The sequence below is a fragment of the Pseudorasbora parva genome, chromosome 12 (assembly GCF_024679245.1).
Source record: "Pseudorasbora parva isolate DD20220531a chromosome 12, ASM2467924v1, whole genome shotgun sequence".
Lineage (NCBI taxonomy): Eukaryota > Metazoa > Chordata > Actinopteri > Cypriniformes > Gobionidae > Pseudorasbora > Pseudorasbora parva.
The window spans coordinates 25,083,082-25,227,260 of NC_090183.1; the positions used below are offsets into that span (position 1 = coordinate 25,083,082).

General features: G+C 38.7%; 3 protein-coding genes across 6 annotated transcripts; 2 read left to right on the top strand and 1 right to left on the bottom strand.

Annotated features, from left to right (window-relative positions):
- Positions 1-2,080: 2,080 nt before the first annotated feature.
- Positions 2,081-10,912, top strand: LOC137093571 (kynurenine--oxoglutarate transaminase 3). 3 transcript variants are annotated; one of them, XM_067458392.1, is made up of 14 exons: positions 3,167-3,323; positions 3,405-3,459; positions 3,532-3,596; positions 3,681-3,825; positions 3,904-4,053; positions 4,137-4,223; positions 4,309-4,434; positions 4,505-4,625; positions 4,719-4,795; positions 9,766-9,859; positions 9,952-10,134; positions 10,218-10,288; positions 10,380-10,466; positions 10,668-10,912. In XM_067458392.1, the coding sequence occupies exons 1-14, from the start codon at positions 3,280-3,282 to the stop codon at positions 10,722-10,724; spliced, it is 1,362 nt and encodes a 453-aa protein (XP_067314493.1). In that variant the 5' UTR covers positions 3,167-3,279; the 3' UTR covers positions 10,725-10,912. The 3 variants fall into 3 exon arrangements, with proteins under 3 accessions (XP_067314495.1, XP_067314493.1, XP_067314496.1); XM_067458394.1 differs by lacking the exons at positions 3,167-3,323; positions 3,405-3,459 and adding an exon at positions 2,081-2,587; XM_067458395.1 differs by lacking the exon at positions 3,405-3,459 and having other exon boundaries at positions 3,225-3,323.
- A 9,980-nt stretch (positions 10,913-20,892) lies between these two features.
- pkn2b (protein kinase N2b) lies at positions 20,893-84,622 on the bottom strand. 2 transcript variants are annotated; one of them, XM_067459560.1, is made up of 22 exons: positions 84,207-84,622; positions 65,813-66,113; positions 54,923-55,077; positions 46,246-46,369; positions 45,990-46,144; positions 43,134-43,347; positions 40,980-41,165; positions 38,718-38,827; positions 36,893-37,036; positions 36,719-36,794; positions 31,962-32,139; positions 31,585-31,711; positions 30,812-30,927; positions 30,634-30,709; positions 30,350-30,441; positions 27,397-27,573; positions 27,229-27,291; positions 27,062-27,138; positions 26,828-26,970; positions 22,663-22,770; positions 22,397-22,477; positions 20,893-22,306 (listed from the first exon to the last, which is right to left on the bottom strand). In XM_067459560.1, exons 1-22 carry the CDS (start codon positions 84,225-84,227, stop codon positions 22,103-22,105), a joined length of 2,928 nt encoding a protein of 975 aa, XP_067315661.1. In that variant the 5' UTR covers positions 84,228-84,622; the 3' UTR covers positions 20,893-22,102. The 2 variants fall into 2 exon arrangements, with proteins under 2 accessions (XP_067315661.1, XP_067315660.1); XM_067459559.1 differs by having other exon boundaries at positions 20,895-22,306; positions 45,990-46,147.
- A 39,345-nt stretch (positions 84,623-123,967) lies between these two features.
- LOC137093365 (piggyBac transposable element-derived protein 4-like) lies at positions 123,968-126,836 on the top strand. The gene is made up of 2 exons (XM_067458181.1): positions 123,968-124,542; positions 124,976-126,836. The coding sequence occupies exons 1-2, from the start codon at positions 124,403-124,405 to the stop codon at positions 126,834-126,836; spliced, it is 2,001 nt and encodes a 666-aa protein (XP_067314282.1). The 5' UTR covers positions 123,968-124,402.
- Positions 126,837-144,179: the final 17,343 nt, after the last annotated feature.

The window sequence follows — 144,179 nt, forward strand, 5'->3', positions numbered from 1 at the left end:
AACTCTGGAGCAGTTTGTTTGTGGTGAGAACATGATCCAACCTCGAACAGAACCAACTGCAAAAGTACTGATCATTTTTGGACTCAACCAGCTGCCGTAGTCAGCTGCCCTGACATTATGACATTATTACCTGATAGATCGTTGGCAATATTTTCGGAATATGAGCATGTCAGAATAAAGAATAATTATAATGCACGCCTCCGCTTGAAGTGAAGAGCAATGCGCACTCGCCGGTTGCAGTGCATTAGAACGTTGTTTTCAGGTCGCATCCCGCTTCATTAGAGAAATGTATTGTTTGCATACTGTGGTATGCAACATACACACAATGTATTAGATTATGGCCAGGTACAAAACCAGCCTGCACAGTCATCTCTCCATAGTGTTATAGTTTGCTGGCTTTTCCTATTCTGTTGGAATTTTCCCACATGTAAATTCTGACCAATCGACAAGCAGTTTAGGAAATACGCCATGGCCAATGAGTGACGTGGATGTTGTCACGTTCCTGCGTTTTGGATCGTTTCAAATAGTTCGGACCAAAGCAATCAGTGTGGTGTGAAAAGGAACCAAAAAGCTGAAAAATGCAACAATGTATATTTGTTTGCCCTTGGTTCGGACCAAATGAACTGAACTAAAGATGTGAAAGCACCCTTGTGAAAGCAAGTTGAGAAAATATTGTATGCCATTAAAAAGGTGACCTCCCAGAGATCTATAATTCAGTACTTCAGAGTATTTGATGTTATGTATGGATTATATTTTAATACCAAACTGTTAATAAATTGTTACATTTTGATTTATTCTGATTTACCCTGGAATTATTAACTAGATTATGAATGGGTATAATTTCTACAAACTATAATTGTGTAGTTAAACTATTAAATATAAATGACCAAATAACCAATTGGCATTCTAAGCTAAATTCGAAGTCATAATAAAATGCAGTCAGAAAAAGATAAATTGGATTTAAATCCCTTTGCCCAGCTGAAAAGATTGAACACAGAATTCACCCACCAATCGTAGCCTCCATTGGGATGAATATGGGCGGGAGCCGTGGGATTATAGCCTACTCAAGAGAGTTTTTGAAGCATAAAGTCAGCATTGCCATCTTGGCAGCGCTCCCGAAAAACTGACTATGGGCAAAGAGGCGGGACGTGGGTTGAGCTGAGGTGACGTGATGACTAACAGACAGCAGACAAACTACAATCTACCTGTCATTCAAAGTGACCACGCCCTTAATTATGCAGAACTTTAAGGCTTTATATAATGTAAACAATTGAATTATTAAAAAAATCACCCCCCTGCAAAATCACAGTTGTCGTAGCCATATATAACAAAACCACAATTAATACGAGCCTGTAAATGTGTTTTTTTTTCTGCTGTAAAGTTGGCCATTTTAACATGGGACTGCCAATGAAATTCTGCTCCCATTTAAAGCCTGTTCCTACCACAGCGGCCAGTCGATGAATTGCAGTTTAAGACACTACCTTATTGGCTTCAAGAGAATTGGGGGAGGTCGTTATGGAGGACCAAATTAATCAAAATGAAATAATTTAATAAATAATGAATTCAATAAAACAACAATTAAATGTACCAGTTTATTCTGAAATAATAAAAATAAAATAATTAAAATAGGCTAATTAATTAATTATTTAATTAATTAATTAAATAATTAAATATTAATTAAATAAATAAATGTATCTATTTACTTTGTAAAATTACATGACATTGTTTACTATATTTCACAAATACCTCTTCCACACACACTGTTATGTTTAAAAATCTATTTTTTTATTATCTAATGTGCTTTTTCAAAAATAAGTTTTTCATAATAATGAATTTACGTATTTACGAATGACGCCTCCAAAACACGATTTTCCCAAAGATATTTTTCATAATAATAGAGGATTTTTCACAAATGCCAATCAATAGCCAGTGGGCGGTGCTTGGCGCTGATAACCCTTTCAGATTGATTACTTTTTTCTGTCTGGGTCTGGCAAGTGGCAAGGGGAAACACATAGAGGGAAACAGGGGTATTGGGTAGCCTATTGATTGGAAATGAATATGGCGGCCGGTTAGTATGGCGGTAGGAATTGATCAAGATAAAATAGCACTGCCTTAAACACAGCCGCAGTTTACATAGTTTTCAGGTTTTTAGAAAATTCAATAGAGTAAAAAAAATACATTTTCAGTCACAAATAAGAAATGAGAAGCAATGTTCTGTTGAAAGTACATGATACAAAACTTTTTATAGAGAATATTTAATGTGTAGCATGAGATGCATAATTCTATTTAAATTATAATTATTTACTAAATTGTCCTATTCTAACACTAATAAAAGTAGGCCTAGCAGCACGTCTCTGTGGTTACAGCGCCACCTGCTGTGTAAAAAATGCATGTTGACGAACATCCTAAACATTTGTTGACCTGCAAGAAGTAATACATTGTCTAGCATGGGCTGGTTGGATGTCTATTCGTGATTAATTTAACCCAGACTGACAAAATACAAAAAACCGAAAAAAAGAAAGAAGAAACAAACTCCTGCCCCGAAGTTGGTTTTCCCGCAGGAGCCGACAACAAGCGAATCCCAAAAGTGAGTGTATTTCTGCGAGAAAGTCTTTTTTTAGATAGTCTAATGTAGTAGCCTTCAGTATGCCATTGTTTAAATTATGAAAGGTATAGCCATACGCATTTTTGTTATGCTTGAAGTTGTATACTTACGTTATACAGCCATACAAATTCAAGCTATTTGAAAATCACGGTGACGTTTTTGTGAACTGCGGCTGCTGCCGCAAAACTACAATAGGTTACGATAAACACACCTTAGGGCTAACGTTAAACTTGAATCGAAAAAAATAAAAAAATAAAATATACAAATATTCCACTATGCTGGGATATCTAGAGCCGAGACTGAATCATTTTGAGTCGGTTCTTTGTAATGAACAATTCAGAAGAACTGATTCTTAGAAATGATTCGGACTTCAATTCACTGCGAAGAATATAACTTTAGATATAGTTAATTTAAACAGGTTATGGGGTTTTTATAATTTCATCGAGAGTTCCAACAGCTCAAGCTCATCACGTAAATGAATTAACATCGACCCTTATCAATGAAGGGCCAGCAGGGCCACTTAATTCCAGACCAGAACACTGAACTGAATCGGATCTTTGAAAAGAGCAAATTGATTGGTCCGTTTTAGAGGCGTGTGGGACCTGCGTGGGACGTTTGCGTCAGGCAGAATCTGCTCTCGTCAAACGCTAAATACATTTACAAAACAGCATCCAATGAACTGCAAGGAGTCTTATATCTGTGACCGCAATGTTTTGAAGTGAGCAGTGAACATTTGATACAATTTTGACTTATTTTCTTTGTCGCCACTGGATGAAATGAATCTACTCCCTATTTTTAGATCTGCTCCACGCATATTACAAACCAATACATTTAGAACTTTATCATCCTGCAAAGTGAGTGCAAGTTTCACTGAATTGCTCATTTTTCTTTTACATTCCTTTATTTTGTTCTTTAACTTTATCTAGTTTGAGATGACATCCATAAAACATAAGAACGCGAAAAGAATAGAAGGTCTGGACAAGAATGTGTGGTAAGTAACGTTATAGAAAACATTTGCAAACACTTCTAACAGACATGTTATTTATGCTTAACATACGTCTCATGTGTTGTTTAGGGTGGCCTTCACATCGGTGGCAGCAGACCCTTCCATTGTTAATCTTGGACAGGGTTACCCAGATGTTCCTCCTCCCTCCTATGTGAAAGAAGGTCTCGCTCAGGCAGCAATGATAGACAGGCTGAACCAGTACACTCGTGGCTTTGTATGTTCAGTAAACACTTTATGGTCATTCTATATTGTGTATTGAAAAGCACTCAAATAGATATATTTCTGTTTTCAGGGCCACCCAACACTGGTTAAAGCTCTGTCAAAAGTATATGGAAAAGTATATGACCGCCCGCTTGACCCATTTAAAGAGATCCTGGTAACAGTCGGTGGATATGGATCTTTGTTCAGCGCTATGCAGGCTCTGGTTGAGGAGGGAGATGAGGTGAAAACATATTTAGCACTTGTATGTTATACTAATCATTGCACTATATTATTGATTCATGCACTCTCCTTTCCTCCATTCAGGTTATTATTATAGAACCTTTTTTTGACTGCTATGTTCCTATGGTGAAAATGGCTGGAGCCAAACCGGTTTTTATACCTTTGCGACTGGTAGGTTAGCCTTCTATATTATAAAGTTAATAATCATTGTTATATTTCCATGAACTTGATAACACTTGATTGACCTGTTCTATAGAAGTCAACCACAACAACCAGTATAAGTAGTGCTGATTGGGTTCTGGATCAGGAAGAACTTGCTAGTAAATTCAACTCCAAGACCAAGGCTATCATCATCAACACTCCTAATAACCCTATTGGAAAAGTAAGATGACATGCAGTATGTATAGTTTCAAAATGCATTTTCATATCCTAAAGCTCTCTTCCACTCCCAGATATTCAGTAGGAGCGAGTTGCAAGCGATTGCAGATCTCTGCATCAAACATGACACTCTGTGCTTCAGTGATGAGGTATATGAATGGATCATATATAAAGGCCATGAGCATGTAAAGATAGGTATGAGATATTTTTCAAAAGTGCATTTTTTTGTGTCAATGGATTACATGTGCTTTAAAGAGGTGATGATTTTGCAGTATTCTCTCTGAACAGCAACCCTCCCTGGAATGTGGGACAGAACCATTACTATCGGCAGTGCAGGGAAAACATTCAGCGTGACTGGATGGAAGGTATTTGACTGTTATCTTCACTCTTCATTGTTCATATTTATTTCCAGCTTTACCTTAAAGGAATAATTCAAACACAAAAAATAACATTGTCACTATTTACTTACCCTCCTCTTGTTGAATTTAACCCACTCCTGTTATTTTTCTTCTTCTGTGCAATAGAGAGATTTTTTTTTAAACACTCCAGTCTCCAAAAAAGTACAAAAACTCCATAAAAGCAACATAAGATTTCGATAATCTAAACATTTTTAAATCGTCACATTAAAAAATGATGCATCATGGCAAGTTGGGTGGCACTGCACCAGAGTGCAAAAATCCCATAATTTTTTTCCATAGGGGAAATTCTGTTTAAAGTCCCAATATGAAATCAAAATAGATCTTATTTACTTTGTTAGCACATATTACAGGTCTTAGGGAGAACAATTTATCCGTGCAGGTTAATACACAGAAAAAAAAATGGTTTGCCGTAGTAATCTTTAATCAAAATCTGAACAGTAACTTCCGGTCTGGAAACGGCATTCCTTATCAGATGATGTCAGTTTGACGGCTTGCGTTTTAAAATGCGTAACCACTCCCCTCTACCGTTCGTCTGCTACGAGAGAGAGATAGAGAGGAGGAGCGCTGAGGTAAAACACTGCCCTTTGTTCAATATTACGTTTCACGTTGGAAATGCGTCACAGCACTAAAGAAAACTCACTCGCTACTTCCGGTTAAGTGGGACTTTAAGAATAACTTATAAAAGTTTAAAGACAGACTAATTGCAAGCCATGAGGTTGTAAACTGGTGATTTACCGTATGCTTTTGTTAAAGCCATCAACACTCAATATTTTTTTTTTCCTGATTAAAAACTACATTTCTTAAGGAATCTCCACCAATCAAAGAATCAAAACAAGCAAATAGACAAGTGTTTTGGGGCCTACTACTAAAATACGTTATTAACTTAACTTACTTTAAAAAATATAAAAAAAATTCTTTATTACACATATTTTTTAATAACTGGCTTTCTATTAATGCAATACATTGAATGACAGCCGTATGCGGTCTCCCAGTGGCTTACATTATTGTAAGTTTAGTGTTAGTGATTAATTTCCAGCAAAACAAAAGATAAGATGCATATAAACAAGGTATGCTGTCATATGCGGAAACATAATTTTTCTTACATTTCATAATAAACTCAAACGAGGCACTTCGTACCTCGCTTAATACATCTGAGATGATTTGACAGATCCCAGATCTTTTAATCGTGTTAACTGATCTCTGGCTAATTTGGTTCTTCAAACGAATTTGCGGATTAGATTCAAATAACTGGATTAAGTTGTCTGAGATCACTGCGCATTCTTGTGTTCCCTGAAGAGGGCAGATTTGTCAATGCTCGAAACCACACAATGCAGCGATTGGCTGTCGCCAAGACATCATATATATATATATATATATATATATATATATATATATATATATATATATATATATATATATATATATATATATATATATATATATATATATATATATATAAAATAAGAAATAAAAGACACCTGGCAAAAAACTTAAAAATAAGACAAAAGAAAAAAAAGATGAATTTCTAGACCTTTTTAAGGAAACACCCAAGCAACTACAATAACATTAAAGTTATAATGGATAACTGAAATGTGCACTCTTTATTTAAAACATGATTCCCAATTATTGATATTCACGATTTTATATTATTTGTACACCCATAACATTTTATTTCAATGTTGTAATTAGCAATTCATTTAATATTTTTTATTCAATTTGAAGCAGATTTGTTATGTGACAGTATTAAAGTTTCTTAAGGGTCAAGATCAAGTTATCTCTCGTGCCTCTCATCTCTCGTGCCCATAATATCCGTCATTACTCAAATCAATGCACGGCTCAAAGTAACATAACGACATGTGTGGAAGACTCCAATAAATTTATAAATTAATTATTTCATCACAAATAAATCTCTCAATCAAGTGGCTGTATCTATAGTATTACATACAACATTTATAATACTATTTTCAAATGCTGTTTATTATTATTATTATTATTATTATTATTATTATTATTGTTTTAATGTATTGCCCCTGGTTCAGTAAGGAACTCTTGTAATAAAATTACAAGACATATTTTAAAGGTGCCCTAGAATGAAAAAGTGAATCAACCTTGCCATAGTGAAATAATAACAGTTCAGTACATGGACATCACATACTGAGTCTTAAACACCATTGCCTCCTTATTCATATGTAAATCTTGTGCATGAAAAACACCACAGAAAAATAAGTAAAGACTTTTCATACCCTTCCCACAGATAAAAAATGTCAACAGTCATGGTTGATGTTTATTATAATCGGATACCGCAACAATTTAATTCAGAATCGTTCGTTTGCTCTGCCCATTTCACTGCGGACAGTTTTTCTAACCTAGGACAACATCAAGTAAGCTTTGCTCAGCATCTAAAACTGAAGAAAGGGGAAATTCCAACTATATTCCTGCAAGCATTAAGTAGGCTAGTGATTTATCCACTTATTGACTGTTTAAACAATTTCTGATTAAATTGAAAGTTTCTTAGAGAGACAGCTTTGTCTAGATAACACAAGATGCTAGTACAGTAACAATAGGAAACTCCAAGTACCATACAAAACTAAATAGTGTGTCTGATGACAAAGGTTAATATTATTTTGTATTACAAAATACAACCGTAGACACGTATGTCATACTAGTTTAGTTGCTTACAGATTGCTCACTCGATCCTTCTAGCGAACGTCACCTCCACCATATAAGTTAAAATGGTAGTCATTTGACAAGGCTTCTATTCATTTTGTAAAAAATATATATTTATATTTTTGAGAACTGAAGTATGATTTTGCTTGCTTGTATTTCAGAGTACATCACTGTCACTGCGTAGCCTACATAATGACTAACGCTATTTAAACCTATATATAATATAATATATAACAATACCGTTGACGAAAAAAGAGACTAAATTGTAGTTTTAAAAATAAAAACTTGAACAAAAAGCACTGATTTTGGTTTTGTTGGGGGAAAAGAAGAGCGTTCGTGCATGCGGTTGCCAGATTTCAGGAATCTAAATCCCTTAATCAAAACCTTTCTGTGAAAAGAACATGTATACTATCCAGTGTTTTACCTAAACGTGCAATCTGGCAACCATATGCACGCAAGATCTCTCTCTCTTGTGCCCACGCGTGGATGATCTGAAAACACAAATAAACAAGTAAGTTGCATTTTAGCAATCTCCATTTGAGATTTTCTGCTTGGTGTCATTCAGTCGGTCTGTGTTCTGTCAGGACTCACGAGCCGCTTCACTGAACAACTGAACTTGTGTGAGCTGCTGAAATAAGCCAATCAGAGCAGAGCTCAACCTTGATATTTATGACCCTTCCAAATGGGCCAAAAACAGAGCTTTCCATCCTTGGGACAATTTCTAGGGTTGTAAATGGACCTGTAAAACTGTATCTTGGCAATCTTTGCCCTTAAATAAGCCACAGACCCTCTATGTAGATATCAGAGAACAATTTAACATATTGTTTCAACTCATTCTAGGGCACCTTTAAATATCACCTCAAGATGCAATCTAATCCTGTTTACATGAAGTAAGCTGTTCCCAAGCAGGTTTAAACTTACGGACCTGTTGCTATGACAGCAAGTCCAGGATGAGCTTTGAAGGACCAAACAATCCAAGATCATACCAAAACGTCAACAATCAAATCGTGCTAACTGAGTTGGTGCGAAATTTGAAAACAGACCCAAGCTCAGTACTGACTCGTTTTCCATCAGTTTATATTTGTGAAATTAAATGCAATTGTGGGTGATTTAAGGCCATGAAGGATCCATTGCGTCCTTCAAAACAGGCAGAATGAAGGACATGAAACCAAGGGTGCATTCCAAGAATCCTTCAAGGCGACGTTTCATGATGTGGCAGCCGAGATTTGTAGCCTTCACATGACTCAGCCTTCCATTTGAGAAGTGTTCAGTCTATAGGTGTTCCTTTTAGAAAGTGATTGCCAACTACTGGTCTGGCATACATAACACAGCATTTTTAGTCTAGCTCGTGGGTCCATGATAGTGGACATTGTCTTCTGTACGTGAAAAATGTGAAGTAGAAACCTATCCATTTGTTGTCATGTGAACGTATCTAAAGTGGCACGTTTTTTAAAATGATACTGTTATCTCTATGTAAACTACAAAAACACAAATTTGTGAAAACGATGACGTCATGCTCATGCACGTGTTCAGTCTATATGTGCGTATAATTTCTTTACAATGCTCCATCTACAGTATACAGTGTTTTTAGATGGTTTTTTTTTACCATGGATTTGTGTAGACGGACATCATTCTGACATCATTAGCCCCTTTCACACTGCGATTCCGGCAAATACACGGATAATGCGACCCGGCATTTGTTCCCGGGCCGCTAGATTTGGTCCATTCTCACTGCCAGCGAAATACCGTAATATGTGCGCTTTCACACACAACCCGTAACGGTCCCGGATCGAGTTGACACGTGACATCCTGATGTGACGTATAACGGCGAGCGATCTCCGCTTCAGCTTTCACACAGAAGGCGACCCGGCAATGCTCCGGGAATATTGCGGGTCCGACGTGCAGTGTGAAAGGGGCTATTGTCACCTGTATGTGAAAAATACAGAGGAAAAACGTTTCTGGTTTTAATACATAAAAAAACGTAAAAAGTGGTTCCCTTGAGATTTTCCTATGGGTTTTTATAATGGGATTTTTCCAATTTTTGAGTAAAATAATGTCTGCGTTAAACTTGACGGTACTTTCGATGTTTTCGCAACAGTGTACATTATCACACCCATATCAAAATGTAAATGTGAAGCTGTTTTACTTAAAAATATGTTTCTAATAAATAACTAGATGAGAACATTTGGTGTGTCAGTGTGGAGGTTATGTACAGTACATAAAACAAACTTCTTTTTTCTTTTTTGCAGTTAGGTTGGTCAATCGGACCTGAGCACTTGATTAAACACCTGCAGACTGTTATGCAAAATAGTCTCTATACGTGTCCGACCCCACTGCAGGCAAGTCTTATCTGTGTTATTGGTTTTACGAAGTGTTGCAACGCACTATTCCATGTGTTCTACGTGTTCGTGACGATTGTGCTGCACAACAGGAAGCTGTTGGCCAGGGTCTTCTTCGGGACTATGAGCTGATGGGTCAACCCGACTGCTACTTTTCCTCTTTAGCATTAGAGCTGGAAGAGAAAAGAGACCGAATGGCAGCCATGTTGAAACAGGCTGGCATGACTCCAGTGGTCCCTGAGGGAGGATACTTCATGATAGTGGATGTCACAGCACTCAGTAAGTGGGTTGAAGTTATATATGTTAATACAATTAGAAGTTTAATCTGATTAATGTTGTTCTGTCTTGTCTGCTAAATATAGATCAGGACATGTCAGATATGGGAGATGAACCTTACGACTACAAGTTTGTCAAATGGATGATAAAAGAGAAGGTACTCGCTTTACTGATTTTAGGAATCTAACAATACAAAGCATAGTAAATTGTACAAATTGTCTTTAAAATTAACTTTTTTTTTCTTTAAGAAACTGGCTGCAATTCCTGTAACGGCTTTTGTGGGGGAAGATTCAGTAAAACAGTTTGAGAAATACATTCGTTTGTGCTTTATCAAGGTAAGGAATGCGTTTACCTCAGTCTTTTACAGGATATATAAACGATTATTTGACTATCTAAAGACTGCCAAATCTATGTTTAGCTGTCTTTTCTTTTTGAAACTGTCTAAATGTTGGAGAGATGATTTTCTAATAAAAATGACATTAAATGCCTTACCGGTGCTGATGGAATCTATCAGATTTTTTTTTTTTTTACTGCAGAAAGACAGTACCTTGGATGCGGCAGAGGCCATTTTGGAGAGCTGGAACAAAAGCTGATTTCCGAAAGCCTGATAATACAGTAATAAATCTGCAGCAGTTTGGGTTTAAGTTTGAGTATTTTTAAAACCTGTTGGGATTATTGTTCAATTTTAAAATTAATATTTTGTCACAGGTTACTAGTTGTATTAAATTAACTGAATTTAATGCTTGTGTAAATAAAATCCTCTTGATGTAGGAAATCATAATTTATGTCTGGCTTTTTTAAGGTACCTTACATAAAAAGTTGGCTGCACACATATACTACCATTCAAAAGTTTGTGGTATGTATGATACACATTGAAGACTGAATTAAGGTGAAAATGATAATTAAGTTTTACGGTGCTGTTAATTGAGCAGTTAAGGTGCTGAAAATTCAGCATTGCCATCACAATTACATTTTAAAATGTAGCCTGGGTGAGCCTAATGGACTTCTTTTTAAGAAAAATATAAAATTCGCAAATATAAAATACCCCAAACGTTACAGTGGTATTAAAGTTAGAATAGGATGTTTTAAAGGTGCTTTTAGTTCAGGCCTCGTGAGATGGAATGCAGAACCATGCAGTATCTAATTTAGCTGTATTAATGATATAAGTTTCCATCAGTATATATTACAATATCTGACCCTCCATGCAGAAATCAGGAATTATTTAGTCCCAGCTTTTTTGCACATTGCACATCAGTTTGAAAACACGGTTCTAGCATGTTGCGCTTTGGTGCTCATGTCAGAGACACAGGTTTGAGTCCGACCCGCAACATATCCTGGTCCCATTTCTCTTGATCAATATTTTCCTGTCATTCTACCATCTTAGAATTTTTTTAAAGAATCAACTGTTTTTTTTCCCCAAGACAATATCAGTGGTTAACCTCAAGATGGCATTGTTTAACCTGACATTTTTCATATAGGTGGAACATTAATCCACTGGTTTCACAGGCAAGGCTTAAACCTAGTCTCAGACTAAAGTGTGTGTTTGAGTTGTTTTAACTGAAAACAACTTGCACAGATATCTGTGACTTTTTTTTTTTTTTGTAAGGCATGTTTAAAAAAGCTTCTTAAATGTCCTCATTGAACTAAGACCTAATCCTGGCTTAATCGAAGACCTGTCTGAGAAATCAGGCCTAAGTGATAGAAATGATATATTATTAGACAATTAATTTGTATTTGACTTCTTGGCTCTTTTCTGTTAGCAGCAAATGTTCAGTGAAGTTAGGGACTTGTGTTGATGCACAAACTAAAATACTTAACCACACTCATTAGTATGTCTCAATAAGAAGCAAATACAAAAGGGTCTGGAGACCCAACTCATGTTAAAATAGGAGGAATCCACAGAACTGTGCTAAAACACGATTAAGTTGTCTGAATTCCTCTTGCCTAATTTGCAGTATTACATCAGTGATAACCTAATTCCATCCTATATTTTTGTTCACTTCCTTTCTGCAGATAAAATATTCTCTGAAGCACCAGCAAGTGAAGGGCAGAGCCAACCTATTTCCCAGCTTCCTTTTCCTCTTCCTGTCTGTAAATCTGTCCCATGTCCTGACTGTCCCCTAGAGAGCATGTGTAGTCTACTATTTCGATGACATTTTTCCAAGATAGCGTCTGGTCACTGACTATATATATTTATATATATATTTCTCAAAAAAAATTGCATATTGTGATAAAGTTCATTATTTTCCATAAGGTAATGATAAAAATTAAACTTTCATATATTTTAGATTCATTGCACACCAACTGAAATATTTCAGGTCTTTTATTGTTTTAATACTGATGATTTTGGCATACAGCTCATGAAAACCCAAAATCTCAAAAAATTAACATATCATGAAAAGGTTCTCTAAACAAGCTATTAACCTAATCATCTGAATCAACTAAAGCCCCTTTCACACTGCGATTCCGGAAAATACACAGATAATGCGACCCGGCATTTGCTCCGTGGTCTCAACTTGTGTCCAGTTTGCGCACATTTCTGCTTGTTTAATTTTAGTTTCTTTTGTATACGAACACTCTCTGCGTTTAAAACACAGACTGGCTCTTCTGGCACTGCAGGGTTGTATTATTGAAAAAGAAAGCTCTAGGAGTCGCACGATAACTACGTACACGTTGCGGCATTAGTTTTGGCTTTTGTTCACACAGCGCTCGTCCCGGGTCGAATCCCGCAATGTTACTAGGTCCCCGACCCGGGTTCAATTCGGTAATCCATTCCGAAACGTGGTTGCTTTTACACCGAAGGCGACCCGGCAATGTTCCGGGAATATTTCGGGTCCGACGTGCAGTGTGAAAGGGGCTTAAGTAACTCTAATATAAAGGTTATATTATTATTTGCAGTAAGTGAAATAAGTATTTGATCCCCAAGCAAAATATGACTTAGTACTTGATGTGCAGAAACCCTTGTTGGCAAGTACAGAGGTAAGTTGTTTCTTGCAGTTCAACGGGTTTGCACACATCTCACCTCAGGAGGAATTTTGGTCCACTCCTCTTCACAGATCCTCTCTAAATCCTTAAAGGACAACTCCGGTAAATTTTTAAGTTTATCTTGATCGTTATATCTTTGTGAGTACAGTCTATAGAAGAAGGAAAAAAACGAACCGGATTGGTGCTTGCAACACGGAGTTATCACAGTTAATGCCCAGAGTCTGCTCAGAGAATGCTCAGAACTGACGAGCCGATGAGCAGAGCTTCTTCATACACACGACACTCTTCCCAACTGGACTATTTTTCTGGCTACAATGGAGTTCCCATGGTACTTCAGCGAGAGACACAGCTAGCCACCTAAAACAGGTGAATATAAACAATGGCTCAGTGGCTAAACGCATCTCGTTGTCATCTAAGGGCCCTGTTCATGTTGAACCGACATTTTAATTGCATTTTGTGTGTGTTAAGAGGCACAAAGACACCCTTTACGTTTATGCCCCCAAAGCTGCCGTTTTAGCTGAGGGGGGACTCTGGGCATTAACTGTAATAACTCTGTGTTGCAAGACACAGCTTTTTTTTTCTATAAACTGTACGAAGATAACGATCAAGATAAACTTAAAAATTTGCCTGAGTTGTCCTTTAAGGTTACTTGGCTGTCGCTTGTCAACTCAAAGTTTCAGCTTCCTCCACAGATTTTCTTTAGAATCCTGTACAGAGAAACAGCCCCAAACCATAATGTTTCCACCTCCAGCCTTGATTGTAGGGATGGCGTTCTTGGGGTCATAGTCAACATTTCTCTCCCTCCAAACCCAGAGTTGAGTTGATGCCAAAGAGCTAAATTTTGGTCTCATCTGACCACAGCACTTTCTCTCAGGCCTTCTCTGAATCATTTAGATAACCATTAACAAACTTCAGATGGACATGTGCCTTCTTGTGCAGGGGGACCTTGCAGGCACTGCTGAATTTCAATCCATTGCGGTGTACCAATGGTTTTCTTGGTGACTGTGGTCCCAACTGCTTTGAGATCATTAACAAGCTCCTCCCATGTAGTTCTGGGCTGTTCCCTCACCTTTCTCATGATCACCCGACCTTACCCCATGAGGCGGGATCTTGCATGAAGCTCCAGATCGAGGGTGATTGATGGTTATTTTGTATTTCTTCTATTTCCAAATAAATCGCACCAAAAGCTGGGTCCTTCTCATCAAGCTTCTTTCTGATGGTCTTGTAGCCCATTCCAACCTTGTGCAGGTCTACAATCATGTCCCTAACATCCTTTGACAGCCCTTTAGTATTGCCCATGGTGGTGGAGAGGTTGTAATAGAAGATAGAGAAAATAGAATAATCTAGAAGATATAGATTCTGCGGACGGGTATATTTTATACACATTAGGAGTACTTTCTTAATGTGGCAGGACTAATCTGTGTTCCACTTGGGCATATAACCATATAGATCTGTGGGAGGCAGAATTCTTACTAGTTAGTAGGGGATCAAATACTTATTTCACTTTATCAAATGCTAATCAATGTATAAGCTTTATATAAGGTGTTTTTTTCTGAATATTTTTGGTTGATATTTGGTCTCTATCTGTTAAATAAGCCTACCATAAAAATATGGACCCTTCTGTTCTTTGTAAGTTGGCAAAGGTACAAAACCAGGGGATCAAAACATTATTTTCCCCACTACTGCTGTTTGTGAATGTAAACATTCTGAATAGTTGTAAAGTCAGAGGTGCACAATGGTAAAGTTCTCTTTCTAATATTTGTTTGATATCTCACTATAGGAATGTCTCATGCGTGACCGATCGCAGAAGCAAATCCTGCTGTGTGAAATGTTTTGATTGAAATGACATCGCTGATGACCTACAGCCAGTTCTGGAGGAGTTATAGACCAGAATATCAGTATTTAAATAGATATATTTACAATTATATCAAACAGAAACCGAGCACAAGCATTTGCTTGACCAGCAGCACATTACAAAATTAGTTATTTATCTCCAAATCTGTTTGCAGAACACAGTCATTGCTTCCTGTGTCTCCAACCATTCCAGTATCTTGCGAGAACAGCGGTCTGACGCATACGTGATCTCACGTTGTTTACTTGTCACATCTCACGTGTTTAGTTGTGAAATGTTGTTTGCGCACCGGAGAGAGTTGTCAGTGATTCTTCCTATTGTAAATTCATGCAGTGTGAAACCTCCTGTCGCCTATCCATCGAGCAGTGTGAACACATCAGTGACTGAATGCTAACCCAGATAGTCAGATGAGTTTGGAAATCGTGCAGTCTGAACTCTGTATAACACGTCAAGGCGAGTTATCTGCTCACCATGCACCAAAAAGAAGGAAAATAAAATCTCTCTAATCACAGCAAAGCTCAGTGCTAGCTGTCAGGTTGTGGTGGACTTACCGTATGAAGAGGATGCAGGCTCCATTATGGCCACTGCGAAAGAGCCGGAGAACCCCGGAGGAAAAGGTCGTCCTCCACATCCTTGCGCTTGTGGAATGTGGATTTCTGTAAAGGATTCACATGGTCTATGCATCTCCTGTTTGGCCGCTAAACACGCTCAAGCATCACTATCCAAAACTATCCCCAATGGGCTTATGAGGGCCACTGTGCAACATTCTCAGCTAAAACCCGAGAGAGGACTCTGCCAGGAAATAGCTGGGAAGTCGGAACAACGCCTCTATGCTCAACCCAGAGAGGAACCTATGGATTGTCTGCAGGCTGCCAGCTTGTGAGGAGAGATGATGTAGTGTGTGTCACCCGTCATTACCCCATTGGTTGAAGATCCATTAACGGGAGAGGAAGATGACGATGACAAGGTGTTCAAGGGCAGAACAGTGAGAGGAGTTTGGTCTCCTGTATTCATAGACAAGCCTTTAACTTTTCTAGAGCTACTGACAGTATTCCAAGCTCTGAGACATTTTGTGTATTTTCTCAAGAATCATCATTTCTGCCAGAAAGACTCGGAAGAATTAATTCTGTAACAATAACTTTTATTTAGGAGCTCAGCAAGCAATCAAGTTCTTTGGCGTAGGCCCCATTTGTAATTTGCATTCCGAGGGTACGGAATTTGCGTATCCTGCCTGAATACAGAGGCAGGGGCGCAGCTCACCCCCCGCGAAGTAAGAAAGGGGGCCATCTGGTGGTAGTGGGGTGGATGGAGGGAGAGACATCCTGAAGTCTTCGGGGTAGAGGGGAGATCCCGTCTGGTGGTGTTGAGGATGATATGAAAGCCTAGCTAGTTGTGTAGGGGGGGATGGAGGAAAGGTCCCATCTTGGTGGTGGTGGGGAGGATGGTGGTGCTGAAGCGGTAGTATCTGCGAACTCAAACATGAGTAAGTACAACCTTTATATGCTCCGGTAAAGGATGTGATTGGATAGATGAGAAGGTAATTAGTGACGTAACGATTGAGTCTTCCTGGAAGAACTTGCGCTAACTTCATGTATTGGTCAGGACTGGCAATACAATGGTGATAGCCTACATAAATTGGCAGGGAGGAGTATGTTCTCACAAGCTTCACATGTTAGATTATGTGGAGCAGCAGGACCCACGTTCCAGGAATTATGGACAGGGGAGTAGACCTACTGTAGCCTAGAAATCTAGAAACACCCTAGCGGCAGCAAATCAAATCTGCCGCGAGTATCGTCTAGCAACTCTCAATACCTTCTGGTCAATGGTTTTCAGACCAAACATTTTGATGTGGGTCTGGCTTGTCAGGCTAGATCTACTGTCCAGAAGGAATCCTGTGCACAGGGAGTGGAGACTCTACTCACCATAGAGCTCTTCACATCGTGCGAAAGCCCGCAATGTCCCCTGTTCTTCTCTCTTGCCAGAAATGATGCACAAGCCCACGAGTGGCCAAGAAATGTTACTTTACACGTTCCCTCCGTTGAGCCTGATCAAGCCGAACCCTATGGATGGTTGCGGATATTGTGCAACTGCTCTATGACCAGCCATGGCCGTTACCAGCACACAGGGATCTCCTCTCACAAGCACGAGGGGAAATATTCCACCTCTCCCCTCAGAAACGTGCTCCCTTTCCTACAGCACCTTCTGGATAAGGGCAGTCTTTTCTAGTTTATTTGTCTGCTATCTCAGCATGTCATATTGGTTTGGCCTTGGTCTTTATTGACAATCATCTGTTGATTTAGGAGAGGTGCACGAAGGCTACACCCAGTATCGAAGCCGATGGTCCCACCTTGGGATGTTTGAGCCCATTGAAAAGATTGCCTTAAAGCTGCTCACTTTTGTTGCTTGCTCTCACTACAGCAAAAAGGGTGAGTGTGCTACTACATGCTTTATCAGTTCACTTCTCATCTATGATACTCATTCCTGGTGGTCAAAAAGTAACTTTTAATAATAACCTGGGATTTGTGCCTAAAGTGTTTAATCACAGGGTGCAGTTTAATCAGTGGACTTGCTAACTTTTTATCCACCACCCTTTTCATCTCCAGAGGAGAAGCGGGTACACTGTTTTTGGTCCAGTTCATACTCTTTATACGTATAGAGAAACCCACACACTTCATAAGAGCAACCAGCTATTTGTCTCGACGGCTGACTCTTACAAGGGAAAAATCTCCCATCAACGCCTTTCCCACTGGGTGGTGGAGACTATCGTGTTATGTTACAATAACGCAAATATAGAACCCCCATTCTACTAGAGGCATGGCTACATCCTGGGCTTTATTTAAAGGAATTTCTATCCAAGAAATTTGCTTGGCAGCCAGCTGGTCACCTCTGCTCGCTCACATTTGGTAGTTTATATAGACTTGTTGTGACACTACCCTCTCTGGCCCACTCTGTTTCTGCGAGTGAGTGGTCAGGTTGTATAATGTAGTTTTTAATAGGGTCAAATTCCTAATTTGATTCTGTTTTCACCTCCGTCTGGAGCGATTATTCAGATAATAACCCACTCATTCATTAGTCTGCTTTATCAGCATATCGGCAATACGGAGTTGTTTATATTCCAAAGTGAGATAACCTATGGATTAACCATGTTTCTATGATAACATGAAGCGAGGTATCTCACACACATTTGCATAATGCCTGACTATGTTGTACGTTGTCCGCAGGCGGACATACTGAGCAGCCCTTGAATGTAATTTCACTAACGGCTACTTCTCAAATCTCAGAGTTCAATGCAGGATTTGCAAAACGCTAGCTCTTAAAAATGGGTCAGTACTCAGTTTATTTGGACCAGCTTGCTCCATAGAATCACAACCATTAAAGGGATACTTCACCGCCTTCTCATATTAAACTGTTATTCCCTTAACTAAGACGAGTTGATGCATCCCTCTCTCGTCTCAGTGTGTGCACCTAATCTCTCTGACACGCAGTGACGATCTGATAGCATTTAGCTTAGCCCACTAAGCCCAGTTCATTCACTATGGTACCAAACAGAGATCAAGTTAGAAGTGACCAAACACCTCCACGTTTTCCCTATTTAAATACAGTTACACGAATAGTTGAACGACGAAGTAGGGTGACATAAAATAAAACGTGACACGTTTCTAAGCGGATTAAAAAGGAGAACTACGATGTATGGCGGAATAGCACTTCTGAGAGTACTTCAACTCAGCGCAGTAAAAAGTCCCGGCTGAAACATCCTCCCTCACATCTCCCCCTATTGTCAGAAATGAGAGAGGGAGGGGGAGATGTGAGGGAGGATGTTTCAGGCGTGACTTTTTTACTTCTAACTTGATCTCTGTTTGGTACCATAGTGAATGAACTGGGCTTAGTGGGCTAAGCTAAATGCTATCAGATCGTCACCGCGCATCAGAGCGATTAAGTGCATGCACTGAGACGCGAGAGGTATGTATCAACTCAGCTTCATTAAGTGAAATAACATAGTTTAATATGAAAAAGCGGTGAAGTTTCCCTTTAAGTATTAATAATTACTGATGTATATATTTTCTACCGGGTGTTCAAAATATGTAGTTTTGTGTTTTATATTGTGTAAGTTTCCAGCTACCTGGGGTTATTATATCTTACTGAAATAGATAATGGTAATCAGCTGTGGGCTACTATTCCCTAAAACAGTCTATTAATGCAGATTGTCTGCTGTTCTTTCTAATTTGAGTAAAGATGGAGGATGGAGCAAGATTTGTTTCACAAACATTTATGTAACATAATTAGTCATTCATGCTAGTGCTCGGCTCATGTATGCTCTGTTATTGAGACAATTCCCGCTTGTGCACCACAATAAATTCAAAATCTGGACACATCGGTTTGTTGGTGGACATACTCTTGTTAATGCTAATGGTGAGGAATTACAGTTGCAACATCTCAATGTATCTCAAAATGTGTAGCATATCCCTGACAAACATTCTGCTCAAGTCATCCTTGCGATGGAGGTTCAGGTTGAAAAACTTCCTTTCTTGGTCATCATTTTGGTCTTTACAGCGTGTACAACCTCTGAGCTTTAGGAAGCCTCCGGACGGAGCTGAAATGCATTCACAAAGGCATCAGTGTCAAGTCAACACTTCTCATTTAATTTGAATGGGGGGGATGCCATGCATTGCCAAACTGAATTATGGGTTCTGTTGCGTCGGATCACTGCTGTTGCTTGCGGCAGAAGTTTAAACGTTTTCAACTTTTCAAGCGATAACGCAGGCGTCAGCCAATCAGATCGCATATGCAAATACCCTAGCACAGACACTAGCCAATTGAGTTCATGCAACACCTACACCATGTAGGCTCATGCAAAGTAGGGATTTAAGGAGATAAATTCTTCCATTGAGTCCTTTGAGAATTGTCACACAAAAAAAACCCCTAAAAACTGTGGTGGCATGCAATGTATATTATGAGAAAATGTGTTTTTTTGCATTTTGATGCATGTAAACCTGTTGTAGGAGACAACCAAAACAAAATTAGGAGCCTTTAAAATAACACAATAGGCACTTTAAGAACAGCACCCAAGTGGGAACTATTTCACATGTTTATAATACTGAGCAGGGGAGGTTGTTTAAACACATTAACTTAATCTTGCAGACAGAGGAGGAGTTATGAAGGTTCAGAGTGGATGAAGCTTTCCATGGGAAAGCCTAGTTACTCATGTAATACACACCCAGACAGGACCAGTTAGACCTGCAGAGCAATAGCTTCTTTCACTCAGCAGCCAGGTGAGGTGACTCAAACATCAACCGCTTCTTTTTGTTTCACAGCAAATTTGTCACATGCCAACCACTGCAGGAAACGGGGAAAAATTGGCTTTTTAGTAAATCTCTAGACCGGTTTGCATGAGTCACTGATGTAAAAACCCATTGTAACATTAAGTACTAAAACTAGACCAACCGGTTTGACCAGACCGGTACATCAGTCATCTTCCCCCTGTAGTAAGATTTGCATCACATCATCACTCAGAAGTAAACCGCCAGTTCTTTATTTCTTAACAGACAGCACGCCAACACGTTTAATTGTGTCCAAGATGACACAATGTGTAATCATATACTTCTAAAGATAACACCGGCTTTCTGTATTGCAAGGTTATTACGCACATCGTGACCTAATTGATATCAAGCATGTGTAGGTATGGCGTCTAGTCCAACTTTGAAAAAAAAAGAAAACATTTTATATATATTAAAATAACTAACGTTTTTACACTAATAATAAAATACGTACATATTGATTTAGTCCACCTCAAGTCTAATTCTAAGTGCATGTAAACATTTTAAACATGTTGATCGTATGGGTGTGTGTCTTCATTAGTTTGTTTGGAGAGCACACATTCTTCTGTGAAGTTCTTACCAAGAGGAACAGACAGAAACCAGGTGTCAGTTAGTGTACAGAATGTATTTGAGGAAGGCTACGTGATACACTTGAGCGGAATTGTTGGCAGGAGTCCATCATAAGCTACCTCAGAGCGGGGCGAGTTCACTGTAGGAACAAATGTGTCTAACAAGTAGTAATGGTATTCACAGACATAGGAAACCATTTCTATTAAAGGTGGTTTAATGTTGACATATACAACCACAAAATGGCTAAATTGTGAGAAATTGATGTAAAATTACAAAGACCTGAAATAGACTACAAATTTCCTTTAAAAAATGTCAACTAATAAAACATACAGCCAGCTTTGGCATGACCACATGCCAAAAATATACATTTTTTGTATTCATGAATATACATTTTTACATTCCATTTGAAAAGTTCAGAATTGCTCTCAACTTTGAGCTGCCCTCTCCAAAATGATAATCTTACAATTCATATGTGTACAACCATTGTCATAACATACAGCAGATCCAAATGGATAATATTCTAAAAATACAGTATAAAACTATAACTTACATTTCTTTTGATGATTAGAGTACAAGGATGCTTTTATAGAAATGACAAATTCTTGAAAGATTAATTAAAATCGCAGCTTTCTCTCATTTTACCTTTAAAAAATTCAAGTTAATTTACCTGTGCTCATGGCCAAGGTCTTTTTTTAATCTAATAAGAAGGTTAAAGAACATTTGGCAGGAACGCTTTGGTAGGTTATCTGTGTCTGATGGTTTGGAAGCCCTGTAAAGAATTTAAGGCATTGAAGGGAATACATGAAAATAAATTATTCAATAAAATTCTCCTTGAGCAAGCGCCTCTCGTAAGGCGTTCCTATTATGGAGTGAAGAATTTGCAATTTGATGTCTTGGTCAGGTTCAGATCGTCAGTTGTGTGTCTGCCCCCAAAATCTTGAAGACGATAGGCACATTTTAGTCTTTGAAAGCAGAGAAAATGTGTGGAAAATGGAGAGAGAAGCTGCAGTTGATCCTGTTGAATCCTCACAAGTTTGTAAAGGTCACCAATTAGTGTCTCAGTGCTCCGACAATGAAAAGAAGCAACATTAGGCTACCAAGACTCAACCACTTCATTCTTGTTTCTTATATCAGGTTATTACCAATCCCTTGAATGGCACGAGTAAGAGCATTTTTCTTCTCTGATGTGTCCTATAGAAAGGGTGGTTCAGTGTTGAGCATGTGTGATCAGGGTTTATGAGGATCTGGGTTAACACCAGTCAGCGATGTAGTCAAAGTCTGCAAACATCTCCTGCTCGTTGACAGTCAGAACCCTCGGTTCACGAGGTGGAGTCAGTATTGGTGCCTCCGAGGTGAACTCGTCATCAAAGTTACTAACATCCTCGCGGTCTTTGATGGTCGGCACGAATGGAGGCCGGATCTTCTTTGTAAGCAGCTCAGCCCAATCCATAGACTGAGGGAGAAAAAACAAATGTGTGGTAAGGACTTTATCGGTGGAAAAAGTTAACAAAAAAAAAACAAGGAGGTAAAACAGATGGCCTACTCTGAAAAATGGATGCTTCTTCACTTCCTCCGCATCTTTTTCCCCTGCGCCAAGTCGCCGCTCTGGATTTCTCCTTAACAACTGGATAAGGAGGAGAATGTCTAAATCTTATAAACATAGCTAGTAAATTAATGCTAAGTGCCATTACACAAGAGAACAGCCTTTTCTAAAAAGCTGTGTTGTGATTTTAAAGATTGCCATACACAATAAAATGAGGTGCAGACTAGGGCAATAGTTAAACCAAAGCAGGACATGTCCAAACATACCCTTCTCATTATGGAAATGGCTTCTGTGGAGAGGAACCTTGGATAGCGAACTTCATCATTAACAATACTGTCAAACACCTCCTCTTCATCATCGCCAGGGAATGGGGACTGAGAAGAAAATGAGAAATAACCCATCACCACCACATAATCACACAACTTCAATGCACAATTTTATAAAAAACAAATGTATAACGCACATATATATACACATATACACACACACACACACACACATATATGTGTGTGTGTGTGTGTTTTTAAAAGTTCTTATTTTAATCTATGAACATGAGCTTATTAGTATTATCTTTTTAATAAATAGATTGTATTAATTAAAATTATAGTTAATAGTAGTGTTGTCAATGTTTCACTGCACTAAATTATGCAATAAAAACACACACAATTCATCATAACGCATTGATGTAAATTTGTAATTCAAGATTAAGTATCACATTCATGTTTTTGAGAAATCACGAAAGGAAACTTGGCAAACTAAACCATCAGAATAGACAGCACAGAATGTGCTATTTACATGGGACACAGTCTTGCATCATAAAAACAAACAAACAAAAAAACACGTTGGACAGAGCATAACAAAATGGGACATAATGCAGAAATCTTGAGACGATTAGCAAAGCTGACCTACTTGACACATTGTCCTAAAAACATTCAGCGAGATGCTGAAAAACAGTGAGATTTGTCACCAGGGGCCGGATTCATGAAACAGAATAAAATTCTTCTTAACTGCTAATTTCTTTATTTTCTAACTTAAAAAAAGAGAAAGAATATTTTTTATTCTCAAAAACTTTTGCAAACACTTTAAGATTGCTCTTAAGAAAACATTTAAGAAGTATTCACATTCCAGAAAAGAATGTTCTTAAAAATCATGGTAAATCATTTTTAAAAGTTAGGATAACCTCCAACCTATCTTAAAGCTGTCCTATGTAACTTTTCCATCCGCAAGAGGGCGCTATTCAAAACAAAGGCGTAGTTTGATGACGCCAAGTTTGAGGTCAGAATCTTAGGACATGTGGTTTTCACATCACAGCCAGTGGAAATGAATCGGGATAGGACTCGGGTAGAAATAATCGGGATACGATTATTAACGTTACTGTAGTGTAAAGCAGAGCAGTACCGAGTGTTGTGGAGCTGAGCAAGGCCGCTGGAGCGCTTGTTATGCAACACAGTGGGACTTTTATTATGACGGGACAAGGTTGCGGGTGCCATTTCTGCTTTTCCGGTCATGAGTATGAGGTAAAGCAGCTCTGTTTATCATATTATATACACTTGCATTTGATGGAGATTTGTGGGATGCACATCCAGGGCATGAAGCTCCCATTCCACCACAACCCAAAGATGCTCTATTGGGTTGAGATCTGGTGACTGTGGGGACCATTTTAGTACAGTGAGCTCATTGTCATGTTCAAGAAACCAATTTGAAATTATTCGAGCTTTGTGACATGTTGCATTATTCTGCTGGAAGTAGCCATCAGAGGATGGGTACATGGTGGTCATAAAGGTGGACGATACTCGCGGCAGATTAGATTTGCTGCCACTAGGGTGCGTCTAGTTTTCTAGGCTAGCCATATACTGGATGTTTATCCCTTTTCACAGCATTCTTTCTAAACTATAGAAATGGATGTGTGTGAAAATCCCAGTAACTGAGCAGATTGTGAAATACTCAGACCGGCCCATCTGGCACCAAAAACCATGCCACGCTCAAAATTGCTTAAATCACCTTTCTTTCCCATTCTGACATTCAGTTTGGAGTTCAGGAGATTGTCTTGACCAGGACCAAACCCCTAAATGCATTGAAGCAACTGCCATGTGATTGGTTGATTACATAATTGCATTAATGAGAAATTGAACAGGTGTTCCTATAATCATTTAGAATGATATGTCGTTACTCTGTGCGTTCGCTCAGCGACTGCTGTGACACTTGTTGTACACTGCTAAGAGTAAAGCGCTTCTGCTAAATAAAACCGGAAACCGAGGGGAACGCAGATATGACGGAATTGACAGGCGACTCCCTCAGACGTCCCGGCTCCTTGGTTAAAATAGTAATTTTATCTCAATTTACAAATAGTTGAAAACATTTGGAATATTGTAACTCAACTGAACAAAATATATACCACTGGCCTGGTGGTTTTTGGATATTTTACTGCAAAAATCCTACATAATGCACCTTTAAATACCCAAATGTAAGATGTTTCATTAATTTATTGGGTTGTTTCAAATATTAACCATTACAACATAACAATAGCTAGCTAAATATAATATATATTACTAATAGTACCATGGATATGGACGAGTACTCTGAAGTGACACGGATCGATCTTTTACACGTATGACGCGGACTAGCGGACACATTCACTGTAGAGAGTGTGCAAAAAATGCAGAGCACAAATGGATGGGAAAGACCGCTGCATCCTGAGACAGGCTCTATTAAAATAACGATTTTAGTGACAGTGCATTACAAACACAACGCCAAGTGATTAACTCCCGTCAAGACAGTCACAACGAAAATAGTCTGCACACTTATTATATCATCTCCGGTAATTTGCAGGCAGCCCAAAAAGACGGTCTTTGAGGTGTTTTTCATTCAGCGAGTATTCAGCAATGCAATCCAGACGCACCCTAGGGGCAGCAAATCTAATCTGCCGCGAGTGTCGTACACCAAATCTCAATAGACTTCTGAGCTGTAAAAACCAAACTCTGGTCGGGCCAATCACATCGTGTATAGTCGGTGGGCGGGGCTTAACATAATGATGACAGAGTTGTGCTTGCATGCTACTTATAAACACAGAAGCTCGCGAACAGCGGTCTTTCGAATCCGCTTTGACCGCGACTCTGGAAGACTTGGAGTTAAGCTTTTCTCTTAAAAAAGAACGGCACTGAAGTTCTTAAAAAGGGAAAATGTGTTCGGAGTTTTGCCGACCAGATACGGTGAAAGTTTAATCTGTCAACTAGCTCCGCTTCACATAGCTCTGGTTGGTTGTAGCGCTATCCTATCGCGTGCAGAGGGAGTTTGAAAGACAACCGTTTATCCCGCCCCTCAGACTGAGCCCTGCCAATGGTGAGTTCCCAGACCAAACGTCTTGATGTGGGTCTGGCTTGTCAGGCTAGCAATACCCACCTTTAATACCCAAAAAAATATTTGAGGACTTACAAATGTTTCAACAATTGCCCTTGTACATTCTCACGAACTTCTTAGAATTGATCTTAAGAATTGTCTTAACTTTTTTATTAAGAAGATTTTTGTGAACCCGGCCCAGATTATGTGTGAACGGTCCATTGGTCTACCTCAGAGAGATTGTCAACTTGTCACAACATGATTGCTGTGGACAGCAAGTCAGTTATATACTTATGTTTGATTATACTTTAAAACAAACAATATGTTGACATCTAAAGTCACATTTTACGTCTTTACACCATCAAGCTTTCTTCAAAAATGTGTTTTTGTCTTACCCTGATTCACTATGCTAAGCCAATTAATAAGTTCATATTTTAGAGCTGAGTCACTCACCCGTGCGTGTTTCCCCTTATCTTAGAAAAGTTGCTCTGGCTACTTTGTTAGTGGCATGGGTTAGCGGTCACAACGAGCGAGAAAGGTTTACATTAAGCACACTAAATCTCGAACCTCCAGGGATTCACTGTTTTAAATATAGCGCAAAAACAGGAGAGACATAGCTCATAATTGGGTTTTCAGAGATTCAACAGGCGAGTAAGATTTTTTTGTAATGTAGCTCTATCACAGTGTAAAGCATTATCTATTGTGAAGGGTCATTTCATTATGGTTGCTATTTCCCTGTGTCTGTTTTTATTTTCATGGCGGTACCGTGTCTGTTAATTGGTATAGCTATAGTAAATCTAAAAAGGTTATCTCTTAAGCCTACTATATTGAATGCTTTGGTTTGTGCCTTGACTGGGCAGATGAATATGGTTCAATGTCCTTTTGCAAAACGCTTGCAGTTTTGTTTTTAACCAATAGAGGGCCAGAAGTTGCATAGTGTACATTTAATTGTGATATGATACATTTACTTAAAATCTTTTTTTTTTTTAACCTAATTGACAGTTCACAACAATTATTAACTACAGTAATTATTAACTAGATTTTTCCATTGGGATCAATCAAGCATCCATCCTTCCATCAATCCGTCTACCATACCTCTCCAACCAACATCTCAAAGATGAGAACTCCCAGACCCCACCAGTCCACTGCTCGTGTGTAAGACGTCTCTGTTAAAACTTCAGGTGCTAAGAACTCAGGAGTGCCACAGAACGTACTAGTACGGTCTTTAAAGCCCATTCCTACATGATGGGAGATGGAATGAGTTACACTCACAGTACTGACAAACACATAAAATCACACAAACATTATTAATACAAGTGCATTATCTACCTTCTTTGCAGAGACCAAAATCTGCAATTTTGACATATCCCTCAGTGTCTAGCAAAAGGTTATCTAGTTTCAAATCCCTGCAGAAGAAAATGTATGAAAGTCACATGTGGTTCATAGAACATTCATAAAGTTTTGGCTTTGACAGTACATTCAGGACTGACACTTACCTGTACACAATTTTATGGTCATGCAGAAACTGCAACCCCAAGACTACACAAGCAGCATAAAAACTGAGGAAACAAAAAACATTTCAGATTGCAATCTAATGTTTAGCCTTTTAAGTAAGAAACGATCATGTCAGGGTGACAGCAGCAGTAGTAAATCTAGTCACTCACACAGCCCGAGGTTCTAAGAACACGTCTGCGTGAATGTGCATCATCAGGTCACCTCCTGCTGCGTACTCCATGACGAAACACACATGCTCCTTGGTCTGGAAGCAAGCGAAGAGGTTCACCAGGAACGGATGCCGGACACTGTTCACCGTCTCAAAGATCCTCTTCTCACACATGAGGCTGTGGATAGATATTAATAGTTAGTGTAAATTGATATCTGATGAAAAACAAGTCCATAACTTTTTTTCCCCCTGGTTAAAATAGGCATTCAACTTTCCTAAATGGTCCTATAGTGTACCAATGCATATTCAAAAGTAGAAAGATTCATTTAGTATGTCAATTAACATGGCCACATTACCTGTAATGCATAATAATTATAACGGATTATGCTAAATATACTGTTTTTGAATGGAATGTCGTGTATTAACCATGACTATTGATAATGTAAGTAACATTACAAATGTATATAGGTTATATTACAAGCATTTGTAGTTAATTTTTAAGTCTTAGCCTAATTATTCAAAAATGGGGGTATGGGGGTAGATGTGTGAGGAATTCCAGTGCCAATCAGTCAATTACTGACAGAATACAAAAATAGAAATAAATAAAATTGTAAAAAAAAAAAAAATAAATAAAAAAACTACTAAACTAAACTAACTTTAAAAAAAAAGTTTGACAATATTTCACAATTCTGAATATTATCAACTTAAATGTCCCAAAAAAATTGCACACCTTAAAATGGACAACTTAATGAATGTGACACAATTAAATATTATGGAGGCCTCTAAAGGAACATGACGATGGGATTTATTTATTTTTGATCAGAGGAAGGTTATATAGATTCCCCTAAGGAAATTTGCGTTCAATTGCAAAATGGGTCCCGCTTAATATTAGGTGGCCTTAAGTATCATGTACTTACATCAAAAAATAAGTACAATGTACTTACTGTGTAAAATTGTATTGCAAAACACCTTTGCTGATATTGAGGTGAGATACGGGTAGAGTTAGGGACAGGTGTGGTGATATGGATAAATTTAAGGGAAGGGTTAGGGATAAGGGAAGTGCCAATTGTGTAATTACAAATGTAAAAATTAATTACAGGCGTAATTACATGCAGGTATTTTTAAAATGTAAGTACAATGTAAAAACATGTATGTACACAATGTGCATTGTATCAAATGATTAATTACAATGTTAGTACATAGTAGTTAAGGCCACCTAATATAAAGTGGGTCCGCAAAATGTTTGAATGAAAGCATTGCGACCGAACAGAAAATTTTGCAAGAGAACGCAAAAAGCATTTAAATATATTTTGTCTCCCATCTCATATTTTTTTCCATCAAAGTATCCCTTTAGGGCAGTGGTCGGGAACCTATGGCTTGCAAGCCACATCTGGCTCTTTGACAAAAATCATGCATCTCACCAGGTCTCTCACCCTTTACCAACAAATGGTTGATAACAAAAAGTAGACACATCAATACAGATCCGCTCTCTGCAGAAAAAAAGTAATGCTAAATGAAGTTAAATGAAAAGTTTATGATAATAATATTCACATTGTAGCCTAGTGGCTGTGTGTGTTCTGTGTGTAACAGCTCCTGCAATGAGATTCAAGCAGCTGTAGCTTGTTTAAGGTAATCGAAAACCATTAAAGGGTTAGTTCACCCAAAAATGAAAATTATTTCATGAATTACTCACCCTCATGTCGTTGGACACCTGTAACACCTTCGTTCATCTTGGGAACACAAATGAAGATATTTTTGTTGAAAGCTGACGGCTGAGAAAGGCTTCCGAAAGGCCTCCATTGGCATTCAGTACATTTCCACTGACCCACTCAGGACCCATAAAAGGCACTAAAGACGTCGCTACAAAGTCCATCTCACTACAGTGGCTGTACAATAATTTTACAATGCGACGAAAATAGTTATTGTGTCAAAATAATAAAAAATCAAAATAACGACTTTATCCACCAAAGTAATTATTCATTTGTGTTCTAAAGATGAACGAAGGTGTTACGGGTGTCCAACAACATGAGGGTGAGTAATTCATGAAATAATTTTCATTTTTGGGTGAACTAACCCTTTAAGCAAAGCAGTGAAAATGTAAAAGTAGGCTATATAAACTTTAATATAGACCTATTAATAATAATATTGAAACTTGTGCTCTTCTGTGCAAAGAGACATTTTGAAACATTTCACCCGCTGGTACTTTCACTTTTGCCGTAGAGAAGCTTGTGATAAATAAACGCGTGGTATTTATGAAATTCCGAGCAGACTTTAGCAGATGAAAATAAATAATAAAAGCGCGATAAGTTACAAAAGAAAACTAAACTGACAGGATGCTGTGCGCGCGCTCCGAGCACGGCACGGACGAGCATAGCAGCCTTTATCTTCAGTTGCATGCCTAAACGTCAAAATAAACACAAAAATTATATCAAAATGCCAAGTCGAGTATTCACATAAACACAGTAGATGTAAGCACTGTGTGTGTTCACACACAAAAAGAGGATTTATAACAACCTTACAGTGAAACTGTTGCAACTTATTGTTTGCTGCATACTTGTTCATTTTTAGTTATGGACCTAATAATTACTACTGCTGAAATTGTATTTGAAGAAAAAAAAAGCAAAGCAACTGTTTTTTTTTTTTTTTACTGTGGCTCTTTTGGAAAAATGCATTAACTAAAAAAACAAAACAAAACAAAAAACAGGGAAGGGTCTTCCCGACCCCTGCTTAAGGGGCTTCACAGAAATATTGATACTTTAAAAACTCCACCATGTGGCTCCAACGTGTCTAGAGTACAGCTCTCTTTTTTGCCTTTAATAATAACAGGAAGTAAAACAGAAACAGAAAAGCCCCTACTGTATATGATTCCTGATGTCTCTAAAATGCTTCCTAACATCGTCGAGTATATGGAGATGTTCATTTAATTTACTTAAACACACAAACATAGCCTTTACCTGTCCACTTCATCCCTTGCAACAATGTCCCCTTTCTTCAAAGCTTTAATGGCAAACATTTCTCCAGTGGTCTTGTACTCAGCAAGTAAAACCTGTTGAATAATTAAACAGATAAGAATGAAACCGTGTCTCCAGCTGAAATCACAAACTGGTGGCATGTAGAGATAATCTACAACACATTATACAATTACCAAAAAAAGATGGGTAATGTACTGTACATTTACGGCACATTTTCATATTTCACAGAGCTTGGCTTATTGCACATGTGAAAGCACAAAGTTTACCTTTCCAAAGTGGCCACGCCCCAGAACAGCTACACATTTGAAGTCTGTCAAACTGAATTGAACTTCCTCTTCTTCCCTAAAAGCATGAACACACACTTTGAGCATTTGACTACTGTTAATGTATGCATGTTTATATGAAGGAATGATGTCAGTCAACACAAAATGGGGAACAGACTACCTTTCAGTTTTTCGTTGAACAGTCAGTTCCAGGTCAGGCTGCTCATTTTCAACCGTACTGTCATAATCTGGTTTAGCTACTGTGTTGTTCAGGAAGTCAAAGGTCGCTAGGGCATCCTGTAGGCAAGAGGCACTTTAGAGTCATTCCAAACCATAGCAAAAGAACTCTCCTTAAGGGACAGTTCTGCCAAAAAGGAAGATTCTGTCATTGTTTACTCGTTGATTTATAATATTGTTCCAAACTCATATGATCTGACTTTTGCCTATCAAACAGAACAGCATGTTGGGCAGGATATTCACATTGTTTCTTTTTCTTACGAACCAAAGTAAATAGCAACCAGGGGCACTCAAGTTCCACAAATGGCCAAAAAAGCCGTATGATTTGTATGCAATGAGTAGACTAAAAGGTCTTCATTTGATTCATTCACAGGACTTGGCGTGCTATATTTAAATATACATGAAAGTGAATGAAATTTAAGCGCTGCAGTGAAGATTATAAGTGAATATTATAGAATTAAATGTATTTTCCGTACCCAAAGAGATCATATGATTTTTATAGTGCTTTTGGTCATTTTGCAGGCTTGACATTCTGTGATCCCCTTTCATTGTATGGAAAAAGGGCTATCAATAATTTTGCTAAATTTTTCATTTTGTGTTCCACAAAACATATAAAGTTAGAGGGGTTTGGATCAACATGAATGTGAGTGTATGACGTCATCTTTTATACATTTCAGCTTTGGGTGAACTATCCCTTTAATACAACCACTCCTTTACCTGCACTTCTTTTCTGTCTGCGATCTTATCAGCTGGTGTCGTTTCCTCTATCTCAACTTCGATGGAGTGCCGTTTTGAGGGAGGGGTGGCTGCTTTGTCAAAGTCTAATTTGGTCACAGTGGGGTCGCTGATGACGAGAAGACAAATCATAACAGTTTCAACATAGCAGTAGCATCATTATGGAATGCATACACAGATACAGGCTGGAATGTTAAGTCATCTCATTATCTAAATATAGAGCACGAATTATGTTTCCAGACAGATTAGTCATTGTTTATCAAAGACTGCAGAATAACTTGAGGGATTTCCGCTACTGATGCTCTTTTAGGAAATTAGTCTGCGTGGATGAGATGGAATGAATTTGCACACATATGCACCTGGGTAGGGAGTCGGCGTCTGGGTGGCCGATGGGTGCCATTTCAGGGCTCAACGCTGAGCCCAGATCAGTCGGCTGAGGACTGAAGGAGTTATTGATTGACGGAATGGCTCTTCGCACCAACCTACCCCAGGTGGCGATGTTAATGTTCATCTGAGGGGCACGAAGAAATGTTTTCCCTAAGAGAAAGAAGGTTTATGCATGAGATAAAGAAACTTCAGAGCAGTAGATAACATTAGTTCCAGAGCCTAGTATGCTACTTAGCTACTTATGCAGGCTGTATATGCTACATTTTCTGGCAAGGTTTATACAACTATGAGTGTGTTCAGGACCAAAAAAAAAGAAAATGATACATTTAGTACTGGTTCGCTTAGTATTTACGGTCATTTTTAACGCCAAACCTAAAGATACAATGACATTTTGTGACGGAACTGGGCTAAATGCACTCATTGTTACCAGCTGAGAACTCACAAAGAGCTTAGAAAATGTTTTAAGGAGTCGAAACACAGCCAGGAATTCCTCCGTTACACACATAAATATAGGTATGCTGCAAGACAACGGTGTTTCCAATGTCTATTCTGAACTTTAATAGGCAACATCGCGACTCTGATGAGACAAACCAGGTAGACATGAGCATTCTGTAATTTGGAAGGGTGCACGTCATGTTTTTGGCCGTGTTGCATACATATTTTTAGTGTAACCGCTCCAGAGTTCATTTGGCAGTTAGTGACCTCCTTTTCAGGGGTCACTAACGGAGCAATCTGCATAATAGGTTGTTTTAATCAAACCAAACAAGCCAAGTGTGAGGGGAGGGAGACAATCATAAATTAAGAAAAAAATACAAATTATTATTTGCAACGCAAGGCTGCAAGTCAATATGAAGGCAACTTAATAGATTCTAATTCTTCAAACACTTTTTACTTTTGGTTCCTTAACTTTTAAGGCACATTCATTTCCAGAAATACAGGATCTCAATGTGGTTCCATGAGTAAATTGGTACACATTGCTGAAACTAAAAATTTATCTTTTTTTTCTTCTGTCATCACAATTCCTGTCTAAATGTGCCATCAATACTATCTTTCCCATATTGTGTATAAGTATTAAATATATCTCAATATCCTCCTATATTCTCATTCTTAATAAACTTTTCTTTTGCAACCTTAATTTTAAAGGCCCTATATGGTTAAGTCCCATAGATATAATGTGGCTCCATGATCAAATTATTGAATATGTATTGTCTACACCAAGGTAGCTATATTAAAAGCTATATTTAATATCATCTACTCAAAATGATGAAATTAAAAGTATTTTTTGTCCTTTTTTTGTCAGGAAGATGCATAGATAGAATATACAATTTTAAAGCATAGCCTATAGCCTAACTGAATGTCTTTGAAATTTCAGCCAGTAATTTTTTTTAAACAATGGCACTTTATGTTAATGTTTTTGTTTTTTAAAACAAAATGTTTTAAAAAAAAATTTAAATGTTTTTTTAACTAAATGTTGTCGCAACCATGTATGAATAAATGAAAATGCATATTTTTCAATTAAACGTTTGAATACGCTACAAGTTACTTAAATATACAATGTTTGTTTCTCTATTTAACTGCATTAACTTACAATAGTGAAAGACAACTTCCCTTTTTTAATCATGTCTTCCCTCAGGGAGATCGAGTGCTTTTTTGAATGGCTGAATGTTGGACTCATGAACAATAATCACGTTGTTCGCATCCACCCAAACTGATTTACCAAAATCAAATGCGAAAAGTCAAAGGGATTTGCCGTTTGCTGTGAAGCGGGAGCGACCAGCCGGCACCGGCAGAGGATTCTGATGGGTCTTAAAGCCTAAAATCGAACGACAAACAATGATTTGTCTGGGAATGAGGAATGATTAATTCTCAATTTAGCGCATATGCCTGAAATTGATCATTTTACATTGCACTGTGCATAAAGCTGGTGCATAAAGTTACATAAAACATCACTTGATCCCGTTTACAAACAGAGGTGGTGCTTTAGAACAGTGTTTTGCTAAAAGAGTGAATGGCAGAAGAATCCAGTCTTGTCTACATACTATTTATTTATTTTTTTAAATGTCTGAACACAATAAAAATAAAGTTGTAAATAAAGTTGTGCAACTCTGTTTACCGGAGTAACCAGGGTATTTCTGCTTTTCTACAAGTGCCACTCAGCGGCGTAGCACCACATTTTTGGCCCTGGGTACAAACCATCTTGCTGGGCCCCTGTACCAAATACCATAGTGACATTTTTACATTTTTATTGCAATTATAGAACCACAGTGTACACTAACCGCCATACTAGACATCCAGTCTTTGAATTACGTTTTAAAACAAGTCATTTTCAATCATTAAGATTGCATTAAAACTCTGAACAATCCTGTACTTAATGTCTAAGCGTGTGCAGGCTATTTTGCATAACAATGCGGTAAAATAGGCGCTAACAATGTATTTTCATGGGTGTTTAGATTTTTTCAATGGAGGGAAATGTACAGTGTTTTCATGTAAACTTCTGACTTTGGGGAGTACTGCAGCAGAAGAAGAGAAAAGCTGCACAACTGCCTGGAGTGGCAGTGGGTTGACCTCCCAGCTCCGCCTGCTTCTGCTTCTCACTCTCTGTCATTTACCTAGGAATATTGTTTGCTTGCTAAGTAGGGTGTGATACTATAAAGAATTGGTATATTGTTCAAATAGACTACGAACATTGTCGTGTACCACGTGGAATACGTGTGATGTCATGATGACGTGAATATGCACGAGTAAAGAGACAAGTTGAGTTCACGAGCAGTAGGTCTCCATTCTGATTCAAATCGATGTCTTTAGCTAGTTGAAGTAAGGACACAACAAACATAAATTTATGCTTTTCTACCTGGAGTAGATATTTATGTTAAAACGTCAGTGCTCGATGATGCATTTGAAGCTCACCTTTCTTTTCAAAAAACTGAGTGAGCAACTTTCTCTCTTTAATCTTTTTTTCTTTTCGACCCCCTGATTTTCCTTTCTTAAGGAAAGACATGACTCGTCCCCTGTCTTCCTAGTTCATATCACGGCTAACTCCAGCTCCTGTCTCTAACTGATTCACCGCATGTCCTCAGCAGAAGCACCTCACCTGCGGGTCGTACCATTTACATTGATTCGAGAGGGGTAGTGGGCCCTACACCGCATGAAAATTACTTTTTTTTAAATACCAAACCAGTGCCTAACTACAAGTTTAGTTTTGCACAGGAACTTTTTTTATTTGTACATAAATGCTATAGAAATTTTAGTGCATGTATATGTATGTATAGAAAACTGACTTCTAAGGGGGCCCCCCTCTGCCTCGGGCTCTGGGTACTCGGTACCCTTTACCCCCCCAGTCCGACGCCCCTGGTGCCACTTACTATCAATAGCTGTGTCTCATTTCAGAAGGCCACGTCCTCCGGAGGTCGCATTTATAGGCTGCATACGTCATAAGGCAGTCTCATTTAAAAAAGTGAGAAGGATACTCCAAATGCGACCTTCGAATGCACCCTTCTTTCATAGGAATTCGGAGTGTACATGAGGTGTATCCTTCACGGCTGGAGATAACCCACAATTCTTTGCGTCGGCGTTAAACCGTGAGAGCGCAACGTGATACTTCCTGCCTGTGTGTCCTACGAAGGTCGTCTCGTTTAATTCTGACTGAGGACACTTCGTATACTGCATCCTACACAGGACGTGTCCTCCGGAGGACGCAGCCTTTGAAATTTAACGAAATGAGACACAGCTAGAGAGTGAATTTACATGATCATTCAGCCTGTCTTCATTTCCGCATTGGTCTAAACGGCTTAATCACATGCTGATCGAATCAGACCAAATTTACGTTTCAAACAATTGTTAGTGTGAATAGGCTGCTAGCTTAGCAACATGCTAGCTGAAAACCTTTGACTTCAGTCTCCTATGCAGAGCACTATTGGTGTAACACCTATAAATTAAGCTGGTGTTAATAGGCTGTTAGTTTAGCAACATGCTAGCTGAAAACTTGACGAGTCTCTCATGCAGAGCCATATTTGTTAAGCTGCAAGTTCCAAATTGATCCTTTATAAGGATCCATAGCCGCGTTTTCACCGTGGGAACTTTCCCCAGGAACTAGGCACTTTGGGGCGGTACTCTGGGCTTTTCGACTGCATGAAACGGGGTCTAAATAAAGTTCTGGGTAAAGTTCTCCCTCAAAACGGCCCTGCTTGCAAGGTAGTACTATTTTCAAAGTTCAGAAACTTTTGGGGGTGGGACTTGGGTTATGAACATGCTGATTGGTTGAAATATGACCAATGGACCAACGACGACGTTCAGGCTTTATTAAGTTTACAGAGGACCGAAAGTCGCACGCATTCCTATGTCACCGGACTAATCTTCACGGTACTTTAGCCCACGATGGAAATTATTATTTTTTAAATAAAAAACTAAAAAGAGTCCCTTGGACAAATTGTTCCAGTAATTTTGGTGGAAATGGGGCACATGACGGTAGAGTGCTTTCTTAGAAGGCAGTAGACAGCTCATGATATTTTGTAACGCAGCTTAAGCCAGCTATTCACCTTCTTTGGTTCAAAGGAGTTCAAACAAGAAGGTCAAAGTTCATTCTGACTTCACTGTGTAAACACTGGCCCCGCAGCAGAGCAATATTGAACCACAAAACTGTGTTAAGAGTAGGCCGCTTAATCTAATCTGTTTGAGTGAACATGTCAACCATTCTCAACACTGAGGCATATTTGCCACTTCATAATCTTACCTTGCTGTTTGGAGAAGATTTTCTTTTGCCTTTGTAGTTTAGGTCGCCTCTCAATAACTGGGTTAAAAAATGTAACCTGTTTCCAAAGAGGAAGAGATAATCTCAGAAATATCCACAACAAGGCCATCAAATTTGTATATTGCATGTCTGTGTGTGATGAATAAATTAAATTACCTCAGCAAACAGTGTTCCTTGTGGTTCCAGGTAGAGGCACATGCCATGACGCTGGTTGTCCAGGAAGTCCTCCAGCCGTAAAAACTTCACAGCACACAGTGAGCGCCAGTCTCTCCAATACACAGCTATCTCCAGCTCACGAGACTATAGGCCAACCAAAAAAAGCATTTACTATTTTATATTAAGTACATACACAATGACAGAAAATAATACTTTTATTCCTCAAGGACAAATTAAAATGACAAAGACGTTCACATTTTTGTTCGTACAAAAATTTGTATTTTCTTGTGCTTTTCTTACAAGCTCTCTATTCATAAAAAAAGTATCACTGTTTCCACAAAATATTAGGCAGCACCCCTTTTTTCAACTGTGATAAGACACCAAAGTGATTTTATCACCAAATTAGCCTATTAGAATGATTTGTGAAGGATCATGTGACACTGAAGACTAAAGTAATGGCTGCCCTAAAGTAAGGGAATAAATTACATTTTAAAATAGAAAACTGTTCTTTTACATTGTAATACTTGACAATAAATACATAATACAGCCTTTGTGCATGGTTGCCAGGGCATTGCTATGTGGTTGCTAGAAAGTTATGGGTAGTTGGTTACTGGATTCTCCTTCAGGTTATGCCTATGGGATCTTTACTCATTTTATAGTCCATCAGGTGAAAACCTCTGATCAGCAAGGAATAATATGGACAACTTAAAAAAAAATAAGTACCACTTAAAAAAAATACAAATCAAATAATCATTATTTAAGATAAAAAAGAAAGAAAAGTCAATATTCAAAATGAAAAAAAAAGAAAGAAAAAAAATGGATATTTCAAAATGTATTAAAATTAATCTTACATGCCAAATAAAAAGTGTAAAAACAAAAGCAAAACAAAAAACGTATTTGATAATTTTGTAATGTATTGTAGATTATCTCTACATGCCACTAGTTAGTGATATCTCCTGAAGAAAAGGTTTCATTGTCAGTTAAATAGGACCATCTGAATTTAATGGGCCTAAAACCTCACTGTTTATGCTGTGAGCATAAATCTGTAGTATGAGCAACTGTAACAGTGAAGCTTAACCCAGCACGCAACACTTATGAGTATTACTAGAGTTCAGAGCCAAACGTTTGACATTTACAGGCCTTTTACAGGTCTTTTTCAGTCTCTCTGCCATTGCACAACTGCTAATTAGAGTCCTCTCATTGCCTGACATGAGATTAAAAGATTACGCCGTTACACACCCATAAGCAACTCCAAATACACAGACATGTGTAAGTTTATTCAATAATTGATCCTCAAATATAAACTGAATACAATCACATAGCAAGTAGTAAGCCTCTAAGTCTTTAACTATTTCTAATATCACTTCTAAGGAGGTCATTTAATTTACACTTATTTTGAAAGATATCAAGAAGAAAGCTATGAATTTCTAAAAAAAAAAAAAAAAAAAAAAAAAGCTTCTTAAATTTAGAGGAATGGCGATACATTATAAAGCTGAACGAATAGGGAACTAATGTTGATTGTGAACATAATGACAAACATTAAAAGCAAGCTGAGGTTTGCTTGTGCAAGAGTGTGTTTCAATACTAAATTGGGAGCATGTATACATGTGAGAATGAACAGACATTACAAACGATGACTTCTGATCCCCCTTTTGTGAGTTTCCATAAGAACTGGGTCAAATCTGGGATTAACTTTTCCAAAGTTAATTGAGAGAGGCCGTGATGGTGAGCATGTGTGCATGTGTGCCCATCGACTCGTGTGTTGAGGGGATTATGGGATAAGACTGTGGTTTCACAACTGTGTTGACAATTTCTCATGCATTACCCGATCAAGTTCCAGCGTGAACTTCTGGTCCCAAGATTGGTTGCTGACTGGCTTCCAATGGGTCTGTCCCACAACCGTGTTGTCCAGCTTCAGAACAGCACTGATTTCATCTGCCATAACAGCACAGAACAGCTCTTAAACTATTCAATCTTTAACAAAGGCATGAATATAAATTCATATTCTTATACCATGGTCTGTCTGAATACTCAATTCTAATTGGCTGGAAGTTGTGCAATAATACACAGGTAATTTCAAAGTCAGTTTAAATCACTGTTCTATAATATTAATGCGCTGTTTTCGTTAAAGCGCACAGATTTATGACACTTGCGCAGAGAGCAGGAGTTTCCTTGTTGTGCACTGTGTACACAAAGAAACATTCAGGAGCGTACATTAGATTGTTCAGCAACGAGGGGGTTACAATCTCTATTTTGAAGACATACTGTGTCTTCAAATATACATACTGTGTTAATTCATTGTTAATAGAGATAGAGACACTAAACAGATGCAGGTACAAATCTCTCTCTCTCTCTCTCTCTCTCTCTCTCTCTCTCTCTCTCTCTCTCTCTCTATCTCTCTCTCTAATGCAAACAAATGCTATATAATTCATTCATTCAAATAAATATAATCTTAGCACTACTTTATCTCTGTGTCTGATTCAAAGTGGGCTGAATACTAGATCTAACGAGCTGTAACAGATGAAAATAGCCGTCATTTTTTCCCTTCCAGTCAAACATTGCACTGCATCAACAACAGCTTTAAATTGTCAATGCTGGCAAATGACCATGGTATAAGCGGGGTAATTCAAGGCTAATTACGGTAAATAATTGGAATGCACTTCTCAGAGGCACCCTTCGCTTCACGTCAAGGTGGTTCCCTTGCCTCCACACCATGCATTAAATTTTTTTAATGCAAAGCTAGCTGTGGAAAGTCCAAATTCCGCCACTAAATAAAAAAAAAATTAAAAGAGTAATTGGAACTTTTATCTCAGAATACTGACTTTTTTTCTCACAATTGCAAATAAGTCAATTTTGAGATATAAATTCGCAATTGCGTGATATAGTCACAATTCTGACTGAGAAAAAAAGTCAGAATTGTGCCTTTATGTCACACAATTGCTAGTTTACATCTCAGAATTGTGACTCGGAATTACTCTTTTTTTTTTATTTAGTGGCGAAAACGGGCTTCCATAATTATCCCTTACATAAGAGATGCATATTTAATAGATTGATTTAATGTGATAAAAAAAAATGCTGTGATGAAAGTAAAAATTATGACGTCAGTCTGAATATGATTAAAATAACAAAAAATAAAAAAATAAATACAAGAACAGATCTCCTTTTTTGGACAAACTCGATTTAAGTGACTTTGAATTTACAGGAAGATTATCTGAGCAAATATTGATACATTTAATTAATCTGTACATCATGCAATGAATCACTTTGTAATTCAATTTATATTTTTAATTGACTGACCATTCAAAAGTTTGGGACTGTCATGATTTATTAATGTTTTTAAAAGAAGTATCTCATGCTCAGCAAGGCTGCATTTATTTGATCAAAACACAGTAAAAACAGCAATATTGTCATAATTATATTACAAAATTAAAATCATTTTCGATTTTAATATTTTTAAATGCATTGTAATCCTGTGATTTCAAAGGTAAACTTTCAGGATCATTACTCCACTCATCAGTGTCACATGGTCCTTCAGAAATCATGCTAAGATGCTGATTTACTGATAAAGAAACATTTTCTATATTATCACAGTTGAAAAAAGTTGTGCTGCTTAGTATTTTTGTGGAAACTGTGATACATTTTATTCAGGATTCTTATTTTCTTTGTAAAATAAAAGATTACAAATGTTTTACTGTCATGTTTGATCAATTTAATGCATCATAGCTAAATAAAAGTATAAATATCTTTAAGAAAATTAAGAATATATTACTGACTGCAAACTTCTGAATGGTAGTGTATTCACTTGCATACAAATCAGATCAAGTCTCTGTTATTTTCCAAATAACTTTATAGATTAAAACTGTAGATTCATTTTGATGGCGAGACAATGATTGAAGGTTAAATTTCAAATTGCAGAGCCTAACTTTGTAGTTTGCTAAATGCAGACTATGTGTGTGTGAATGTAGTGTAAATGTACAATGGCTACTCGATTTTAAAAGGTGTAGCCCAATGGCCATGCAAGTTCCTTAGGAACGACCTTAACTTGGATTTTCAAGGAGCATTCATAACAAATACAAAGCCACTCAACTGGACAGATCATCGGACTTGGACAGGGTTCGGCTGCTGCCAGATTTGTTCTTGTTTCCTCGGCTCATAAATGAGGAGCGTGCCTCACTGGGACTCCAGCCGGGCAGAGGAACAGATGATGTCTTTGAGCGGCCCGGGACGTTCTCCAGGAGGTCTTGACAGCCCATGAGCCTCACGTCTAATGTGCCTGTGGATTTACAACAGAAACCCTACTCAGAGCCAAAACGCAGCGTGATCTTGAGATGTAAATCTCCAAACACATCTATTCTGATTAACACAAGATAATAAGTGTGCAAAGCTGCAAACAATCACAAATGTCTATTTCAAGACACATGCAGTAGTTATAGAGCCTTATATGGAAAGCACTACATGGTACAAGTCTATAATGGTAACGTAAGCTCGCTCATTCTCCTTTAGAGTGAAGGTCAAAGTTGTATGCGATAAAGCTAAGGATGGGGGAGGGGGCCGCTGGGGCGAGTGTGTGTGGACACTGTGCGAAAAGTCGAGTGTAGTTCCTACATGCCTATACCCAGACAGCTGTTCCCCTTCTCAAACAGGGTTGAACATACAGTACCATGTGTTGTGATACAGGACTAAAGGATCCATTTACACAGGGAGTTAATATTTGCAGGGAACTAAACTATAAATTGAAACAATGCATTCCTACGGATCTATTCACAGACAAAAATTTAGCTGAACACAGAAGGATTTCCCCCCATGTAATGTTGTTTTCTTTTTCTTTCAAATGACAAAATGTGTACCAATAAATGCATTTGTCTAGAACTTCTATATACAATTGGCGGCACCATTTTACCAAACTCTGAAAACTAAATGAAGATTCCCTTAAAAATTCTATCATCAGTTATTGTTGTTGCAAACCCAAATTACTTTTGTTTAAACAGATCTTTCCATTTATTGGAAGTCCATTCCAAGAAACTTTTATTTTTATAAAAGTAAACAATATGAACTGGGTGTTTAAAGAGATAGTTCACCCAAAAATGAAAATGTGATGTTTATCTGCTTACCTCCAGGGCATCCAAGATATAGGTGACTTTGTTTCTTCAGTAGTTTTTTAAGTCCCAACTGTTGCAGTCTGTCAGTCGTATAATGTATGTGAATGGTTGCAAAACATGCACAGACAAATATATATTAAACCCTGCGGCTCATGAAGACACATTGATGTCTTAAAGGGATAGATCACTTTAAAATGAAAATTCTGTCATTCTTTACTCACCCTCAAGATGTTTCAAACCTGTATAAATTTATTTTTTGGGCTGAACACAAGGGACGATTTTTTGAAGAATGTCAGTAATCAAACAGTTAACTGGAGCCATTGATTTCCATAGTATTTTTTTTCCTACTATGGAAGTCAATGGCTCCAGTTAACTGTTTGGTTACTGACATTCTTCATAAAATCTTCCCTTGTGTTCAGCCGAAGAAAGAAATTCATACAAGGTTGAAACAACTTGAGGGTGAGTAAAGGATGACAGAATTTTCATTTTAAAGTGAACTATCAATGTGTCGTCATGAGCCGCAGGGTTTAATATAGATTTGTCTGTGCATGTTTTTTTTTACTCTCATAGATTTTGCAACCATTCACATGCATTATACGACTGACAGACTGCAACAGTTGGAGTTAAAAATCTTCATTTGTATTCTACTAAAGAAACAAAGTCACCTATATGTCGGATGCACTGGAGGTAAGCAGATAAACATCGCATTTTCATTTTTGGGTGAACTATCCCTTTAAGTGTTTTGAAAAGACAAGTTTGCCAAAGGAGATGAACAAATATAATTGAGGCTTATATTCACATATAATCTTTGATCAACCCATGTATAGAATACTTTAAATCTGGTCAATGGCAGCTCAAACGGACAGTTGCTTGATGTGTGACAACACTGGTTCTCACACGACAAGGACGCACGCGAGCGCTTCCATTGACCATATCTGATGTGCGTTAATGTTTTATTTGAATTAAAGCCTAAACCAAATTAAACCTCAATTTAGAAGGATTACTTTTACAAGCCCGTTATGAACCTTTTGAAGTATTACAAGCTGCCATTGTTAAAACCAAGCTAAAATGGAACCAGAAAAAAACAAAAAACAGAGCTCAAAACCCCTTTAGCACCATGTGACTAAGAATTGTTTTGTTACCGGTTAGAGCAGCAGGTTTGGCCACAGTGCTGTACTGGTTGCTGGTGGACATGATGCTTTGGCGGGGACTGAGAGGTGGGGAGGACACCATGGCCAACTCCTCCATTATCAGATTGCCCTTCGGATGATTTCTGGGCAGCTCACTGAGTCTCTGTTCCAGAGAGAACTTCAGCAAATCTAGCTTCTGACTGGACTCATTCAAGCGGGCTTGAGCCTGCAAGACAAAGTTAGACTGCATTCACAAAATGCATAAACATAAATACACCCATTTTGAATGCAGTCAACAAAATATCCGAAGACCTTTGAAAGACATGCCGGATTCGGATTTAGAACGTGTAACATTGGAAGTGTGAGTGGAAAACTATATAGGACAGGATTCAAATTTCTATGTGACAAATGAAAGTATACCAGAAATCGCCACAGATGATGTTTGTTTTTTAAAACTTTTTTTAGATGAATATTTCTTTGTGTTAATTATTTGCTTAAGTGTAGTAATTTTTGTGGATTGGAATGAACAATGTATTGTTACCACAATATAACGGTACCAAATCACTTTTCAAATAGAGCAATACCTGGTGTGTGTGTTTGTGTGTGTATATGTATTCATGAATTTGCACAAATCTAACCTTTTATTGAAGTAAAAGAATAGAAAGTGGAGGGTTAATCACATTATGAAATAAATGCTTTTCTCCAAAACATGTTAGCCCTAATTATTGGCACCCTTTTATTAAATAATTTTTGCAACCTCCTTTTGCCAGGATAAGTCTTGTTCTATAATGGCTGATGAGTTTGGAGAACACCTAACAAGAGATCAGAGCCCATTCCTTCTTACAGAATCTCTCCAGATCATTCAGATTCCCAGCCTCATGTCCGTGTGACATCACACGGTCAGACGCCCCTCCCACAATTTTGATTGACAGCAGTTTCACCTCAGACTCACCCGGAGCGTGCTCAAGCTGTCGTTGTCATAGTCCGCCATTGTTGATATGCTGGAGCAGAATGGTGACTAAGCGATTGTGGTGTTCTGTTCTTGGGTGTAATAATGAACACAGCAATCATTTCGATGTTCCTAAATCCGCTGAAGACGCAGTGGCTGAGTTTTGCTGCGCATGGATAAAGATCTGTACCATCTATTTGTGTTCTTGCTGCCCCTCCAGAAATGAGTGTAGTTTGAAACGCTTCACAATGAATGCGGCTAAAGTGTGTAAGGAATGCTTTCTATGTATGACGTTCTCAATATAATTTATAATCCCACGTTTATAGTGAACAACGCGTTAGGGTTATTGTGTTATTACAAACTGTGTACGCTGGTTTTAAAGTTAACGTGGACCTGGTAACACAGCTTAATTATGTAGATGGTCTATAACGGTGTCTGTTTCAGTCAACAAAAAAAAAGTCGTGTTGTAACAGTTTTTACAATGCATAGATAACGTTACACATCACTGACAAACCGACATCAACAGAAAAAAAAGGTTTTATTGGCATTAGGTATAACATCAAATCTATCAATGAAGGACATCAGTAAATACATAGCATTTGTATCTCACTACGCTGACGTTACCCTACCAGTACATAAAGATAGATCAAAGTGACATTACGTTAACCAAACATTCAGAAACGTCCTGTTTAGCCTTAATTGTTTTGTTTTATTAGGATCCCCATTAGCGGCCCATTTAATGGCAGCTAATCTTCCTGGGGTCCTCTTTTAAAATTATTCACATCATAAAATCACACAAAACAATAATCAATTGTCGAATTCCGTTGGTGCTGTCATCTTGTCCCGGGTCTGACTCCGGTTAAAATTGATAAAGTTGCACAGATGTGTCCTCAGAGACTCCCGTCGCCATTCTTTCGCCTCTACTGTTGTCAAAGGCAATGACTCCACATTCCGGCCCACAGAACAAAGGGGCGGGGTCATTTATCATTTAAAGCGTATGCACTGAAATGGCTTGGTGAAAACAGAGCTGTTTTTGACCAGGTAAAATGAGTGTTTTCTTACAATACTAATGAGAATTTTTAATTAAAGTATATTACAAAGTTTTCATTTAGACACTAATGAATCATTTTAACTTGTACAAAAATGGCATTAAATGACCACTTTAAGGGAATTTGGCTTTTGTGTTTTCTCATATTTACACTGCTGTGAAACATGTCATAGCTAGAGAGTTTCATGTTCCTAGTTACCCTGGGGTGCTAAAAAATGTAAATATTAATGGGAATATACTTTTGAGATATTTTGCTCATAAAAAAAATCTAGGGTTGCCAATAATTGTGGCCAACATGTTTTAGAGAAAAGCATTTATTTCATACTGTGATTTTCCCCTGACATTCCATTCTTTTAGTTCAATGAATGGTTAGGTTTTTGCACAATTTTTGAATGATAGATCAAATCTTTGATCATCTTATGAAACACATATTGCTTTAACCCATGATTTTTATTTTGCTCCACCAGTTGAGTAGCAGGAGAGATCTCAAATATACACAATGATTCAGTGGCTATGGCTTGTATTCTGATCAACTTCTATCAAGCTACTCTAAAATTAACCTTCCAATAGGTAGGAAAGTGACGGATTTTTTTTATTCCTGTGTGAGTAATACTTTTTTGACAGTTCTAAAGAGTATTTAATCACTTTGTGTAAAGTGAAAAAAGTGAGTAAAGCCAAAAAAGCTGTAAACATTTTGCCCTTGAGGCAATGCAGGCTATTACTAATGTATAGTTAAATGAAAAACTGGATTAAATGGATACTGAAATTAAATGTTTTATTTAAACAAGAAATTTAAACTAAAAAAAAAGAATTTAAACAATCAATCAATGAGAAGCAACTATAAAAACAATGACATAGAAATGAAGCCAACCTCTGAATGAGCTTTCTTCTCCGTCACCTTCCCTGTTCCTAGCAGTTTCATCACGTTTTTGGCACCTTCTGCCACAGCAGACTCTATCCGGAAGTGATGCCGTAGCTCTTCTATCCTAAGGTCCAGGGGGCTGATGATAGGCTTGCTTGAAGTCACTGCTAACATCAGATTTATGTCGTATTATTACCTAACTTCTGCCCATTTAAAATGCGAATCATATATATAATTAGAGAGGAAATCATGTTACACCACATACCGTCATTGTTCTCGTAGTTTATTTCGCTGGTTTGGCTGGCTTTGAGGATCTGCATTCGAATGAACTCTATCTTTGTCTTGCTGTCTTGAAGCATCTGCTGAGCTGCTGCGAGCAGTTTGCGGTCCTACAGATGTAGCCACGGGAGAAAAGTAAAAACAGCAGGAGTTCAGAAAAGAAAGTAGGAACAAAATACGCACAAATAGCACTTTACAATGACATGTATTTAATGCAGAACCATAGGTCATAAACCTTCAAATATGAATATAAAAGGAGATATACACTTGAGTTCTATTTCTATTCAGACAATGATTAAAAAAACTGGGCCAGGCCAGTAGTTGGCAATGTTGTTACTTTGTAAAGAAACACTTTACACCTCTAGACTGAACACGTAATAGAAAAGTGCAGGTTTGACATCACTTTTGTAGGCCAACACGTGAAAGGGAGTTAACATTTTAGCACTTCTGGGTCCCTTGCACCGAAGTCAATGTTGTTGTTTTTTTTTTTTTTTTAATGGGGTTTTGGTTAAATAGTTGTAATAAGGTGTGTGTTGTGAACACAAGTTTAAAACATTGTTATATTTCCAAAAAATAAAATACATTGGCATTACCCCACTCAGGATTTTCTTTAAGGTGTTACGGGTCTTGAAAAAAGCAGTTGTAACAAGTGGAACTACAATGGAACCACAGAGCCTGTTGTGGAGATTAAACGTCATCACGCTGAAAAGGTAACCTCAGTCAGCTTGTACAATCTTATTATGCTCATAATTGTACTCTTATAAGCTAGTCTGACTCAAACATTCTGGGGAAATGTTTTTAGATTAAAAACTGAACAAGTTGAAGGAAGCTAAGTGATGGTGGTGTTGAAATTGCGGGACCTTGGTGCAGTCTTTTTATAGCCTACCTTTAGCTTTTTACTTCTGGTAACTGCATTTAGGCTTCAAAATTCATTAAAGTTGTGTTCATTTGTGAAAATTATACTATATTATTATGACTTTTTGATCAAAGCTTCTTCTTTTTTTATGCACGCCAATGGGGTAGATTTGTGTGAGAAACCGAACAGTATTTATATAATTTTTTACCTTCAATACAACATTATGTACATTAGCTGTCCCCGTGCCACCACTGCCTGAAAGCAAGGTCAAATTACACGATTCAAGAGATCACTTCCGCCGCTTGTATCGCATTGAGATACGCCATATCGTGTACATTTCACCTCACTTGCCAGAAATGATGGCACACTTTTGTACATAGTGTTGTATTTGAGGTAAAAAATTGTTTTATATAAATACTGTTTGGTTTCTCACACAAATCAATCATTTTGTGTCTTAATACATCAATGTGTTGCCACAGGGTTTATAATGGATTCGTATGTCTATGGATGTTTTACTCTCACAGTCCATTGACATACACTATACAAGCAATGGTTGGAGTTAAAAGTCTTTATTTGTGTTCTACTGAAGAAACAAAGACACCTACATCTTGGATGCCCTGGGGGTAAGCAGATAAACATCACATTTTCATTTTTGCGTAAACTATCCCTTTAATCAAGGGAACCAGTTTGATGCTAACTGCCGGTTGCACCAATCTATGTATATGTGCATGCAGTCACCATTTTTTACACAAAGACAATAACGGTATTGTTTTTAAAAACTTGCCATTTTAAACCAGTTTTCAGAAGTTTGCAGTTCAAGCATTCAAAATGAACAGCCAAAATACACACGTTTTTAGTTGAAAACCGTAGTGTAAACAGATCCTCAGTTCTCTTTCGAGGTGACACAAAAATATGTATAAAATGTTTAATAAAAAAAAAAAAAATTCCCTGAGGCCATGCTGGCAGTGTGCATGAATCACAGTTGAGGGTGCTGCATGTCATCATACCTAAATGACACTCACAATATTGCATGACCTCTGATACCTTATTTATAATCCATATTCTTGGTATTTTTACTTTTTATGATTAAAGTTATTAAAGTGAAACCAACAAATGAAAACCTTGCTGTTAGTCTGAATTGTCAAGGGATGTTTCCTTGTCACACCAAGCATTCAAATCTAGTGACTGAGAGTCAAGAGTCTCCATGGACTGAACTTCCTGTAAGCAGCCATTAGAGGCTGACGTTACCTTAGAGGCCTTTCCTCCGGATGTCTAAAGCAGCTTGGAAACTGCATGCTGGACTCACCGCTTCGTCTTGACTGACCAGACAAAACCCACATATAGATTAATTGTGCGAATTGGCCCGATATTAGCTTAACTAACTGCAAGAGTTAAGGACCAGGCTACCTGTTTGGCCCAGCATTCTTTCCCCCCCCCTTTTTTTTGCAATTCCGTTTGTTGCCACAAGTGGCGCAAAAATGACACAAAGCAGCTTTAAAGGTTTTGAACAGAGCATTCGCGGGCCAAGAGAAATGTAGGAGTATCTCTTAATCAGTGCGAGTCAAATGAAGTCATGTGTCGTAGTGCTGAGCATGTTTTCGTGACAGTTTTTGGAGGGTACTAAACTGTTCATACATCTGGAAATGAGTCAGACTCCCTTGTTCTGTCTCCCTGTGTTTATCACTCCATATATTTCCCCCCACAAAGACTGTGCTGATTTAACAAAACTTCTTTGTGAGTCCAAGACGATAATTTTAGCCACAGAGCCTCTTTAATTAACAGCGCCATTCTTGATAAAAGGGAGGGAAGGAGGGTCCGACACTCCCGACCAAAGCCAAACCTAACCATGCTGATACTACATGTATGTATTGAGACTGTCTACATGTACAGTAACCAGCACTGAAGCCTGATTTCCTGAGGGGGAGGGTGGAGAAACTACTGAACGGTTCTATTCCAGTTCTCTTTAATGTCAGCTGCACCCTAGGGGGTTACAACCATGACATTGGCATATGTGTATAAATGAGTCTGGCTTCCTTTACCTCTTTTGGAAAAAGGAGAGGAGATTTCATCCAATTTTAGAGGACATGTTTGCTAACATCTGTTTTCATTTCTTGGGATGAATCTTCTCTCACAAGATCTTTGAGAGATCAAACGGTTTATCTTCTCTGCAAGTAAGAACGAAGTATAGTATTTACTGTAATTTAAAACGGCGGTGTATTTTTTTATATACAGTACTGTGCAAAAGTCTTCGGCACATTTGTGTTTTTACCAAAAAAGGTTTTAAGCCAGTTACATATAGTCTGACAACAGCCGGTATGCTCCACACATAGATCTGATCTCACCATCATCAAGTCGGTCTTTGATTACATGAAGAAACAGAAAAAAATGAGACAGACTAAATTCAGGAGAACTGTGGCAACGTCCACAAAGCGACTGAAGAAACCAATCTTTAAAGCTACAGTGGTGTGAAGTTTTAGACACAGTAAAGTGAGTATTGCTTCCAAAAATAAATGTCATAATGGAAGTTTATTGCATTTTTTTTTACTAAATCAAACCAATATTTTTTGTAGTAATGGGCGATATCAACGATATGCAATATAAACGATACAACATTGGCCTATGATAGAGATTTTAATTCATTTTTATTTGATTAAAGATAATGCGTGTTGATGATGCAATCTACCCGCAAACTTTAGAGTTTTGAGGTGCAATTAGCTGTAACGCATTATTGTATTCATCATCTTGAATCATGGCTGAAAGCAAAAAGGTTGAGATGGTGAAACATCCATTATTTGGATTTAAGCCATCCGACAAGCAGCAGCAAACTATACTGTAGACTAGAGTGTGTGGGGCAAGAGTTCCGGCTAAGAGAGATAGCATGACTAACCTGTTCTACCACCTCACAACATTTACTTTTGGAGGTGGTATTTTTTAATTAAATATTTATATATATGGCGTGCGTCTCACTGTATCATAGCATGATACTTTTGTATCCTTTTCGGTTTTGAGGTCTGAAAAATATAGGACAAAGATGGCTTTTTGTTAATTTCAGGGAGAATTATCCATTTAAGCTTTTTCTTTGTGAAAGTCTCGGCAGTTTGTGTACTTGAATTGTATTATCTGCAACATTAAGTTGTATAATTACAGTTTTGCACAATAAATGTTCTCAAAACTACATGCAACATTTACCCCAAAAAAACCAAAACAGTTTGGCTTTCCTTAAAGGGGGTCACACACCGGGGAGAAGTTCAGCACCAGCGTTTCTCAGATATCTCACACCGGATGCGCACATTACATGCTCAATGAATAGATTTCAAATTTAAAAATTAAAAATGTAATTGAAAAAAGAAATGAAAATAAGCTGATAAAATCACTGTTTTCTCCACTATGAAGCTGCTTTGAAACAATCGTCATTGTAAAAGTGCTATATAAATAAAGTTGTTTTTGTTTGATTGAGTCGCTGAATGCCGCCGCCGGTGTGCGTACACTTATAAACTCAAAAATAATGTGTTCGAATTTTAAAGACGTGGCGAGGCGCTGGGCTTCGTGACCAGTGTGCAACCCCCTTTAGGGTCTATATAACCTATTCCACTGTTTCCCACAGATTTGAAAGCCACAAAATTACTATAATTTGCCTCTTTGCATTGGAATTCTCTATTTTAACCTTAATTACTACACTAATTGTAATATAAATATTAGAAAGAAAAATATTTTAAGTGTCATTAATGGACCATAATTATTGCACACATAGTATTTAGTAGTTATTTAATAACATTTATTTAATTGAAAAATAGTTGAGGTCTACGGCCACATTTTACCATGATAGTAAGGAATATTTCTGGACTAAATAGAAGATCATAACATTACAATGGTGCATCTCCATCACTCTCCATTTTAAAATGACACTGGGTGCGTTTACATGCACAGAAGTAAGCCGATAACTCAAAAAAATCAGCTCATTGAAATAATCAGTTTTCCCTGTTTACATGCAAACCAGTAAACTGACAATGCAAGTAAACCGCGTTCTCATGACTTTATTAATAAACCTTGTAGTGACGTCAAAAATAATAATGTCCATGTCTGACGTCATGCAGATGCAGCGTTCTGACTGAACCTCTTCTAATTCTGCTGCATGAGATGAGAAGAACACATCTATAATTGTATTGGTCTTAAAAGGTGATATATGTCTGGGTTTGTGATATATGTCCTTATTTCATGCAAAATGCTAGCTTGCTCTTTCTGGATGTGTTTCAATCTGCTCTAAGTTTGGGTTTTTGTCACCTATCACACATGATGCGCACTTTAATAAGCCAACAGAAAGCAGGTCAATGAGTTTACATGCTGCTCGAAAACGAGGTAAGAGACAAAAAAGACATGACCTGACCGGTTTATGCTTACGCGGTTTATGACCTTATTCCGATAAAAGAAAACGGGTTACCGTGTTTACATGACCATGTTCATTGTCGGCTTATTAGGCATAATCGGCTTAAGAACGTGCATGTAAACGTGCCCACTGTAAATGCAGTTGATGTAATAATCAATGCACACTATGCTGTACTGTTTACCAAAAATTGCTGCAAATACCTTTATTGTGAAGCTGTTGTCTATTTTTGTATTGACACAGCGCTGGTTGGTTTAGAACTATTGAGAGGGCCGTGATCACGTGACCGTGTGCATTGCCGCGAGATGAACACGTCGCAGCTCTGTTATTCAACGGCTCTGGCTTTATCTGGTATGATTTATCACTAAGTGCGCCAAAACTTATACTTTATTTCATATCAATAACAATTTGGATTTTCTTGGCCAGAGTAAGATGGTGAGACAGAGCCTGAACGTGTGTGGCTCACGACAAATGTGTGAGAGTTGGCAATAGGGATGGGCGATATCTTATTGTTTGCGATATACCGGCAAAATTTCTCCCCATGATAAGAATTTGTCTTCCCACGATAATAACGATAAAGCCTATGTTGATGACGCGACCCATTCACATCTCTCGTGCAGAGCATAAACAACTATGGCGGAAGCTGCAAAGGAGTTTATTGCTGAAGGAGGAGCTCTCTCTAGAACCTGGAGCTAGTACACTCAGATATATTTTCACACGATGAGCACTTGGACTGAGCGCTTGAGAGATTTTTGCTTTGTCAAGCGATCCGTAAAGCACGCTATTTCAGTTAATCTCAATGAACACACAGTGTATTTGACGCACAGTAGTGTGAGGTGTCCGACAGAGCGCTCAGTCTCTCACATACACTCAAAGAGAGAGCGAGAGAGTCTTATACGACGCAGAATCGGCGTGCTACATGGAAACAATATTCTTTGTTGTATTTTCCTGTAAAAAAAAAACACGGCATTTGTTTGGAATTATTCAGCCTAATGCGCAAACGGCAATTTCATGGCTGGCGCACACCTATTACTGTACCCATTTTGATTTTAGCAAATCAGTTCAATCAAGCACTGACAACGTGATTAATATTCATAAACCCAACAACTCCTCAATCCTTAGTGGGGTTTATATTGAAATTAGTAGTAGAATTCGTAGTACTATTATCTTTATCAGTATTATGTTTGGTTTAGTGTTGTTTTTTTTTCTACAGAAACACTGAATGACTAATTCATCCATCTCTTAAGATCCACCACCAGTCCTTCAGTTAAAATGAAAAATATGCATCCATACATTTCCATTCGTACATGATTACCAAGTTTTAGTTCAAATTACTAAAGTTCTATCATTAAATCATTATTTGCTATTTTTTTGTAATCTGAAGACATGGTTGGGATTATTAGTTTTGCAGTTTGCACTATTTTTGATACTGTTTGCAACATGAGAATATGAGTAAATAAAGAATCTGTGTTTACATTTCAAACTTACATTTACATTTAATCATTTAGCAGACGCTTTTATCCAAAGCGACTTACAAAAAAGGGGAGAGTAATAGAAGCAACGGAACAGACAAGGCCAAAAACCTGTAAGAGCTGTAAGAAATCTCAATTAATTAGCACAATACACAACAATTTTTTTTTTTTTTTTTTTTTTTAAAGACAGACATCTACAACAAAAACTCACGTCCGCAAAGTGCCGAACACTGGATTTTGATAGCTAAGATAGCTACAACCCATTAGGACTAAGGCTGTTGCCCCAGCTGTTGTCGTTAATGCAGATTCAGTGGCCCAATGGGTTATCTTTTTTGTTTGTATTATGTGAAGTTTTTCAGCAGTTGCATTATTTAAACATTACTTGCACTTTTACAGAAGTATAACTGCAACTTTTCAATTTCTTAAAAGGCTGGTTTTTGGATTAAGTGTTTTTATTATTCTTTTATGTATTAAAGGGGACTATTTCATGACGGGTATGTTTCGCTTTAGATCATTGTTTGTGTTTCTGAAGCTCTCAAGAATGTGTGCAGCGCTCACTTGTAGCCAAAAACATGGAAAATGGTACTACATTTATCGCCCTTGATATCGTCACTGCAATAAATACCAGAACAGAATTTTTGTTGTCTATATCGCCCATCCCTAGTTGGCAACACTGAGACTAATGCTGCGTTCACACCGCACGTGAATGATGCGAATAAATCGCGCTATTCGCGCGAAGTTGGACGCGTGAACAATTCTCTCACCTGGGTTGATGAGCCCTGAGCTCCGGTGATCGCCTGGGTCTCACACCTCCGAAAACACCAGATCAAATTTTCAAATAGGAGCTCTCTTAATAAATAAATCACATATTTGAGTTTTAAACAACTACATTCTCGCCTGAAAAACTATTAAAACTACATTTTGTGAAACAATACAGTAGTTTTTTAAATTACTCTGGCCTCGGGGTTCCCCTATGGGTTTCCCATCCGTCACTTCACCACGTGACAGCAGTAAGCAGGCTCCTCATTGGTTAACGTGGCGCGAATATCCGCCAAAGTTCAGATTTTTTAACTTGCGCGAATCACGCGTTCAAAACTCTCAATTCGCGTGATCATTGCCGTGTCATTCGCGCGAATCGCGCTGCAGAATGCCTATTCGCGCATTGACTTTACATGTAAATCACTCGCGCGAATCGCGTCATTCGCGTGCGGTGTGAACGCAGCATTACGGTTTGAATGCGACGCACCAAGTGAGTGAGTGAGTGTGTGTGTGTGTGAGTGAGAGAGAGAGAGAGAGAGAGTGTGTGAGTAAGAGACGCGTGAAAGGCAGAGGGAGAGCTAAGGAAATGCAGCTGAAAGAATATGCGTGCGTCTTTTAAATGAAAAAAATGAATGTTGAAACGCAATATGTGCCGGCCGGTGCTGATTCTGTGGCGGGCCGTCACAAATTAGCATTGCCACAGTATTTCCTGGATTTAGTCTGTCTTGGTTTTTTTTCTTCTGTTTCTTCGTGAAATCAGATGGACTGGGAGGTGAGATTAGATCTCTGTGTGGAGCATATCGGCTGTTGTCAGACTCAATTAATGGCAAAAGGAATGGTTGGAAATATAAAATATATAAATAACTGGCTCTAAACAATTTTTTTTGTTGTTACTGAAAATACAAATGTGCCTACGACTTTTGCACAGTATTCAATAATGCTGTTTGTTGCAGAATAATGGCCATTGTTCAGGTGCGCTTTTTAAAATTTGACAATTTTTTCACAATTGCACTTTGTAACAGTAAAAACTAACAATCAAAGAAAATACAAATGAAAGAAACTACCAAAAATAAACCTCATCCTGGCCATTCTTTCCAGAGAATTTATGTCCATCAAAGTGATTGTTCTTTTCACAAGTAAATACGTGAGACAACACAACCCACACACCACAGTTTCTCTAAAGGCAGGCTACTACCTTGGAAGAGCCGTTGGAATACATTTGTATCATATTTTCCGCTCCCTGCTTCACTTTGAGCTCGATGTCGGCCTGTTTCTTCAGAGCAGCCAGTCGGCTACTGTTGGTGGATGTCCGGGCTTCACTCTTGGGGGTGTCTGGGGTTAATGGGTACTCTGACATTGAACAAACACAAATCAACATCAAAGAGTTATTAATAAAGCACTAAAACGACAATAAATACAGCATGTTTGAAATGTTGCAGAAATTACAACAACTGTAAAAACATGGCCAGGAAATGCACATAAGATCGGCAAAACCCCAGTTGATCCTTCAGGGCAAGAAGAAATGGTAAATGCAGGATGGCTATCATGAGCACAACTTTTTAGTAAGCCCCAAACAAATACAATGAGAAAAAAATGAAATGTAGCTGATGATGATGCTAACAGTCTGCTTACATGTTTTTGATTTAAACCTTTAGAGAGCAAGGCTTTCAATTAAACAGCAAAGGGTTCACATTATAGCCAATTCTGGCCACCTGAACCACCTACTTCTCCAGAAAGAAATTAACTGATGGAATATTCAGTTCTGCTTGTGGATATCTTGTTCAATTGCCTCATAAATGTCTCAAACTAAACTAAGCACCTCAGACGTCAGTGTTTAAACTGAGGATGAAGAAAAAAACTAAAATGATGTTATAAGAGGTTTGACAACAGAAACAATACTATAAGAGTAATCTTAGGATATATTTTAACAAAGAACATTTTACCTCCAAGCCAAAATTATAACTTGTTAAAACATGTAGCCATATAGTATGAGGGTGTTTTATTTTTATTTTTTTTATTTACCTTTAGTGTTTGATGAGTTGTGTAATAAACAAAAATGACAATGATATAATGACACCCAGTGAAGGACTTGTGCAGGCAGGAAAAATGCAAATGTTCTCTCAGGTGACACTGTGCCAGTTTCTCAAAGACTCTCTGTCAGAAAAAACTAGGCCATCATGGAAAGACTTGCACAAGATTGAGCAAACACAAACATGAACTGAGAACACCTTAAGAGAAAAACAGAAAGAATGGGGCAAAACTGGATAGTCAGTATTAAAGGTTCAGCTTTTTCTAAACAAGGAATAAAATAAAATAAAAACTACTCAAATTCACATACAATTTAGAACGAGAAAAAGGCAAATGGTGAATGGCTAACTTTGTCACTTTCTTCCCCTCTCTTGCTCTCCCTCACACACACGCACACACACAATATACTTCAGGCTTGTTTTATGATAAGCTGAGGTTCAGAATGATGAGATCATCCACTCATGTCCTGACAAGAACACTTAACCACAAATTATACACCTGCAAATTTAAGGCAGAATCCCCGTTTCTGACAGAAATGTCATGACATAAGACTAAAGCAAAACACAAATATGAATAGGCCTGCATCAACCATACGATAAAATCGATAATTATCGACATTGACATCAATATTTGATTATTGATAAGTCACATCTGTGCTCTGTGCTCAGAGATATGTCACTTTAGAGTAGTGAATAACTAGCCTGACAAGCCAGACCCACATCAAGATGTTTGGACACTCGCGGGCAGATTAGATTTGCTGCTGCTAGGGTGCGTCTAGATTTCTAGGCTAGTGAATAACCCCTTTTACAGACAAACCAGATATTGAAAATAGCATAGGACATATAGTGAGCGACTGCAGGAAAGGTACATGATCCCAGTTGTCTGAAACATAGGAATTTATATCAATATTATATATGACGTCTTACTTTGTCGTGCAATGATAGATGTGTTTGCTGTTTAATACCTCCGACAACTGTTTTCCTCAGCGCATATATCTAACATTTTATGGTTATATCTGTAAATGTTAGAAAGTCCCATTATAATTTCCTTTTTGAATATTCTGGCAACAAGTAAGTCTTGTTAAACTTCACAGACATCAATGAATGAGTCAAATAAATGCGTGTCAAACAGACAGTGTGCAGTAGAGCTGAACCGCAATAATTCTGATTAAATTATGTAACGGAAGTAATCCCAGTTATGAGAGCAATAAAGGCACTATTGTTGGTATAGCCCAATAAATGTAATAATTACTATGTTTAGATGAGTCAATGTGCGTGTTCTTCAAACCTTATGTTAACCTTTGGGCTTTTGCTTATTATCATTTTGAATTTAGTTTTCATTTCTGCTTTAAAATAGTAAGCAGTCGCTTGTTTTTAGGTTCAGTATGTAATGCTTGTTTTTGTCCCCCTTTTTTGTTTGTTTATAAATGTACAGCATAGCCTACATAAATACATTCACTTTTTTTGTTTTCATAGGCTTTATCACACATTGTTTGGACGACAGTATTGGGCAGGATATGGAATAAAATGATTTAAAATAATGTTTGAATATTATATAAAAAAAAAAAAAATTGTTTAAAGGGTAAATTCACCCAAAAACAGAAATAATTTTATATTTAGTCTGAGAGCGCATGGAAGTGTATGCACACTATACTGTCCCTTTCCAGAAATGCAATACAAATATAATCAAAGTAATCCATATGTGACATCAGTTAGTTAATAAGAATCTCTTGAAGCATTAAATACATTTAGGTCCAAAAATAACAAAAACTACGACTTTCTTCAGCATTGTCTTATCTTACAGGTTTGTTTTCAATCGTCAAATAAAGATTCAAACGGTTCTTCTGTGATGATGAATATTTGTAACAGAAATAAAAACGTTGTAAAGTGGTTTTATATTTATACTTTACATGATAACTACTCTCTCTGGCTCAGTGAAAATTTGACGATTTGAATGTGCCAGAGTGACTTTGTCAAAGTTTTATTAGAAACAGGAGAATCGTTGCCATTTAGAAATGAGATTGCATGGTTGTTTGAATTGAGATCGCAAACTTTTAACAATTAATCATGCAGTTAGAATTAGACGTTGTAATTGAAGAAATCCAACATGGTTTAGATCAGATTCAGAGGGCTCACAATGCTCAGCATAAACATTCTCCAAGTCAGGAGCTGCAGATGAATCACCCATCCATATTTTTTTTCAAACTGCTGGTCCAATGTGGCTAAAGCGTAGTAATATATAGGTATAAATTCCTTTTCTATTGATTATTCAATAGTTTAATATATTATATTAGTATAAAGGTTTATACACGCTAGTATCCATATCAGAGTCTGAGAGAAATATTTTCATTGAAAGCACAGTATGTAAGTTCTGCCACTAGAGGTCCCTTATTTATTATGAAAAATATGAATTTAAAGTGAATGAAATATCTGACGATTTCAATGCATGTGTATCAACTGAATTTAAATATTTTGTATAGATTCACAAAGAGCATAAGATTCACAAGAGAACATAAGCTTAGTCTGTTTAAAAGATATTAAAGCTTGCATTTGTATTAATACATTTTAGGAGTGTGCATGAATAGTTGAATATTCAATCTTTAAATAATATTTAACATTTCTAATTTTACTGCGTTGCAGAAAATAATTAGCAGCAAAAGATGGGTCATTTTGTAGAAAATTTGTTTCACTACAAGCAGCTTTAATTTTGAGCGGTATTGGATTTACTGCATCAGCTACATGTCACTTTGCTCAAAGCTGATTGGTCCAGTTTTGGTTTGCGATCTCCAACCCAGAATAAAATCTGCTCCAGCGCAAGTTAGCCATGTAGCGGAAATTAGCGAAGAAACACCACTTAAAGACAATCCACCTTCTTGAGCCTGAAAAACTTAAAGTTTGCTCAAACTAGGGCTGGGCGATATGATGAAATATATCGTCTGGATGATAGAAAATGTCTATCGTTTTATATAAGGCTCTATCGCTTACGCCACGATAAGGCGTTTATGGCAGAATTTTACGTCGAGATGCACCTCACGCCACGGTATGCCCATGCACGCTGCAATACATAAACAAACATGGAGAAAGACGGTAGTAGACGCGGTTCAGACCAGGGTAATTCTCAGAGTAATTATGCCAGAGTGGTGGCATAAGCACTCAAAACAAACTTCAGACACAGACGCTGCAACGGGCTTTTACGCGTGGCACACCATATAGCCATATATTGAAATATTTTAATGGCAGGTGTAGCAGGGATGGCGAAAACTAAACATTTTCTTGACCGACCACTGAGCCTCATTAGCCGGTTGAAACTGGTTAACCGATTAGTTTAAAATATGCTGCACTATTTGAAATAACAGCCGCGAGCCGCGCTCCCTCTCTCTCTCACACACACACACACACACAGGCACTGTCCTAGTGCTGCCGCCTCCCTTCCACTTACGTCACTTTTTTTTAAATCCCCCACAGCGCGAAACACGAGTCCCGCAAACGCGGCGCCGAGGAGCTTGTTTGTAATCTGAGGACAATGGCTCATTCGTTTTGAAGTGGTTTGGGGAACAAGGTAATCTTGTTGAAAATAAAAGCATTTGTCTAGCGTAAGAAGCTCATTTGAAACATTGCCGTGGCTCATTTAAGAAAATGACAGCTCCGAAGAGACGCCGCTTTAGTTCGAGGTAGTGCTAACAATAATAAAGAAAGACGATCAACACCTTATGTGTTACCACTGAAAGTTGATGTAATATATTTCCAAATGTAAGCCCATCTTATGCGAAATGACGCTTCATACTGTCGTCTGCCCTGACTCTAATCTCGAGTGTTTTAGCCGGTTTACTTTTTGCAAACCTTGTGAGCACGCAAACCCAAACGCTGTGACCTCGCGCCAAATGTTTTATTGGTTTATTAAGTACAAACAGGCGAGTTATGAAAAATTGAGTGCGAGGGATATGTTCACTTCACACAAAAAGATTTTGGAATGAGATGGCTAATTGCAGTAGCGTTTAGTCCACTGTATAATAGCCTAATTTAGAGATAACTTTTTTTTTAACCGACAACTTTGATCGGTTAACGTTGATACGGTAAACCATCGGTCAAACGGTCATCGGTTAACATCCCTAGGCAGGTGTTAACTTTACCAGCAGTCTTGCTTTAAAAAAAAGGTTCTAAATAAAATAAAAATGTAGTCCATACTACCTTTATTTGTTTTGTATATCATTTCAAACTGCATTTCCACATTGCAATTTTGTATAGACTATTCATAAACTGAATTAACAGAAAAATTGCTATATCGTTATGTATATCGTTATCGGGATATCAAATGAGCTATATCGGGATATGCAATATTGGCCATATCGCCCAGCCCTAGCTCAAACTAATCTCAAACTTACCTGGGTAGAAACTAGGGGTGTCAAAATTGCTCAAATGATGTTTGAATATTCCCTCAAATTTTTTTTTTTTTTAATTATTCAAACTTTTTAGTTTTTTTTAAATTCGAATATTAATTTTCACATTTAAAAACTATTCAAATATATATTTGAATTTAGAATATTTGTTGACAGCCCTAGTAGAAACTGAAACCTGCTTCAGGCCTCAAGACATTCTATGCATAAAACTATAAACAAGTTATTGCAATCTGGCTAAACAATTAAGATGGTAATATTGTGGTTTTATGTAGCACTTGTGGAACTGACCAGGAAAAGTCTCACATTTGCCACAGGTTTCCCCAATACTAAATGCCAGGAAAGACACACTTCCTGTCCTAATTCTCCTCTAATCCCTCTATCACCCTCCCCCTCTTGGAGATGGGCAGGTTGCTTGTTCTAGACCAGTAAAAACATGCATTTAAACACACCATACAATAAATGTACGTTGAATTGAAAAACCTAAAAGGAGTCAAATGTTTTGGTTTGATCCGTTCAAGAACAATATCTATGACAATAACCATAAACAATTTTAAAAACCAAGAATTATTGGAATCACTTTCACAGATGATGAACAATAACAATAAAAAGCCAGTCACAATACTTCCTACTTTAAAGCATGTGCTTTGAGCATGTTCATGGAACATAACTGAAGTGAACTTGGAACAAACAAGTGTCTAAGTTCGTTGGTGTAGACGGGAATATAGTTATTTTAGTTAATCGCTCTTGGCCTTAACCAAGCATACAGCTGGCCTTAACCAAGAACAATACAACTGGTGAGACAGTAACAAATGCATGGGTATACAGAAAAACTAAAGACATGATTCTAAATGCAACAGAAGTTCCCTGAAGCACTACTAAAGAAAAAAACAGCTTTGTAATCATGAGTCCACATTCATCATTTTCTGAGTCCACAAAGAGTCACAATAATATATGTCAAACCACAACGCCATGAGCATAATACAACACTTACACAGAGAGAAGCAAAGACAGAGACACTCCATCCATTCTTGCCATATTGTTTATTTGCATTAATTTATAATTAACTTGGCAGGCCAGCCATATTATACTACTGTAGTATTATCAATAATAAAGTTCACACACAGGGAAATAATAAAGACAGCCGCATACATAAACGGTGTTCTTCCTTCCGGCTCATGGTTCAAATAAGTAACAATATAAAAAAATAAACGCAAGCCTCTCGAATAAGCAAAAGAGCAAATACAAAACTATCTATTTTGGACAATCCCTTAAACCCCTGGCAAATCATTAACACTGTTCTGTGTTGTGATTTTTTTTCCAAGAGTATATTACAGAGTAACATCCATGTATAACTTGTTTTGGATACAAAGCCCTTGTACAACATTGTACAAGCAAAACATTGCTGTGGTTGTACCAAGGTAGAGTCAATGACAGTATTAGCCTGTAATAACATGGTGCTTAAATGCATACCATTATACTGATGACAAGATGTACCATGTTATTTTTACAACATGGTTCAAAAAAATGGTATGGTACTACCACAGTCCATAATCATGCTATTGCCATGGTATCATGCAAGATATGTATTCAAGGAATTACATTATTTAGTTCCTAAAGACAAATGCAGACTAGTTTTGCAACCCATCCTTGCCACACATTAGTTTTAATAGCATTTAAAATTTAGATGTGTACGACCGCAATAGAGTCTTTGATGCATTGTGTCAATCTATCGCTTTAAATCAACTGACTAATTTTTCAATTTAAAACGTTCCTCACATGGCATTTAAAAGATTTAATACAATAAACATACCGTATTTTCCGGACTATAAGTCGCACTTTTTTTCATAGTTTGGCTGGTCCTGCGACTTATAGTCAGGTGCGACTTATATATCAAATTTAATTCATACTGACTGACAAGAATAAACATATAGCCGCGAGAATGCGCTCTATGCTGCTCCTGTAGCCTAATATTTACTTATACACAACAACTTAGAAAGACTGAACACAAACAAAATGCTCCCATAAAGAAAATCTTATTCTGCAAAATACAAACAGCATGTAGTAAAACATGCAGCGGAGAACGAGTCTCACAGCGTTCGTCTCGCGCGGCTGAGCCTCTCCCGGCAGAGAGTTCAAGCCTCTGTGGACTCGTTCCTTCAGCTCTGGCCATCTTGCTTACAGTCCGCAAGTAAATTTCTTTTTCTTCTTCATCACAATTAAAGTAACCTCTGCTTTTCGCCAGTCCCTTACAAGTTTCTCACTCACTTCAAACTTTCTTTCTTCTGCTCGGGTTATGCAGTGAAGCGGGCACGAGCGAGTGCACGCGAGCAGGTGGTCGCATGCGCGCGGCTCCAGCTCTGCCCTAATGCGACTTATAGTCCAGTGCGACTTATATATGTTTTTTTCCGCGTCATGACGCATTTTTTGACTGATGCGACTTATACTCCGGAGCGACTTATAGTCCGGAAAATACGGTAGGTTATTTCTGCTGTTTATTACTATGGAGTTTTTAAAATCATTTTTAACTTTACTATCTTTCGCACGCAAGTTTAAAATAATCTGACTGACCCACCAGCGTGAGTTTTTCAAGGTGACCGTTATTTAGAATGTACCGTTTTGTTGTTTCCATGGCGACGCAGCTGTTTTCATTCCCTTTTTTATTAAAAATATTCTCAAATCTGTTAACGGAGCTATATGCCCGCTGGACGCCACCACGTTAGTTTGTGCCACAGTTCAGAAAATTAGATCTATTGGATTACAACACGAGAATTCATCCACTTCTCCCGAAATACATGAAAGTAAGTGGCCGGTGGATGGGAAAAAGAATAGAGTAAAGTTTAAAGTTACTTACACAATTTGTATCTGATATGAATAAAAATTATAATGGAAAGGATTATTATATGTATTGTTTTGCTGGTAATGTAGACTATGCATGTTCCGTACACTTTTAGCCGTACACCAATGACAACTCCTCCGTTGTTGAGCCAGACAAACATGTTTGTGTGATCATTTACTGGGTCAATACCCATTGGACAGTCCACACTTTCACTGATGTCTTTTGGACCTATAGTATTTGAGAAAAGTGGAGAAAAGTACCTCCTCCGCAGGTGTACGGAAGATGATAAGTGTTAACGGTGTTCCGTACAGGCTTATAATGTTCCATACAGAGTGAATCAGTTGATTTCAACTGCGAAAACGGACATTTATCTGATCAATTCTGAGCAGTTTGTTTATTTTAACTGTAGAAAACAATTTAAAATGAATAATAAAAGGTGAAAACCTTATTTGGTTAAAATGTAAGTTAATTTTAAGCGTTCAATAAGCGGACCATGCAAGTTAGGCATGATTGTGTCGTAATATTAATTATGGCATGCAAGTTAAGCATGAACCATGTGAAACACCAGGGAATAACATTACCATATCTTTCTGAAGAAAAAGAAATGCAAACAATATGCATTGATTTAAAAAATGTAATGATGAACTATTGTGTAAACTTCAAAACTCTGCCCATCTCAGCCTGAGGGTAGCCAAGCGTCATCTCTCTGAATTTGTCATTTAAGAATTCCCATTTCAAAGCATTTATTCAACAAAAGGTCATATATTTAACAATTTGTGATAATATTAATTTTTATAAAGACTGTAATACTGTGAGAAGGATAAATTAACTCAAAATGTACATTTTAGCTGCTCTCGTTATCTCCCCACACAAGCTGCAGTCTGACGTGCAGCTTTCCAACGGTCCAATTTTAAGCGCAGTGGGCACACCTAGCAAATTTACTGAAATCTCACTGGAAGGCCTCAGTGGGGTCTTGGTCTTGATCGGGTGTGAAAAAGGGAGAAAAGAAGAAGACACAGATATATATTGTTTATGTATGACCAGGCAGTATTTACTCAGCGATCGGCCATAAAAAATAATCTGTACAAAACATGGTTGGTACAGAACATGGTTAGTCTACGTTACTGTATTTCACTGTCTGAAACCTAAAATAACAATGCGGCTGAAAACACTGAAACATTGTTTAATATGACAAACACTGAGCACCAGCCAACGCACGAAAGCACATTTGAATTTAGCAGTTGATCACAGGTGTGATTGTATGCTCCAGGAACAAGCCAGAACTGATCACACCAGTGTGATTGACCGTGCAATAAGGTTAAACTTTTTTAATCGATTTGAAAAAGATGGTTCCTCAGATTGAATGACTTAAAAAATGAATCCCCTTTTTAAAGCAACACTGTTACTTTTGGCACTATAACGGTTAATAAACAAAACTGCATGAGCTACTTCTCTATTTTTATCTATGACAAGTCACGCAGTAGGGCTGCACGTTTTCAAGTTTTTCATTAACCGTTAACCGAGGCCCTTAGTGGTTAATACTCGGTTAACCATAGTGTGCGTCAGGGTTATTATTTTTAGTTTATTAGTTTGACGACCGCCATCTCCGTAGTGAACGCGCCAATAGAGAGAAATGCACATCATGGATTACATAATCAGAGAGTAGCCTATTTCTTTTCGTTTTAAATTGTTAAAAGACATTTCAAGCTTTCTTAAGATATATTTCATGTCTGTGAGGCGTACGCTGAGTTTCGTTAAATTAGGATGAGATGCGCTCCAGTTCATGAGCAATGGGAGTGGCCGCGAGGGCGCCTGCATGATTAGGTCATGTAGTAAAATATGCAGCCGAGAATGATTCACACAGCGTTTGACTCGCGCGGCTGAGCCTCTCCCGGCAGAGAGTTCAAGCATCTGTGGACTCGTTCCTTCAGCGCTGGCCATCTTGCTTTCAGTCCGCGATTAGCTTTTTTGTTTTCTTCATTACAGTTAAAGTAACCTCTGCTTTTCTCTAGTCATTCACAAGTTTCTCACTTCAAACTTTCTTTCTTCTGCTCCGTTATGCACAGCGCGTGCGGCTCCCGCTCTGCTTCTGCCCTAATGCAACTTATAGTCCAGTGCGACTTATGTTATCTTCCTCTTCATGACGCATTTTTTGACTGATGCGACTCATACTCCGGAGCGACTTATAGCCTGAAAAATGCGGTAAGCACTGCATTGCAATACTTGCATTTTGCCCCGTCACTCTCAATTTTAAAGTGCTCCCACGCTTTCTTTGCCCGCTTAGAAAGTTGGTCATGACTTCTTCTTGTGGATATTACAAATGTCTGGGAGCGCTCTGGCGGTCTCTAGGGGTGCAAAAATATATTACAACTAAATTCAAAGCACGTCATTGACGCTACTTAACCGAGAAAAATGTTTCACTAGGTTACGCAATTTTTAACGGTTAATCAGTTAACCATGGACACCCCTATCACGCAGGTACTGGGCTACTCCGCAGAGGTGGCGACACGACCGGTTTAAAATAGTCTGAATATATACACATATTATAAGTGTACCAAAGTGATTCAGGATAAGACAAAAACACAGTTTGGAAAATGGATTCATGATGTCCTCACTCATATACATTTTGTAAATTGAGCGAATAAATATGGGGATATACATTTAATAAAATGAAAAGGCTGAAAAAATAAAGATATATCAATCAGCCCTAGTACTATGACCAAAAAAAACAAAACACTGCTGGTAACATTTTGGTACAATTTTTTCAAAGATTAAAAAAAGCTAAATAGATATGGATGGAGATGAAAGAGTGAAGTCAGCCATACCTACAACCTCCTCTGGGTCCTTCACCACTATGTGCGCGTTCAGTTCCTGAAGCTCCTGATGCAGTTCCTCCACCTTCCTGTTGGACTTCTTAAGCATGTTGTCCACATAAGCCAGACTCTTCTTATCTGTGGTCACTTTCCTCAGGTTCTCGGCTCCTTCTTTGATCTTCAGCTCTTTGCGGATCTCTCGTTTTATCTGATCCTTGATTTCATCCAATTTTTGTTGGACCGTAGTGTCTGAAAGGTCCAGATTATGGCCGAGACCCAAACGATCTGAAACCATCTGACCCCGAGTGTCACCCTGAGGAGCAGGAGAGAGAAAGAGATAGCAGAAATGTTTACAATTATCCGAGGCTTTCATAGACATGGAATGCATCCTGGAATGTAGCATCATTCTCAAGATGCAACGCAATGGCAAGTTCTCAAAATAATAAGTGGTTTGCATTCTCTGAGTAATATCCTTCTATGCTGCAGAATGATGGGAATTCACTTTCACATACACGGCGGTGGGTATGACCCGGTTCAGGTTGTTATGCAATGGAATAAAGCACTAGCTAATCAGCTTGAGGAGGCCCGGGGAGCTCACAAGAACAATGCAACACCTTCAGACAAGCACAAGGGTCAATGATAAACAAGAGTGTACATGATTAAGAAAGAAAAAAAATACATGTACCAACTTTTATAGAAATGTAGTTTGGAGTTAGAAAAGCAGTTGGTTTTATTAGTTTTTTTTAATTTTCCACAAAGAGTTTCCATTTAATAACTAAAAAAAAAAGAGCCATGTGGTGTAAACACCATTCAAGCCCAAAATAACTTGCACCTTTAATACAAGTGAGTATACACAAATTTAATTATCTTCAAAAATATGTTTAATATATTTTGCACATATAATTAGGGCTGCAACAACTAAATCAACAATGAATTTGAGTATGTTTTTGCTTGCGCCATATGTCTTTTACATAAGACCCATAAGGTTCAATCAATGTATGATATTTTAAATGTTTTATTGATACTGACACAGTCATGGAGGTCTGCAGGGGTCCTCTGTATGATATAATTTTTTTTTAATGTTTTTTTGTTGGTGGTAGTAGTGTTTTTTTGTCCTGAATGTGCCACATGACTTATTTGGCCGGACAAAGTTATTTTAGAAATAAAAAGTCCTTTGGTTTGCTCAGTTGGGGCTTAACCTTAAAACAATTAAAGGTGTCATAAACTGGCTTTTTTTTTTTTTTTTTTTTACTGTTGTCTGAGGTCAACTAATGAGGTTCGTGTGGTTTTTACATTCAAAAACATCATAACTAATAAGTAATAGGCTATTTTCTACACTGGTTTTGAGGCTTCTCCAAAAACGCTGGGTTTTGGTGGGCGTACAGCACTGAAGACAAAATTTGCATATTTAATGAGCTTAAGCTCCTTATAAAAGAGTGAGAGAGAAGCCACCAGAATGATTTTCTCGATCATAGGGCTTGTAAACGTCTTTATCAAACAAACACAATGTTTTATTTCTCATCGATCCGCGATTGATTGGACTATTACTTTTATATTACACATACCCCGCAAGATCGGACGATATAAGCATGAACTGCGCGCACACACATACATGTTCGGTGCGCGTTCGGTTCTTCCACAACCAGGAATAGCGCAATATCTTAATCTTCCTTGATGTATTGTTGTTGACCAGCTGCTAGCACGAGCCCTCCATGAGTCGGTGGGCGGGGCTACTGAACTACATGTGCTTATTATTCTGTATAGGCAGCGTTTCGTTGCGCACTGACATCAGTAGAAGCACAGGACCGTTTGCTGAGTCTGGTGTCTATAAAAGCTTTTCTTTGACTAACAAGGAAGTTTTCAGTTCTGAAACTTAGAGGATATTCTTATATTACCATGACATTTTATATCAAAAGCTCAAGGAAAAGTTGATTCCTCAATTCATCACCCCTTTAAAACTCAGAAAATCAATCTCACAGTACTGACACTATTCGATAAGAACAAAAAAACTAAAATCTGAATTGAGCTGAATAAATGTCATTATTGTCTTCTGTAAAGCGGTTTTAATGCTGAAATTTAAAGGTCCACTGAAATCAAAATTGAAGTTTTTTATCTTTTAGTATGACTGTGTTAGCCTTAAAGTTATGAATAAGCTGGTATGTTCCAAAACTACGATAAAATTTGCATTTAGGAGATATAAGCATTCAAAATTTACAGTCTCCCACTTCCGTTAAAATGAATCTCAGATATTGGTGACATCGTCGCAGACTTCACTCTCATCAAATCTTCTGTCCAATCAAAATGCTCTCCAGAATCGAAAGCCCGCCCCCTACACTGCTGAAGCTGCTGCTGAAATCGGTCAGCTGTTCACACATTTACTAATTTCTACATGGTGAAATGCACATAGCACACTATATATGTGATAGGAAACGATTCAGTGTAAATATGCTTTCATTTGAGGCGAATAGTCTGTTTTCACGTTAGTTTCACACACCGCAGCAGTGCACACACCCCAACGGCTCTGGTCTAGATTTAGACTACAGACACGAGAGCGCAGTGCGGATCATATGCGCGGGTCCACGCAGACAACAAACATATCGACCCGTTTGAATTCTGCACAGAATGCTGCATTTCAAAGCGATATGGAGGAGATTATGATGGTAAACAGTGTTAGAGGAAACTGGCTTTACCAAACAGAGAAGGTCCGCTCTTGCGCTCTAGTCAAACTGTACATTAACGAAACGCTATTAGCTGTTTCAAAAAAGGGGAGGAGCTGCTAACAGCTGAAGCCGTTTCAGGGGAAATTACGTCAACACACTGAATAATGCGGCACGTTCCAGAGCACTTCAGTGGCTCTTTAAGTGGTTTAATAGTGAAATTGATGAATTTTGCGCACTTATTTTCCTGTTCATTACTGCATGTCAAATGTGATGACTTAATTTGTAGAAATTAAGTCAAACAAGCTTTTTGCAACAATGAGCATTATATGTTACTGACCCACAAAACAAACGCCAATTGGTAATACATTGTATATTGCAAGCAATGTTGCATTACATCTCATGCACACATAAAAACAGGTTATGTATGTTAGACTGACATTAAGAAACAACTGCAACTAGGCTTGTCAAACGTACCGGTACAGGCACTGCTTTTAAACACTTTTGTTTAAGCACTCTCTGAGCGTCAAAGGTTTTTATTCAAAGCATGTTTTACAAGCATTAAGTTTTGTAGCAAATCACAATCATATCTGTTGAGCATGTTAACGCCATATAATGTCAGAGAGAGGTGTGGGTCAGTAAGTTATGAGTCAGTGAGTCAGAAACTGCTTAACACATCTGAAAACACAAGGTTTTCTTTTGTTCTACGCAAGCCACATGCTCACAAATCATTTCAGTATAACCAACAAAGTGTAAACACGTATGGATGCACTTCTTTGGGCTTCAAATATTGGGCTGCCATTATATTGCTTGGATTAGCCAGGAATTGTTTTTTATGTAACTAATCGTATTAATTTTAAAGAAGAACATCATAGCGCTGCAGCTATCAATTCTTTTTGTAATCAATTAATCTAGCATTTTTTTTGCTAGATTAATAATTACTTTTTTTAATTACTAATTACTTTTTTCTTTATTAAAGAGCAATCCTAAAATATAAGAACTAAATTTTAATGCATATAATTGCCATATTATATTATATAAAAATCTATTTCAAATTACTTTAAAAAGGAAAACAGTTCAATTTAAAACTAAACCTACAACAAATAAACCAAAAACAAACCATCCAACTGCACCCGATCGTCACTTCAAATCCTTTGTTATCGTCATATATTAGCTACACTGAAGTAGGTTGCTTTAAAAAAAAAACTTATTTGGCAAAATTACATTTCTTACAGGGATACTTCACCGCTTTTCATAGTAAACTATGTTATTCCCTTAACTAAGACGAGTTGATACATCCCTCTTTCGTCTCAGTGCGTGCACTTAATCTCTCTGACGTGCGGTGATGATCTGATAGCATTTAGCTTAGCCCACTAAGCCCAGTTCATTCACTATGGAACCAAACAGAGATTACACGAATAGTTGAACGATCAAGTATGATGACAAAATAAAATGTGGCGCTTTTCTAATCGGATTAAAAAGGAGAACTATAATGTATGGCGGAATAGCACTTCTGAGATTACTTCGGACTCGGTGCAGTAAAAAGTCACGGCTGAAAAATCCTCGCTCACATCTCCCCCTCCCCCCTATTGACCGAAATGAGAGAGTGAGGGGGAGATGTGAGGGAGGATTTTTCAGCCGGGACTTTTTACTGCGCCGAGTCCGAAGTACTCTCAGAAGTGCTGTTTATACATTTTATTTTATGTCACCATACTTGGTCGTTCAACTATTCGTGTAACTGTATTTAAATAGGGAAAACATCGAGGTGTTTGGTCACTTCTAACTTGATCTCTGTTTGGTACAATAGTGAATTGTAGGCCTGTCATGATCACAAATTTTGCTGGACGATAAATTGGCAAAGAAATTATTGTGATAAACAATAATATTGTCGTTCTGAGACATTTTCATCTAAAATAATGATAATGGCATAAAAATGCAGGTACGCCTTTTCAAAGTTCAATAAACTTTAATTTCTAAAGACTATTTAACACTAAAAATGGAAAACATTTTAAAAAACCACAATAAATGAACAAAACAACCAAAAACAATAAAAGCATGGACTCTCAGTCTGTTAACAAAAAATGCATTTAAATACCAAAAACAATAAATAAAATGGATGAAAACTGCAACGGATGATTGTATTTTAGGTGCATATTAGAGGGGGGCACGGTTCACAAAACCCACGGTTCGGTTCATATCACGGTTTTAGGCTCACGGTTTTCAGTTCTGTACGTTTCTAGTTGTTTTTTGTCTTTTAATCCAGAAATGTACTTCAGCATATGATATATTAATTATCCACAATTTAGGATACAGTATTAAAAAAAAAATGATATCAGACTAATCATGCACAAACTGAACTTGACCATCTCTGAGGAAAGTGATATTTTGATACAACAAGAGAGAAGACATTGATGCCATTCTTTACATTTATTTGGCAAAAAAAATAGAATGTGTGTTGCTATCTCTACAGGAACTTGTGTGCCTTTTTAGCACACAAAGATTGAACTGAAGAATGAACTTGTGTTTATCAAACTTCAGTGTAGGTTTAAGTCTCGTTTATACACGACGCGTCCGCTCAAGCGTGAGGGTACGCGCGGCAAAAATGACGTCGATGCGGAGTGCGCGAGACCCCATTTCGCTTGCCGTTGTGCACGTCAAACTTTGTAACTATGCGTGTGGCTCCGCAACCGAAGAGCGATGAGTTCCAGACGAATCTGCTGGCCGAGAATGACGTCTCATCACGCCGCACCCGGCCAGTCAACGAGAGAGACGAGGAAAACAAAAAAGCATGCAAATGGCAATTATCGTGGAAGGAAAAATTATCGAGCGATAAATTGATTTATCGACTATCGCGACAGGCCTAGTGAATTGTACCAAACAGTGCGCCTAACGTTGAGAACATTGTAATGGTGTATTCCGAAGATATAATAAAGTATAAAGTCTCATTAAAGATTTCCATACATCACAATGAGGGTGATTCATGTGCAAGGCTGCAAACTCCATCGCGTTCATTAATTTGGAGTTGTTTGTATCTTCTCTGACGCGAGTAGCCTACTCTCGCGAATGAAATGTTCAGCATTGCATCCTGAAGCTCAACACAGTTGTCTTCATTTAAAAATAGCGAAACTAAATGATATTACCAGTGCTGATGCCACTCTATCTCTTTCTCTCGCATTGCTGATGCCACTCTATCTCTCTCTCACACATTGCTGATGCCACTCTATCTCTCTCTCGCATTGCTGATGCCACTCTATCTCTCTCTCTCTCTTGCATTGCTGATGCCACTCTCTCTCTCTCTCCCTTTCATCTCGACATGAGCTGAAAACAAAAGTTAAAGAAGAGCACACATTCATTGCGTTTTACTTTGAAATTAGAAGAAGAATAAAATGTGTTGACTTTATTAAAATCAACACAATGATTTCTCTCATCCACCCGCAATTTTGGGATGTTTACCACCTGAACCGCGGATATAACCAATTCGCTCATACTCAAAGTCCTTACACAAAAACATTTTTTTCTGCAACATCCATGTGTTGTTAAATGGACTAAACGAAGCGTCGAGGCAGATGATTTTGCCTCAAGGATTTTTTTTTATTTGATTAACTCGAGTTACTCGATCAATCGTTTCAGCCTAGTCATATACACCAGAATGGCTTAAGGGTGAGTAAATCATGGGGTAATTTAAAATGTTTGGAACTATCCCTTTAATTCTAGTTTTTGCTCTGGTACCTTAATTGATACAGAGAACTGCAAAATTGTACTGTTATTGGTACCGGCGAATACTGAATTCTTTGTACCGTGATAGCCCTAATTCACAATGCTTAAGCTTACAGCCTTTAGAAACAGTTTGTTCGCATCCATCTAACACAACTCAAACTGCTTTTGCAAGGTCAAAGCATTAAAACAAGTTCAACTGAGAATCATTTTCCACCTTAGGTCGGTTCACAGCCTTGCCTTCTCACTACAGCATGGCCTGCAGTTCTCAAAGTTCACACAAACATGCCTGCGCAGTGAATAAGAAGACCCCTCCTGAGAAAGATTTATAGACATACAGCAAACATGGGGTTTGGCATTCAGAGAGTGTGTTATCAGCAGGGTGGGGTCAGCGCACACAGATCACTGACCGAGGAGCCCAACTGCTTCAAATCAAATAGATGCGGCCACACAGAGAGAAAAACAAGTGGTGTGATTTAAACTAGAGGCTTCCTGAAAAAAGGGAAGTATAAACGTCTGGAAGGTCACCACAAGCTTTTAAGGGCAACAGTCTATAAATCGTAAAGCTATAGACCATATCTGGAAGAAATAAATGTCTGTATCAGTGTGGGCAATTGATTCCTCAATGCACCATGATTCTTCTAGGGCTGGAAAATTATATTTATCTTGATAATGATCAATGCTGATTATGTCTTCAATTACTCTGAATGATGTAAAAAAAAAAAAAGTAATACATTTATAATATATATATATATGTGTGTCACACAGACAAAATAATATAAAAATAAAAAATATTATTTTAAACCTTAAATTAATTATATTTTAAAATTGTAAATGTAATACAACCCAACAAAAGGATAAAATAGAAACATTACACTGTTAAACGTACCATACTTAAGAAAAAACAAAAGCACATTAACTTATCTGAATACTGCAGTGATATTATATTTATACCCCATAACAATTTTCCTTATAGTTACTGTTTTAAAATACAACTACTGCTGTGAAATGAAATGCCTTCATAATATTTTAAATAGTTATTATACATGTTTATTCTTTTTATTTTCGGCTTTTAAGTAACCCAAAGATTCTGTCCTCTATAATCACATAACAAAAAAAGGTAAATAAAACGTGTGCATAGTTTAGGAGCAATATAGAACTAGTTCTTACCAAGAAATAGACGATTCCAGCTGTGCACACAGATCCCAACATTGTTCCCTTTTAATAGCACAAAACCCCTCAAGCAATCTTAGGGAATCTAATATACATTCCCACTCTAAATGTAAAACTATAAAGCAGCACAGAGCTCTAACAAGGACAGCCTGTGAATGTGGAAACCAGTTTTGGCAGCGGAGAGTTCCATTCAAGGTAAGCCTGATGTCGGATAAGCCTTGTGTTAAGCTATTGCTAAATGACGGCAACTCGGACGGAGGTCATGGTGGTCTTAAAATAATGAGGGCCAAAGACAATGCCTTAAAAATCTCCTTTCTTAAATTCAACCAATCAGAACCACACAAAATACTAATTTACATCTGGCCACATTAGAAAGTTGCTTGTTTTGCATGTAGACTAGAAAAGCATAAGAGACAACAATTCCTCACTATTTGGGAAGCCTCCATGAAGCAGGAAAAGGTGTTGAAAAAGGGCCATTGTGTATTTCAGTAGTGCAGTGATGTATAAAGCACAGATCACAACAGAAATCACTTTGAAACCAAACAGGTTGGTCAACGAGGCAAATCCATCTGACCAACTTGAACCCATTGTGAAATCTGCCTGGGTAAATATTTCGCCCTTACACAATTCACGTGATTCCTATTGAAATTTCGGCCACAAAAAAATAAAAAATAAAAACAACTCTAATTGTGACTATACATTAAGGGACACGCATGGACGATTATGCACTGTTCATGTTCATCTCTAATCCAGTCATGTTTCTCACAAAATAAAACTCTATAGTGGATGCTAATTGTTGGAACGGCAGCAACGCTTAATACAAGCCTGCACATTTTCAGGACTCACAGCTGCATGCAGCAACATTATAAAAAATTGTTAAGTCCATAAACATCGGGAAGTAAAAAAAAAAAAAAAAGTCTAATTGAGGCACAAGTTCATATATATTTTAAACGACCAACAATGACTTTAAATTCTTAGTAATACTAAACAAAGGCAAAGTTTGCGCTGGATGCCTCGTAGCTTACACCCACTGCAGCTCCGGTGGATCTGCGGATTAAAGGTCCCATGGAATGGATTGTTTTATTATTTTATAATGTTTCCTGAGGTGTACTTATATTGTTAGTATGGTTTTTACATCAAAAAAAGATGTGTAAAAAAGATGTACAGTGCTGACATCCACTGATAAACTTAATCCTTTCTCTACTAATTCTCTGGGCTGGCAAAGCAGAGGAAGGGGCGGTAACCTTTCCTGGTATGACGTCATAACAGGAGAATTCAAGATCAGCTCATCTGAGCTCTCATTTTCTCAAAGGCACAGAAAGATAGCCAGAACTCGGTTTACACCGCTCAAAATTTCGAGCCACTTGGGGACAACATTCAGGCTAGGGTAACTCATTTTGAAGTTGAAAAACCTCATAAAATTAACTCTTCATGCCATGGGACCTTTAACACAAATCATTTCTCTAGGGCTGCACGATAATGGTTAAAATGAAAACTAAGTCATGGTTATTCTATCAAAAGGTTAATGTAGTTATGGACATTTTGCCTGTTCTTTACCAACCTACACTACACCCAAGGCCTGTAGGTGGCACAGCGACTTCATTTAACCAATTATGATAATTTCGTTACATGGTAAATCAATAAAAAAACTAATGGTTTTGGTGATTAATTAATTTGCAAATGTTTGTTGAACCGTGGGAATTTCTTGCTTTTCAACCACGGTAAGAAAAAATCCATACCGTCCGTCGTCTAATGGATACGTTTATGTCTCTTTCGATTAAAAATAATGGCTAGTGCGGTGGCTGGGATATACATAAACGTACCAATATCTGTTGCCATGATTTTTTTAAATGACTTATTGCGAGAGGAAGAAATTAAGTTTTAGTCGCATAACATCGGTTAATGCAAACAATCATTTCACAATAGTTTTTATCTGCATTTAGAAAACACTGCAAAAGTTTCACACAAATCTGTAATGGAAATGTGGCTAGTGAGACAGGGAAACTTCTGTGTGCCGGCTGTGGAGAGTCATGTAGCCTTGGCTGGCTTAAAACGGAAAGTAATGCAGCTAACAGAAAAGCCAGGAATTGGCACTAAAGAAAGACCACGCCAAGAGCATGAGTCAGTGAATTGTGTGTGTTCGTGTGTGTGTGTGTGGTGGTGGTGGTGGTGGTGGTGGGGGGGGGGGGGGCAAAACATATACAAAATGTACATTAAAAAAAAAAAGGGAGAAATGAAGAACAAAAGGACATTGGCCAAGACTCCGAGTTGGATTTTTCTCCAGTAACAAATGCCCCACCCTGTGAGAAGAACCTGGCTGAGGAACAAATCCACTCACTGCGAACACAGTGCCCACATTGCATAACAAACTGCCATACAGCAGGCAGCAGGTTGCCACATGGCCTGTGGCACTGAGGTAGCAAAGACCTTCAGACCATTTACCGGTACAAGATTTTAGACAAGTGAGAATTTGTGAGAAACTGATTTGTCACTGATAAAGTTAAAGGGAGTTTCAACCCAGGCTTTTTGGAAAAAACGTGCCACCTACATTTTTGCAAAAGACCAAACAACTAAAACCAAGAACACCTATACATATAAATCAACACAGTTTCCAGCTAAAATGAATACAAGTGGCAGTAAAAAAAAACGGCAACTTTGACTCTTTTGCGATTACAGGGGCAGATTAACCATTAATAAAGACTTTTTCTGTGCGTTTTCTTGCTTGCAGAATACTAGGTTATGACCAGTCAAAACACTTCTACAACTGTGCATGATTAGTAAAATAATACATATCACGTAAGCACCATACGTATGGCTTTTCTTAGATAGTAAACTTGCTCAGTAGCTCACCCACTACTGTACTGCACTTGTGTTTAGAGTACACTTTTTTTATTATTATAACACAGAAGAGTATTAATCCTTTAGCATTCAACCTTTTTAAAATAGTCTAGACATATCATATTCAGGACATACAAGTAATATCTAAATAAGCAGAATCTCTGAAATAGCTGTTCCTTAGTGCGGTCAGTGTCGTTTCAATGAGACTCATAGTGACTCAAACAGAGAGAAAGGCTGAAACTGATACAACAGATTCATTCTCTCTCTTTGACATTCAGAGTTCCTCTCAATGAGAAAAATTCAACGATTTGAATGCATCTAAAATGTTCCACCCTTGGTAAGTCTTCTCTTTTTTTTAAAACAGCATTATATTAGTGCATGCACATAACTGAAAATTAGACGTGACCCCAAATAGTCGAAGATTCGTTGCATCAATATGCGGAGCCGGATTTGACCACCGATCACAATCTTCGCGGGTGTTATGAAACGAGTGTCATACCATTTTGGCAATATGGGGGTGCTCAATATTTTAAAGACGTATTGGCATCCAACATTTTTGCGTCCGGTGTGCGACCTCTTTAAGGGCGCTGAGCTGAGCACTGCGCCTATAAAATTCAAACACATTGAATGTACACACACCGATGGCGGCATTCGGTGCCTGTCCGCGGCGACTCAGGAAGTTGTTAAAAATCCTGCCGCGCCACTTTAAGGTTTTATATTAAATTTATATTATATATATATATATATATATATATATATATATATATATATATATATATATATATATATATAATTTATATTATATCTCCCTCAAATCGTCAATGTACATACTGATTTTACCCTGTGCTACAAGATAAACCTATCGTGCAGCTCTTCTGTCAGAAGTCGATTCAAAATTGAGCTCACGTGTATATAATGTGCGCGTCTGGTGGCGGTGTGAGATACCGGAGGCGCGTCGCTGAGCTTTGCGTCCGGTGTGCGACCCCCTTTAGGCACAATCGGCTTAAGAACAGGCATGTAAGCAAACTCTTCTTTTCTTCTGTTCTTTTCTTCTCTAGGCAGGTATATTTTTAGGCTGATTTATCAAAATGTTCTTTTATATATTTGTGTGATCTGTTTTTCGATCACGGCTTTAACATGTTACGAGAAAACGGTTTACGACTGTTTACTTGACCTTTTATTTAAACCTTAATTTAATAAGAAAGCCATTGTCAGTTCGTCTGTCAGTTGGTAGGCAGTTTTGGTCGCTTTATTAAAAGTTGTTGCTGTGTGCAGGGTGTAAAAGAAAATAAAAAAGGGTGTACCCTCCTGCTGACTAGTGCCTTGCCACCTCTTAACCCATTCACACACAAACACATAGATGTTTCGACTATCAGTTGACCATAGAAAGAATGTGTAAATCCTTAGTCGGGGACACCCCTACTGAAAATGATTAAATATAAATAATAAACAAATAATACAATTGAATATTAAAATGCAATTGAAAATATATATTTATAATATAAAATCTATTTTTTTAAATATTGGAATCTCAAATTTTAGTGTCCATGTGTTCAGACTTACTTTTGCGATTACGAAAACAGCACAGAAATTCAAAAACTAAGCTTAAAAACTGGAAGAAAGAAAAGCTCCAACATGTGATGACCTCCACAGAACTATGCTGGAACTCCATGACATCATCAGTGACTGGCCAGTTCTTTGAGACTCCACCCACTGAAGAGAGAGTCATTAGGTGAGCTCAGAGCCAATGAGGGCTTGAGAATCATTCTTTCAGTTTTATCTCAGAGCTCATCCTATTATGGTTTTACCATGACCCCCAGGACCCACAGCAGTGAAAAGACTCTACTCTTACCCATGATGACCTTATCTGCTGCATTGCCTTCACCACGCCGGTTAACTCACACTCACAGCAAACACGTACTGTAAGCCAACAGACCTTGTGCTCCGGCAAAGATCATTTAGGAAACGTCTTGCACAGATTGCTTTATGGAACTAGATTAAAGTGTTGTCAGGTGACTTGCCAAGTAAAAATGAGGATTAAAGGACAGACAGACTCTCCGTTAAATGGCAAAAAAAAAAAAACATTTGCTCATTTTACACGTTGATCAGGCCGTCCCTTCCTGTCTGACCTGGGGGTTCTTAAACAGTATGTGGCTAATTGATGGATGGGATGTATGTTTGCCTAGCAACTAGTTCAGATTTTCAACTCTAAGAACATAAAAAATTGAATGTACTCATTTGAAACAATATTTAATAAACATTCAATCTTTCATAAAGATTAAATAATTCAAACAATTCAGCCCCACTACCTTGTTTACTTCACCTTATTCGCACAAGAGTCCCACGCACCTCATCGGAAACAAATCTAGCACTAGGTTGACCCATAATCCAAGATACTTTTTTTTAGCATTTGACATCGACAGGTAAAACCTTCTAATGAACGCTAGTGGATCTGTTATTATGACATCAGATTTTAATCAGGGATTTATAAAGCACTAAACACTAAATTATATTTCAGCTTTTGAATGTTATGAAGGCAATTATAAATGGAAGGACAATGAATTGGTATCGCTGTTGTTGAGATGCAATATTATTGACATATGCAATATATACAATAGAATAGAAATACAAGTAAGTATAGTTAAGTTTACTGATAAATTGTTATACTGTAGTCAAGTCACCTTTATTTATAAAGAGCTTTTTACAATACAGATTGTTTCAAAGCAGCTTTAGAGGGATAAGAGGAAAATAATGCAACAATGTTTATTTTGCCTGTAGCAGCTTTAAAAGAAAACACTGTCAATTGTACAGCTTAAGTAAGTTCAGTGTTGATTCATTTCCATTGAAAAAAGACATTAGTTATTCATTTATCTATACAGCAGCTCTGAAGAAAACAGTGATGTCATTGTCCAGCTTCAGTTGAGAAAACCCTGTTACTTGACTGATCTGATAATTCTCAACACAGAAGTCCATTTCATGTACTTCTTCATTATAACTTCCTATAGCACATGCATTCTGAAAAATGTTACCTCTATATTTATTTTTGCAATAGGTAACAATGGCATTTTGGGCAGTACCTTGCTGTCTATTTGGTTAGAATTGGGAGAGCAATGTATGCATGCATATACGCTGTGAGTTAGAGAGCTGAACGGTTAATCGTTAAAAGATAGTGATCTCGATTCAAACCAATGTGATCACTCCTAATTGCGATTTGGCTTTGTCTATTAAACCTCTGCCAAGAATGATCACAGGCGAATATTCATGTATTTTCAACCACTCAGACACAGTCTCATTATTTCTGTTTTACAATTATTCAAATTATCACACAAGTACTAGGATAGCTAGTTTATAGTTTAGATGTAAGCACCAATGTCTGCACTGGTCAGCAGTAAAAACATTTTTTTTATTTTTTTTAAATGTATGATTCATTCATTTAAAAACGCTGAAGTGAAGCTGAAGTTCAAGTGAAGTCTGTATGAGTGAGTCATTGAATCATTCACTCAAAACTATTTTTAAAATAATTAATTCAAACTAATTAAATAGGTTTAAAAAAAGAAATTAACATTAACATTTTGTCAGAACCAGTAGTAAATGACATGCTATTTTGATCAGTTGTCTATATTTTAGAATCGTTCTATTAAAAAAAAGGAAAAAGAACAAGATTCTCAATTGATCCAGAATCGTGCAGTGCTAGTGTCAGTTTAGGATTGAAGTCCAGTGATTGAAACCAAAACCAAAGGTAACAAAACAATGAGATGCCAAACATCCATATGGCATACATAGCCTTTATGGTTTATAAATGTAATGTACAATTATGGATATTTTTCTTACAAAAATGAATCACTTCGCTTCAGAAGGCCTTTATTAACTTACTTATTAATGGATGAATGTGCTTTTTTGGGCTTAAAAATTGTGTACCATTGACTCCCATTAAAAATCTTGGAAGAGCTTTTTTATTTTTTATATAACTTGTGTATTATATATTATAATTACAAGTGGATTGTGTGCATGTGGCTGAAAGAAGAATGGCATCATACAGAAATTACTTGACCTATATGATGACTTGAGGGCAAGTAAATTATGGGATAATTTTCATTTTTGGGTGAACTAATTACTACCTTTAACCAATACTATTTAAGCACAGATGTTTACATGTTATATATATATATATATATATATATATATATATATATATATATATATATATATATATATATATATATATATATATATATATATATATATATATATATATATATATATATATATATATATATATATATATATAATAAATAGCTTATCCTTACATCCTCTTCCCTCAGCTCTACAAATAACTTCCCACCAAAGAATGTGGGATTTCTGAACGAATGCCTCTCTCTCCTAGCCTGATCTTACCAGACTCTCGTAGATTTCATTTGTACAGAGTCTGGCCACGCTCCATTGACAAGCGTTTATTTCCACGAAAGGCGGATCCTCTGCTGAAGTTTAAAACTATTGGATCTGCCATAACCAATCGCTAATGTTTGATCGTGACGTACATCATGCGCCCTTCACCTGTTTCACACATGAAAATCCGTCAAAATAAATGTGCAGGCCGCCTCATTGATAAAACCATAGGATAAAACCTAAAACTTGTGCTTTCGGATTGGGATTTATTCCCGCCACGGTGGACAAGAGAGTTGTGTGATCGGGAACGCGTTGATCACGTGGTCCGTAACATGATTGTATGATGTAAATAAAATGTCATATGCTTGGTATAATAAATGCTGATATAAATAACGGACCAATTCAAATGTTTATATGATTTTATTTTCATTTGTTTGAGCGGTGATGAAATATATTGCTCTTGTAAATACCTGCCAGTATTTTAAAGAAATACAAGTCTAGAAATGCATCCAAATAACAGCAAAGCGCAACCGTACGATGCTCTGCAGTGTTCAAAAATTATTATAAACAGTGAATTTTGAAGTAATATATTCTTGAAAACTCAGAGATGTGGATTCAGACAGCTATTACATCACCACATGACCTTGGTGTTTTTCAAAGGAAATAGGTAATTCGGCCAGGGATTTTTATGCGGGTGATGGGAGACGGACGGCAATAAAATAACTGATTAGCCCCTGTAAAATGATGACAATACCCCACAATAAACAGTTACCGTCCGAATAGGGCTTTAGCCAACTCCTTCAACACTAACAGAGTGATCTGGAAAATCAAACTTTTCTCAAATTCACTGTGTTGGGAAGGAGGGCCACAACATCATGGCCACCAACAAACCCCAGCAAAGATTGTTCTTGCTTCGGCTTTAACTTCTGGACATTCGGCAGCGGTGCCACAACAGAATGAATGGTTTCGTTCGCATCTTTCTCCACCGCCATTACAGAACTACAATTTTTTTTTTTATTATTGAGCGGAAGTACGTAGGAGGACAGAGCCAGGCTATCTCTCTCCTTCAATAACTGGTGATTTGGCTCCTGATATGGGCCATGCCAAAGAGGATACCTGTCCCAGACTCCAGCCAAAACCAACGCACCAGAGTCCCTCTGAACATTCAAACAGAGTATCAGTTTACTTGTTCGGTTTCAGTTGTGCCTCCCTGAAATGATGTGGGCAAGAGACAACCAAAGCAAATCAATCAAACTAAACAACAGAATGACCGGAGTTCAGAAAGGATCATATTTGCAAGAGCCTGATTTAAAATGTATAGTTATTATTTTACTGTTTGTCATTAATTGTTTGCACTTTATTCTATCTTAAAGTTTGAAAGATATGCCTCATTACAATGACAGCTGTTGTACAATGTTTAGATGTCACAAACTAAATGTAAAGGGTTTACTATAGTAAATTAATAAAAAATCTAAAACCAGCACAACATAGCATTATATTTGATGACACATGCCTTACAATAAAAAAAGAAACAGATCCACATCAGATACAAATGTTGGTTACATGACCAATGATGTGAAGACCATCAAATTAAGACCCTTTTTTACATATTTGACCTTCCATTCACAAAATGCCAGTTTATACTTCAGTAAGTTCACTAATAAATCAAAAACTGCATAGTGCTCAATGCTGCTCAGTTTTATTTTACAACTACATATTCTTTAAGCAACTTCCAACATAATTTTAAAAGGAATGTTGGTAACAGTTTATTTTATGTAATTACCATAGCAACTAAGTAAATATTGCATAAAATTACATGCAACTAACCCAACCAAACCCTAAGTACATGTAGTTAATTAATATTGCTTGTATATAATTACACTGTAATAATGACATCTTAAAATAAAGTGCAACCTGAATGTTTTTAAAAACGCGTTTCATAAAAAAGCAGGCAAACAAACACTGACGTTCAGTGTTGCCAAGTCCGCGGTTTTCCCGCGGAATTGGGCTACTTTTAACCACTTGCCGCGGGTTGATTTTTTATTCCGCGGGTTAAAGGTTTAACTAATTGCATCAGTTATTTTTAGCTGAAATGGTTCTGTTGAAATAAATATTTTACTTTAGCCAATTCATATTCCACCAATGATAACAAGGATTCTAGGATGATGACAAAAGCAATATCGTATCAGCATAACTGTGCTGATAAGCGCACACTTTGTGAGGTACGGTGGCACTGCTGGGCTTGTCCGCTAATGTGTGTGTGTGTGTGTGTGTGTGTGTGCTGCGGCGCGCACCGGCTGTTTTCGTTTCCATGGTAACCGAATGCGTGCTCTCCAGGGTTGTTGCTGGTAAAGAATAATTTAAAAAATAAATGTCATACACAGAAGAATTTTCTGAAAAATCTTCTGTGTATGACAAGTCTTTAACAGTGTATTTCCAAGTCTTTAACAGTGTAAAAAGCTCAGTATGCATGAAACAGCATTTCACCCCCCCTTTAATGAGGAATATCTTGCAATGTTTATTTTACATTATTTTTAATTTGAAATGAATTTCACAAGTTTGTGGTTCTCTTCCACTGGAGTTGTAATTCTGCATTTTCCCGCCCGCATCCATTACGTTTTTAAGCTCATCAGCTCATCATTACGTTCATCAGCTGTCAATCTTAAGGTAAGATGATTTTATTTATGAAAATAGACTGTTTACAATTACTTATACAGTTACTTACTTATACTTATACAATTATCTTTTAGTATAAATGGTGTGTAGTGCATAACACTACCATAAAATGTGTATTGGAGTGCTTTATAATGATTTTTTTGGTATTGGGCTAGTTGGATTGGCCATTGGGCTACTTTTGGGCTATTTTTGATTGGCCATTGGGCTGGTTTTGTTGCGAAAACCTGGCAACCCTGCTGACGTTGCCTCACAAAATTCAAAAGTGTTTCAGGGAGTTGCCAGGGTGGAATCGTTCAGGATATGTTACTAATAATAGATTTTACTCCATATTTTCCCTCACGACGACTCAGACAGGAAAGAGAGGGTCTGCTCCACAGTTTCTACATTTATTTAATGTGCACAAACGCACTTGTTTAGCCAAACGTTTTTATTAATTTAATATTTCCTTCCTGAAAACAGCTCTTATGGTTTTTGAATGAACAAAAAGGACGTTATTAGTCAATTTAGACAGTATACACAAAGAAAACCTATTTACTTTTCAAACAGTCAACATATCAAACATAACTTTTTTCAACGGTAATATTTACAGTAAGTAGCATTATACAAAAGAGCTACATTATGCGAACCAGCACAACGAGGTACAAAACAGTGGGCAACTGCTGTTCTAATTGCTGAGTTTATGTAAACACAATATCAGTATATAATACAATGTATGTATAATAAAATGGATAGTTTGACTATAGGCATGGGCTGGGATTAAAGCAACAGTTGGTCTCTGTGTCAATATTTCTAGGCCACATTTAACCCTTTCAGACACATTGAAAAGTCGCTCCTATCTAATCCTTAAGATAAGTGTTGAAATGTTAAAGTAGCGAACAGATGTAAACATGGATGCCGATATCAAAGTGTTGACGATGTTGAAGCGCACGGTTAGTAAATAAAATATAAAATAATTCTCTCACCTGCACGGAATCGGCCGCCATCTTGCCTCTTAATAACTTTGAATCAAACTCAAAGAAAGCAAAAACGAGGAATGTCAGTAAGAAGTTAAACCTCTCCACCTCTCTCCAAGTTAGCTCGTATTTCTTCCTGATACTGAAGAAAACACATCGGATCCACGACTTAGGCTATTCCACAGCGCAGCCGGTAAACTTCCCAATTCCCATGACGCTGCCGAAATATCCCTGTTTGATGTATTAAAAAGGCAACAGGGTAAAAGCTTTAAAAGTTTCAAGAAATCAATGCAATAGTTTTCCGTGACAGATCCACGCAGAGGTACGCGGACACGCGAGTGTTTTGAATGCGTGTATTGCTGAACACGCTCCTCTCCTCTGCTCTCCCAGCTGGAGTCAAATCCTACACTTCCAGTCATGTGATCAGAAACTCGCAGGCATTTTCCCATGAGTGTCCATGCACACTGCCAAATATAGAGTTTAAATCATTCTTGTATATTTACTAGAGCGTCATATCAGATTACATCAGAGCTTAATGTTTGATAATTACAACAAAATAAATAGGCCTACAAATAAAATACAAATCAAAACACACCAAACTGCATTTTCTCTAAAACAGAGGCAAAATTCACAATTTGTGGAATTAAATTTTTAAACAAGACTGATACTAGGTGGGGCTCAGTGTTTATCGAAGGATTACCAGTTAGAAATGTAGGAATACAGTAGCCTAGTTTTAGTTAACAAATAGGCTATTGTTTATTTAGGATATTTATACAGGTAGCCTGTCTAAATAAAGCACAACATATATTTGTATAGTGCTTAATGTAATCAAGACATATTACATAGCATATATATATATATATATATATATATATATATATATATATATATATATATATATATATATATATATATATATATATATATATATATATATATATATATATATATATATATATACTTACAGGACATTTACAAAATATCTTCATGGAACATTATCTCATATAACTTAATGATTTTTGTCACAAAATACAAATTCCATAATTTTGACCCATGCAATGTGTCATTGCCTCAAATATATCCATGTGGCTTATTACTGTGTTTGTGGTCCAGGGTCACATATAATAGTGCTTATTGGTTTTAATATATTTTTTTATCTATTTTTATCACCAAATTTCTTAAATGTCTTTTATAAAGGACAAAACAACAGTTCTTCTGTTCTGCTGCAACTCTTTTTAATCAAGCCAAGGCCCAAATATAGTATGTATGTAAATCATTTGGTTTGACAGCTGCATGAAATAAGAGCAAGCAATAATACACCCATTGTAAGGACTGTGAGCTTGGTAAATTTATCTTCTCATATCTTCTCAGATTTCCCTCTCCTCTTTATTAATGAACCCCACAATATTGTTTTAGGGTTATAGATCATTAAAGTAGCTCTGTGCGTTGTTCATGAATCTGTTCAGCTTTCTTTCCCTCTGTTTTCTGATATCTTTGGTTTGAATTTGGTTCATATGGGGAGTCATCTCCTGTTTGAAACCTCTGTAACCACCATTGGCTTTCTGACTTCCCAGCTTCCAAAGAGCTCAAGAGCTAGAACTTCCTGTGGTAACAATTGGGCTTCCTGTGTTAGACCATGTGTTTCTCTATCACACATGATAATCTGCTGTTGCTTTTATAATAGGTATAAGCTCGGTACAGGGGTTTGGACATTGGACTAAAGCATGAAATGGCATAGCATCTCAAGCGTTCCTTATTTAGAATGACAGTGTTATGGATTTCTATGAAATGGCATAGCATCTCAAGAGTTCCTTATTTAGAATGACAGTGTTATAGATTTCTATGGGATATAGAAGTCTATAAAAAGACTTACTGTTGAACTGCATGAGGAATCAGACATCACCATTACTTTATAATAGCTGTTCTAACACATTTGTTATGTGCTTTTATCAGCTGTATGGAGATGAGAACGTTACCATAAAAGTATAAATGCCCTGTGCATTCACTAGGGAAAACCAGTAAAACCCGTCTCTGGGGCAATAGGAGTAATAATAGCAATTGATTTTGTATGTGTTGCAATGGGAGCAGGTTGACCTTGTATTATGAGTCATGACTCATGAGCAAGCAAAAAAGATGTGTCATATGTGAAGGAGGGATTCTCTCATACTGTCAAACAAACCTGAGGGAGACTGTACAGATAGAGTCAATATTCAACATAGAGCTGATGTTACACATGCAGGCACATTGAAGAACCATGCAATTTAGTATCATTTAAAAATGAAATGATATTTGTTATTCCCAGTAGTTGACTGAGTGACTGCCTGAAACATTGTATCAATGTTTTTTCTTTCTTTTAAATGCTTCCCCATGGGGACCTCAGTTTAGGTCCCCAGAATGACACACGTCCCCATGAGTGTGTGCATTCAGGTTGAATTCCCCACCGGGATGGATGATCAGACTCCAATTAAATTGCAAAGCAGCACATGCATTTAGTATAATAGTGAATACTTTGAATTTATTTTAAAATATTAATTTCAGTTTTGGGAATTGCAGTCATATCAGGTACAATATTCCAATTGGTAGTCTAAATACTTCCACTTGGCTAGTATTATGTATTTATTATTATTATGTATTGCCATCTAGTGGCAACATTGCAATATAACAATTACTATATGAGACACTTTTCGTTTATAGTTTCTGCTTTTTTAAATGACAGATAATTAAAAAAATATTCTTCTTCTTCATATTATTGTTATTATTGTTATGAATGAATAAAGAATAAAATGATTAAATACTGTGGCATAATATGGCATATATATGCCATATTATGCCACACTATATTAATCTTTTTATTTTATTATTTTTTACAAATTAATATTTGAAAAATATTTGTACATAGAATCAGTCATGTTGTTCGACCAATATGCAAGCAAAAACACCATCACATAGCCTATAACACATATATTTTTTATTTATTGTATAAATATGCCTATTATAAAAACTCCGAATCCATTTATGAACTGATAACTCATGATAGTTAAACAATAACAACAACACTGTTGTCTTGAATGATTTTTACGTCATGGATGGACTATGTATTGACTTAAATTGACTATCTGGATATTACCAAGTGATTTGCGCCATCTAGTGGTACATTTTAGTTTTACAATTAAGATATGTTCTCTCTCTCTCTCTCTCTCTCTCTCTCTCTCTCTCTCTCTCTCTCTCTCTCTCTCTCTCTCTCTCTCTCTCTCTCTCTCCTCTCTCTCTCTCTCGACACCAAAATAAAGTGTGACAGACATATAAAGAAATTAAGAAACTGCTGTTCACTAGGCTATATGTTATTATTTATAATTAATTAATTTACAATAATACAAATATTAGTGAATGTAGGCTAATTAACTGTAATTGTTTTGTGTTAACTTCTGAAAAGTCTCTTATCAACCTTCAGGGAATCTGAACCCTGTCTAACCCATTCCCACCATCTGAAATCTATGCACACATAGACACTTAATTAAGAAAAAGTTGCCCCGACTGATGTACACTCAGCCTACATGTATAGAATGATGACGGTACCTACCTAACAATTAAAGACATTCATCTTCACATTCCAAAAAAAGTTGGGACAAGTAGCAATAAGAGGCTGGAAAAGTTAAAAGTTAAATGCTGGAGGAACAATTTGCAACTTATTAAGTCAATTGGCAACATGATTGGGTATAAAAAGAGCCTCTCAGAGTGGCAGTGTCTCTCAGAAGTCAAGATGGGCAGAGGATCACCAGTTTCCCCAATGCTTCGATCGGTGAAAAATAGTGGAGCAATATCAGAAAGGAGTTTCTCAGAGAAAAATTGAGTTTGAAGTAATCATCACCTACAGTGCATAATGTAATCCAAAGATGCTGAGAAACTGAAACAATCTCTGCGTGTTAAGGTCGGAAAACCATACAGTGATCTTCGAGTCCTAAGACGGCACTGCATCACATACAGTAATGCTACTGTAATGTAAATCACAACATGGGCTCAGGAATACTTCCAGAAAACATTGTCGATGAACACAATCCACAGTGCCATTCGCCGTTGCCGGCTAAAACTCTAGTTTAACAGAAGAAGCCATATCTAAACATGATCCAGAAGCACAGGTCTTTTCTCTGGGCCAAGGCTAATTTAAAATGGACTGTAGCAAAGGGGAAAACTGTTCGGTGGTCAGACAAATTAAAGTTTGAAATCCTTTAATTTGAAAACTGGGACGCCATGTCATCCGGACTAAAGAGGACAAGGACAATAGGACAAGTTGTTATCAGCGCTCAGTTCAGAAGCCTGCATCTCTGATGGTATGGGGTTGCCAACACGATCTCATGGTAATGCGTATCAATAGTACGAAACAAATGAGACACAATGAGTTTTGGCGTGCATATGCTACACAGTTTTTTTGCGTGCATATGATACGCACTTAATGGCATGCATATGACACCCTCTTGGGTAGATTGGGGGTGGTGGGGTGGGTGATTTGTACATATAACACGCCATAAAGTGCGTATCATATGCACGCGAAAAACCACGTACCATATTCACGCCAAAACCCATTTTGGCATATACATTCCAGGAGATTGCACACTCGTACTATTTATACGTATTTTCCATAGACTGTAAAAAAATATGGACGTAGTGTCCGTGACGCCACCCATAGGATTCCGATAAGCCGTTCTGAAGCTTAAAGTAGGGTCGAGCTGGGCGTTGCCATCTTGTGAGCGAGTCATCGCGAGTCACTCCCGCATAACAGAAAATGGGCAAAAAGGTGGGATGTGCGCGGAGCTGAGGTGACGCAATGACTATAGACGGCAGATAAATGGCTATCCACTTGTAACCACGCCCTTAATTATGCAGAACTTTAAGGCTTTATATAACGTAAGCGAATGAGTTATAAAAAAATTCACCCCCCTCACAGTTGTCATGAAGATCAAAATTAGCCATATAAGCCAAAACCACAATTTGTACCAGGCTGTAAACATGTTTTTTCTGCTTTAAAGTTGAGAATTTTAACATGGTGCTCAATGACATTCTGCTCCCTTCTGGAGCCTGTCCCTAGTGGCCAGTTGAGGATTTGCAGTTTACATTACTTCCGTATTGGCTTCAAGAGAGATTGCGGCAGGTTGCTGCTTGGTATTTTCGTGAGATCGGGCTTGGGGTTGCATGAGTGCGTGTGACATGGACAGCTTACACATCTGAAAAGACACCATCAATGGTCAAAAGGTATATCCAAGTTCTAGCTCCCATCCAGATGTCGTCTCTTTCAGGGAAGACCTTGCATTTTTCAACATGAAAATGCCAGACCACATACTGCATCAATTACAACATCATGGCTGCGTAGAAGAAAGATTCGGGGGACTGAAATGGCCAGCCTGCAGTCCAGATCTTTCACCCATAGAAAACATTTGGCACATCATAAAGAGGAAGATGTGACAAAGAAGACCTAAGACAATTGAACAACTAGAAGCTTAAGAATGGGACAACATTCCTATTTCTAAAGTTGAGCAACTCGTCTCCTCAGTCCCCAGACGTTTGCAGACTCTTATAAAAAGAAGAGGTTATGCCACACGGTTGTAACATGGCCTTGTCCCAACTTTTTTATTGTGTTGATGCCATGGAATTTAAAATCCACTTATTTTTCCCTTAAAATAATTCATTTTCTCAGTTTAAACATTTGGTATGTCATGTTGTATTCTGAATAAAATATGGAAATTTGAAACTTCCACATCATTGCACTCTGGTTTTATTCAAAATGTGTACAGTGTCCCAACACAGAAAAAGAGGGTGTCAAAATTGTACCTTTAGGGGTACAACAGCTTGTCGCTGGGGCAGTACCATTAAAAGGACAACTTTGTACCATTTATACCACAAAAAGGTTCATAGTAGTACCTTAAGGAAACACATTTGTACTCAAAATGTACTAATTTGCACCTTTTAGGAGTAAAACAGGTACAAAGATGTCCTTTTAAGGGTACTGCCCCAGTGACAAGCTGTTGTACCCCTAAAGGTACAATTTTGAAACCCTTTTTTTCTAGCATAATTCTGTACTTGCAGAATGGTTGAACAAGTTGTCATAATATGTCAAGCATATTTCTATTAGACATTTTTTTTTTTTTTTTTAAAGATATCCATTGTGATGTGGATGAGAATTTGTGGCCCAACAGACAGGAACGTCAGGAGGTGTAGGAAGACTGCACTGTAATTCCTACAGCACTGCATGTACAGTTTTCCCTAAGGAGATTGCCCTATGTTCACATTTCTACTTTTTTTTTTTGTGCTGTGCAGTGCTGTCTTTTCCTTTCTGCATCGCAATGACATGGTCTGTCAACAAATTACAGTACAAACAGTAAAAGCGTAAATGTGAATCTTGTCCAACTCCCACATACACTATGGTGTAACCTACAATTTACGAAAATTGTCATCAAAACTTTAGAACATCCCTCCAGAGTACACTGTCTTATCCATAGTCAATGACACAAGGACTTGTCATTGTGATGGCACTGGCACGTTCATTGACACAGATATTTACTTCTGAGAGATATACTAAGGATTTTGAGCTAGAGAATGGCTTTTAATCCATGGTGTTTTACTATTTGTATGAATTGTTTTGAAAAATGCACTTACTGCTTTGCAAATTTCGAGGATGATTCGAGAAATGTACCAAAGCGACTGAGAAAAACTGTAAAACAGCTCTTTGTATATATCGTTTTAGTTTATTTAAAAATGTATCTACATGTGTCAAATTAAAGTGATTCTAATTCGATTCAGATTCATGGTGCATCTGGCAAAGAGCTGAAATAACCACAAATAAGAAAAAAACAAAAACAAAAAAACAATTCAAACTACGGCAGGTGTTGACCATTCATTCATTCAGGCATTTTCCCAGCTCATTTAACCAAGGCTTATTGCAGATATCCATTTTTATACACATTCAAACTATTTGCCATTTTCAGTCCTTAATCCCCTATGCATGTGCAGTGATGGATCAACTTTAAAGCATGACAGCTGTCAATGTCAGGGTTAAAGGGAGCAGCACCTAATTTAATCTCCATATTAACCAGAGCAAATAACACGTGTAAATAATTACCCGTGTCACCTCAGATGCTCATAAATAAGGTAAGAAAACTCTAGCTTACCAGATAAAGCTCATTATTCATGTTTCTTTTTATCTGTAAATTGAGATTTTTGAGATTTTAATTTTCGAGTCACTAACAAATGATTATGTATCATCTGATAACAGCACCTTTTAAATACGGAAAGGGTATTCAATGTCAATTAGTCTCTTTGCAATGTGTTTTAAAAGCTTACAACGAAACAATTAAGAGACTTCAGGCTGGCTCGGCGATGAACATGTTCCCTTTCGAAAGGGAACTCGCGCTGCGTCAGCTGACGCTACGGGGAACGCCTTCAGCGTGACAGGTGTCTGAAATCGCTATCAAATCACAATCCTACTGACCGTCGGCAGCTGGTGATGTCATCACCGTGCGACCAGGAAGTATAAAAAGGCACCGTGCCAACATGACAACATCCTTTCGTCTTCAGGGACTGTTTTGTCTGGTTCGCTAGAAAGTCAGAATGAAGTGCACACGCAAAGTGAAGGGAGCGTACAGGAAGTGCGCTGATCCGTGTCCCAGGTTTCTCACGCCTGGGGACGCGCACACCCTTTGTGTGCTCTGCCTGGGGGAAGAGCACGCGCGGGAGGTTCTCGAGGGGGCTTCCTTCGCAAACTGCGAGCGTTTTTCCGACTGAGGACGCTCCGCTCTCGCTTGGCCTTCTTCTCGAGGGAAGAAGAGCTAGCATTTGGGAGCGGTCCCGCTCATGCCGAGGCTGAGCGGCGCCGTTTGTCCTGGGGCTCCCAGATGGATCTGGCTCATCGTCTGGGAAACACAGTGCTCACGGACGATCAGCCAGGTCGCGAGAGCAGGCGGACGGAGGAGGAGTCGGATGGAGACTCCTCCTCTTCGTCAGCCCGTGCTTTTCCAGTCGATCAGAGGATGGCTGTGGATGAGGAGGAAAATAAGGCTGAGGCCAAATCCTCCCAGCCATCCTGCCCCGTGTATGGGGAGCTGCTGGATGTGAAGCTCCAGCCCTGCCATCGAAACCAGTTAAAGACGACTTCACGTCTTAATGGCAGGGCATACACATCGGCGGGTCAGGCGGCGGTACCCCCTGATGCGATGGCTGAGTGGCGCACCACGGATCTCTCTCTCCGGGCGGCCAAACACATAGCAGTCGCCATCGTACGGTCGATGGCGGCTATGGTCGCCACGGAGAGGCATCGGTGGCTAAACTTGGTGGGCATCGGGGTGAAAGAAAAGGCTTTTCTCCTCGATGCCCCGGTCTCGCCCTTTGGGCTTTTCGGCACCTCCGTCGAGGTGGTGGTGGGAAGGTTCAGAGAGGCGAGGGCGCGCTCAGCGGCGTATAGAACGTGTATTCCGCTAAGGTCTGGGGCGACGCCCAGGCAGGAGGGTGTCCCTGGCCCATCAAGATCCGAGGATCATTAAAAAAAAAAAAAATGGGCCAACGCAGTAGCGTGGCCTCTCGTGCGCCCCTCCGTGGAGGAGTAGGACGTGGAAGAGGCGGGACACCCGCAACAGGAGGAGGGACATCGGGGAGAAGAACCGCTTCCAGCGCCCAAAGCGAGGTGGTGAGTCTCCGCCCCTGAGGGCGCGGAAGTGATGTTGTGTCCCCTCCTTTGTTGTTCTGTTGTTTTTCTTTTTCTCCCCGGGCGCGCTTTACACCAGGCCGCGCGGGCTGATGATGAGCGGAGGTGAGACTCTGACGAAAGCCTGCCAGGCCGGTGTGTGCTCTGCCCGCACACAGTGCATCGTCTCTGGGAAAAGCGGGATTTCGCGGCCGCCTCCTCGGCCTTACATGTGAGAATAAAGCGCCCCACCCTCAGGTTAGTGCGCCGAAGCATGCATGTTACATGAAGCGATGAGGCACTGAAGACAGCGGGTGAGTCCCCTTTTAGGGCAAACATTCTTCTTTAATGCCGTATGTTTGGACTCTATGCTTCCCTGAGGGATATTTTGTCTACAAAAGATGAAGAAAAGTGTAACAGTTGGAGAAGTGGGCCTGTAGTTCCCCAGTAAAGGTGGCTAGAACGATGTTTGTATAAACACAGTGTGTTTATGTAGGCTTATGTTTGCTAGTGTAGCAACAGTAGTTTATAAGGCTGTTTTCTCTTCTGGATATGTGTAATATGAGCAGTTGAGGCCACCGCACATGCCGCGGGCATGCAGCGGCGATATAAACTGACGTATGTTCTCCTGGCGAACTTTTTTAGCTGTAGCCACCTCTGGGTAGCGGTGGCACCTCTGCTAGTGAAATACCTAGATGAATTTGTGAGGTTAGGCTAGCGCATGAACTGCAGTAAGGTCTGTCCCAGTCCTTTTTAGGGCCGTTGTTGTGGGATTATCAGACCGATGCTAGTGCATCAAGTTGGCCTAGGCTGTTGATGGGATGACGGTGGCGTCTCGCGGTGGCATATCGCCCTGGCAGTTGCCCCGGGCTCCTGTCGGTATCCCCGCAGGAGCTTTGTATCCCTACCCGGCCTCCCCGCAGCAGGGTCGTCCGGCCAATGCCCACCCCCCTTCTGCATTTGGGGGTTGTTATTAATGCAAAAAGGTGTATAGCAGAATGAATCGCGACTCAGCCAGTGGTCGTGGGGACGGGGTAGGCGTCTCTTCGCGGTGCGCAGTTAGACTGGTTTTGCTAGCCCCGCCCCCCAGAGCTAGTGCGGCCGCCACTTCTGGGTGGCCCCCCGGCTTGGTTCAGGAAATGGCCGGTTGTGTGTGTTCAATATCTTTCACTTTTGCTCTGTGTCTTCTGCTTCACCTTTTAGGCTCGGGTCGAGCTGTACTTCGCAACCATCTGAAAGCATCGGTTGGTAGGATGCTCCCCTGGAGTCGAAACACTGTCACGGCTGACGCCCTTGCGCGGACGGCGGACCGCTGGACGACCAGACGGCCGCCCTGGAGGCAGGTGGCGTAAGTTGTACTCCCCTCGCTTTAGAGGGTTCAAGGCGTTTTATGCTGAGTGCACTGCTGTGGGCATTGTGTTTTAGGTCCACGCTGGTAGGCGCTGCCTGAGAGACTGCGCCGTTGCAGAAGGCTGCTATGGGCCGCTGGGGCGGACCGACTATAGAAGGCGGGCTGGCGGGAGACGCCAGCCGAGGCAGTCCGGGCAGTTAACTCTGGGTCAGGTGGTAGGCCTCAGGTGAGTTCGTGGCCCATGTGAGCGGGGAGGGTTCTCCCCAACGATGTCGGCTGCAGCAGAAACCTTGTCATAAGTAGGCCCCTAACGGCCTCCCTGGGGATGAGTCCCCAGGTAGTGACTGGATACCCAGTCCTCATCAGCCAGCAGACAGCCACTGTCAGCCCGACTTTAAGGGCTCGCTGAGTTTCAGCACGCCTCACATGGCGTCCCCTGAGGGGGTGACCTAGGGTTCCGACCATTGGTTGACAGGATCTAGGCCACTTTAGGCCTCCTGTAGGGTGAGCCCCGGTTCCCAGGTCTTGCGACAGTGTGCGGGGGTGCTAGCCAGGCGGCTAGCATAGTCTGCTATCAGGGACGGGCCGCTTTAGGCCGTCCTATGATCGTTTCCCGGCCCTGCGGGGTTTCCGGTGGGATTTGCCATCGGATAAGCACCGTATGTCACCAATCTAATAGGGAACTGCCATTCGGCAATAGGCCTCTCCAGGCCGCCCTAAAAGGACCGGACTGTACGTGGCATCAGACAGGCCTCCCTGGAGGCAAGCCCCGGGAACACAATAGCTCCCGACAGTTTGCACGTTGGCTGGCAGGAAGTAGGCCGCTCTAGGCCGCCTGAGGGTGAGCCCCCGAGCTGGGACGCTCGGTAGGCCAGTGTATTATGCTGTCAGGTCTCTTCGGGCCTTTTTGGGAGGGGATTCCCGGACCAGGTCTCGGTGACAAGCTAGCCATTAGCATAGGTGGCTTCTGGCGTTATAGCCTCATGAGCCTGAGGAACCAGTAAAGCCACCTCCCTGCGGCTCTTAAACAGCTAGCACTAACGGTGCCAGGTAGAGGCGCCTCCTGGCCTCCCTGGAGGGGAAACGGTTCCCCTAAGCGGGAACGTAGAACTGGCTTTGGGCTGACAGCTAGCGGCTGCCTGCCGTTGGGTCCCGGCCTGGGCCGGTATAACTCAGTGGCGGGCTCATGCCCTAGCACAACGAGACTCCGTTTCTGCTGCGCAGTCCCTTCAGGACAGGGAACTGGCTAGTCTACAGCATGGTTTACCTACCAAGCTGGGTTAAGAGCTCCCCTCATTGAGGGTCGTCTGCGAGCTTACGGCCGCTTGAGTCTGATCAGACGGGCAGGCCCCCTCGGGGCCTCCCGGGTAGATCAGTCCATAGGCCTTTTAGGCCTCCTGAGCACCCCTGTAATAAATGTGCTCAGTAGATCCTAGGATCGAGCAGAAGAGACTCCCCTCGATGGCAAGGGTAAGAAGCACTAAGCTGAGTACTGCTCTCCAGGATTCCCGTCTCCGAGTTCCGGTCTGAGGGGGACATTGCCACTTTGCAGTCCCTCAGTCTGGATGCTCATAAGTAGAGCGATGTCCGGAGGCTCTGTTTTGACAGACAGGGTTGGCCAAGCTGGGGTGTCCCACAGAAGTGATGCCAGGTGAGGCCTCCCTGGTGGCATTCGGTGAAGGGTTTCCCGAATTAGTGACGGCTGGTGGCGCCCTCGGGTCCCCTAGCCACTTTCCCTTAAGGGACTCCTTCCTTCGAAAGTAGTAGGTCCCAGGCCCTCGAGCAAGCCGAGAGTAGGAAACCTCAGTTAAAACTTGTTTAGGTTCTCTCTTAGGCATATAGCTTGGGCTATGACCGTAGGGAATGATGTCACTGGCAGCCTGTGTGGCTAGAGGGGGAGTGGTTCAGACTTTCCGCGAACACTCGTCCAGGCAGTTTTCACTGCCAGTAAGGGGCGTGCACTCCCCTCAGCATGGCGGCGTGGGTATATCGTTCCCCGTAGCGTCAGCTGACGCAGCGCGAGTTCCCTTTCGAAAGGGAACGTCCCCGGTTACGTATGTAACCTTGCGTCAGCTGACGCAGCGTCTCGTTCCCTGTTCTCAGGGAACTAAGGTTACATACGTAACCGGGGACGTTTTCAATACTATATTAAAATCAATTTTCAAAGATGTCAGGATACAATTTATATGAAGAAAAACATGTTTGCAAGTATTACAGTTTTTCTCAGTCGCTTTGGTGCATCGACAAGCTGTGTTACCCCTAAAGGTACAATTTTGACACCGTATTACTCTGTGTATGATGTGTAGAAATGACCAAATGTTGTGGAGGTTGAACTAACTGTTGTACAAATGTAAATAGTAATGTGAGAAATGCACCAAAGAGACTACAACTTAGATTTTTCAGAGTTTGTGCTGTTTTAAATTACTTTAATCCAGAATAAAAATGTATTATTATTGTATGTGACAGACAGGCAGACAGGCGTGACAGTATTGTTGATAATTAAAGTTACAGAATGGATCATTGCTTTGTAAGTTATTAAATCAATTCAAAATCAATAGACAGACAGAGTGAATGAGTGACTGATTGACTGACTGACTGAGACAGACGGACGGACGGACGGACGGACGGACGGACGGACAGATAGATAGATAGATAGATAGATAGATAGATAGATAGATAGATAGATAGATAGATAGATAGATAGATAGATAGATAGATAGATAGATAGATAGATATCTGACGCAACATATACGTCAGATGTAGCATAAGCTTTTTGAACTATGAAAGGTGTTACACCTTCTTTGTAAGGTGAATACGGAAGGAGGTCTGGAAGCTAGGTATTTTACTTTATAAAGTTTTAAATATGGATATTTTTCTTACACAAACCCACCAATTTGCATCAGAAGGTCTTTATTAACCCCCCAGAGCTATATGAATTACTTTAATAATGAATGGATTGACTTTTTTGGGCTCACATTCACTGCCATTTAAGTCATTTTGTAATAACTTTGATTGTATTCGTTTGAAAGAAGAATGTCATATACACCTGGCTCGAGGGTGAGTAAATCATGGGGTAATTTTCATTTTTGGGTGAACTATCCCTTTAACTGACTCATTTCATTTCTGTATTATATTGATTACAAAATAATACATTATGAAGAATGTTGGCAATGACATTGTAAAAAAAACGAAATGTTTGCCATATTCTTCATCACAATTTGTCTTCAAGTTATTTGTAACAAATTAATATTTGAAAAATATTTTGAGCTAAGATCAAGAGTCATGTGGTGCGACCAACAAAGTCATGTAGATTTGATGTCAGAAAGAAGACCCATGCAGACCCTCACAACTGTCTGTCAAATTCCCAAATTCCTTAATCTCTTGAAATATCAGATTATTTGAGCTTTTTATGACAAGGCAAGGTTATTTCAGGTCATAAAATGTCATGTGATGTAATTTCCCAAAAACCTGATGTTTGTAAAATAACAACTTTAAAAAAAAGCTGGTTAGACCAAATCCATGACATTACAATGTTTTTCGAAAGGTTTTTCAAAAACATATGAAACCGACACAAATGCACTTCTACTTAGCACATGTGTTTTGAACTCTTGTTTGTCGCTGACCCATCAGCTTTTCAACAGGATGAATTACTTCCTTGGGTGGGCTGCCTGAGCTATTGTTCTTCTGATCTTGTTTTATTCCAGTTTTGTATGTGTCATATTTGAAATGGTTGAGAGCACAATGTGTAATCACAGATTTCTCTCCCGTTTCCTTTTGCGGACCGAAGCAGATGGCAGTAGTTATGTTTATCAAGCACAGTACGGGCCAGTGTGCGAACAAGGATGTTGTGACATTCATGAGTTCTAGCTTACAAATCCGCCACCTGAGCCATGACGCACAGAACACACCTCATGTTTATACACACTGAGTCAACTCAGACCACCAAAAAATGCATCAAATATTTAGACTAAGGCAGATCTGTTTCAATGCATTCAGCTGCCAAGGGAATTAATGCATTTTGATGTTTTCCATGCTGAGTAAAGCTCTGAAAGACCTTCTCTCTTTAAAAAAAATGTTTGTTTGGTCTGTTTTATTTGGCCTCAATGGATACACATTGATTTTATAATAAAAATACAACTCCCTCTCCACCCTCATGCTTTAGAGTTTCCATCCATTCCAAAATGTTGGAGTTTTACACTTAAAATTACTGCACAAATATTGTTTGGATCATTCCCAATTTAATCTCTAGAGGGCGGTATTGTACAGCGAGTCACTCTAACTTTTTGTGATGAAACGTTTGCTGAGAGGGAATTTTGGAAGGACATATGATAAATCTATAACGCACCTCGGATTTTGAAAAGCTTTCCTAATTGCAAGCAACTTTCATAGACTCACCGAACAAACAACATAATGTTGTTCTTCTTTAAAGAGACAAAGCATTTCTGCATGTAGTCCAATAGAAAGTGAGAAATCCAAGTGAGAAGATCTGCTAGACATCCAGGGGGTTCACTGTTGCACCCCGGATGATGTCCGTTCTCACACAAGCCATATGGCACACACACACACACACACACACACACACACACACACACCCTCGCCTCCAATGGTAGCTCGGTATGGCGCTCGCTGGCTAACATCTTGCAGGACACATAATTAATTTGCCCCGGCGTCTGCCATTTATTTTCCAACCTACATTTTGTTAATTGGACAGAGGAGGTTAAAATCAAATGATGTCTCCGGCTATGCAAGAGCCCGCTAATTGTACGGAATTTGCAAGAAAGGCTACGGCGTTGGCTGGCTGGCTGGCTTGCGGGAATATTAAGTCATGAGTGATCTTTGCTGGGTGCTTGAGGGAGTCTGTTGTCATTAAATAAGGGGATGTGTCATTCATACATGTGCTTTGTGTGCAGATGAACCTCACAGATGTTCATAGCCTTTATTAATATACTAATGAGTGGAGGGATTATAGTGCTAATGATGTCAAAGGTGTTAATGCCACAATGGACAGACTTGAGGTCAGCTATGCTTGAAGAAATAACAGCACAGAGAGGCCTGAGGTCATATCGTTACTGACACTAGATTGTTCTGCACAGCACCATGAGTTACTTTCAGTAGCCCCCTATATATATATATATATATATATATATATATATATATATATATATATATATATATATATATATATATATATATATATATATATATATAGCCTACACTGTATATAATTAGCCAAATTAAATAGGTTACATTTTATTATGTGTTTGAAAAATATATTTTATGCTGCATTTATTTAATTACAATTACAATACAATTGATAATTTGCAAAGCTGAATCATGAATTATGATCTTTTCAGATATCATGCAATATGCTGATTTGGGGGTCAAGAAACATTTCTTATTATTATCAAGGTTATAAACGTTTTCTCCCCCAGAAATAATAAATGGAAAGTTTAAAAGAACTGTCATTACTTAATAAACGTATTAATTTCTTTTTTTTTTCTTTTTTTTAATGTATGTCCAAATGACTGACACTCTCAGAAAAAAAAGGTACAAAAGCTATCATTCGGGCAGTACCAATATGTACATAAATGGTACATATTAGTACCTTAAAGGTACATATTAGTACATAAAGTGTACATATTAGTACCTAAAATAGCAAAAGTGTACCTTTTGAAAGGTACCACCGCAGTGACAGCTTTTATACCTTTTTTTCTGAAAGTGTATGTCCAGTATTCAGACAGGAGATTTTTACTTGTTGGAAGTGCTATTTCTTAACACACCGACTGTTCATAGGCGAAATCTCATTTTTTTTTTTTTTGATTAAACACCGAGTGAATATTTTTCAACAATTAATTTCCATTAGTATTTTTATCTTTAAAGTGCAAAAGAAAGAGATGAGTGACATTACAGTGTCACTTAGAATGTCTTTTATTTAACTGGAGGTTCATTTCCCTATGAACCTGCGTGTTTTAGAAGGGAATTGGGTGTAATTGTCACACCGATATCTTTATTAATATCTCGAGGAACCGATGTGGGCTTATTGAACATCTGAAACGCTTTTAAATATTTTGTCGTAGCAAATTGCAGACTGACGATCAGTGGGAGGGAGAAACAGAGTGAAAGATTGTGTTTTTTCTTCTGAAGTCTAATTCCTCTATATCTGACTCATGGAGTTGCTCTGAATGTGTGCTCTGTTAATCACATAGAATGTGTGTTTAAGCACTTGGGCGAATGGCAACTGAGAACTCGCACATTGAGAGTGCTCTCATCGCCCATCTGTTGTTTTTTTCATTTGTTGTCTTTTTGATTATGGGGTGGAGAGAGGAGGGGGGCTCGGTATCTATCTACTAAATGCATAACTCAGCCTTATTGCTACTGCAATTACCAACTAACCATTAACGATAATTTCAACACTCAATCACAAAAAATGGCACTAATATAAAATGATGATGAGTAAAAATGACGTTAGAATAGACGTGTCCTTGTAAAGTGAGGTAATTAAAAATAAATACATTAAAAATATGGCAATATGCAAATAGCTTTAAAGGTGATGGACAGCGACCAAGAAAAGGACACTACGCTTTTACTTTCACATAGAGCAGATTCAAGTTGAGTCTTAATCATTCAGAAAGATTAAATGTATTTCACGGTTATGAATTTAATCAAGCTAATTGACTATTAAAGACAAGTGTAATTAGGATTATAAAAAAAAGAAAATATATGACTCCGCTTGCTTTTCAATCTTGGTAAACATTAGTAAATGAGCACAGATCGTATCTAAAAGATGGCAGTATAGTGTCAGCTTCTTGACCAAGAGTGGGAGGGAGAGAAACACTTGTCGAGTCATATTTCCTTTATCATTCACACAGGAGGTCTGTGTAGCCTATGGCTTCATGCTGTGTTTACTCATCAAATTAATGGCAGGGATACACCTACCCAGCTAACAAGGTCTAAGAATGGTTACTTTCCCATGAACGTTGTCTAAACATTTCAAATGTTTTTTAAACAACATTCTATTTTATAATTTTGCAAACATCATGGGGGTAACAGAGTACGAAGAAGAAGAAGAAGAAGAAGAAGAAGAAGAAGAAGAAGAAGAAGAAGAAGAAGAAGAAGAAGAAGAAGAAGAAGAAGAAATTAGACTCCACCAAAAATGTTTGAGGGTAAAAAATGTTGTGCTAATATTTTTAAAACATTAGGTCTACCATATAGCCTACTTTTTGGAAGAACATTCTGTTAATGTTAGCTACTGGAAGAAAGTTTGTTCAAAACTTTCAGAGAACAATGCAGAACGTTAGGCTATTTAAAGTTCTGTTAACTTATGTTGGGTCTGTTAACACCCAAGTTAAACTGTCTCCACGATTTGAAAGACAGAACAACCTGTCTGTGAGTGTGGTAACATGATATTTAAAGCAAACAAAACATCATAGAACTGTAATACAGTTTCTAATAACTTATCCTAGTTTCCATTTCATCACGCACTGACTCATTTAAAAAACTAGCCTCGAGTTGGGGACAATATCTAGCGCTAACCCCCACATAAATAGAAAAAAAGAAAAGAAAAAAAAGACAAGAAAAAAAAAAAAAAAGCCTCGGGCTTCTTCATTTGTTTCCAAGGTAGGCTACACCGCGGCTAATTTAAGCGAGAGGTGCGCTCGAGGTGGAATACGAAACGGGAAAGGGCCTAATGAGGCTTTAAACCACGGACCGGTACGCGAGGGGTTAACGACATTACAAATTACGGCAGCGGAAAGTTGGTCGTGTTCCTCCGGGCGGCGGCACCGCCAGACAGCGCGAGCGCAGCAGCTGCGCGCGGAGGGGCGGCTCGCGCGCAGGGCAGCGTGCCCAGCGCAACGGTCCCCGGCGTTGTTAATCACGCGCTTCCCGCCCTCTCTCTCCTCGCTGTGCTGATTTGCAAGAGCAGATTAATCAGAGCGCGGGGGCCTTGATGAAATTTTGCTGTTATTGTGCCCAATTTTAGCAACATCTTTTATTATCTTCATTATTCATTTATGGGGGGAGGGGTGTGCTGCATGGGGATGACGGTATGGTGAGGGGGGACCAGTGTCAATTATGCAAATGACATTTTCGTGTTTTTTTCCCCCTGCAGATTACTTTATTTGCCCGACATTGTTTGTGTGAATTTAATTATTAAATATTATTACGCTCACGTTTCCGTCAATTTTCTGAGGCTTGGTTTCAACTTGATTTCTCCTCCAGCTGCTCTTCTCTTCGATCTGTGCCAAAATCAAAGTGGCTCGGCTACAATAGGGCCAAATAAACTCCCCTCTATTTAATAAGGATGAAGTTATTCCCTTGTTCTCATCCCCAGCTAACAATTTTAGGTTATAAGAACGTTCCCCTAACGTTCCCATTAAGTTCTAAAAACGTTTTTGAACGTTCTAGGAACGTTGAAATGTCCAGTTTGTGGAACGTTGTATTAACGTTCTCATTAGGTTCTAAGAACGTTAAATAACGTTCTTATAAGGGTGTGGAGTATGATCAAATAAAATATTCCTGTTTTCTCCTTTAATGTACTTGCTTTTGTTTATTGACATCTTATACTTTCTTAAAAAAAGCTAAAACCACTTTTATAATTGACTTTTATATTTATATTACATTTATATTTAATACATAATTAGTTTACTAGATTTTTCTTCTGATTGTAAAAAAATAAATATATACTCGAAAATAGCATTTAAGTGTCATTAAGTTGTCTCTGGATATACAAATTATGTATCTGAAGTTTGAGAAAAAAGCTGTATGACTAATTTGTAATGACTAATACTTTTTAATGTAGTAACGTTTTTAAAACGTTCCACTAACAATGTAAGAAAAACGTTTTATAGGTAACGTTTTTAGAACGTTACTCAACAGCAAATAACGTTGGCACAACGTTCTAATAACGTTACTGCAAGAACGTTTTTTTGATAACTTTGAGAGAACTTTTAGAGAACGTTAGCCAACGTTCTGAGAACGTTCCCTGTTAGCTGGGTCTGCGAGCTCAAAGCAATGATGGGGAGAAACGCACTGCATATTCATTTTAATGAGCATAAATTGAATTTAAGTTTGCTCAGAATTGACTGCAATTAGGTGCTGCCTTAATGACAAATTAATCTTTCTCTCCTTTATTCGCTGGAATTTGTTTTTCAAAGGCTTTCTGTGGCAGCAACAGAAGGGCGCCCAACAAAGAATACCAATTTCAGCTAGATCCCAGAGATGATAGTGAAATTAAAGCTTTATAGTTAGCACACACAGACTAAATAGCATGCACACTAAATAGACATTTTGATTGTGTGTGTGTGTGTGTGTGTGTGTGTGTGTGTGTGTGTGTGTGGACACTGACTAACAGTAGATTTAAATTCTGTCATCTTATAGTGATAATATACATTTTTTAAACAAATTTATATTTGTACCTACATTTCAGAGTTTTAAAGTGTGTGGAATCTAAAGGTTGTGGGTGGGGTGTTGCTTCGCCTCATTACTGTCCTTAGTCTACTTGAGATAGATAGATAGATAGATAGAGAGAGAGAGAGAGAGAGAGAGAGAGGAGAGAGAGAGAGAGAGAGAGGAGAGGAGAGAGAGAGAGAGAGAGAGAGAGAGAGAGAGAGAGAGAGAGAGAGAGAGAGAGAGAGAGAGAGAGAGAGATACAGATATATGTCGTCATCTGGTTGGATCACTATACCAGCTTCTAAAAATGGAGGTCGGTACGTGCTGATTGGCATTCAGAGCAGCAGACGGAAGTGAGTGAAAGAGACTTCTTCCCAGATTTGGTGGGATTTTGGCAAGGGGACTCAGAGCTCCTTTCTAATATCCCCTGCGTTTGCTGTCTGCAGTGGAGTAGAGGATGAACGTGCTTCTCAGGGTTATCACAAAGCATGCTTCTCTGATGAGCTAACCTAGGGCATGTTCTACCAGGCTTTATTGCTGCCTTCAAGAGCTCCTACTTCCGAGATGGTTATTTATTGTTATTTAAGATAGAAAAAATTATATGTCAATTCTATATAATGTTACACACATTTCATTGTTTTGATATTTTCATTTATGTATTTAATTGCCCAAAAGGTTATTAAAATGTCCTTTAAAGAACTGCTTACTAAAATGTTCTTTGGGGAACCCAAAATGGTTCTTTTGTACGATCTCTGCAAAAGCCCTTTTGGAACCTTTATTTTTAAGAGTGCAAACTTCGCCTGATTCATGCGTTTGGATCCAGTAAAAACAATATTTCTGGCTACGCTTGAGGGCGTTGCATATGCATATGTGTGTGTGAGATACAAATTCCACCGCTGATGCTTCTGGCATCAATTCTCAATTTTGCTAGCATGCATGTTTGCTTTAGGAAAGGGTGAGGGCCTGTGGGAGTCTGCCACATGGACTTAGTAAGGGGGTGTCTGGATAAGGGTAGGGGGTGGTGCGAATGATGTGTCCTAGGGCACCCTCTTTCTATTCCTCTTCATATGATTACTCATTAACATTAGCCCACCTTGTGGCACGCTGCTATTTTTTGATGCACACGCTTGCATGTCTTCCCCTTTCCCAAGTTGTGCCGCTGCTTGTCCTGACCCAGTAGAGCCTGCCCTCGCTGCCCTGGCCTTGTCTTTGGCTGGGAGGAACAGCTGTCTATACTAACGAGGCCATCGCGATGAACAAAACGACACGGTGGCATATACGAGTGAGCAAGACCGCCACTTGGACTCCACGAGGCCCCGGGACACGTAAACAATGTCTTAATGAGAATGTGTGCCATTACAGTAATTAACACAGCTCAACGTCAAGCCACTGTCAGATCTCCAGACTTTCAGGAAGGTTTTATGTTACACACAAGCAGACAGAGTTGAACTTCTACTGAGAGGCCTTTTCTCGAACCGTCTGCTTGACTGAGGCTATGCCCTCTCCTGCGGATTCACAGAATGGACAATTAATGTTTTCTCATGAAACAGATCCTGGAATGGGAGTGTTATTTGAACATGGTGTATTGAACACTTCTAATTATGTGACATTTATATTGTTGGCTGATATGAACCAGCTATATTTGTTTAATTAGTATTGTGCCAGGAGTAATGAAAGCCATGAATCATAGGTTAAGTATATGTGTATGTTAAACCACAGCAGTGCAAACTTAGAATTACACCAGTGTTTTCACAGTAATACCTCTTACATTGTTTGGTGCCGACAAGAGTTACTGAGAGAGGAAAAAGTTTCTCCAGGGAGTCTATTCCACTATAAGTGTAGTATAAATTGCCTTAGGTGTGAAGCATCAGCTAAATCCTTTTCTTTGACAATTTCTTTGTCTTGTTTTACAGACAAACTTTTTAAAAGACAAATTTACTTGAGATGCAACATTGCTTAGGATATTAAAACACTTTTTAGATAATATTATACACGCGTATTTTGTCTTACTGCTTTGTTTTTATAATTAACATTGTTTGTTTATACTTAAAATAGTTTTGTCATCAATACCATTACATTGTTCCAAACCTAGACTTTTTTCATCTTTGAAACACAAATATAAGATATTTAATCCAAGTTTTCTGAATATATATGATCATCAATAGATTTAAAGGGATAGCACCTAGATGTATATGACATTCTTTTTTTCCGATGAACACAATCAGAATAATATTAACAAATGTCCTGGCTCTTCCAAGCTTTATAATGGCAGATAATGGCTGTTTCCGGTTTCTGGTTTCGTAAAAGTGCATCTTTCCATTATAAAAGTAACCCACACGGCTCTGTGGGGGTTAATAGAGGCCTTCTGAAGGGAAGCGTTTTGTTTATGTAAAGGAAAAAAATTCCTCCTCCCCCCCCCAAAAAAAAGAGAGAGAAAAAAAAAAGAAACAGCCAATCACTGCCATTATTAATCTTGGGAGAGCCGGACCTTTTTAATATATCTAATAATGTCACATATTCACAATATTGACTTAGTAAATCAAGGGCTAATTCTCTTTTTTGTGAACTATCCCTTTAATTTATGTTTTTACTATCATATAAAACATTGATCAATACACATACAACATCAAATATGGTCAATGGAAGTTTAAATTTGCTTGCTTTACACAATTCATATGGATTACGTTTACTTACATTTTATAAACGTTTTTATTCTTCATTTGTGTTTTGAGACAAATATAAGCCTATTTTAGTGTATTTAGAACTGCATGAAGGTCAGTAAACGATGAGAGAATTTTGAATTTTGGGCAAACTATTTCTTTAAATCAAGTAAACTGCCAGAGCAGCAAAACAAATTTAAATCTTATTTAGAAATATGTATATGTAATATCTGTAATATGTGTTAGTATAATTACAAAAGATAAACAAAATAATAATCCTAATTGTAATAAAAGCAATAGGGCCAATAAGGGATATTTATTTATGTAATATCACAATAGTAGATATAATAGCCAATAATAGCCATGTGTCCTCCAGCTATATTTGTCTTTTTTTCAGAAAAGTTTGATAATGCATTTATTCAAATATAAACTTACAATTTAGACATAATATTTGCAGGTCTATTTTTGCTCTGCAATAAAAACAGTTCCAAAGAAGTCAGAGCTACTGAGCATCTCTGAGTAACACATCGCTTATAATGAAATTGGTTGAGTGAATGATTCAATGACTCACCCATAAAGACTTATTTGCCAACTAGTGGCATAATGAATGTCTTTCGACATGCTCGCAAACACACACAGCTACTGGAATAAAACCTTAGAGCGCTCGATTGATGACTCCAACTTCTCTCAGAGCATTTGTGTATTCTGGAGCATTTCTAATTAGCAATGAATTATGGGGCTTAGTGGTGGAATAAAGTGTGTGTTTGTATAGGAAAGGGAAAATTAGAACTTGTGTGATTGAGATTCAATACAGTGGCCTGGATAGTTTTCCACCCTCTTTTGTTTTGTCCTACATTGCTATAATTACAGTATCCTCCCTATGATATGTGATGAATTTGATTATGAGTCCCTTGAAGAACAGATGTGTAGAGCATTAACAACCAAGGCTGCGCAAATTCAGTGAATATGAACTGAAACCATAACAGGTGCAGCTGGTAAAGAAAAATGGGTAGGTAGATTAAAAATAATGATGAAAAGGATTGAGGAAAATATGTTACCCTCCCAATTAGTGTCTTTAATAACATTGTTGGTTCAAGTATAGAGATGCATTGAAATTCTGAAGTCATAGCGCTTATGTACAGGAGCCTTGTATTAATGAGTCATTGCAGTGCGATATTATGTTTAATTAGCTGCTTTATATAATGAGGTGTTCAGTTCTAATGAAGGGAATTCGCTGTGAGTGGCACATCTGCAAGAATAACTCATGCAATCAGCAGTGCTCGGACCCATGCAACTGCAAATGAGACTCGCTTACCCCGAAATGAATTACATCTCTGCGCTTTCTCAGAAAGTCCATTAATTAACTCTCCTGACATCAAGGTCTTTTTCTTAATTTCATGTACCATTAGCATAATAAACACAATTTGAGTTAGCACAATGCGATCAGTTTAATGGATGCTATTTATTTTACACTATTATTTAAAGGTCTGGTAATAGGAGGAAGAAACATAAATTTAGTCATATGGCCCCTTTATGAGGAATTCCCTTCAGAGCCCTGTACCATCACAGATGTTCGTTAAAGCTTGGTCACATACATTTGGCCAGTGTTTGTCGACTTCATTAATTTGCACAGTGGAAAGGCTGTAATTTCAGACTGTATTGGGCAGTGTAACCTTACTTCTGTACTCTGACTGGGTTTCACATTCATTACAAATAGACGTTCATTCCCACCAGTGCAATAATAGGCCTAATGTTTTTGTTTGTAAAAGAAGGATGGGACAATGATGGAATGGTCATTTCTTGTCTAATAAATTAATTTATTAAAAAATAGATTTAAATGCTATATTTACATATTAATGTGCCTCTTCAATGATGATTTTTTTTAATTTAAATCAGTTTTTTAAATCAGGGCACAAAATCAAAAAAGATCTCAGAAAAGAAAACATACTTCATATATATATATATATATATATATATATATATATATATATATATATATATATATATATATATATATATATATATATATATATATATTTATATATATATATATACATATATATATATATATATATATATATATATATATATATATATATATATATATATATATATATATATATATATATTTCAAATAAATAATAATAATATAAATCTGCTTGGCTGATTATTAATATATTCAAAATCAGTCATGGTGGGAAATATATATAAAAAATATGAAAAACAAATAAAACAGAAAAGTATATTATAGAGAAGAACCTTTTAGACTCTCACTTTACTGTGTATCAAGGTCGGTAAGTCAAAAGTAATTTTTTTTAAAAATAAATTGACAATACATTTTTACAATACAAGGTTAGTTCAATATATATATATATATATATATATATATATATATATATATATATATATATATATATATATATATATATATATATATAAAATATCTTTTATTGTTTTAATACTGATGATTTTGGAATACAGCTCATGAAAACCCACAATTCCTATCTCAAAAAATTAGCATATTTCATCCGACCAATAAAAAAATAATAATGTTTTTAATACAAAAAAAGTCAACCTTCAAATAATTATGTTCAGTTATGCACTCAATACTTGGTCGGGAATCCTTTTGCAGAAATGACTGCTTCAATGCGGTGTGGCATGGAGGCGATCAGCCTGTGGCACTGCTGAGGTGTTATGGAGGCCCAGGATGCTTCGATAACGGCCTTAAGCTCATCCAGAGTGTTGGGTCTTGTATCTCTCAACTTTCTTTTCACAATATCCCACAGATTCTCTATGGGGTTCAGGTCAGGAGAGTTGGCAGGCCAATTGAGCACAGTGATACCATGGTCAGTAAACCATTTACCAGTGGTTTTGGCACTGTGAGCAGGTGCCAGGTTGTGCTGAAAAACGAAATCTTCATCTCCATAAAGCTTTTTAGCAGATGGAAGCATGAAGTGCTCCAAAATCTCCTGATAGCTAGCTGCATTGACCCTGCCCTTGATAAAACACAGTGGACCAACACCAGCAGCTGACATGGCACCCCAGACCATCACTGACTGTGGGTACTTGACACTGGACTTTTGGCATTTCCTTCTCCACAGTCTTCCTCCAGACTCTGGCACCTTGATTTCCGAATGACGTGCAAAGTTTTCTTTAATCCGAAAAAAGTACTTTGGACCACTGAGCAACAGTCCAGTGCTGCTTCTCTGTAGCCCAAAGTGGCTTGACCTGGGGAATGCGGCACCTGTAGCCCATTTCCTGCACACGCCTGTGCACGGTGGCTCTGGATGTTTCTACTCCAGACTCAGTCCACTGCTTCCGCAGTGCCCCCAAGATCTGTAATCGGTCCTTCTCCGCAATCTTCCTCAGGGTCCGGTCACCTCTTCTCGTTTTTTGCAACACTTTTTCCTTCCCACAGACTTCCCACTGAGGTGCCTTGATACAGCACTCTTGGAACAGCCTTGTGGCAAGGCACTTTATCCTGCTGAAAGAGGCCACAGCCTCCAGGGAATACCGTTTACATGAAAGGGTGTTCATGGTCTGCAACAACAACAATGCTTAGGTAGGTGGTACGTGTCAAAGTAACATCCACATGGATGGCATGACCCAGGGTTTCCCAGCAGAACATTACTCAAAGCATCACACTGCCTCAACCAGCTTGCTTTCTTCCCTTAGTGAATCCTGGTGCCATGTGTTCCCCAGGTAAGCGACACACATGCACTCGGCCATCAACGTGATGTAAAAGAAAATGTGATTTATCAAACCAGGCCACCTTATTCCATTGCTCAGTCATCCAGTTCTGATGCTCATTTGCCCACTTTTGCCAATTTCGGCGATGGACAAGGGTCAGCATGGGCATCCCGATTGGTATGCGGCTATGCAGCCCCATACGCAACGAATGATGCACTGTGTATTCTGACACCTTTCTTTCAACCAGCATTAACTTCTTGAGCAATTTGAGCTACATTAGCTCATCTGTTTGATCGGACCACACAGGCCAGCCTTCGCTCCTCAATGAGCCTTGGCCGCCCATGACCCTGTTGCCGGTTCACCACTGTTCCTTCCTTGGAGCACTTTTGATAGAGACTGACCACTGCAGACCGAGAACACCCCAGCTGCAGTTTTGAAGATGCTCTGACCCAGTTGTCTAGCCATCACAGTTTGGCCCTTGTCAAACTCGCTCAAATCCTAATGCTTGGCCATTTATTTATTTATTTTTTGGAAATAATGATGTGTACATTAACATTTATTCAAACACAAAAATACATACAACCTTTCACTTCACCATGACAGTTTTAAATGGTCATTAAAACAAGAGCCATTCAACTGAAATATGTGAATTAGAGGTTTTTCAAAACCGTGATAAACAACATAAATACAGAGAGAACATTTCTAAAAAACATGTCCTGTGCATATGCTTTTAAAAGTTCTTTTCTTTATCCCGGGCACTTTTATTTGTCATCGTCCTGCGTATAATTACACATGGAAAAAGCTTACATAAAAAGTCATGGTCGATAATTTTGCTCCGTCTAGCCCTTTTCTTTCCCTTCCTCCTTTCTTCTTCCTCTGTTTTTCTTTAAAAAAAAGCAACCTTCATTAAAACAATACCGGATATTTAATTCCTAGCAGTGAATTAGTTGTGACCTTATAAAAGCCTGATCTGGAGGTGAGACATGATTAGAGTTATAGTGGAGGACAGGTACATCATTATCTCATTGAGTCTTCAGCACTGCATGCTTGCAGAAGCGTGTTTCAACTCCGGCTGGCTGTTCAGCACTTACTCTCCTCTTAGGACCCAGGACAGACTTAATCATCAGTATTCCACAAGCGGGAACTGCCCTCCAGTTCTCTTCTCGTCTATTAGAGATCCGGCTTCTGCCCCATGGTAATGTACCAGTCCTCACTAGACTCCTACTGTAAATGAACTGCCCTAATGTGGAGGAGGACTCACTAACTCCATGTAGAAAATGGAATAAATTAGGCTAGGTGAGGACAAGACACAACTTGTATTTATAGAATACTTTATGATTTCCAATTTGGTCTGACAGTTTGTTCTATGCGCCTCCTCATTGCCATTCGGGGTTTATTAGTAGACAGTGTGTCCGTGCGCTTTACATAGACAGGCAAAGACAAGCCGAGAGTTATGGGTATGGTAGAGTACTAATGGGAATCTATTCAGTCTGAACTAGCCAAGTTTCTTTATGAATGATGTATGTCACACTGAAAATATTTCAAGTGTTGCTTTTGTTACCGAGAACAGTGCTTCACCCAACTTGCATAAAACTGTTTTCTGTCCAGTAATTTTAGACAGAAAAAAAAAAGACTTTTTTTGCCACACATATTCCAGGAATGTCAGCTTGGAGGGATGAATAATAGATTATGTCCTGTCCTGAGCTCTTATCAGTTTGCTCTAAATCTTTGCGTCCATCTTGGCCTCCAGATTTTGTCCCGTTTCCTGTGACACAAAGCCTTTTTGACCAGAATCAATTATCTGTGGCTTGCTGGGGTGCTGTCTCATTAAAGGCAGGTTGGGTTACCCCTAAGCTCTGCTGGTCATCCAGTGGCGCCACACGCACATGGCTAATGACTGGAGATCGATTGGCCTGTAACCCGAATGCTGTTTGTTTTGGTATAACATTTGCCATGCTCACAATGGCTCATGCATCGCCGCAGACAAACGCATGGCTCACAGGGGAGGGCAAGTCAGAGCGCATCATACTGTACGCCAGTGGTTTTTCGAATTGACACACAATTCCTTCCCACTTGAATCCTCTGTCCTGTCTTTGAGAATAACAAATGTTACACTCAGATTACGTTATAATAAAGCAATAGTTTTTAAAATGAACACGGTCTTATCCATTTATTTATTATTCAGACTGAATCTGTCCACTTTTTGAAGCTGTGTTTTTTTTACATTTTATTTTTAATGTATGCGCTGATACAAGCTTGGAGAGTACCACACTTTTTAAATAGAAATATAAGAAATGAAACACTGGAAATATGTTTACGACTTTATAATTTCATGCACAGAATCATGGCTGTAACAAAATTGGGACACATTCAGTTATTATCATCAAAATAACAGCAATGCACAGATGTATTCTCAAGTACAGAAACATTGCAGCTTACATCCCAGCAAGTCTAATTTAAATACATTTGGGCTGTCAGTGATTTTTTTTATAGACGTTTAACCATAGCCACAAGAATAGACTAGTCATCTATTAGCATCATCACACAGGCTATACCATTTCAAATGAATGAAACCAAACACCTTGCTAATCACTGTTGACTTTGCTCACATGATGGAATATTATACATCTCGCAAGTTATTTTGGCAAAAACGACACGCAGATAAATTCAAGGTTATTTTGGCTAGAAGTAGGTTACTCATAGCCGGACTATATCGGGTCTATTTTAACAGAGACAGTGAAATGATGGCTATTGCTTGATGGGAGATCACCATGAGTTTAAATGCCATTGGGACAAAATGTATGAGTGGTTAGCCACATGGAATGTAAGACGTGCTTTTATTAAATCACAGTTGTTTTATGTACACAAATGCAGACTTGTTAAAGTTGCTTCAGTTTTTGTTGCATTTAAAAATTCAGGTGTTCCTGAATAAACCATTTTTTAAGTGTAGCCTACACAGTAAACAAAAATGACTGTAAAAATAGGGCGCAATACTTTATAAATATGAAGGACTTTTCCATATAGTTTTTTTTTTTTTTTTTTTTTTTTTTTACAGGTGTTTTACCTGTATTTTGAATTACACATTGCATTAGTTTGTGTCTTAAGAGTTAATGGAAATTTCTGTAAAATTACTGGACAATGTACTGGCAGAAAATTACCAGTACATTTTTCGTTTTTATTTTTAACTGTATGATTCATTTATTCACTGAGTAAGAAGTCTTTTCACACATACAAATTGAGTGATATAAAGGCTTCAACATACTCTGCAAGAACAGAGAAAAAAGTTCTCGCTCCCAGGGCTGCGAGAACAAAATGACGTCCTCGTGACATTTTGTTCTCGGAGCCCCCTGGTTTGGGAGTTCTCGCAGCTTGTTCTCGACACATCGCCTGAGCAGAACTTTTTTCTTGCGGGTGTCTGAGAACTACTGTGTGATTGGTCAGACGCAGATGCTCGGCACCTGATTTTCTCGTGAAGTATGGAATGTACTGGAAAGAACGAACTTAGTCCTTGTTCTTGCCACCTCAAGAAAACAAACAAAGTTCTTTGTTCTTGTAGAGTATGTTCCAAGCTTAAACAAGCTTCCAATCAAGTGCAATTGAAAATATCGGATTACAGAATGGCCACGTTCACACAGCTGCAGAGTGTGGTTGTCAGTCCTGCATTTGAGTCCTTAATACGGTTATGTTCACACATAATTTGGTTATTTATTTGCGCGACAACCCCAAACTCACACCCGTACAATTTTGGGACTCACAACTGGTATTCTCGGAAAACCCATGCTGTGTGAACTGAACTGGACTGGACAAATTTTGCCTCTCATGTCATACAGTGCAAGAGAGCCCTTCTGGGCTGCACAAATGCATGTGTATTGTGGGCTTACACTTTCTGTAACTTACAGTGACAGAGATATGAGCTGTATGTCACCTGAAGGTTTTAGATACAGTCACTGTTCTGTTTTGAGTTCTACACGCAACTCAATGCTCCGCTCTCCACCCCAAAATAAAAGCTGCTGGCGGTTAATGAAGATTTGATGGATAAACTCACAGACTCTTGTTGTATCAAGACAAGAGTTTATGGATGCCACCATCTTTGATATAACTGTGGTAAATATAACATATAAACCTTTTTAATACACTAGCGGAATGTAGTTTTTCTTTTTGTCTTTTAGAGAAGCAAGGATTGTGGAGACTGTAAACTTGTGGTTGTGAAAAGAGTCCTACACTTTGCTGGCATAAATTTGGTGAGTGCTATGAAGAAATGTTGGGCTGATCCAATATTCTTGAGTCCAAACTTTACACTTGTTTGGAATGTATGAACTCTACAAAGTAGAAATGAGTGCATAATAATCAAAACTGGGATGAGGTGTTTGCTGTGGGAGGAAATTAAAATGCAATAGCACTAAGTATCTGAAATCCAAAACCATTTTGTTCCTGGACAGTGTATATGAATAGTCCATAACGTTTTATTCAACGCTTTGCCTTATGTGTCCCAAGTGCCCTTTGCACTGCCCTTTAATTTATGGTAAAAAAGGCCAGTATACAGTACTTTATAATTATAATTTGGAGATTCCTGAGGAATTAACTGCCCTTTTGACCTAAATAAAGGCCCATTCACACCAAGAATGATAACTTTAAAGATTACTATAACATACAGTGTCCACACCAACACACAATAACATTCTATTTATTATAAGCTCGCTGAAATGTTGTCGTCTCTCACTTTAAATGCTGATTTAAAAAAAAGCTCTTTAAAGCAGGATGGATTCTAATTGGGTACCAATGTTTTATTGTTCATAGGCTAGAAAAAAATTGTTGTAAAAAAGTGACTTCAACAATATTGTTTCTCTGTTGTTGCAGTTATCATTATGGTTGTAGTATGGACTACAGTATGATATTCTTTGACATTTAGAATGATTTTTAAAACGATATCTTTTATCGTTATCATTATAGTTATCCTTGGTGTAAACAGTAATCAAAGAAGAATAAAGACAGGGCGACTCCAAAGGGTGCCTTACCCCTTGAAGCGTGCTTCCCCTCATTTTCTGTGATATCCCTTAATTAACAGGGAAAGTCTGCAGATACTCCACTGGTTTTAATCGGCTCAATACCCAGATCTCATCCCCGTAGTACATTCAACATAGATCTAAAAAGTGATAGTAAGCAACGTTTTTTCTCCGCTTTCCTCAATTTCTTTCAGTGTAGAATCAGTTTGCCATTGCCCAAGAAATTCGAGTCTTTTGCTCATTACTGACAGGCTTCCACTGGTTTGTATTTGAATGTATCCTTGGCTCTAACCAGCACAGAATGATTCCCCAGTGGGCTGTCTGTCTGAGAATGCACATTCAGGGCCATGATGAGCTGTAAAATTGACCAAAAATGTCACTTGAGTGATTTTTAGTGCTAATTTATATGAAATACAAATATATTTCTGCATAATTACAGGTGATATGATTATTAGTGAGCCTGTATTGCACTGAATTTAAAAAGGGTTGTTCACTTTATTTTTATTTTCTTTTTTCACTGTCATTTCAGTGCAGTTGGCTCCCTTCATACTTAAATTGCAAAATTATATGCTTTATTTATTTATTTATTTATTTATTTATTTATTTATTTATTTATTTATTTATTTATTTATTTATTTATTTATTTATTTATTTATTTATTTATTTATTTATTTATTTATTTAATTATTTATTATTTATACTGTTACACACCTTAATGTGACAAAACATTAATAGGACAACAGGAGTTCTTTTATAATTTTATTTTTATTTTTATAATGTTTTTGTTATATTGTTTATAATTAATTTATTGACGAATACTAAGAGGGTTAATGTCTAACTAAATGAATGAGGAAAAGGGTAGTGAATGATGTTCCGGGTCATGAAAGACACAAGGTATGCATTTAATTGCTAAAGACGTCGTAGAAGTCCATCTCACTACAGTGGTTCTACGATAATTTTATGAAGCGACGGGAATAGTTTTAAATAGTTGTGGGTCGATTTCAAAACGCTGCTTTGTAAAGCTTCGTAGTGTTATGAATCGGAGTATCGAATCAGCGAGTCATGAACCGATACGCTGATTCATAATGCCTCGAGGCTTCAGGAAAAATGGTTTTAAAATCAACCATCCCTATATAAGTCTATATTATTTTTAAAAAAAAATTGCGCACAAAACCAATTCTTGTCACTTCATACAATTATTGTAGAACCACTGTAGTGAGATGGGCTTTGTAACGTTGTAACGACGTCTTTAGTGCCTTTTATGGGCCTTGAGAGAGGAAATGTCATTGTCGCCAATGGAGGCCTTTCAGAGCCATCGGATATCAACAAAAATATCTTCATTTGTGTTACGAAGATGAACAGAGGTCTTACGGGTGTGGAACAACATGAGGGTGAGTAATTAATGACAGAATTTTCTTTTTTGGGTGAATTAACCTTAGAAGTTGTGGTGTCCAGAAGCATATACGTATTTTTTTAAATGCTCTGACTGTATGTTGTAACCTGGATATGTACTTGCTATTCATTCAAATGGATACAGTGCTGTCTGTAACCTCTTTCTGCTGCACAATATATGTCATGAACTCTCTCTCTCTCTCTCTCTCTCTCTCTCTCTCTGTCTCTCTCTCTCTCCCTCGTTCTACCTACAATGTCATAGCCAATGAAGCTGCTCATTTAGGCTAGTGATGGAAAGCGACACAAGCATCACAACCGTCAACCGCTGAGGTTTCAGACCAGCAGCCCACAGTGGAACCGAGTCCCATAAAACTCACTTTGCAAATCCAGAATTATTATTACCTGGCCACAACATATCGTTGCGGTGGAGAGAGGGGACAGAACTTTGCTATTACTCATCGGCATCTCGGATATCGTTTGGACAATGCAAAGTAGAGAGCCTGCAGATCAATGCAGCCCTCCGCAAACACCATTAGTACACAACAGCGTATGATCAGTTTACTGAACAAAAAACATTGTGAGGCATCCCTGCACTCAGCATCCCTTTACTGGAAACAATTGATGCCTTGTTGCAGTGAAATTAATCCTCCGAATTCATTAGCCGAATCAGATATTCAATCGACGCGACCCAAAATAATTATGTGGCGGAAAACGAATGACAAACGACTCCTCTGCCTAAGCTTTCCATCCCAGACAAGACTGCCTTATTTCAAACGTGGAAAATATGATACTGGCCAACCTCATCATAATAACAAAACACCAGCCACATCTGAATCTAATTTATCTCTCATTTTAGATTTGTCAGTGTCTTCTTTTCTTTCCAAGGCTCCAGAGAGAGGAAATGAGACGTGAAAGGTGCCAGCGTGATTGGCTGTTTGGGTATCCGTCTGTGCCATTGCCATCTACAGAGCAGTTATTAATCCCTCAACGATATTCTTGTATGTTATGCTTACTAATTGGGAGGTGAGAGTGAAATTTCGAACTGCACCCTGCGGATGTTCACTTTCTGCACGAATATATCGAGTTGCTTTCTCTCCAAACATGATCGACATGTTGGGACTCCAGTCCGTTGCGAAGAAAATGCTCTCCACACATGATCGACACAGTGAAACTCAAGTCTCTCTCGTTGAAAATATGATCCAGAGGGTAAATTGCCAACAATTAAACAACGGGCCTCTATGGAGAGTGTGAGAAGCGAACACGCAGCTCTTTCACGCTGTCTGAATAAAGTGTGGCCCAAATACATCTAATTAACGGGCTTCTTATGAACCATGTCCAAAAACACCTCTTTAAAATGTGCATTATTTTAGGCAACATAAATTGGCTAGAAGTTAGTCCGCTGTATTGCCAGAATGAGCACTGCACAGTCAATTAGTTTAAAATCCCCCTAACTCCAGAATAGGTTTGCGTGAACTTTTGTGGAATCGGAGCCGTAGAAAATAAATGACGCTGCAGTTATCCCAGACAGCCCCCTCTTCACCCGAAACACAGGGAGATGTACGGCAAATCCTCTTTGGGGATGAAGGTGATGCAATGACTGATGCAATCGCAAATATTTCCAAGTCATATTCACATGACGATTAATGCCGTTTTAAACCAAAAATCACTTCCCATTCAAATCAGTGCCGTGCTAGAAAGTCTTGGAATCATCAGAAAGTTTTTTGGGCACAATGCATTCTGATGAAAGAGAGGCATGTCTAGTCTGTGTGTGTCATATTGGATGGTAGATTGTAAATGAACCCAGCTGACATGTGGTGTTATGAAATGAGGTTATTTATCGCACAGCCTTTATCGTGTGCCAGCCGCATCCCACACTAAGCCACGGCACAGCTGTTCTTCACCATTTCACGCCTTTTTGCTAATTGCACAAGCACACTAATGATGACCTATTTCCATGGGTAATTTTAATCCCTCAGAAACAATGTGTGGCTTCATAATATTATCAGGAAATGAGAGGGTACTCACAGGAAGGGGTTCCGTTGAAAACCCCTCAAAAAAGATCCTTTCAAATGTTAAAAACCACATTTTAAACACATTTTAGCCACACTTCTTTATGTGTAATGGTTTAGGAAGATTTTAAATGTTATTTTTTAAAATGTTCACGCTAGCTCTCTTAGTTCCCCAAATGATCTGACTGTGACCCTGACCTACCAGAGGAAATGAGATTGTTCTCCTCTTGTTTCTGTAGATCAGAGTGTGTTGAGAAAGATCAATGGTCATCAGCCTTCCATAATGAGGTAGATGATGTGACACAGATGGTGGTCAATTTCTATTTACTGATGATTTTGGACCCCCACTCTCCCTTTTCCCTCTATCGCACAATTGTTAATCAGGAATGGCTTAAATAATAGCCTCTTAATGGCATGTACACAGTGCATAAAAATACTGCAGAGAAGTGCACTATGCAGGGATCATGCCATTTCACATACCAGCTCAATTTTTTTTGCAAAGTTTGTTTTTGATTTTTTAAACAAGTATCCACGCGCACGCACGCACGCACGCACGCACGCACGCACGCACGCACGCACGCACGCACGCACGCACACACACACACACACACACACACACACACACACACACACATTCTTGAATATGTGGTTTATGGGGAAAAATCTAAGATTTTTATACTCTAAAAACTGTATATCTAGTCTCTTACACTAACCCTACCCCTAAGCCTACCCATCACACAAAATTGTATGCATTTTTTTTCAATTTCAAAAAACACAGTTTAGAATGTTTTTAAGCTATTTGGTTTACGAGGACACAGGAAGCATCTGCATATATATTTTTTATAAAGTAATACCCATACCATTATACACATTTGGGCCTTATAAACTACATATACATGGAAACACACACACACACACACACACACACACACACACACACACACACACACACACACACACACACACACACACACACACACACACACACACACACACACACACACACACACACACCTTGGGTTTCCATGTTTATGGGGACATAATGATTTTTATATTGTACAAACTGTAGATTATGTGCCATGCATTACCCCATATCACAGAAAACTGTATACAGTTTTACACACACACACACACACACACACACACACACACACACACACACACACACACACACACACACACACACACACACACACACACACACACACACACACACACACACACACACACACACACACACACACACACACATATATATAATTCAATAGGATTTATAAGCTGTTTTCCTCATGGGGACCAAAACCCTCCCCACAAGGTCAAGGATTTTAGACATTGTGGACTTTGGGGGGATATTTTGCCCCAATAACTTTTGGGTTTACACAAGCCACACATATCATATCACATACTCATATCATTATGAGGACATTCCATAGGCGCAATGGTTTTCATATGGAGCTAATGACATTTTGTAGCCCCTAACCCCAAACTGAGCCTACACCCATCAGAGAAAACCTTTTGTATTTTTACATTTTTAATAAAAAAATGGTTAAGTAAGTCTATTTGGCGTTTTGAATAATGAGAGTGTCTTCACAATATAGGGGGGCGTGGCCTAAAACCTGAATAAAGATTACCCACATGTAGTCTTATGCAAACATTTGAAATGTATAATAAATGTATCTCATTGTTGTTTAAATATATCACATTGTTGTCTTTATATTCTGCTATGGGGGAGCTAACAATGCCAACTTGCAAAACCTGAGCCATAAAGCATTCACTGACTGTTTATTATTTCAACAAACCCTATAATTTGTGGAATAAAATGACCGCGTTTCCACCCAAATTTCCCACATCACATGACACCATGTCCAGCATGAGGTCAGGGGCCATAAATATTTCAGAGAGGTTGTTTGGGCCTGGTGACAGAGCCAGCAGCTCACAGCTCGCCTCACCGCTTGAATTAAAGATGTGTTCTGTTCAAACACTGTGACTGCCTCAGATTAGCCCCAAACAGTAATCTGTCACTTAGCTGCAGCCTGGCCGCCCGTTTGAACTGATGTAAACTGGCCCTGTCTTGATGCTCCACCGGCCAGTGTAATGGGGATTCATTGATCCACTGGTCTCTCGGTGATTGAGTTAGATAATTAAAAAGCCTTGTATCTGTTCCATTAAGGATTGTTTGTGTAGCTCCTTTATGTGCCTTGTACTTATTCCTCTTTTGGAAAGTAAAGCTTTGAGGATCCTGTGAGCTTTCATTCTTTTTGTCCCTTTTTTCCTCCTTTTCAAGCATTTACTGTAATACAATTATTTTGCTGTTGGCTGTGACAATGATTTGTTGATTAAAAAAATGTTTTAAGTGTAAACTTTGAGTGTAAGAACAACAGAAAAAGCTCGTATTTGTTTTATGTTGAATAAGTTGATAAAACAATATAACATCTAGTGATCACAGAAGTACAAGTAGAAAAAGATGCATTCAAAGGCCTGCAAAGATCAGATGGATTCTGGGCATCACTCTGAAGAGACAGTTTAGGAGAGAGAAAGTGTGAACAGGAGTGTGTGGGCAAAAATGTGGCACTTGTTTACGTAAGCTGTTCTCTTTTATAACAAAAAGACAAAAGAAACAACAAAAATGGTCAAATTTGCCCTGTGTAAGCTGTGCCATATCATGGGGTAAGTTGAATCATTGCAAAATGTGTGCATAATTTACACGTCATAAAGTAAATAAATGAATAAAAAGTATTTTATTAGTTTTTTTCAGCATCCTGAAAAAAAAAAAAAAAACGATGACTTTGACATTTCTCAAAATATAATGCACAGAAGGAAACATGAAGTGACAATTTTAATTTTGAGATGAATTATCCATTGAAGTATTCGTTTTTTTTTCGTCTACATTTTTGCTAGAAAAATATATATATATATTTTAAGCTATTATATTTGATGGAGTTATTAAGTATCAAATATAAATACATATGGAAATAAAAATACACTGTTGCTATCTTTCATAAAGTTTTCATTACTTAGTGAGGCGTTTGCACTTTGAGATTCTTCGAAATGAAAAGTGCATTATAAATAAAATCTATTATTATTATTATTATTATTTAATTCATAATTTTGTTAGGAAATTATTGATTATTTTCTTTGACATGGATAAAGCCAATGTTCTTCATATTTTTAATATGAACATTGTTAAGTTAACTAATAGTAGTTAAACACAACCTTCCTCAAAGTTAGGCCCAGTCCACACATACACCGGTATTTTTATAAACAGTTTCACTAAAAATACGTCCACATGAAAAGGCTAAACATGCTACGAAGCGCTGTCAAGAGAATGCCAAACCAACAGGTGGCAATATAAACCTAACAGTAAAGCTATGTTGGCCAATCAGAAGCCTGGATAAAAAGATTATGGCCAGTTCCGGTTCTGACTCAACAAGCCAAAATCTCCGGTTTCACTGTCCTCATGGCAGGAGTTTTCAAACAAGTTTGGTTTCAGATACTGTGTTTGCGTGTGGACGAACAGGCAAAGCGCAAAGCAAAAGCTGCAGTTTTGAAAATACCGTGTGGACAGGGCCTTAGAACTTTCTTGTTGCTTTGATGTAAAAAAGCTTCATTAAATAATTGCATAAATTATCCTATGATATATTTTTGATATATTACATTTTTTCCAATTCAATTAAAATATATATTTACAGGATATTGTATATGAGCCTAGCCTGACAAGCCAGACCCACATCAAGACGTTTGGTCTGGAAACTCACCATTGACAGGGCTAAATCTGAGGGGCGGGATAAACGGTTGTCTTTCAGACTCCCTCTGCACGAGATAGGATAGCTCTACAACCAACCAGAGCAATGTGAAGCGGAGCTAGTTGACAGATTAAACTTTTGCCGTATCCGGTCGGCAAAACTCAGAACACATATTCCTTTTTTAAGAATGACTTCATGTTCTTTGTTCTTTTCTCAGAGAAAAGCTTAACTCCAAGTCTTCCAGAGTCGCGGTCAAAGCCGATACGAAAGACCGCCGTTCGCCAGCTTCTTTGTTTACAAGTAGCATGCAACTCTGTCGTCATTATTTTAAGCCTGCCCACAGACTCTATACACGATGTGATTGGCCTGACCAGAATTCAAGTTTTTTCCAGCTCAGAAGTCTATTGAGAGTTGCTAGACGACACTCGCGGCAAATTAGATTTGCTGCCGCTATGGTGCGTCTAGATTTCTAGGCTAAAATGAGCCCCTTCCTAAATATAAAAATGGTATGCAGATTCCTAGAGTAAGACAAATCTTACCACACTCTGCCCTGTGTGAGAGACTAGTGTTGTCTCTGATAAAACCTGATGACGATGGTGGGTTAACGAAGCATTTATGCTGCTAGATGCTGCAATTCTCAGCATCGTCAGTCCTCTTGTCCTCTGCTGTCACTGTTAGCCATGTGGGCCTTTCCTCCTCCTCCTCCTCTTCGACGGCGGTGATGGCGTCTCTGTCTGCGGCAGGGCCGAAAATAGCAGAGCGGCTCTCATTAACAGATTAGGTGTTGCAAGGAATCCGTGCGGTCAGAGCTCCAAGGCCTGATATTGTTCCTCCAGGATAGCAATTATGGCTGATTGACATGTTGGCACGCGGGGGAGAGGCCGGAAGACAGTTCTGGGATGAAGGACAAAATGCTCTTCCTCATGGGCTCAGACCAGTGCAGTTGTGGCATCTTGGCCCACCATGCCTCGCCAATCCAATCAGAGCAATTTGTATCAAACAGTGCAGATGTACAGGAAGTGTGAGGAGGTAGTTTATTTGTCCCTGGAACACATTCGCGCACATATATTCCACAGCACAAACACACTCGCACAGTTCCTGCAATTTGTTGAGCATGAGGTTCTGCATTAATAATAGATGAACTTTGTGTCATTGTCAGTGGTAGTGGAATGATGAACATGATAGCCTGATGTCAACTCCTGACTGTATTACTCACTCAGGGTTTGCTGTTTGCAGTTCCAGGAAGCCACAAATTAAACTCTGTCCAGACACTGATAACCTATGTGTCTCTCCACGTCCCTCACCTCTCTGTCAGTGCAGGATAATGATGCCTTTTACAGTCTCACCTGCATGAGGAAGGATTTTACTTATCAGTGGAAGACTGGAAGAGTCATCATTGTAACAGCTCAGGTCACACTCTAAAACTTAGAAATAACAACTCGAAAATGTTCACGTCCGTGGCTCTGTGAGCGGGAAACTCCAAGGCCTGAGACACGCTCTGCGCAAGTCTACGTGAACGAAGAGCATGAATTAGCATTTTCTGGGAACATAATTCACAACACGAGTATTTCATTAGCATAGCTTTCTGCTTCTACGCTCTCAGCTTTCTCTTTAAGGTTAGCAACTGTCATGGCGGAGAAATGAACAAATCTTTTTAACGTTTCTTCAACTATGGGCACTTTGGGCCCTTTAGACTTTTAGAAAATACTCTTAGAATATATCTCTTAACCCTCAGAGCCCGACGGCATCGTCCGCGACGTCACACGGGACCTCCGATAAATATTTATATTATTTAATGAAAGTTTTATCGATTTTCTTACCGTTTTTCCCAGCAGAAAGCTAACGAGCTAGCCATCAAGGGGGTGTCTTTGGTGTCTTTGTAGCCTTTACAGAAGGTTTTCTATCCAGCCTGGAACATGTGCATCTTTTCGGAGTTGTTCAGCAATAAATCAAAACGCTTACATCCAAGATTTATCCACTTGATGTCCATAATTTATAAATGTTCCGTCATTTTTGCCGCTAGCTCGATGCTAGCTGCCATTTTGGATATCTCATGACGCTTTGCGTGAGGCTTTGACCAATGACAGGCTGATCCGTCAGCCACGTTGGTGTGCGTCATTACGCATGAACCCCAGCTCTGTTATTGTGGAGAGAGAGAGAGAGCGAGAGACGCACGGCAAGTAGTGTTGAGGAGAGAGAGAGAGAAGCGCGGCAGTTTTGAGTAGTTTTGTGGAGAAAGTTTGAGGAAAAAGTTTGAGGAGAAAATTTGAGGAGAAAATTTGAGGATACACGGAGAACAATGGATCGTCGGCGATATATGGACGCAAATCAAGCGCTGGCCTTTTTTGAAGCCATGCAGGATGGTGAATATTCAGGAGAAGAGAGCTTTTTGACGGATGAGGAACTCGATTACCAGGATGGTCTAGACCCCGCTGAAGAGTAAGTGATATTTATTTATTTACTGTAAAAGTATAAATAAATAAAAAGTAATATGATAAAATAGAAATGCGCACAGTAGCGTTTTCTAAATATAATAATAATAATTATATTGCCGTTTTCTAAATATGTAAAAATAAGTTCTGTAAAAGTAGTATTTCGTTTTTCTATGTTTGTTACAGAGTAGTAAGAGTTGTGGATTACACTTTGTCTCAGCCATTTTTTGTCTGAGGTTTAGTGAGTTTACCTAGAGATGAGCAAAAGGATGTTGTAGTGGGGGTAGGGCTTTCAACACTGCTCACCTTTTAGCTGTAGTGGGTTGGGTGTACAGTAGCAATCTCAGCGATTATTATCTTATGTTTGAAATAAAATACAAAAACACTCATTGATCTGATATGTATGATCTAATATTTTGCTTTATTTATTTGTTTTACAGTCATGATAATGAAGAAGACACCAGCCCACCCACCCAAGCCAGACAGGAAAGCTCCGATTCTTCCGCTGTGGAGGGCCCTTCCACTTCTGCTGCAGCACCCCAGCCTTCCACTTCTGCTGCAGCACCCCAGCCTTCCACTTCTGCTGCAGCACCCCAGCCTTCCACTTCTGCTGCAGCACCCCAGCAGCTGCCAGGAATAGGACGGCTGCAGTCACGGTCACGAGGGAGAGCGCCGTCAAGATCCAGATCCGGCAGCTTGAGGGGTCGACAGAGTCCTGAATCCACTAGGTCGAGATCTAGATCACCACAGCCAGCAGCCCCAACTCCATCATGGAACAGTGAGAGTCAGCCAGACATCCCACCAGTGCCCAAAAGGTTCATCCCCACAAGAAAGCCAGGACATCAGCTCAGCCCCACATCCACATACACACCATTGGACCTTTTTAAACTTTTTGTCAGTGACAGTGCAGCAACCACTTTGTGTAATAACACAAACACAAACTCTGCAAAAAACATTGCCAGTGGCAAAAAATATTCCTGGAAAAACTTCACTGTTGAAGAATTTTTCAAATATTTAGGACTGACTTTCTTTTTTGCACTGGTGAGACTGACAAATATCCGGGACTACTGGAGGACAAATACAATTTTCAGCCAACAGTTTCCCCACTCAGTGATGGCACGTGACAGGTATCAGGTAATTTCCTGGAACATCCACATGAGCGACCCTGATGAAGATGTCCACAACGACCGGAAGAGAGGGACACCAGCTTATGACCGGCTGTTTCGTCTGAAGCCCCTTTTAGATGACATCAAACATGCGTGCAGAGCATTTTATCACCCACGGCAGAACCTTTCAGTGGATGAGAGGATGGTGGCAACAAAGGCTCACACTGGCATGACGCAATATATGAAGGCGAAGCCAACTAAGTGGGGCTTCAAACTTTTTGTGCTGGCAGACAGCAGCATTGGGTACACTTTAGACTTTGCTGTATACACGGGGAAGTCTGTGTTTGCTTCTGGTGTAGGACTGGCATACGACTCCGTTATGTCCCTCATGAACAAATCATCCCTAGGGAGTGGCTACAATGTGTATGTAGACAACTTCTACACAAGTCCAAAGCTATTCATGGATCTCTACAGCATGAACTTTGGAGCATGTGGCACCTACAGGGACAACAGACGAGGATGCCCCCGCACAACCACAAATGCCATGACCAAAAAGGATCCTAGGGGCACCATCAGGTGGATCCGTGACGGCCCTCTGGTTTTTGTAAAGTGGATGGACACTCGGGAAGTCTCTGTCTGCTCCACAATTCACCCGGCCTTCTCTGGCAACACAGTTCAGAGAAGGGTAAGAACTCAGGATGGAGGCTGGGACACCAAATCCATTCCATGCCCAACCCCTGTCACTGAGTACAACAAACATATGGGAGGTGTTGATCTTTCTGATCAACTCATCCAGTACTACTCCGTTCACCATAAAACGATGAGATGGTACAGGACATTGTTTTACCATTTTTTGGACATTGCTGCGACCAACAGCTACTTACTACACAAGGAAGTTTGTGCAGAGAAGCAGCAACAGCCCATGACCCACAGGGATTTTCTGGAGGAGCTGACAGCCCAACTCTGTGGTGTTACCGTTGCTGTTCCCCCCACCCAGCAACAAAGTGACCATGTACCTGTGCCAACATCTGACCAAACTGATACCAGCAAGAAGGCGTCCTATGGTAGAAGGCAATGTGTGAATTGCAAACAGACAAGGCAGGTCAAACAGGCCACCCCCTGGAAATGCAAAGCCTGTGATGTGGCCCTCTGTTTGATTCCTGATAGGAACTGTTTTGAGGCTTGGCACCTGTAAATATCCAAAATAGGCCAAAAACGACTTTTTTTGGAAAAATGTAAATAGTTTTTGTTCTGTATAAGTTCTTATGTTTATTCCTGAGTTCCAGGACTCCAAAGACTTGAACAAACTGTTTTCCAGAGGAAATATGCTTAGCTTTTATTTATTTGTGTGTGTTTTCAATAAATATTTGAGTGATTCAATTTCCGTTTTATGTTTTCATTTGTCTTTATGGTCCCATAACTTTTTTTACATTCAGGTGACATCAATGCAACACAAATAGTGCAAATAGTGCACTATTTGTGCACAAATAGTGCACAAATAGTGCAACTGACAGTGCAACTTGTCTTGAAAAAAAAGAGGTGTGTCAATTGTCTGTGCACAACAGGGTTGATGATTGATTGTTCCTGATCGATTGCTCCTGTCTGTCTGCCTGCTGCTGCTGCCACCACAGTGTTTGTAGCTCTCTTTTCGCTAGCCTGGTAGCTTTCCATCCCAGCATCCAGGTCTCCTGTTTTCTGAGTTCTATAGACAACTGTGGTGAGTTGGATTATTAAAAAGACTCCATCAGACAACTGTGGTAAGTTTTGGATTCATCAACAAATACGGTAAGCCATGTCTTCTTCTCCTGTCATTGTCACTTGCACTGCATGCTACATGTTTAGCATATCTATCTCCGTTGGCGAACAGGGCTTCACATGTGATAAATGTAAGGAATTAATCAGGCTGACGGAGAAGATTTCAGATTTAGAGACACGCATCCAAGCTTTATGTGAGAGTAGTGAGAATGTAACAGCTTTAGATACTGCTTTGGATGCGACTAGCTTAGTGAACACTCATTGTTTGGTTCCGGCTGAGCCCGCGCAGCAGGGCTGGGTGACGATGAGAAAGCATAGTCGTGGATCAAAAAACCACTCTTCCGTTCCGATTAGAACATCAAACAGGTTCTCCCCACTCAGTGACGCACCCACTGAGGATCCTGTTGAAAGTGCCCTAGTTATTGGCGATTCTATTACACGGAATGTGAAAATAGAGACACCAGCCACCATAGTCACATGTTTACCGGGAGCCAGAGCGCCTGACATCAAAGCAAATTTAAAAGTGCTGGCTAAAGCTAATCGTAAATTCTCTAAGATTATTATTCACGTTGGCACTAATGATGTTCGACTTCGCCAGTCGGAGATCACCAAAATTAACATTAAAGAGGTGTGTAAACTCGCAAGTACGATGTCAAAAGCCGTATATTTCTCTGGTCCTCTCCCCGCGAAAAGGAGTGATGAAATAGTTAGCAGATTATCATCACTCAATGGCTGGTTGTCTAAGTGGTGTCTGCAAAATAACATAGGGTTCATAGACAATTGGAAAAGTTTTTGGGGCAGACCTGACCTGTTGAAGATGGACGGCATTCATCCCTCCTGGGCTGGTGCTGCTCTTCTCTGTAGTAATTTGGCACATAGTCTTAGAGCTAAACCTTGACTCACTGGGGCCCAGGTCAGGAAGCAGACAAACTGGCTAAACCAACCGTCTGCTAGCTGTCTCACGTCACCAAAGTCAGCTAAATCCCAGCACATAGAGACTCTTTCATCTAGATATTATCATATAGAGACTGTGTCTGTTCCCCGAATTAGTAAATACAAAAAACCATCAAAACCATTCAACAGTAAAAATTTAATTGATGTCCAACAAATAAACAACAGATATAATACGGATGAACAATTGATAAAGCTTGGGTTGCTGAATATTCGATCCCTTTCGCCAAAAACGCTTGTTGTCAATGATATGATTATAGATCATAACTTAGATGTGCTGTGTTTGACAGAAACCTGGCTAAAACCTGACGATTACATTACTTTAAATGAGTGCACCCCCCGAGATTATTGTTACAAACATGAGCCACGTCTGAAAGGTAAAGGGGGAGGTGTGGCTGTAATTTATAATAATATTTTCAGTATTACTCAGAAGTCTAGTTTCAAATATAATTCCTTTGAAGTTTTGGTGCTTTATGTAACACTGTGTAGTGTAAATGATAAATCCCGTTTGACATTTGTGTTGGCTACTGTCTACAGGCCACCAGGGCACAATACAGACTTTATCAAAGAATTTGCTGGTTTTGTATCGGAGTTAGTATTAGCTGTAGATAAAGTACTAATTGTTGGGGATTTTAATATCCACGTAGACAATGAAAAAGACGCATTGGGATTGGCATTTAGAGACATTCTAAACTCTATTGGAGTTAGACAACACGTATCGGGACCCACTCATCGCCTTAATCATACTTTAGATCTAATAATGTCACATGGAATAAATGTTGATACTGTTAAAATTCTGCAGCAGAGCGATGACATCTCAGATCATTACCTAATATCATGTATACTTAATTTACCTAAGGCTGCAAAGCCATCCCCTCGCTTCAAATATGGCAGGACGATAACCGCTGCGACTAAAGATTGCTTTGTACATAATCTTCCTCATCAGTTCCATCTCCTCAGCATTACAGATAGCCAAGATGAACTTGATGCTGCAACCGAAACTATTGACTCTCTCCTTACTAGCACTTTAGACATAGTTGCTCCCCGGTGCTTAAAGAAGATTAAAGCAAATAATCCAACGCCGTGGTACAACGAGCACACTCGGGCCCTTAAAACAGCAGCCAGAAAAATGGAGCGCAGCTGGAAGAAAACAAAACTAGAGGTTTTTCGCAATTTGTGGAAAGAGAGCATGATTGCATACAGAAAGGCCATAAAAACTGCTAGATCTGCTTATTTCTCAACTCTTTTAGAAGAAAACAAACACAACCCTAAGTTTTTATTCGATACAGTGGCTAAATTATCAAAAAATAAAGCTTCAGCTTCTGATGTTTGTAAACAACACAGCAGTGATGACTTTATGAACTTCTTTACTAGTAAGATTGATAATATTAGGAATAAAATTATAACCATGCAGCCGTCTATTACAGTATCACTTCAGACAGAGCGCTGTAGTGTCACTGAGGAAAAATTACACTCATTCACTGCTATAGGAGGAGAAGAACTGGCTAAACTTGTAAAATCATCAAAATCAACAACATGTATGCTTGACCCTATACCGACTAGGCTATTAAAAGAGATACTTCCAGAGGTCATAGATCCTCTGCTTAATATCATTAATTCATCTTTGACATTAGGATATGTACCGAAAACTTTTAAGTTGGCTATAATTAAACCACTTATTAAAAAAACGCAACTTGATCCTAATGAATTAGTCAATTACAGGCCAATCTCGAATCTACCGTTTCTATCAAAAATACTAGAAAAGGCCGTGTCTTCACAATTATGTTCTTTTTTAGAAAGAAATGGTATATGTGAGGATTTCCAGTCAGGATTTAGACCGTATCATAGCACTGAGACTGCTCTAATTAGAGTTACAAATGATTTACTCTTATCATCTGATCGTGGTTGTATCTCTCTATTAGTGTTACTCGATCTTAGCGCTGCATTTGATACTATCGATCACAATATTCTTCTGAATAGAATCGAAAATTATGTTGGCGTTAGTGGAACTGCTTTGGCATGGTTTAAATCGTACTTATCTGACCGTTATCAGTTTGTAGCAGTAAATGAAGAGATGTCACACCGACCACAAGTTCAGTATGGGGTACCGCAAGGCTCAGTGTTAGGACCGTTGCTTTTCACCTTGTATATGCTACCACTGGGAGATATCATTAAGAAGCATGGCGTTAGTTTTCATTGTTATGCTGACGATACTCAGCTCTATATTTCCTCACGCCCTGACGAAACCTACCAATTCACAAGATTAACAGAATGCATAGCTGATATAAAAAATTGGATGAATAGTAATTTTCTGCAACTTAATTCAGATAAAACTGAATTTTTAATTATTGGACAGAAAAGCTCCACAAGTAGTAACCGAGAATACTGTCTAACACTTGATGACTGCTCTGTCAAGCCCTCGTCGTCAGTGAGGAACCTGGGTGTGTTCTTTGATACCAATCTTTCATTTGAAAGCCACGTTTCTAGCATCTGTAAAACCGCATTCTATCATCTTAAAAATATATCTAAATTACGGCACATGCTTTCAATGCAAAATGCTGAACAGTTAGTACATGCGTTCATGAGCTCAAGGCTAGATTATTGTAATGCTCTACTGGGTGGTTGCCCTGCTCGCTTAATAAACAAACTCCAGCTAGTCCAAAATGCAGCAGCTAGAGTTCTTACTAGAACCAGGAAGTATGATCATATTAGTCCAGTTCTGTCAACACTGCACTGGCTCCCTATTAAACATCGCATACATTTTAAAATCTTGCTTATTACTTACAAAGCACTAAATAGTTTAGCTCCCCGGTACTTAAGCGAGCTCTTAACGCATTATACCCCATCACGTCGATTGCGGTCTCTAAACTCTGGCCAGTTGATAATACCTAGAATATCTAAATCAACTGCAGGCGGTCGATCATTTTCCTATTTAGCTCCTAAATTGTGGAATAGTCTTCCTAGCATTGTTCGGGAAGCAGACACACTCTGTCAGTTTAAATCTAGACTAAAAACACATCTCTTTACTATGGCATACACATAGAACATTTTTAACTTTCATTATTCAATTCAATTGACTGATTGTTAGGCTGCATTAACTAGGTCAGCCGGAACCGGGAACACTTCCCATAACACCTGATGTACTCGTTACATCATAAAAAGAGTGACATCTACGCTAATGTTAGTCTCTCTGTTTATCCCGAGGTTTATCCCGGATCTGGGCCCTGTCCGGATCGGATGGTGGACCTACCTGGACATGACCAACGCATCCTGGAGTGTCTGCTGAGCCGTGTCAAATGGTGTCTCCTCTGAATTTGCCTCACTGGCACGACATGCTCAAAACCCGTCTTCGGCGCAATAATTCCGATCTTTCATGTATTCATACTCTTGTGTAATTGACGCCCCATCCTAAATAAATCTGTCTCTTCCGTGATACCCTGAAAATTTTGAATAATCCGATCTAATATGATTTCTGACCTGTAAGGTTGCCAGAATAATAATCTTACATGGTGTGTTAATAGGCCAGAGGAGAACTGGCACCCCGACTGAGTCTGGTTTCTCCCAAGGTTTATTTTTCTCCATCACGCCATGATGGAGTTTTGGTTCCTTGCCACTGTCGCCCTTGGCTTGGCTTGCTCAGTTGGGGACACTAAAAATATGATTAAAGTTATTCAACTTATTATACAAATAAAATATATGAATTAGGTCTTATTTAATTCTATAAACTATAATACTGATCTGCCAACATTGTCGCTAAATGATAAATTAAAATAAGCTGATAACATCACTGTTTTCTCCAGTACGACTGTACAGCCAAATCTAATTTTGTCGCAATATTATCCTGTTTGACACTGTGAAGCTGCTTTGACACAATCGTGATTGTAAAAGCGCTATATAAATAAAGTTGATTGATTGATTGATTGATGTTTTACAAGCTTTTTAGTAAATTAAACCAGGCGAAAAATTAATTGTAAAAATACCCTTAGGTCTTAAAGGGTTAACTTTTCACACTCATTTATTTATTTTTTCCACTAACAGTGTTCAATATGTAATCAAATTGAATTTTGCTTAATATTGACACTATATTGTCTATATTACAACCAAATTTATTGTATCATCATTGAAGAATATCAAAGCATTGACACTGTTTTTTCCCCTGTTTATTACTGTAAAGCTGCTTTGAAAAATCGGTATTGAATGAAGCATAATATAAATAAATGTGACAACCTGACATACGTACAACACAGGTGATGAGTAATATCAATTCTTACTCATTTCCATCTTGAATCAGGCATTGGGGTGGACATGAAAATCTTTGGAATAAAATGGTCGACTTTTTGTCTTTTTGCGATTTCAGACAATGCAACAATAATAGATAATATTTTGCTCAAAAGTGATTCTTACCTTTTTGTTTATATTTCATCTCAAACTATCTTTTCTCTCTCACTGTTTTTTCCATGCCAAAAAGTACACTAATAAAGAATATATATATATATATATATATATATATATATATATATATATATATATATATATATATATATATATATATATGTAAATATGTGTACACACACACTGTTTTAATGTAAATTTATTTTTATAATAGGATACAAATAAATTTTTTAAATAAAATCAGTCCTGAAGAAATTATTATTATATAAATAAATTATTTATATCTACCTGAATAACAACTTCCATTTTAGCACCCAACAAACATTGCCTCCTTGAGCACTCAGGTTTGCCATAGCAAGAGTGCATTAAGTATGTACAGCGGGACCTTTGCTTTGGTCAAGCATTCGTGTCTACACGTGTTTGCTCACGCAGAGTACACTTCCTGCCTCCGTATAAGTTTTCACATGCGATCCGTATCAAACGTGAATCCCTTATGGCAGAGAATTACGAATCTCCTTGCAGTGTTAGAGTGGCAGGTCTCATTTGGTCATGTGCTTAATTAGTGCCTCAGTCTGTCTCCTGTTGTAAGCAGGGTGGCACCTGAGAAATAAGAAGAGAAGAGAGACCTTCGTGCCGTAATTATTGCCCTGGCCCTCCCCTTTTGATCAGGACTGGCTTGCTCTCTCCAGGGCTTCACTCCATGGCTGCTAATCAAATAAATGTGCCCTTTAAATGAATGTTGTGTGTGATTCCTCCTTTTGCCCTTCCCTAGCTGTTTAAAAGAAAAACATTGTGAGGTCCCCGTAGTTGCCCTGACTCTTTAAAGCTAGATGTCTTTTAAAGCTAGATGTTTGATGTTCATTAAGATTTTTTTCACTCCCTGGTCTTTCGTAGTTTTCAAAGGAAAAAGATACCTCTGAATTCTGAAACATCAAAAAATCCATCAGCAGAATCAAGTGAATTTTTGATAATTTAACTCCAAAGTCACTTGCAGATGAAGAACATTTTCAATAAGTTGCCTCTAATCAGGAGATGCTCAGAGGGGGGCAAAGCCCGCCAAAACTTTGGTATGTTTTCTCAGTATTCTGTATTAATGACATATATTTCATCATGCTACAAGCCAGCACTCCAAATCACCTCAGCCATGTTCATTAGTAGACTTCAAGACAGTGCTAAACTTACTGAAGAGTTTCTCAGAGAAGACTTCGACAGGTGTTTTCATGAAAGATAATGTGAATCAGTGCAAATCGGGTCATTTTAAAGGGCCCATTTTATGCTAATTTACAAATTCATAACTTTATTTTTGGGCTCCCGAATCCAGTGGTTGCAGAGCAGGTTGTCCACTATCATTCATTTGTACTACCTGTGATGGCTTCTGCCATCTTGTGTTCTTGTGACACACGTATGTCACCCCCACCCACCACACTGCAGTTCCCCTGAGGCAGCTGCATTTTGTGCTGTGTCCTCCAGTGATGGCCAAGATGCCATCTTTGAGAACCCTCCGTCTTCCCTGTTACACCAAGAAGGCCATCTCTGAACACTCTGTGCTCCCTGTCATGGCCACAAAGGTCGTCCCTGAACTTTTTGGGTTCTCTGTAGCCCCTGTCGACTCTCTCTACTCCCTGTCTCTGTTCCACTAGCCCTACTGTGGTCTCCAGCTCTGCTGACCCCACCGTGGTCTCCAGTTCCATCGGCTCTAGTGTGGTGGTTTCTCTTTTTGCTGGCTCCACTCTGGACATTTAAAATGACTGCATCACTGGGGTGGTATTCAGCTTCACCCTATTGGTCTTCTGTTCCATCTGCTGCACCATGGTGGTCCCCTGGTCCATAAACTCTGCTTTGGGTGCCTTCTGCTCTGTCTGCTCCACCATGGAGGCTCTATCTGCTCTTCTGAGGTGCTGTCCTGCTTTGTCAGAGCCACCAGTTTCCCCTGCTCTGCCCTGGTCCGCCGACCTTCTTGCTCTGCTGTGACCTTCTGATTCTACGGATTCTAAATTATTTCAGCGGTCATTAGGGCCTTTCTATTGATCACCATACCTTATTGTGGCAAGGGGGGCGTGGTTCAGCGAGGTCTGCAGCGGGAGAGAGAGCCGTGGGACGAGCGGTAAGTGAGTGGGTTGGAAGTAGATTAATAACACCTGTCTCTTGTTCCAGTAATGGGCGCGGAGAGGGTACAAAACACCGGTGGAACCGCAGACGAGGGAGAGAGAGAGTCGGACTGTTGGTGCGAAACACGGAGAGACTGAGTTTGACCCGGAAGCCGGAAGTGCTGCGAACCAGAAGTTATTGTTGCTTATGAGTTTGACTGAAAACACACGCCTGAGTGTGGTATTGACTTTGCTAAGAGAAATAAAGAGAAAAAGCATCAACAGTCCAGCCGACCCCCGTGTCCTCTTCCTTCCTTATCTTATCGAACTTATTACACTTATAATCTGCCATGGTTTTCTCCTCTGCCTCCACCATGATCTTCTCCTCCGGCCTTGCTAAGGTCCTCCCATCTGCTGGGTCTGCCATGGTGGAATCTGGTTCCCTAAGAGATGGACTTTTTCATGTTCTGTAGCTTAGGCCTCAGTCGCTTAGTGAAGGGGGATGTCACAATTTCTCCTGTGTTTCGTGTGGTTTCCAGTGTTTCCTTTCTGTGTTTAGTTCCTGTTTTCTTTTGTTCCTTTGTCTGGTTGCAGTCGGTCTCTGCTGGCCTCTGATGGGCACAATCACTGCCTGATGTGTTTGGGCTTTCAGCACGCTCAGGCAGCGTTTGTGAATGAGTTCTCACTGTGGGAACAGACCATCTCCCTGCTGCAGTCGAGACTCAATGAGCTCCGTCCTAGAGCGAGAGTCCCCTCTGCCTCACCCCAATCTGACGTCTTCATTAGAGGTGGCAATTTGGCTGGTGGCCAGGGTGACCTGAGGGTGACGGTGTGGAATAAAGCTTCGACTCTCTTGCCTCGGCCCACACCCCCCTCTAGCACACCAGTACCCGTGAGTGCTAGAATTGAGCCTGCGTCTTCGACTTCGGCCGGTGCGGGTTTCATTCAATGCTCCAGAGGACAAGGAGATCTCCCTCGCTGCATCACAAGGTGGGCTAGAGTCCTCTGAGGGTGATGACTTGGTTGTGTTGCCGCCCTCGGGTGTGCCAGCATTGCCCAAGTCAGACCCAGAGCTGACAGCCATACTCTCTCAGGCAGACGCAGTGCTTGGGTTTGAGTGGAACCCTCCGCCCCGACCTGAGCACTTGCGGCTTGATGATTGGTTTTTGGGAGCGCCGCGTCAGGACACCCATCTGACCATGCCAACAATTCCTTTCTTCCCCGAGGTGCATGAGGAGGATGCGTGGTCCTGGAAGGCCCTGTTGTCTTCCCCTTGATGGTGCGGCGGCTAAAGGGTACACTGGGGAGCCCCCGGTTGAGCTCTCTGTCGCGATGCAGTTATGCCCGCAGAGCTCTTCGACCTGGCATGGTGATCCAAAGCACCCCTTCAAGGCCTGTAGGTTCACATCTACTTTGGTGGCAAAGTCCCAAAGAGCTTGGGGGCAGGCCGCTGCTTCTCTGCATGCCATGGCAACTTTGCAGGCCTACCAGGCCAAGAGCCTATGTGACATGGGCGAGGCTGGAGCTGACCCAGGGCTCAGAGATGAGCTGCGTGCTGCGACCAACCTCGCCCTCCGGGCGACAAAGGTTACCACACGCTCCCTGGGTCAGGTGATGTCCACAGCTGTGGTCCAGGAGAGACACCTGTTGCTCAACCTGGCTGATATGCGGGACACTGAACGAACATGTTTCCTCGACGCCCCCATACCCCAGGATGGGCTATTCGGCGGGGCGGTTGAGAGCTTTGCCCAACAGTTCTCAGCCGCCCAGAAGCAGACTGAGGCCATTAAATACATATTGCTGCTGCACCTAAGAAGCCGCCGGGACAGTATCCTCGGCCGTCCTCCTGTGGCTCCCCCCACTCCCGCATGGCCACAGCAGCAGCCTTCACCCGGGCCGCGCCGTGGAGCACGTCGAAAGAAGGTGCCCCAGTCCGCTCCAGCCGCATTGGCCTCCATCAAGAGGGTCTGGGACCTGCAGGCATTTTTGGTTGATGAAGCATGCCTGGAATTTTGGCCAGGCAATTCTCATATGATCCTGAGATCCTGGCCTGGATATGTGCCCAAGATTCCCACCACTCAGTTCAGAGACCAGGTGGTGAACCTGCAAGCACTGCCTTTGGAGGAGGCAGACCCAGCCTTGGCACTGCTCTGTCCAGTACACTCTCCGTGCTCACATGACAGGACGCAGTGTTTCAGGACCTCAGACCAGCTCTTTGTCTGTTATGGAGGGAAGCTGAAAGGGAAGGCTCTCTCAAAGCCAAGGTTGTCTCACTGGATAGTTTTGGCTTACCAGATGCTGGGGCATCCATGCCCCTTTGGGGTTACGGCACGCTCACCCGGAACTGGAAACAGGCCATAATGTAATTTATGTAGAATATGTAGCTCTGAGTTCATTGTGACACATTATCTATTGTGAAGGGTCATTTAATTTTGATTGTTCTATTGCTGTGCTGGAATTTATTTTCAAGGAGGTCAATGTCTATTATTGGGTATAGCTTTAATAACGTCTTCAGCTAGTCTGCTTACAATCCTTGCTATCTAAACTGGTTTATATATCTTAAGCCTAGTAGTGAATGTTTTATGAGCAGTAAAATAACCATATTCATCCAAGTACAATTAAAACAATGTCCTTACAGAAAATGAATGCTTGTTTTTTTAACTGCTGGATGACCAAAAGTTACAAAAGGTACCTTTAAATGTGTCATAAAAGGAAAATGCATGTACATCTTATTGTGAACATTCATCCGTAATTTTTGCCCTTACAATTTTAATCATAATGTCATAACTGGACATTTTGTTTAAAATTACAGACTTATATTTGGTGACCTATGCAGGACTTCTCTTATCATTAAGTACACTTAAACCCCGCCCTCAGGATTCTCATGTTCATTTGCCTCCACTTTTGAGTCTCAAAATCCAATCAACAACGATGCTATCAACAACTGTCCCAGCACTTTTTTGATAATCTGTTACACTTGGTTGTACATCAAAGTATGTAAGTATCAGTTTCATTGTTACTTTAAAGCAGCTCATCTTACAGTAGACTGCTACACTTAGAGGACAAAAGGTGGACTTTGAAAATGATAGCATATAAAGAGTTCAGCAATACAAGTTTGCCAATTTTTTAGCAGACATAGCATACCCACGTGTGGTTTGGAGGGTTAGGCAGCAAGATACCACCTCACTATATGGGAATCAAGCTTTCAGCATTCAGCAGTTTCAGCTCTCGTGCTGTTTTTGAGTGAAGTATGTTCAGTAGCTGTTAGCACAACTGCTTTAGATAAGCTGTGATTTGTGAAAGTGGGCAGCATTTGTAGCAATTCAATGTGTGGATTCTCTGAAATAGGCCTACATCCAAAGGCTGAATAAATTGTGACCACCCTTAGTAGTTTGTTTAGTTTCATGCATATTGCATAAAGCTAAGACATTTCCAAAATCTCTAAAATAACGAGTTCTATTATGCTAGCTTGTACATTATATTAAAGAAGAGAGATCGAATTCATGTTAGATTTTTTGCTATAAATTATGGACAAGGCACCTGAGGACTTATTCTTATTTTTCTCAGTTATTTTGCTTTATTTCCAAATAGGCTCGTTCTTCAATAAAGTAGCTTTAAATCCCGCAACAAACTAAAATACGTAAATTACATTTGTATGTATTTGTATTTTATACCAAATGTCAGCTTGCTTATTTTTCTCAAGATAAGGATTTATTAAGTTCACATGTCATGCAAACAAGAAACTATGCTTCTAACCACAGGTCGAGAGCTGTCATTGCAAACACACAAGTTTGGAACGCTGTTTGCGAATGTTCGTTGGAACGATGGCTTCGGGAAAAACCGACTGGTTGAACTATGACAAAACTTGTGACCATAGTTGGCTAATGATGCTTTTGGGAAACGCACCCCTGCTTGGTAAGTTCTTCCTGAGTTTGGATTTGTGACGTTCAAGGCGTTGAATTTTCGAAGGATTATATTAAGGTAGACTTTTTTGCAAGAAAGAATATATATTAAAATTAGTTGAGCATGATTATACACAGATATATACAGCCAAACCAACAAATATTCAGACACCAGATATGTTTTTTTTTTACTAGTGGGTACAACATTGCAAAAAAAGCTCGTTCAAGAAACAAGACAAAAATACTAAGAAGAGCATCAAGTGTTTTTGAAAAAAAATGAAATGCAGTAGGCCTACAGACAATGACTTATGCATATAGCCCTTCTGTGATAAATATTTAAAAGTAATTTAGCTATTTTTAAATAATAATAATAATAAAAAGTCTTGGTGATGTAATTATACAGAAATGTAAGTAAATGAAAATTATGATTTTCTATTTTCCATCATTTTGAATTTTAGTTTGCTATTGGCTATATAGCTCTGGAAGGAAATTTTGACCATAAAGTACACTCTTTTTTCAAATTTCTTTGATGTTGTTTGATGTTGAATCATACCCTAATGTGAATGTTGTGCACTTTTACTATGGTCTTACTTACCTTCCCCTAATTGTGAACTGTTGCGGACTGTTTTTATTTGCCGTAATAACATGCTTTAATCAATGGAGAGTTTGTAGACTGTTTGTAAAATGCATGAAGATGCAAGAGATCATTACCAATCAGTAGAGTGAATCAATGAGTTCGTTTGCCAGCAGGTGGTGCTTGCTGTTATATTTGCTGAACTGTCAGTATTCTCATCTTTTGATCATCTTGAATGGTCTTCTTTTGAACTTTCCATTCAAATAATGATATTACCGTCTCTCTGTCTCCAATGCCAACATCTTGCTTTTATTTTGTAGTGCTTTCCTGCACATTGTAATTTAAATGCACAGTCACAGTTTATTATAATGTGTCCTTGTTACAGTGTAATTACACCAACAAGTACTGACTAACATTAATTAACAACATGCTACAATATAGTTAAGGTTAGTGTTTGGTGCTTGCAATTATGTACTATGATGTACTGTTATTAATATAATAAATACATGCAATATGTGTAACAAGAGCACATTAAAAATCAAGCGAGGAAAGAGAGCTCCAGCATTTATAGTGCACTTCAGTGTTCTTATCTGTTATTGACATGTTTTGGTGGGATACAAGAATACATAGGAATGCACCCTGGAGCTGTGAAAATAAAATATTAGAATTATGTACAAAATCTTGTACTGCAGACTGGATAGAATTGTATTAACAAAAAAATCACAGCACACAACAGTTGTAATTACCATTCAGAACACTACAGTAGTGGTGTTTGCTCTGGGCATTGGCTTGATTATTTACTCTAAATCAATGAATGAGATTTGCACTGTGGATACATTAGTAGCACAGTTTGAAGAAATCTCCCCTTTGGAAAATAAAAAATAACCTTACATGGTAAAACAAAACCGTAATGAATAATGAAATGGCAAAAGTGCCCTTATATATATATATAATCCCGACAAAGACTTTGTGTTTTCCTCTTTAAAATAGTAACTTAAGTTTATGTGTGCAGTGACCTATGAATGAACTTACTGTTGATTTTAGCTGTCAATGTGGCATTAGCTTTCATACACACCGTTACTATCAACCTCTGATGGGAAGTAGTGGATCTTAGTGAAAGAGATACTTCCCCTGCCCGCTGCTTCAGTTTTCTCTCTTTTGCTTTATCTTCTTCTCTTTTTTGGCTGAAAACACTGGCTTTTTGAGAAAGTTTTTTTCTCTCTCTTCAGGTGTGAGAGATTTATTTCAACAGGGTGGGTAAAATAATCACATGACTGACTGAGGTGTACTGGTGTGTCTCGGACACACAATTACCTTTTTGGATCCACAGTGGATTGTATCAGATGTGTTGAAAGTACTGGAAACGTTCTGAAAAAACAAACAAACAAAAAAACAAAAACGTATAAACTTTTATTGGTGAAATCCAAGTGAATTTCTTTACACTGTAAAAAAAAATATTGTTCATTTAACTTAAAAAAAGTGAGTAACCTTAAAATCTTTAGTTTATTGAAATAAAAAATTTGATTTGATACAATGAAGGAAATAGTTTGAATAAATAGAAACTCAAAATATTATTGTATCTGAACCACATACATTTTTATGATAAATCACTAAAATAGCTTTCACTGCGTCATCACAAATAAAACACACAACTACCCAATATGCTTACAAAATCTTTTAATAATATTTGAATAAAGGTTGTCAATTCTCAAAAATGTTCACTGTATTAACTAAAATTGAAAAAAAAAAAAAAAATTCAATGAACTCCAACCAGGTAACTTATTTAAAAAGTATATTTTTTACAGTGTAGAAACCACCCTTAATCTTAGACATTCACAGCTTAAATATCATAATGATATACTGTATCCGGAAAGTAATCACAGCGCTTCACTTTTCACTTTTTCCACATTTTGTTTAAAAAAAAAAAAATCATGTGATACTGCTTTATATGTACAATATACAATCAATCAATCAATCAATCAACTTTATTTATATAGCGCTTTTATAATCACGATTGTGTCAAAGCAGCTTCACAGTGTCAAACAGGATAATATTGCATCAAAATTAGATTTGGCTGTACAGTCGTTCTGGAGAAAACAGTGATGTTATCAGCTTATTTTAATTTATCATAGCGACAATGTTGGCAGATCCGTATTATAGTTTATAGAATTAATTAAAACCTAATACATACATTTTATCTGAATAACTAGTTGAATAACTTTGATCATAATTTTCAATACACTATATATAATATATAGAAGCTGACAGACATGGGAACAACCAAACATTAATTAACAAGGATTCTTTTTTCTAAACAGGACTTCTACATTGGCACAAATGATGGGAAACAGGAATGTAACAGCTTTATATCTTCATTTGGTACAATGGGTGTTGTGCACTCACTGCCAGCTAAACAGATGATACTTAAAAATATTTAGCGATATATAGGGGTGAATTCAGGTTGATCGGGACACAAAGTGTCCCATTAAACCTGAGTTTACCCCTATATAGTAATACTATCAAAGAAGAAACTGACAGGAAAGCAGTGGTCTGAAATTGTTCATGACATATGGCACTAAACCCAGGCTTTCTTTTTTGACAAAGACAAAAGTGCAGTTTACTGCAGCGTTTACCTTGAGTTTGGCCTTTATGGTCCTCTGTCTTGCTCCTTTCTGAGTAGGTTCTGTGTGTTCTTCTTCACCCATCAAGTCGACTGCCCTGCTGTTTTAAGTGGACGCGCTGTCATATTTCTACAGGGACATGATAATCACTGATATTACTAGTGCTCTACATGGCTGTAAAGGACAGACTTGCTTCTATATAAGGATTTCTCTGCAAACCTTTTTATCTGCCTCAACAGGAGGTCAAATAATGGCCTTTGAAACAAAAATGTGTTGTGGCATTGTCTCCTTTAATCTTTTGGCTCCGTTTTGATATACCATGCAAATTCTACATTTGCTGGGCTGGTAGGTGATGAAAGATAGGAACAGTGTGTTTAGATGTCCACAGGTGAAGACGTGACCTGACTGTGAACTGTGGGAGGGCATAGTAATTGACAAACTCCATGACAAACTGTTCATAAAACCTGATGTATAAAGTCAAGGTTTGCTTCCTTGTATTGATCGGCATTATTTATTTGATTATTTATTGTGATATATCATCTATGTCAGCCATGTATATTTTAAACGATTGTTTCCTTGTTTCCAAGAAATATGTTTTCTATTGAACCATACAAACTGATTCACTTTTCATGGCGCACACTCAATGGTAATATTTTTTTGTTTAGACCAAAGAAAGGAGTTCTCATTGCCTTGTTCCATCAGTATCGGGTAGAAAAATTGTAAAAATTGCGTTAGTGAGCAAAAAAATAGCAAAGATGAACAACTTTGTCACCATGTCAGAACCCATAGAGGCAAACCAGAAAAGAAGCAGATTCACAGACATCCACCTCAAGAGTGTCTTTACGGCTCTAAAAGGTATGATTGCACATGACGTTCACTTCTTGCATGCGTAACAGCGTCTGGTTTCATCTCGGCCTTGATCGTCAAATAACCGCCATTCCTCAGAGTGTATGAATTCAATTTAGCCTGACAGTGATTCTGTGGCTGTTACCAAAAAGCGCCGGCCTGGGATATAATTTGATAATAAATAGACCAACAGTTTCCGCAGCATACATTTTGCTCACCTAATGGAGGCACCAGAGTGACAGGCGCTCAGATCTGTCCTGATAGGACGATAACACGGAAAACACTTCCATTCATTTCATCACGGACCTTTCTGTTCTCTAAGACAGAAAGGGTTGAGACTAATGACTCATGAGCAATAAGCAAGTGTTTAAGTAAATGTACTTGCAGGGGAAAAAAGCTTTTTCCAAGCGGCATATCAATATTTTAAATAGAGTTTCTATCGCTGTCTCTACCTAACTTGATTAGTTGTGTGATGTGTTCTGACAGGCTTGTTGTTCGAAATACCCCATTAACTGCGTGTCTGTCAGCTTATTTTCCCTCGGTAGGCAGCATAACACCCATATATTTCATAATTTGTTTTGCTATCAGGGCTGATTTGTAAATGCGCAAATTCTAATTAGTAGCAGCCACTGTTTCTAATTTATTAAATATTAAATGAATCCTGCGGTGGATGCTTTTCTCTTCCCAAGATGGAAGTTTATGCTATGCAAATTCGGTGGCCTTTTAGGTTGTCAGCACTTTTTAAATGCACCAAAATGCTTTATTCCTGGTTTGTTTGTTTTCCCTCTCCAGTCGTCTTCGAGTTAATATTTATTTATCTTAGATCTCCGGCTTTCTTTTTCATCCAATAAAGGCGTCACGGTCTGTTGGGTTTCAATCCTGCCGCTTTGTTTAACTTCATTACAGCTGTCTTAATCTAAGGCCTAGTCGCTTGTTTCAGAGGCTGCATAATACATCTTCTGAAGTCACTTTGTCACTTACACATTAACAAATGTTTTGTCCATTTCCCCCCCTCCATGGACGTCTAACCCTTAGAGATGGAGGCGATATTACATGCTCACAGTCTGTTCCAGAATAAACCATAAGCACAACCCTGTTTATTTTTAAATGGCATGTGTAATGACTACTATAGCGCAAAACCCTAGTCTCTCGTACATCATGCAATATTAATTATATTGTTTGGTTAAGATTTTGCTCTGACCGTAGACGTCGGATCGCTTTGTTTTCTCAGTGTGACAGCTGCCTACGAACTGGACGCGATTTGAAATATGTCATTTGTATTGAATTACCAGACATTTATCGAACACCCACTTATCCCAAGTGAACTTCAGTCTAATTAAGTTTCAAGAAACACATCCATCAAGCTATTGAGGCAGTTAATTTGCCATTGCCTCCTGGATCTGTATTCCC

Excerpts from the sequence above, each read along its gene's own strand:
- LOC137093571 (XM_067458392.1), top strand. The coding sequence starts at position 3,280 with ATGAACTGCAAGGAGTCTTATATCTGTGACCGCAATGTTTTGAA. Across the intron at positions 4,796-9,765 it reads TCAGCGTGACTGGATGGAAG|TTAGGTTGGTCAATCGGACC; the intron begins GTATTTGACTGT and ends TCTTTTTTGCAG. Across the intron at positions 10,289-10,379 it reads AATGGATGATAAAAGAGAAG|AAACTGGCTGCAATTCCTGT; the intron begins GTACTCGCTTTA and ends TTTTTCTTTAAG.
- pkn2b (XM_067459559.1), bottom strand. The coding sequence starts at position 84,227 with ATGGCGGCCGATTCCGTGCAG. Across the intron at positions 38,828-40,979 it reads CAAGTCCGATGATCTGTCCA|ATGAAATCAGTGCTGTTCTG; the intron begins GTTGAGTGGCTT and ends CTGTTATGGCAG. Across the intron at positions 22,307-22,396 it reads AGAAGCATCCATTTTTCAGA|TCTATGGATTGGGCTGAGCT; the intron begins GTAGGCCATCTG and ends TTTCTCCCTCAG.
- LOC137093365 (XM_067458181.1), top strand. The coding sequence starts at position 124,403 with ATGGATCGTCGGCGATATATGGACGCAAATCAAGCGCTGGCCTTTTTT. Across the intron at positions 124,543-124,975 it reads GGTCTAGACCCCGCTGAAGA|TCATGATAATGAAGAAGACA; the intron begins GTAAGTGATATT and ends TTTGTTTTACAG.